The sequence below is a fragment of the Andrographis paniculata genome, unplaced genomic scaffold (assembly GCF_009805555.1).
Source record: "Andrographis paniculata isolate CXL003 unplaced genomic scaffold, ASM980555v1 Contig32END, whole genome shotgun sequence".
Lineage (NCBI taxonomy): Eukaryota > Viridiplantae > Streptophyta > Magnoliopsida > Lamiales > Acanthaceae > Andrographis > Andrographis paniculata.
In genome coordinates this window covers 4792805-4903900 of record NW_026137565.1, presented here as the reverse complement: position 1 = coordinate 4903900, position 111096 = coordinate 4792805, and the positions used below count along the sequence as shown (strand labels likewise).

Below are 111096 nucleotides of genomic sequence, written 5' to 3'. Positions count from 1 at the left end.
GTGGTATATGATGGTAATTTTTTAGGTTAAACCGTTAAAATGTAAAAATATTTTATTATTATAAACATGTTGACTAAATTAAACTAGAAAATTGACAGGTAGTGTAATTATTTGATTTCATTGTAATTTTTCCTGTAATAATTTGCTCTCCACTTATGCCATCCAACGGACCATATTGTTATGTTTTTTGAGTCGAGTTTCTCCAGATTTTACTATTTGAATTTTGTATTTTTTTAAAAAAATATATTTTTCTTTTTCACAAAACATCCTTAAACATTATTTTCATATTAAACTTAAACCAATTTTTTTTCAAACTCATCAAAAAAAACGCATCCACGTATTGATGTACATTCCACAGGTCGTTTTTTAATATATATATATATATTAAAAAAAAAAAAAAAAAGAAAGAAAGAGAGAAACCCTATTTTATAATATATCTTTTCTCTGGAAAAGATAGCAATGGAAAAATAATATGATTCAAATTATGAAATTAAATAAAATAAATAGATTGGCGTGCAATAACCCTAATGTGCATTGGCTCAGAGTCATAATCCATACTTTATACTATGTAATTATTTACATGATGATTTTTGTAGGAGGACAAATGAAAATTGAAAATTTTGCCGAAAGCTTTTTACTGAGTTTTCCCTTTCTTTCTTTTCATTGATGGATGATAGTGAATTTATTTAATTTAATTTAATTTAATTTAATTTTATGAAGAGGGATATTAATTATATTATTGATTTGGTGGCCTGCATGCATCCTTTTCTTCATTTCCTTTTAGCTGAATGACAGGTTTGTGCAGATAATGGGGGATTCTGCCTTCGTCTTTATCCTCTTACTGTCTAATATGCATACACAATATTTTATTAATTTTTTTCACACCAATTATTGCTGCCTAGCTTCAATTGTGCAATGGAGAAATGAAGGCCTAAATATATGTATATATATAGTTTTAATTATCTTTGATGATTCATAAAAAAGAAATGGGCCCATATACATTTGATTATTGTCTGATTAAAGAATCTATTTAAAAGGAGAATGAAAAGGGCCCTTTATAAATATATACACATATAGACTAGTTGTATAGGTCAGAGATGATGATGTCCTAAAAATGCTACATTTTGACCGAGGACCAGTTCGTGCAGCTGCACCTATAAAACAAATTATACACACACACATATATATATATATATATGCATGAAAAACTAGATAAATTTTAATTAATTATAACAATTATGAAAGGGAGGCATTAATCAATTACTTAATCAACTAATTATATGTAATCTAAGATGATATGCAGTAAATGGATTTGCTTTCCTTAATGTCTGTCGTGATGGGCTTAATTAGCTTCCCAAGTAGGAAACAAATATGAACCCTAGTTAGTGATGGGAGTTTAAATTCCTCATTGATCATCGTCGATACATATTATATATATATATATATATTTGTGTGTGTGTGCAATTAATTTAATTTTATTTTAATTTAATTAATTAATTTGTTTTTATTTTTTTATATTGAGAAGGGTAGACAAAAGCAAAGGGAGTCAACCACATGGTGACCCTTGATTGAGGCCACAAATCACATGGCAATAGTGAAATAAAATGAGTTTGTCCATCACTATACAAGGTGAGAATTGGAAAACTACGATTGACACCATTCAACAAATATATATATATTATTTAATTTATTAATGTTGATTACCCTAATTTAATATAAGATATACACATATATGCATGTCACTATAGCCTAGCGTGGGGGCACACACACACATTATATGCATGTACATATATATATATATATATATATAGGAGAGGATAAACCATTAACATAAAGTTGAAAACATGACAAGATGGATCAAAAGTATTAGGACGACCAAATTACAATAATAATGATCATAATTAAAAACTACAAATTCTTGTTTCCATTACATATTTATTATTATTAATAAGTTCTTTTGACCCTCAAGATTTGATTCTCTAAAGCATTAATGTTGGTTTGGATTAATTCAATTTATCCTCACCATCAATTGCAATCCACATTTCATGCATAAGTGTATTGCCCTTTCATGTATACACACATATATATATATATATATATATTTATATGGATAATATATAATACTAGTGTTTAATTTGTTATCTAGATTAGATGGATCATGGTTGTGCGTGTGGCAATTGAATTAGGGTTTTAGAGAAAGCTAGTGTTCATTTATTGGCACGAACATGATGGATATATCGATGATATGGAGATAAAGAAACCTTTTAGCCCATCCCTTGATGTTGGGGATTGGCAAGACGATGGGGCCTCTTGCTTGCCATTGGGGGGGATCATCGATCGATTGATCGATCGATCGAATATCCATCCATCGTGCATTCGACTACGAAATTAAAGTAAATTAATATCGATCTATTTTAGACAACATTATTATGAACAAAAACTGATCACATGGGAGAGGTGCATATTCCTGCCTAGCTAGCTACTCTTTCTGGTTCCCCCCTTTAACAAAATAATTGCAGATTGTAATTTTAAAATTATATATATGTATGTATGTATGTTTGTGTTCCTAATTTGAATTGTTTTGTTTTCTAAATTGAAATGGACTTTGTAGCATATGTGGAATAGCAATGAGCCAGGGAATGTGGGGAACACATTCATGCAGAGGTTGAAGAATGTACATGCACACACACACACACAAACAAATAGTATATTATATAATTTGGTGTTGACAAGAACCCCATTAGATACAGTGCTTGTAAAAGGGAGAGTGGACCATTGCCAACTGCCAAAGTGGAAAGATTTTTCAGGGCAGTGTAGAAGACACCCTCTAGTCTCTAGATAGTGCTTTGACCCCAGCTCCCTATATGCGTTGGATAATATAATAGGTGTTCTGTGTTATCATGTTTAATTTACTTTACTGGAGAAGCAAAAATTTACGAAAAATATAATTAATAAGCAATTAAGAGTGCACCGGATATGAGCAATAATTATGTCCATCATCAACAATATATCTATATATATATATATGTAATCTGTCTCCCTCTCCCCCTACGTGCATGTGGGATTTTAAATTTTAAAATTATCAAAAAAATAAAATAAAATAAAATAAAATCAGAAAGATCCAAATATAATTTACTTGTTGAACAAAATGGGCAAATTAGTCTTTTACATAATGATTAATCCCATTGCTTTTCTGATTCACTATGTGTGGGTATGTATGTAACGATATACTACGAAGACTACAATAATGAGAGTGGAAACAGTATCTGCAACAGCACTGCATGGTTTGAAAAATTGCAGAAAGAATGAATGGGATTGAAAAGACGAAGTGACATGAAAATATAGAGTGAGAGAGACCCCACGTACGTGTATCTCTTATTTAAGTGTAAATGCAACTGAAGTCATAATGTGTCATGTCGACAGTCTACTCAATGCTGCGAAAACTATACTACAATTATATTTTCAATTTTGTCATTTTGATATGTCACACTAAATAATACTAGTTTCGTCCTAATCCAATAGTTTTGTTTATCATTTTTGTCTATATAATAGTTTTATTTTTATAAATAATTATATCACCATAAAATTATTTCTACTTTTATTATAATTATTACACAATTGTCATTACTTTTTACACTAATATACTCACACGGGCAAAAAAGTCATTTACCCTTACTTTTTACCAACTATTAATATAATATCAATATTTTTTAAATTTCGTGTCCAACACAATAAGATTATACTTATCGTCCTAAAGTATACTTACACGATTTTTTAAGTGATTATTTTTTTTTGTTATGAATAGACAAATTTGTCATTAATTGTATGGTAGAGATTAGAATTAATAAATTAATAAAAAATAAAAATATAAAATTTATATTTAAAAAATAAAATAAGATAATAATTATTGAACGTTGAAAATAAAAAATAAATAAAACATTAATTTATGATAAGAGAGAATATATATTTTTTTAAACATTTCTACTAACCTAATAAATCTATTACAAAAAGGCCTTTAGAGTGAAAAAGAGAAAGTACAGTACAATTTTTCATTTATCACTTTTTATTTTTTCTTGTCTATCAACAATACCTTTTATTTTTTCTTGTCTATCAACAATACCTCTCCATACTGTTCCCACCTCCTCCAAACACCATCACTATCCCTACTGCCCACACCAAACCATACATACATATAATTTCAGTCAGTAATATAGAGGAGATATTTCTGGTTATTTTATCTACAGATGACAGCTTTAATAATAATAAATAATAATAACAATAATAATGTGGGCATTATCCACAAATTTTCTCGTCATTGAAACGGACACTTAATATTTCATAACTGGGCCATACGTGGGTCAAATGGACCGAAGAACAGCTGTCTTCTTGGCCCAATGTCATCTGAAATTTATCCCATGATGTGTCCATCACATTGATTTTTTCTTTTTCTCCATGAGTTTGGTGGGGAGACTTCAAACTTTAATGATCAAATTTTTAATTTATGTAATAATAACAATAATAATAATATACACCTATCAAAAGGAACAAAAAGAAGATCCACAGGAACAAGGGGGAAAAGAAACGAAATGAAAGATGGAATAAAAAAATCAAATATATATATATATATAGATTTTATTTTTTTCAAAAAAAAATCAGAAATCAAATGGGCACCATAAAGTAACGGGCCCCCAAACGCCAGAACAATTAAAAGATGGGCAATTAGGGGGTGACAAAATGGACGAACAGGGTGCATTCACCTGGTCCATCCAAAATAGACAACATTGTCTTCTTCAGACATCAAGAATCATCCCTCCCCCCTGTTGATTTGATTGATGCCTGCCCTTCCCATCACACATTTTCTCACAATACAACCAAGATAATGATGTAAACCCCCCCCCCCCCCCCCCCACCCCACCCCTTCCCATCACCAATTTTTCACAAGATAATGATATGCGAGCTTAGATCACATCGCACACTATTACCAAATGAACCAAATAGAACTTACTACAACTTTAAATAAAAAAGAAAAAAAAAACCAAGAACTACCATTCCCAGTTAAATGAAGAAGCATTTCCAGAACTCTTTCATCTGACAGCTGACAATCCATGGAGGAGATGGCAATTATGATCAATCTACCACATGAGGTGTAGACCCTGGATGCATAAAAACATGGCCGATTATTAATGGGATACTGCTGTCCTGTCTCAAGGAACATTTTTAACACGTGGCAGAAGCAGATAGCAAGCCGAAGAAAGGCTATAGTAATACATACTTGGTGCATCTCGAACCACAGCTTCGGAACTTCAAGAATCCCCATGTTATAAACAGCACCAATTAATAGTCACTGTATGTCAGAAATCCGGCCCCTTTTGAAGTTACTTTAGTAGATCATTTTACAGCTGAGGAATGGGGCTGGTTGACGGTCACACCTTCCGAGTGTTACTTCAGTTTTTGGTGGAAAACCGAGACCTCTCCTTGCCAGCTACAACAAGCTACGATGTCGGGCAAAATAGGGTGGAATACGATATCTATGCATGCTTGTTCAAAGGCCTTGACCTTTTTCATAAGTTTGGACGTTTTGGAGTTATAGAAGTAGATGCATCCATCGTTGGATCCGGAGGCTACAACTTCTCCATCCAAACTGAAATTGCATTTGATAGGGAAACCTGAAACGCCGTGACCTTCGTATCTCTTGTACTTGTCTAGTTTGTAGGGGGCTCGGGTGGAGAATATAGCCATGTAATTCCCATTGGATTGAGCAATGAAATATGGCTCAAATGGGTGGCGTCGTATACATGGGCATGTGTACGCTTCTGCATAGACCTGAGAAGTTCAAAAGAGAAATAGTTAACGGCCTGATTTCACAAGTATAGATAAACATGAATACAGAAGCGCACGCCAAAGGAAAAAGAAATAAAAGACTTAGAGAAGCAAAGCAAATCTAACGATTTTGTGCTGCAACAGTTAAAAGGGTTCAATTCATGTAGAATAGTATACAAACTAATGCGAGAAAGATGTGCTGCAAGCTAGAACACATGAACTTTACCTGATTTGACAGTGGAACTTGGCGCGATACATCCCAAACTAAGATTGCATTTTCACTGAGGTTACTTCTCGACACATCACTTGATGTAATTAGATGCTTGCCATCAACTGTGAACTCTACATCAAGGATTGGGCCTAGATTACGTATGTATTCATGCACCACAGTGCCAGTCCTAATATCCCACAGTTTAAGGCGACCCTTTGATCCACCTGAGAGGAATAAATTGTAGTTGTTTGGTGAAAATTTTACAACTTCAACAACTTGATCCTCCTTGAAAACGTGAGTCTCTATTCCCTTTTCAACATCAACCAACCTTGATGTGCAATCATAGCCACACGAGAGCACAGACAATCCTTGTGGAGACCAGATCACATCTTTCACTGCCGCATTGTGGCAATTTAATATACGTGCCTGCCTTTTACTACTACTCCACACATTCCATATGCGAACAGTATGATCCATTCCCGCGGATGCAATAAGATGAGCTGAAAACTACATAGGTAAGATTAAAAGTTCACAGCATGAAAGTAGCTGGAAATTCTATAAGCAGGTCCAATAGAGGTACATCCACACAAGCACTTACTTAACTACAGTATCAAATCAAGTAAGCAAAATGGTAAAAATGAAATTGTTAAATTACATGTAATCTGTAAATTCACAAACATATTCTAGCTTGTTAGTTGACTGCTGAATTGCTGATCAAACATTTTCTAATGATGTCTGTACCAAAGGAGGAAAAAGACATCTTAAATTGTAATCAGACCTACATTGTGGTTTGCAAGATACTCCTTAAATCAGTTTCTTCAATTCATAAACGCTCCATTGCAATTTTCTGATAAACCAGGCTTTGTCCAGAGATGTAATTTTGGAGGGGTAAGTGTATATATCATAATAGTAGTATCCGAATAGGCTTTGTCCAGAGATGTAATTTTGGAGGGGTAAGTGTATATATCATAATAGTAGTATCCGAATAGAGTTATATTAATAATTTTTTGCATATTTGTACATCATTAAATTATAGAATATATGAATTAGATGCACTGTATTATATATATATATATATATAAATGTGACATGTCCCTGTACATACCGATATTATCTTGATAATGTAATGCCTGAGTAATTATATGTTATGTTATCATTCATAAATAACAGAACTATTATGTTAAGTATTACATGTTACTAGAAGCGAAAGAGGACAAAACTAAGGAAACAATATATAGCAGAATTTCAGTTTTAGCAGATATGACACCACATGCTAGTTACATATCCTAAAAACAAATGTTAGTATTATATCGGCACTGCTAAATATATCAGATCCCAACATCAAATACAACTACAAGTTGACTCATATCAGATATTGAAATAAACTCTGATGACAATTATTATGATGGCAAAGATAAAGTACTTACAATGACTTCCAGACCACTGCACAGCATTGACAGCCTTTGTGTGTCCATTGAGAGCTGCAGAAAATTCCTGAGGTGTCTGGTTCGAAACTACACCACCCTTAACATGATGCCTCAATATCTTCAAGATACTGTGCGGTACATCAGAATCCAAAAGACTTCCTAAAAATTTTGATAGAAAATTGTTTCAGGATGGTCATGTTAAATAACAGAAACTCCTTAAATATATGAGAATACAAAAAATGTATATGAACTTCCAAATATTTCTTTACAGTAATACTAAAACTTCGGGAAACACCCACAGTAAGGTTGCCTAAAGGACAGGATATGTTCACAATGACTAGAGATATTTCTGCTAGATCATAGATCACATAAATGAGCAACTCAAATCGGCCGTTAAGAATGCACGCATACATCCAAGTAAACCAGTATCAAACTTTGCATATATGAGGTCAATAACGCGACTACAAATTGTGAATGCAGAAAACGCAACGCAACCAAGTGATGGGAGTGCAATTCGGTTATTAATCGATTAACGCCATACATATTATTTAGTTGTAATTCATATCCATTCATAGCAAGTTTAGAAGTTTGAGTACTGAGAAGCCAACAATACTAATGGCAAAACCAGCTAAAAAGAATGTATCTAAAAATTTGATCGTATCATTTCACAGGGAGAATCGAAGCAGACCTGGCGAAGGATTTTGCGTGGTCAGGTTTTTCTCAGCTACGGTTGAATCGACAGAAAGGGCTGCTCTTTGTCGCTTCGATATGTATCTTCCTGGCATCGGAGCTTCGGGAGGGAGAGGACATCGATAAACTGGCATCGGCTGTTCAAGTAATACTTCAGGCCTCGACCGCTTGTGTTGAAGCGGCGGCGGCGGCGGCGGCGGCAAGGAATTCCAGGTTCTGGATCCTTTACTATCGTCAACGTCGTCGTCGTCGTCGGAAGCCGTTGCGTACGCCTTGGAAAGAAGATCCATTGAAATTGGGCTCACTTCGCGCCCTCCAGACGACGTTCTTATAGTATTTGCAGATTTGGGCCTGATGGACCTATCGGCCCATTTTTATGTTAAGCCTCAGCAGCCCATTTATAAGATACCTTGTAAAAATACCTTACCTTTCTACATTATGATAACAAAATAAATCATATGTCTCTTCACCAAGATTAAGTGATTTTCTGTGTGTTTGACGGGGAATTTTGTCAAAATATAATGTACTATTATTTGACTTTTTGTAATGATTTTTTTGACTCTTTGTAATGACTTTCTAATTTTGTATAATGATAATTTGAAGGGTTTTTTTTTTTTTCTTACTTTTACTTTTGCATAATATACGTATTTTTTATAATTATTGTTTGGAAATTGGAAATTAAAAAATAGTGTTGAGAAAGTACAGCGACATTTTTACTCACTATTAATTTGATATAATATTTTTCGTCTCAACTTAAAGTATATTTTTACTATTTGGGTTCGTTTCTCTCCAAAATATTTCTTTCAAGCTAATACCAAAATATTCGTAACTTTTACTTAAATTACAAAAATATAATTACAATAAATTATCTTTTACATAAAATCAAATGCAAAAATGTCAAAACCTCTTATATATTTTCACTAACTAATAAAATACTAGTAATTTACAATAAAATTCCAAAGGCCCATTTGGACCAAAAAGAGAGAGTATATATTAATAATTTAATATTTAAATTAATTGTGTTTTTAAAAATATATAGAATATATTTATTTTTTCAATAGTAAATATTTGATAAAGAAAATATATATATTTGAAGTTGGGTCGTTTTTAGAAATAAAAATAAAATTACTATCAATTAACAATATCATTGTGTTTAATATTTTTTTTCTTCAAATCTAACTAAAATTTATTATTTATTATTTTTTTTTTTTTTTTTTTTGTAGATTTTCTCTTAAATATATAAATAATATTTATATTCTCTTTCATTAATCAACCTTGAAATTGACAATCAAGTCTTTTTTTTTTATTATTATTATTACAAGCTGGTCCTTTTAAAATTTTAAAAAATTATTTCCCCAATTATTATTATTATTTTTTTAAAGTATGACTAGTTATAATTTTTTATTTTTTATAATCTAAAATAAATATATATTTAAGATTTCATATTTAAACACCCTAAAATTATTCTCATCCAATTCTAAAAAATAAAAATTAGAAGCATCAAACTTCAAAGTAGTCTAAAACATGATGGGGCTTGCTTAGCCCATATATTTTTCTAACCCAACAATTTTATTTTCTACCACTAGGCCCACAAGATAGAGCATTATTTATAAACACGTTTTTCAAAATTTTATCATTATTTGTTAATAGGAATTTTTTCACAATAAAAATTACATCAAATATTCAAATTGAATAAAATATGAATCTATGAGTGGATATAGTTCAACTATGTACAAATTGACAAGTATTTGGTATTCGAATCAAATTGAATAAATATTCAAATTTGTAAATTTTATTTAACTGAGCATTTTGATTAACAAAATTTTCAGTTAACAAAAGAGATTTGCATTATTTGGAAATAGTTCAAACTGAAATAAATATAATAAATATTCAATAAATCATCAAAATTTTGATTAATCATATTCGCAAAAATTTCAAATCAAATTAGACCGAGTTTAATTATTTACATGATTATATTTTAAAATGTATAAAAAACACACATATTATATATATATATATATATATAAAATATTATTAATATTCATATTAGCATATTTGCACAATTTAGGATTTGTTCTTTTTAGTTATTTATTTATAGATTTTTTTAATATGCAATCTCCTAATTTTTGTTCAAAAACATCATATTTAATTCTAACTTTTTATACAAAATATATGACATTGATCAATATTTATTTCATTTTCAATATAATAATAATTATTTTTTATTTTTATTTTTTAAAAAAAAAACTCCGAAAAACCACTCCCTTAATGCCTATTAACCCATAAAATTATTTTGACCATTAAATCTTAATTCTGTAATATTTGTTGGTGACATTGAAAATTGATTATAGATTCACTATAATTGGCGTTGTGATTTAATTTGGAAGAATAAAAGGTAAGTGTGTGAAGCAAGATATTCAAGAAATGATTAAACAAAAAATAAAATCGAAAAAAGTTAATGATTTAAATTATGATCTAGAGACCATAATGTGTCGCCAGATTTTATTGATCCTTTTTGTACATTATTTGTTTGTTCTTATTGTTACTCATAAATCATAATTACCCATCCCTTGTCTCATGCCATGTCATCTTGGCATTATCACTAGATATATATATATATATATATAAACAAGAAAAAGATGCACACCACGTGCTGCACAACTCTCTAACTTTGTATATAAATAAATTGTCACTATAACAAAGTGGGCTAATTAAATACCACTCCATATCAATAATGTAGCATATATATATATATATAACACATGATTTCGTCGTGTGCTTGAATCTGTATAATTTAAATCAATCATATTTCAATCACTGAATATAAATAAATAATTTGAATTATTTATAAAACTCATGTGTTAATAATAAAATTCTATGCATATAAAACATATTTTTAATTAATGTTCAGAGTATATTCAGTGCTAAAATTGTTACTAATATAATTCAATAAAGAAACAAAAATAAAATCCAATGCATTACATTACATGACTACATACACATATTCAATACCCTGGTGTTATATTTAATGAAAATTAATTAATAATTGCAAATTAGGGAGATTAATTCCATTATAATATCTAAATATCTAATTAATTAATTAATTAATTTATTAATACAGCAAAAAATAATCAACGCCTACACCGAAGCCGACATGACATCATCCTCAGTCAGCAGAAGAGTCAATATGATGTCCAAAATTATTCCACCTGAAATATATATATAATGTGAATTGATCCTTGACTTAAACAAGTGATGCATCTGTGTCTGTGATTCTGACAGCTCACATTCTCTCCATTATATATAAATAATAATCACTCAATAATTTATAATCATTCTCTAATGGTTTCGAACCTGATCCCTACCTCAATATTCCATTAATTTTCCAGTTTGCAGAAATATCTTCTGCATAAATTCTTCCCCCTTCTATTATTATTATTTTTTTAAAAATATCTTCAATGTTTTCATTATTTTTTTGAGTCTATTCTACTTTTTTTTTCTACAATATATTAGCGTTACGTGGAACATAATGACAATTCCTTAGAAGTAAACCTTGGAATGATGAAGTGTGAGGTTGCCGGATTGTACGCGGGGTGTGTCTTTTCCTATAGATATATATATATATATATTTATTTATTTATATTTTAATAACATTTCTGGTTGACCTCAATAAAGTGTATATATATATATATAATCAATAAAATATTTATTGGTACTATAATTATTTTAGAGCCATGGAATGGAATGGAATTCTCCATTCATTGACACCCCAAGACCATAGCTAGCCCATCAATTTTGTCAGCTTTACTCACACTGTTTCAAATCCTCAATTCAATAATATAGTATATAGATATACATACAATGTGTGTATGTATATGTGTTGTGTGTGACATGTTTCTCCAGCAGCCATCACTCCTCGTTGAATGATTTGCACCTCTGTCTCCTTTGTCATCTTCTGCACCTCATCATTCTGTCATTCTTACGTCACGCCCTGCATATATTACTCCTATTTAAATTAATTTTTTTTTAAAAAAATATTCGACCGAATATTTATTACAAAGTACTCCCTCTGTTTCATATACCATGTCCATATTGTCGTTTCAGTCCGTTCCATATATCATGTCACTTTCCTTTTTTAGAAAATGATTATACATTTTAATCTCATTTTAAACTTTTTAATTTTATTTTATTTTAAATTTTAATTAAACTAATTAGTTATTTTAATCTTAATTTATAATTATTTATATTATAGGATAATTATTTTCAGTAATATATTCTTAATTATCTGTTAGTTACACATCTCCTAAAATATACCGTGTCTATAGTGTAACAGACACACGATATGTGGGACGAAAGTAGTATCATATTTAGTATTCCATCCATTTCAAGTCAATATTATAATTAATTATTTTTTATTTTAAAATTTGTAAGATATTTGAAACAAATATATATATATATATTATAAAATATTTAGGACGAAGTAAGTATTTATTTATATTATATAAAATACTTAATTTTTTATTTAATATTTTACTGCTTACAAAATTCTTCAGATTTTAAAAAATTTTAAATATACTCTATTAGTATTTTATTTGTGTGTATGAGAGAGAGTGCGTGAGGGTTGGTAGATTGAAAGTTTTAGTTCATTATGCATTTTTAATATAATCTATCAAAAATAATAATGATGATTGAATATGATTTGAATACATTGGACTAAGCAATTAATTGTATATATAATATATGTATGCGATAATATGAATATGAATGTTGTACTGGTCATCATGGTGTGGTAACCGTTAATTGATTAAATAATGGTAGCTATTTATTATTAATTATGGTATTTATTTAAGTCCTATTTACATATAAAAAAATAAAATAAAATAAAATAAATTATCATTTTTTATTAAGAGCAATATTTATAATATATTAATCTTAGGTGTAAAAAATGGAGAAAGTTTTCAATATTTTGGTCAACACAAATTACAGTAGAGTCTCAAACAATTCTTGCACGATGTGCGGCAGAATAGGCAAAATGCATTAGGGCTACAGACACAGTGCCATAATCTGATAGGGATGTCAAAAGAGCCGGGTTTAGCCCCGGATCCGCCCCGGATCCGTTTTTAATGGGGCGGGTTCGGATCTAAATAATATGTTTCGGGGAGGGTTGTGGATTTAAAATTTTAAACTCGGCCGGGTTCGGGGTGGGTTACGGGTTTTACTAAAAACCCGCTCCAATTCGGACCCAGACCCGAACCCGGATATTTTTTAAAATTATTATAACTAATATATATGTACATTTATATAATAAAAATATATTATTTATTTATTTATCTTATTTTTATGGATCAATATTTGATTATTTTTAGATTTTTTTTTGTGCTTTTAATGCTATTTGTTTTAGTATTCGATTGTTAAAAAAAATATTTATTATTATATATTTTTAAAAAAAACGAGTTTGCCGGTTGCCCCCGAACCCGGATGGAAGCGGGACAGGGCGGGTCCTGGGGCCGGATGGAAGCGGGGCGGGGCGGGTCTCAGAGCTTAATATTTTCTAGTGGGCGGGTCTCGACACCTGCAGAACCCGTTCTGAATCCGCCCCGTTGACATCCCTATAATCTGAATGCGTGAGGGCATATATGTAAATTTGGGATGGATGTCCAATTTAGATTGTCAATATAAGTTTTTGAAAGTTCTAAAATTTTTAATTTTTTATAAATAATAAATAATTAAATATTTAGTACTATTTCTCTCCGATTATAACGTTTCTTTTACTTTATGCGTTTTTATCTTTAAATATTAATTATTATATATTAAAATATAGTATAAATTAAAAAAATTGCAAAAATATTTTTATTTGTGTTTTATAATACTAATAGAATGACATTTGTACAAAAATTTATACAAATATAAAATTATTTTTAATATTAAATAATGTAAAAAGTAAATGTGACTCTCAAAGGCAGTCGGATAGAATATTTTCTTCGTTCAATTAATAAAATTATATAAGGGTATGTTTCTTTTGATGTAGTTTGAAAATGAAATATTTTTTGATAGAAAAAAAATATATATTTCTTTTCTAAAAATATAAAATTTTAAATAGTAAAAACGTCGGGGTTTTGGAATTGAAGAAACAAACCCTTACTTTCTGTGTAGGTACTAAAAAATATACTAGTATTTTAATAATAACTAACAAATTACCATATGAATTCTAATAATAGGCATTAACTATTTGATAATCTCTATCTCCGATAACAAATTATCCATTTATTCATTTTTATCCGTCTCATAATAAAATATTTATTTTTTTTTTTAGTAATTGTACTATCTACCTAATATTACAAATGTCTTTACAACTTACAAAATATTACATACATGTCATTTATCTTTATATCACACAATACTAATAAAGTTATTTTAGTCATTTTTATTTTATTCCTACTATATATCAATATAATATTAATATATCTTAAATTCCGTGCAAAAAACAAAAAGATACTTACTTATGAGACGGAGATAGTATAATATTTAATACTTACTCCCCCGGTTCGGCGAAATATTTACTTTTTGGTGGAGTTTTTGGGCAGAGTTTTAAGAAATATTTTTTTCATTAGCTAATTGTGTGCTTATTTGAATAAACGCATTTTTAAAAAGTAAGTAAAAATAAAATTTCTATTTTTTAGGATAAAAAAAAGTAGTATTTTTTTATTAAATAGTATAACTAAGATTAAAAAAATTTATATAAAAAATTTAAAATGTGATTAAAGTGTACAATCATATTTCCTAAAAAAAATGACAAATAAAATAGGATGAACGAAAATAGAAATAGTAAACGAAAAAAAAAGAGACAGAAGAAGTAAAAAAATAAAATAAAAAAGTTATTTTTATATCTAAAATGATAGGATATGTTAGAATATAGGATATATGATATCAACTAATGGCAAATATCACAATTGGTCTCAGCGTGAAGTATACGTTAATAACAAAAAAATATATGTGTATCTATGAACTAACAATAAATAATAATAATCTAGGCAACATATATTACGATTACTTTCAACATATGATATATATTATCATAACACATACATTATAATTAAGCTGACAATAAATGGTAATAATCTATACAAGTCATGTTGATTTCATTTCAATCATGAGTCGGGAAGTAGCTGATTATGGTACTAAGTAGTCTTATTCACCACCCCAACCATCTCTCTCTCTCTCTCTCTCTCTCTCTCTCTCTCTCTCTCTCTCTCTCTCTCTCTCTCTCTCTCTATATATATATATATATATAGAGGTGTCATCGAGTATATAGCTTAATTGCAAGTATCCTAGGTTTCCCCCAAAGGCAAATCATAATGTATCATAAAATTTATTAATATGAAATTTATCAGGACATAACTTGGGCGTGAATCAAAGATAATCTCGCAGCTGTGAGTATGTTATGTTGGCTGATCTACTCATTAACTTCTTTGGAGCGGATCATAGATATATTTTTTATATATATAAATATTTTTTGTCCGAACGAATTACAATGAGTTAGAGAAAGCTTAATGATGGTTTTTCTTTGTCTTCATTGCATTACTATATATGTTGATAAATATCCCAACATTGTGGAGCATGTGAAGTGATAATACATCGTATTTAATGCTTTTTTTTTTCTTTTCTTTTTAATAAATAATAATAATAATAATAATTAATTAAAGATATGTGGTATGATTTCATTGATCACCTGTCATAATTAGTTTCTAAGTAGGGTTTGAGATCATAGGTTAAACTACTGATTGGCTACGTTGATGATACGTTTGAATGCCGAAATTGCAGGGAATTATATATGTATATTTATATATATATATATGTGTGCATTTATTAGTGATATCAATACGAATGAATCGAGCTAAGAGTTAAGATTGAAACTAAACAAAAAAAAAAAAAAAAAAAAAAGAAAAAAAAAAAGAAGTGAATTAAATCTGAGCGAATAAAGCGAGACTTTATGGGTGAATGTTGTGATGGAGCTAAGTGAGCGAATGTTAATACTACTTTTGTCCAGGTTTAAGCTTTTATTTATTTTTTGCTTGTTGATATTTGAATATTAATTATTATATAAAAACGTAGTACAAATTAAAAAAAAAATTGCAAACATATTTCAATTAGTGTCTTATAATACTAATAGAGGGACATTTGTACGAAAAAATTATATAAATATAAGGATGTTTTTTAATGTTAAGTATAATGACGCAAAAGGTAAATGTGACCCTTAGAGACGGACGGATGAAATATTTTATTTTTAAAACATATATCAAGTTGATAGTAAATAAAGAGAATGAGGGTGTAATCTAATGACGAATAGAGTTGTTAAACAAACTAAGCCGTTCGTGAACTCGACTCGGGTCGGCTCGATTCGACTCGGTTAAAGTTCGTTTGTAAACGTTAACGAGCCGAGCTGAACCAAACAACATAAACGGACTCGTTTGATTAATGAACGAACCTGAGCTTTGTTCGCGAACATTTGTTTAAATAATATACTTTATAGCTGGACGAAAAGAGTATTTATTATAAATATTATATATACATATAAAATTATAAATAAATAAAATATTAATTTAAAATATATAAATAAAATAATTTAAAATTTTCTTTTTAATTTTTATATAAATTAAAAAAAAAAAGAGACAAACGAGCTTGAACGAGCTTAATCAAGCCTAAACAAGCTGAACACGAACACGAGCTCAAACAACAAAAATTCTTAATGAGTCGAGTTCGAACACTACGAACTAGCTCGAAAACTTAATGAACGAACACGAGTCTTGTTTGCGAACATTAACGAAGACTTAAAATTTAACTCGATTCGTTAATAGCTCTAACGACGAAACACTCAATTTCAGGGGGATCGATTCTCATCATATCTATTCATCTCCCTATCTCTTCCTTTGTATTCGTGGTGCGGACACTCACAACCTAGCATTTAAGCCATAGCTTTGGTTAGTCTTCCAAATAAAAGAAAAAAAAAAAAACACGTTGCATAGTAATAAATAAATAAATAAATTTGAACATAATCTTTTTTTTTTTCAAAAATATTATATTTAACAACTAATCAGTGTATAAAGCAATAATATAAAATTAATATTTTGATACAAAATATTAATTTATATAAATAAATAAAATATAGATAATATATTATATTTAATAATATTTATAAAAATTATGCCACTATAGAAATGAACAAAATCAATATAGATATATATATATATAATTAATACATATATAAAAAAAATATGAACAAAGTCAATATATATACATAAAATATAAATAATGGAAGGAAGGGTATTATATTTATAGGTGAATGTGAACGCAAAGCAGTGGGAAGACTAATATGGAAAATAGGAAATGATTAGAAGAGGAATGTTTGTATTAGCCACTTCTCTCTTTCTCTCTCTCGATACTATTCTAAATAATAATAATAATAGCAAAATCAGTCCTACCAAATGATTCGGTGGCATAAGAATGAACTCGTGACTATAAAATTATAGTTCGGCCGAATTATTATATATAAAAAAAAATTATAAAAATTATTTAGATATAATAAAATTTAAAGTATTTTTAAACTGTTAAAATGATCAAATATGATATAATAATGTAAAAATATTTTTATTAAACTTTCTAAATTTATTTTAAAATTTTAGATTATTTAACTTAATTGAAAAAATATTTGTTTATTTTAATTTATGTATAAATTATATTTTTTTTAAATTTAATTTAATTTTTATTTAATTTTATTAAAAAATAAAAATACAATTTATCTTAAAATTTTATAAATTATAGCTAAAAATTATATTATCTAATATATAATTAAAATTTATACTTTAAAAATTTGATATCTCAATTATATATTTTAAATTTTAATTTAAACATAACATATATAATAATTAAATACAATTATTTAATTTTTAATTTAATCATAATATATAAATTAATAATATTAGTTTATTTATTTAATTATTTATTATTATTATGAATAAATTAGCAATTTACATCGTAAAACTTCTTATTTTTTTCACGAAATTACTCTTGAAGTGCTTTTTTAGAAAAAATACTTTTAACATCCAAAAATTGTTCTTTCTTTTGAGCAAAAACCTATATATAAATAGGAATAAATATTTTTCTTTTAAAAAAATAGAAATTAAAAGTACTTTTAAAAAGCCAATCCAAACTAGTTTTATATTGCAATCATATAAATACGCAATTGTTGATAAAAATACACTCACTTCATCCCATATACCGTGCTTTGTATATTTTTTATACGAGCATTACAAAAAATAACACATTTGTAACGAAAATTAGGAACGATTGGAGTTAACTATATGAACTACAGGAGCGAATAAATTTCGTCCATAGCTAATTCTATTCTTAATATGATTAGTGATGAAAAATGTGATTTTTAGGGGAAAAAAAAAATTGTTATAAAAATATTATTTCTTTTGTAGTGAATTTTAAAAATGACATAATTCATAAATAATTAAGCAATATATTACAAAAATAATTATAAATTAGAATTAAGATAAATAGTTTTCAAATTTAAAATATAATTAAAATATGTAATACTCCCTCCGTCCCAGAAGTAAGTATCAATTTGTCTTTTGCACGTAATTTTAGAAATATTAGTATTATATTAGAATATAGTAGGAATAAAATATAAATGACTAAAATAACCTTATTAGTATGTGTGATATAAAGGTAACGACATTTGTGTAATATATTGTAAGTTGTAAGGGTATTTGTAATATTAAGTAGATAGTACAGTTACTAAAAAAAAAATAGATACTTTATTATGAGACAAAGTAAAATGAAAAAATGGATACTTTATTATGGGACGGAGGGAGTATATTTTTTTGTACTTAAAATACAATAGTATTATTACATGTTTTTCTTTTAAAAAAAAAAAAAAAACCACCTAATAGTAGCTACTACCCTAATAACCTACCTAGCATTATAGTATTACTTACATTCCTTTCAGGCTCTGACTCTTAGGTCATTCCGGGTGAGGGTCCCACGCCACACGCACGCGCACGTTACCATCGTTGACTTGTTTGTTTTTCTTTTCTTACTTACTTAGATGACCATGACGATGAAAAATTAGATCACTAATATAAATAAGGGTCAAAATTAATTAATTAAATATTAAGTATATTATTTCAAAACGTCACCGTTTCATGCCGTCGTGGTTGACACTTGACGCCACCGCCTCCCACTTACTACTGCTTATTCACTTTAATATTAACTTAATTACTTGGTGGAGCTAAAATATCTCAATTCACTCCCTCTATTATAGTATATAGTTAATTATGGATTTCTTTAAAAATAAAAATAAAAAACTTATTCCAATTATTGATTTATTGAGTATGTGAAAATTTTAGTATGGGTATTCATTCATTGATCATATTCATGTGTGTATCGACATCCACCTTATAGGTAGAAAAATAAAATAGCATTATATTGTTGTGTATGCATGTTCATTGTCAGCCACCTTATTACATATTATATGGGCTCATAGTATGATGGCTTTTCTGAATTCAATCTGGTGGCCTTAGTCACTGACATTGACTTCCCCACTATCATCACAACTATCTATGCATATCCTTAATTATTTAACTCTTCATCAAGCTTAATTAATATCGAATCTTTAAAAATGAATTTTAGAAAGTTAATGATATAATGTATATGAGAATATGTTTTGATTGAGATAGATATACACATCATTTGAAAGTTGTTGCAATGACGACATTAGAGCTACAACAATCAAGAATTTTAAATATCATTTTATTAAAGAGGGTTTATCTTTATTGTTGTAGATTTCGCAAGAATAATTTATTCATTGAGGCAAGAATTTTTAATATCATTTTATTAAAGAGGGTTTATCTTTATTGTTGTAGATTTTGCAAGAATAATTTATTCACTGAGGCAGTGCACATTAGGTTTTGTGCCATAAAACACTTATGGGTAAACTATTTTTTTAGTTTTGTAGTTAGATTCCTTTATCATTTTAATTTTATAATTCGAGTCTGTCCGCAAACTAATTTTGCAAGTAAAAAATATTTGTATTCTTAGTCCTCTGACTCCGGAGATACCTGCATGGCATCTGTGTGACTTGCCGGATGACACGTGCCCGCCAGATTAACACCACCTAGCAGACACGTGAATTTTTTTATTATTTATTTATTTTTTAAAAGTTATGTATTAGAAACATAAATTTTTATAAACCCTAAACTCTTAATTTATGTATTTAGAAAAAAGTTTTAAGAAATAAAAAAAATTCTGTTAAGTGTAGCTGACCTGCGGACACGTGTCTTCCGACGAGACATGCGAGTGCCACGCAGAGATCTCCGCCATCGAATGATGAAAAATGCAAAAAATTTTCACATTAGATAAACTTTAATTAATTAGAGAACTAAAATGATTAAAAAAATTAAAAGATAGTCTACCCGGCCAACACTAATTATTTAAATTTTTATTTTTGCTGCACTAATTAATTCGCTAAATTGCAGATGAGATTTGGTGTTAATAATTGGATATGCTCTTGTGTCACAGAAGCGGACCGGGGGCAAGTGATCCAAATTTATTACTCCAGATATATAATTAATTATTCGAAAATGATTAATTAATTAGAGAGATAAATCATTAATTATGTTGTAGCTAGTTTCGGTACATATTTACGAGGTAATGACGTGCATGCTTTTGTCTTGAAACGTCAATGGTATACTGACTCAACATTGTCTTTGGCAAAAGTTTGCTTTCCCAAACCGCTATTGGCTGTGACAAAGACAGATGAATAATAATAATAATAAATAATAATAATAATGGAACATATATCTCAATTAATTAATTTATTAATTAGGGTTGTAATGGAATTTGCTTAGCTTTCAAATATGACCTTTCATTTCCTTTGTCAAATCACTGTTGGAAAAAAGTCAACCGCAAATTTTTGGTCGTTCATTTAAGGACTACTATTTATATATATATATATATATATTGAGATGCAGCAAATCGGAATCATGTCAATTGGTAAAAATCAAGAGAGGAAGGGAGAGTCTTCAAGCATAAGCACCTCCACTGTTTGAGAAAAAATTAATCAAAAGATAATATATACTACTATAGAGAAAGAGAAAAAAAAAAAAAAAAAAGAGCAAGAAGAAGAAGAAGAAGGCAGCCATGGCGGATGAATTCCAGCTCGGGAGTGGCAACTGGTGGGAGACATCAAGGAGCAGATTCGACGGCGAGACTACATCAGCTACTGTTCCGACAACGCTAAGCGCCATGGCAGCAAGCTTCGGATGGCCGATAGAGGTCGGCGACATGAAACCTCCCCGGCCGAATTCCATCGATTCAGATGGCTCTATGTTGCTGCAAGGCGCCGATCACGCCGGCGGCGGCGGCGGAGGCGGCGTTCTGGCCGACCACAACAACCTGCAGATGATGGGATTGGGGCTTCCTTCTCAAGGCTTCGATTGGAATCCAACTCTTCTGTAAGTCTAATTTCATGAAATCATGGATTTAATTTTGTCTGTTTATTAGAAAATTGATTGAATTCCAAAACCCCTTTCTGTAATTCATCGAATTAATCAGTTGCTTGAATATTGAATTAATGGTAGGGGTGAAAAGGGGGAGAGCAGTTTCCGGTCGATGATTCAGCAGGAAGATCATCTGAGCAGTTCGAACACGACCAATTTCCAGCAGCACGATTCGTCTTCTCAACAGCACTGGACGCAGAAGCTCTATTCCGGCGGTACGGATTCTCCCGATGACTCCGCCGTCCACAATTTCCGGCAACTGAACCGCGGATTTTCTCTCGACCAGGCGGCGGCGAGTTCAAACGACGACAGCACGATTACATCCGGCCACAATTTCACCACCGGTTTCCAGCTCGACTGCGCCTCCGCCGCCGCCTCCGCCTCTGCCGCCGCCGCCGCCTACGGCTTGTTACTGCCGGAAAATCAGTCTCAGGCTCAGCACGCCGCCATGAATTTCCCATACCCTTCGCCCAGCGCCACCGGATTAATCTCCTCGTGGAATAAATTCCCGCAGTCGTTCTTGAGAACATCTCCGCCGCCGCCGCCGCCGCCGTCAGGCGGCGGGACCCACTTACATTTTACTAATAACACTCCTTTCTGGAACGCATCTGCCCGGACCTCCACCATGTCCGATGCTCGATCGAGCTTTTTCCCGGACATACAAACGCAGATTCCGACTCCTCCAACGTTCGATGAAAAACCCAAGGTAACTAAAAATAGCTTCGAATTTCATTACAATTTCCTGTTCATTTCGACATTTAACCCATGCGGTTAATAAATTAACGATTCCATTACAATGAATCCACTGTCTGCATTGTGCACGAGAACACATCAAATCAAATTAAATCAAATCAAATTCTATCAATCCATCAACCCCTCTTAATTAATTAACTTCCAATTACATTCCCCAGAGCTCATCGGATTTGAGCACGTCGACAACGAAGAAAAGCAGCACAGAAACGACAACATCAAACAAAAGAGGTCGGAACGAAACGCCATCCCCTTTACCGGCTGCTTTTAAGGTCTGATTTATAATGGAGCTTGTAGAGTACGTTTCCTTTTGGCAATGATGGGTCCTCCATGCCTCACAGCTTCATTCTCTTTAATTTAATTTATTCATATGCTAATTAATTATATATATCATAATCGGGTCGGCTGCGTGCTTCTTGATTAGGTGAGAAAAGAGAAGATGGGAGATAGAATAACAGCACTTCAACAATTAGTCTCACCTTTTGGAAAGGTAAAAAAAAAAAAATAAAAAAAAAATAAAAAAAATCAATCTTTCTTCTTCATCTCCTTCTTCTTCCACAGTGGTAATTTTCTGAGTTACAATTTTATCTGTTTAATTCCTCAGACTGATACTGCTTCTGTACTTTCCGAGGCTATTGAGTACATAAAGTTCCTCCATGAACAAGTCAGTGTAAGCCCTCTTCTACTCAACCATTTATAATTAATTTCCCAAAATATTGTGTTCATGTAATAACTAATTTCATTAATCTTGATCAGGTCTTGAGCACTCCTTACATGAAAAATGGAGCTCCCATGCAGCAGCAACAACACCAGCTGCAGGTATGGAATTAGTTCGACAGACATCATATAATAAATTGATCGATAATTGATCATTGATTTCTACATTGTAATTTATCATATATATGAATTTATACATGTCTGGTGCAGAATCCAGGTGAGAAGTCGAACAAGCATGATCCTGCTGAAGGAGTCCGGCAAGATCTTCGAAGCCGAGGGCTATGTTTGGTTCCGGTTTCGAGCACCTTCCCCATGACACACGAAACAACTGTGGATTTTTGGACACCAACATTTGGAGCAAGTTTCAGATGATGAAATATATATGTTCGAAATTAAGGCATTTGTCCGAATCAGAGCCGGGTACACTACTCTTATCAAAACCCTAACAGATCCAATAACAGGATAAGATAAGATAGAAAATATGTGTGTATATATATATATATATATGCATGTATAATGTACCCTTCTTCTCCATGGGCATTTGCATCTTCTACTACTACTAATCCCGGAAATGAAAAGGTAAGAAACAGACAAGGGAATTACTTTTATTTTGGGGCCAGGCAAAATGATTTAGCAGCAGCAGCAGGCAAAGAATCAATATTAATGTGTGCAAAATTAAGTAGATAGATGTCTGTCTTTTTTCTCTAATAATTGAGGCATTATGATTAAAGGGTGGTTTGTGGACAGGAATGATGCTTGAGATTAATTAATTAATAAGTAGAGATATGATCAGATGAGATGGGATTATTAATTAGTTTAGAGATATGATCATCGTCGATTATTAGTACTGCTGGTATTTGTTGTCTGTAGCTGAATTCAGGATATATAGAAAAAGATCCAACCTTTGGTGGTCTGGTGGTGCATTTTATTTATTTATATTTAATTTATATATGTTATATGTTCAGAGGAGCTTCTGTGTTCATTACTTTTTAAGGGTTTTTTTTTTTAATTTGTTTTAATTTCTTAATTCCTTCCCCCACTTTATTTATTTAACTACTCTTCAAAAAGAGGATGATGAAAGGAATAATTCATTTCCAGAAGAGGAGTGGGGGAGGGAGATCCATTGATTGAACGAACTCTTACTTTTACATTGTTTATATATCTTCAGAATATGTGTATATATATAAAATTATTTATTTATGTTAGTGGAATCAAGTCAGAAGCAGCTGCACGAGATCGATTAGGGCCTTTCCATTCCCTTGTTTTTATGCAGTTTCTCTGTAAGAATAAGGAAAGAAATGGAGTGATATATGTTGCACTAAAGAAGAGGTAGAAGAAGATATATATATACATACATACATACTTTGCCTTAGCTTTGTGCTTTTCATCCAACTCTCACTTTTAACTGCTTTCACTTTCACAGCTGCAAGGCGCATGCACTGCCCTCTTCATCTTTTTTTTTTTTTTTTTTTTTCAAACCCTAATAGTGTATAATAATAATTTTCTTATAAATGTTTTGTTATATATATTTTATATACTAGTTCAAATAAAAATATAAAATGATATAGTAACAAAAAAACTATTAAATATTATTCCATATAAAAAAACTGCACCAAACTAAAAGTAACAAAAAGCAATTGAAGGAGCCGTTCTAAATACCCGGCTATATTTTTGTTTGATCTATTTCAAATACCTTATAATAGTTTTAAAATAAAAAATAATTAAATATACTTAATTTCTACTCGACGTTTTATCCCATCGCACTAAAATAAAAGAGTAAATATACACTTCTCTCATATACAATATCTATGTCTTAACTCATCATATTTAGTACTATCCACCTAAATTCTTGCGTGGAAATCAAATGTTGGATAGTATTTAGGACATAGATAATACATCATTAACATCGTCACTTGATTTTTACCAATTTTCAATTTTCGTCTATCTTATGTAATTTGTCTTTTTTTTTTTTAATTTGATTATATGCTTTAATTATATTTTAAATTTCATAATTTATAATTTTTTAATTTAATTTAATTATATAGTTATTTTAATCTTCAAATGTAATTATTTTTATTATATTACACTTTTTAATTATTTACTTATTATATTTTATATAAATTATCGTATTTATCGCAATGATCCAAATTATCTAGTACGGATGGAGTAACACATTCAAAGTATTTTCCATACAAACTCTATATTTATATTATAATATCAATATTTTCTTTATACTATAAATACCAAATCACATAATATGCCATACTGAATTATTTTTATATCTATAAATATTCTTTATAAAATAAACACTGAATACCATTTTTTTTTCTTTTTTCTTTTGTAGTTTTGCAATTCCTATTCTCGTTTCTGTTTCAATCATTTAAATTGAAAACAATTATTGTTTGATTGTAATTTAAAATTTATTTGAAATAAAATGTTAGATTTTAGATTTTGTTTAAATACTACTTCATCTGTCGTACATATCACATAATTTGTAATTGTTTTTTGAAATATTATTGTACATTTTAATCAAATTTTAAATTTTATAATTTATAATTTTTTAAATCTTATTTAAATTATTTAACTATCTTAATATTAATTTATAATTATTTTTAGTAGATAATAATTTTTTACTAATACATTTCTTAATTATTTACTAATGATATTTTGCCTAAATTCTTGTATTTACAATAATATACTCAAAATATATAGGACCGATGGAGTATTTTGATGTGATATTTGTGAAAAAAAAATGATATTTTTATTGAAAATCGTATAAATAAATAATATTGATTTCAAATATTTCAATTTGAAACTAAAAATAAAAGAAAAAAACTTATAGATATTGTTGTGAATTTAATTCCCAACAGATTTTCATTTTTCTTAAAGGAAAAAATATACATAAACTCTTCCTCCAAAAGTATGTTTTATTATCATTGAAAATTGTGGTGAGAAGTTTGATCTTAGTTCTAAGATAGTGTTGGTTAATATTTGGCTTATAATCTAATTAATATATATTTGACTAAAATAAATTTAAAATATACCTCAAGCTAAGTAAAATACTATATTTCAATAAATATATTCAATATGAATATAAAAAAATAAAATTATATACAAGACATATATTTAACATGAATTAATTTTATAAAAAAAATAAAATATTATATATATGAATATATTTCTTTATTTAAGAGATAAATACATATACATACAAATTTTTTCTTGTACTATAATTTATCAATAGTATTATTATTATTATTATTATTATTATGCTAAAAAATTATAGAGTAATTTCACCTACCGTAGCAATCAAGTAGAGAGGATAATTTTTGTAAAAGTGATATTAGCTTTACTTCAAAGCATGAATAAACACAAATATATTTGTAGCATCAAAAGTTGAGCATTAATCATGATCACAGCATCATATCATATGTCACAAAAATAATAATCAATACTACTATATATCGAGAATATATCCACATATTTATATGTAATTAAAATATTCTCTCATGTATATAATATATATATATATATATATATAATCAATTTGTTTAATTTATCGAATGAACAAAGTTTGGTAATGATTATTTATGAATGAGTGTGTAGTAAAGTGATGCTTCAATTCTCACTGCTCATTTGTAGGATCAGACTTATGAATACTAAGTACTTGCTTCTCATAATCATATCTATTATTTTCAACAATTATATACTCCCTTCGTCCCAAAATTATACTCATAATCATATCTGTCACGAGATTTAAAAAATATTGATATTATATTAGTAGTTGGTAAAAAATATAGATAAAAGATTTTTTTGCCCTTGTAGGTGTATTAGTGTAAAAAGTAGTGACAATTGTGTAATAAAAATAAAAAAATAGAGATAGTTTTACGGTGATATGATTATTTATGAAAATAAGACTATTGTTTTGAGACGAAAAAAAAAATGGTAAACAAGACTATTGTATTAGGACGGAACGAGTATATAATATATAGTTGTGAAAAATATTAGTATAATTAGTATGATCTTAATCTATTATATATATTCTTTTCATCTTAACTGAGGATACCATTTTTAATTTATAAAAATAAAAAATAAATAAATTATTATAGTAAAAATAATTATACATGAATATCAAAAAATATATATATATTTACATAAATTACAAATATACATAAAGTACAAAAGATAAAATTATCAAAATTATCTTAAATACTTTTACTAACTAATAAAATATTACTCCATCGGTCCCACTTATCGTATCCACTTTTCAATTTTCGTCGGTCCTATTTATTATGTCACTTTCTTTTTTAAAAAAAGAATTATATACTTTAATCTCATTTTAATTTTTTAAATTTATAATTTTTTAATTTAATTAGACTAATATCTTAATTTTAATCTAAACTTATATAGTATTTTTTTTTCATAAAATATTAGTATATTTAATTACCATTCAATTTAAAATAAAATAAAATTTCAAAAGAATATGTAATCATGCATATTTATTCTTTTTCTTTTCAAGGAAGATGACAATAAATAAGTAAAAACAGATCCCGGGAGATGAAGCAAACAAATTAAAGCAGAAAGGACACCATCACAGATTACAGACACCACTAATTTAATTAATGGCTCTTATTTTGCCTTTTTATTATTAAGCCTAATAATACAAGTTTACCATTATTTGTGTAAGAAATATATATATTTTTATTTAAATATATACTATTTTTATCCGTCATTTAAATTTATATTTTTTTTAATTAAATTGTTATAAAAAAAATATTATCATATTTTTAATAAAAATTATATGTTCTTTTTTACTATAAAATTATAATATAATAATTATTATTTATTTTTTTATTGAAACTTATGTCCAAATATTTTAACATACATTTCAACGACAGATGGATTGGAGTATTAAACTAGCATTAGGGTTTAGGTGTGAATTAAATTTACACATAATATTAGGATTTAGATATTTCTAAACTTAAGGGTTTCTTTTTCACTTAGAATTTGGTTTTGTATTTTAGTTTTAGATTTTTTTTATTTAAATAATAATTTATGAGATAAAATAATGTATGTTTACAGAAAATCTTAAGGATTGTATAGTAAAGAAAGTTCAAATCAAACTCCAAGTATATATAATCTTGTGTTGAATTAGTTGATGATTATTTTCTCCTAGCCATGGTTTGGATATGATATGTGTGTTTTTTTTGAGAAAAAAATATTTGCTTTTATAGAAAATGATGAGGCTTCAATAATAGAAAAAAATTGAAAAAGTTGCAAGTGATATATATAATGTATGTTTACAAAATAAATAAATAAAAATTGAAGCCTTGTAAAAAAAATTGCAATCAAATTCTAACATAACTTGAATGTTTGAGTTAATTATATAAATTTAAATCATGTTTTTTATTATTCACTAATTACATATGGTGGTGTTAATTCTAAATTATATAACAATAATATTAAATTAAATATTTTGTGCTATTAAAATTAAAATGATAAATAATTAACGAATTAGGTTATTGAATTCAAAATTAGAGTATGTATAATAAAGCAGGATCGATCGAAACAGTACAAAATTATTTAAGAAATGTTACCACGGACTTACAATATGCTAATACTTGTAGTTTTATTTTTGTGGTGCTGCTGCATATATATTGAGAGGAATTTGCATATTCATGAGCTATCTGTCATTTATCAACAACATACATAAATTATCTTCCCGTTAATTGATATAATTTAAAAAATTACAGATTTTATTCATCAAATTTTAAGTTTTAGTAAAAATATGAACAAAATTGAACATTGAAAACTTGAATCTCATTTATAATTTATTCACAATATCCATCCCATGTTCGTCCGTTGTAGTTTTAGAAATATTAGTTTTATATTGAGATATAGTATGAATAAAATAAAAACAACTGAAATAACATTATTAATATATTATAAATTGTAAGAGTATTTTTAATGTTAAGTAGTCGTTACTGAGGAAAAAAAAAAAGAAATGGATGGGAGACATATTAAATAAAAAAAATGGATAGTTTATTATGAAATAGAAAGAGTATATAATTGTATCTTTTAAGTTACAAAGTAATTTGATGAAATATTTTATAAAATAATAATAATGATATAATTTTTTCAAAAATATAAAATTGCTTAGTCAAAAAAAAAAAAAGAAAAAAAAAAGACAACCATAACCATAATGTTTGAACCACAAAATTGAAAATATGTTGGCAAGTCAATATCAAAACTAAATAGGTGTGGTGCAGTGTTTTTGTATTTGGCACGAAATACTCCTATTTCTTTTAAAAAACATGTAGGCTCTGTTTACATACCGACTTAAAAAAAAATTTAGTTTATTCAGTAATTTTTTCTTTAAAAAAAAAAAAAAAAAAATTATATCTCATCAAATGCATATTTCCTCTTCCAAAAAATTCTATCTACAGAACCATGTAGTATCCAATACTTAAGCATCATTTCCAAAACTTTATTTCGATTAAAAAAGATTCAAATCCAAAGCACCAAAAACACAGACAAACACATCACGGCAAAATAAATTAAATAACCAGACAGATGATCTCATGATCTGCTCCAACATGTAAAATCGCCTAATAATTTCTCAATCCACAACACAACAACACAAGTAGAATGCAAATGGTAGAACTGAAAGTACAACAAGGCTGGACTGGACTGGACAAGGACAATACATTATAATACAAACAAGAGAGCATCAAATTTATGTTAGAAATTGTAATAAACTTCAAGTTGTTATATAGGCAATAATCTGTGTAGACAGGTAGGTAGGGGTGTGTGTGTGTGTATTCAGGAGAGCATATATATGAATATTGATATTTCAAGAATTACATGTGCAATCTCATCAAACAATATATGGTATCCAAATATGGCAATTAAAGCAACCTCAACATTATACGATGAATCAAGAGACATAGTAGAGTATTTCGAACCTGAAGGGATTGATCTGTCAGGCGCCGCTGCCCTTGAGTTTCTTGGCAATGGTGGCGATGTACTTCCCTTGGTGGAAAGCCTGTTCTAATTCAATGTCAGAAGGCTGCCTGGAACCATCACCAGCATAAGTTCCGGCACCATAAGGGCTTCCGCCCTTTACTTTCTCCATTTCAAACATGCCAGCGCCAAATGTGTAACCGATGGGCACAAAGATCATTCCATGGTGAACGAGCTGAGTGATCGCAGTCAGCCTGTGAATAAAATAGCAGAGCTTTGGATTGAATCATTGGCACTTTTTAATTCTGAGAGACTGTCGGGATTTGGGGCTTACGCTGTGGTTTCTTGTCCGCCGCCTTGAGAGCCAGTGCTGTAGAAAATCCCAGCAGGCTTTCCAGCAAGTTGCTGTGTCCTCCACAGGCCACCAGTGGCATCAAGAAATGCTTTGAACTGCGCAGCCATCATGCCGAATCTTGTAGGAAAGCCGAATATGAAGCCATCGGCTTCAGCAAGATCAGCAGGTTGAATTATTGACACTTCACTTTTTGGAGGAGCACTCATCTTTGCAAGAACCTCATCGGATAGGGTCTCCGGGACCTGTTTGTTGCAAGCACAATTATGTAGTGAGTGATTTTGTTCCGCATTTTCGCCTGCAACTCTATATTTGATATGGGATCTAATGAGGGAAATATAATTGTCTGGAGAAGGAAATAAAAAGTAAAATTATACGTCTACATCTAAATTAGTTGAAGATTTTCATAATATATACGAATCCCTCCATTAGCTACACAACATTAACAGAGGGGAACTATGAGATAAAAAAATACATTTGAAAATTTCAAAACTTACAACATGTTGTTTCTCCCAATTTCTTTTACCATAATGAAACCTCAAGCCAAAATTGCCAGCAGCAGCATATATAGAATGAAAACAGTCTATGGATTTGGAGGAGGGAAGCCCAAATTATGGTAGAAGACAGAAGATATATTCGTCTGGCCATTCAGAAAGAATTGCAGATACAATTGAAAAGGGTGAAGGTGTAGGGAGGCAATCATTTTGGAATATAGACAACTAATTGTTTTAATTTCAATATAATTCTCTTCACCCCAATATATCTATCTATATGTATTAATGATATTGAATCAAATGTTATTTAGTATTCTTTATTTTTCATCTGAATCACACAGACTCACACACTACCTTTTTATCACAAATTAAACAAAGCCTCAACGTAAACATGAATCAGGAAAATATAGAATCAATACATCAATATAGTTATTCATACGCCAAGCATCACTTAGTAGCATTTAAGGAAGTATCTTTCACTTCCTTTTTCAGTATTTGAGCTCCAAGTTTACCATTTTTACACAGACACACACATAGATGCACATGTGCGTGCCCTCCCACAGTCACGTATACCAACTAACTGAGCTCTTTCATCTAATTATAACTATAAATCAATGCAAAATAATGCTATATATATATATATATATGTATTCACAGTTCTGAGTAATTTTCAACTTTGCAGCCATTGCATCATATTGTGATGTGAACAAAAATGCTTATCCTTTATAAATTCGAAATCAGAGCTCAATCCAAAAGGAAACAGAATTCATCAAGCATTACCATTGAAAAACTTGAGAAAAATTGAAAACTCTAAAAATGCAAAAAGAGGAATTTCCTATTCACATTGTTATATTTAAATTAATTTAATCTTATATACTCATCTGATTGCGTATTTGCGCATTGTGTCAAAATATGCATTTCAACAATTTTAGCAACTTCATGAGCATTTTTTATAATGTATGTTTAATTTATATACAGGTGAAGATGATATCCAAATTTTACAAACGAAGAACTGCAGGGAGATCTCCCCGAAAAAATGCAACGGGGGTGGGCGTGGATGCTTCTTACCTGCCATAGTTTAGCTTCAACTCCTTCAACGGATGATGCACCTTTCTTTATCTGCTCAGCTAGTTTTTCCACATGTCCATACATTGAATAGTATCTGAGAAGTGTTAAAATATGGACTGTCAATGAAATTTACAGTCCTGAGGAGAAGACAAGAATAGAAAAAGGTGTCTTTCAATAACACTTCAGCAGCAGAGCATAATGTGGATACTCTCATGCTCATGAATTATGAAATTGGAGAAATCACCCGCATTAGCTTTGACAAGGAAATAGTCATACTGTTTTCAGCAAGAAGTTTGTTGAACTAAGTGAATCTTAGGGCACCTTGACCTACTCTATTGTTGTATCCCAAAATCAGTCTGTGATTATCTCTCCAACTTTCTCAGAATACAAATGTATCTAAGCTCACATAATTACCATTATTTGTAATTTTCAGATCTTTCTCTAGCAACTTAGAAAATCAGTCTGCGATTAGCCCAAGTCCATTGAAAACACAAGATTCAGCCACAGTATCAAATGCTCAAGTTTCCTCCTATTCCAGCTACGAAACATCAAATCAATCACAGCATATTACACTCAAACAAGAACACTGCAGTCGAAAAAATCCCAAATAATGGTGATTCATCGAACAGAGATGTGAACCTCAGCTAACTTAGTCCATTCTATTGGATTGCTCGGACTTCAGACTATCGCTAAGGAAGCAGACACCAGCGAAGCGATTTCAATGACAAGCAGATTCGAATTCAACGAAAACAAATCATCAAACGCATTCCCAGAAAAATTTACCAACAACAAATCTTAACACGATAACTCCCATAAAGCGCAGGGAATGAACTAAACCCAGCCCATTAACTTGGATCATGAATCACCTTCCATATACAGAAATTAAACACAAAATACATCGACACTCACACGACGTAGACTTTGGTGGTCGCCATAACCAACGCAGCTTTCTTTCTTTCTTCTCAGATGAATCTGCTCTCCCGGAAGCGACCAAAGTTTTTCCGACTTTCTGTTTTCGACAGCCAACGAACTGCCTCCTCACTTTATATACTGTAAGGACCCCAGATTACTTTCACTCACACTTTAATCGAGGGTTTTAAACGATCATTTAAACCTAATTAGGGACAGCTGTGACGACGTCGTTGGATCTGTATTGTGGCAGAAGCAGGTGTGCGAAATGATGATGATGGCTCGCTGTCACGCCCATCATCATCATCCAAAAAAAAATGGCACTTAATGATAATTATTTACGCGTTAATGTGGGATCTTCTAGATAATGCACCCATCTAATCATTTTACATGGAATCATAATTGTAATAATACTATATTCCCTTTCTTTCTTTCTTTTTTTTCTTGTAGTTGGTGTAGGAGGGAAGGAACTGCTGGGAATTGAATGGGTTGGTTGTGTTGGACTCAATAATTTGAGGACCCTTTTGTGGTTGGAAATTGCTGAGGATTGACTTTTTATTCATGGGTTTTAGGTATGGACAAGAAATCGAGAGTTAGTGCATCACAGTTTGTATGTTTGACTTAAGCTATAAACAACAAATCAATAAAGATGGGATTTTTATTTTGGATAGATACATACATGGGCCTTCCTCCTTCGTTGATCTCACCAATGCATTTATATCTTGAAGCACCCAATCTTGTTTTTGTGTGTTCTAGAGATGTTCAAAGAATTAACTGAATCATTCATTGCATTGTGACAACTTTGGGTGCATTTCAAGATTGCAAAAAAGGACTTATCATAGTTTCAAGACATGGGTTGCCCCAATTTTGACTGACTTTGCACTTTGCTTCACTTTGTACCCAAGAAAGGCTACTTGTTAAAGCAGAATGATCTTTTCTTCCAGGAAATCTTCTTGCACACATGTAATGAAAACTGCTGAATCAATTCAAAGAAACACACCAGTTCATACCTCAAGTATGGCTGTAGATTGTGTAATAATTTCCAAACTTTCGAGCGATCTGTTATCGCCCCTGCAGCGCCGTTATAGAAAAATCATTTACCGAGCACGGTTCATTCTTGCTTGACGAAGAACATGTCTCGCTAGGTAACAGATCTATCAAAAAACCAGGCTGCTTCGGCTGTGGCAGCAGACTATCTCCATTCAGCATCACAACTACAGTCGCCATGCTAGGCCGGTCCTCCGGACTCTGCTGGATGCATAACAGAGTAATGTGGATGCACCTAATCATTTCGTGCTCGACATTTTGCACATCCAGCAAGGGATCGATCAAATCTAATGGCCTCTCTTCCGTCCACAATTTCCATGCCTGCAAATGGTGTATTCGTAATGAATTACGCATGACGGGGACAACATATGCTACGATTGATTTTCAAGAAACACTTACGTATCCAATGAGATTGTTATGGCCCTGTTCAGGATCAAACCCTCGGTTCTTCTTCCCGCTCACAATCTCCAACACAAGAATGCCGAAGCTAAAGACATCAGATTTCACCGAAAACAATCCATGGATGGCGTATTCAGGCGCCATATAACCGCTGAAAATCATGATAACAAGCGACGGATTAGGGACGAGACTAATTTGTATGACACAAAAGTTGTCCGGGACAGAACCAGAAATCAATTTGTTTACATACTATGTGCCTACAATTCTTCGGGTATTTTCTTCCCTTGGGTCCCCTCCGAAAGTTCTTGCCATGCCAAAGTCGGAAATTTTTGGATTCAGCTCATTATCAAGTAAGATATTACTTGCTTTCAGATCTCTGTGGATAATTCTCAGTCTCGAATCCTGGTGAAGGTAGAGAAGCCCTCGAGCGACTCCACTGATGATGTCTAAACGTTTTGACCAATCTAATTGCGACCCTCGTGTTTTATCTGAAATCAAAGGATGAGTTAGGCTGCTCAGAATTGTTTGCAGCACAAATAAACAAAGGCTTCGGCGAAGATGACGACAACTAACCAAAAATAATCGAATCCAAGCTTCCATTAGGCATGTATTCATAAATCAATATCTTCTCAGCACCATCAATACAACAACCAAGAAGCTTCACCAGATTTCTGTGCTGAAGTTTGGCTATAAGTTTAACTTCATTTATGAACTCATTTAATCCTTGGCCTGAATTCTCCGATAATCTCTTCACAGCAATGCTTTGTCCATCCATCAATAAACCCTGATGTCATCAAGGCCACCGAAAATCATAAATCCAAAAAGAATGTTCTTTTTATCCTTTGCTAGATTATGATCCTTTCAAATGTGAATGTCTATTGGCTAGAGAGAAAAACTACATTTTATTACGTACCTTGTAGACAGGTCCAAAGCCACCTTCGCCGAGCTTTTTGTTCAGTGAAAATTTATCAGTGGCGCGAACAACTGTACTCAAGCTAAATAGCGGCAGGTCAAGATCCTCTTCATGGGAAACAACATCAAGAGCTTCTTCTTCTTCATTTCCACCTGATCAATTATGAATACAATATGGATATTGGTACAAATTCTCAAGAAACCGACAGTTTGTGACAATAATCCACCTACGATCTGAATGTTATCATTCGTTTTACCTTTTGCCGCCTTCTTTCGCCAGAAAAGATAGAAGATGGCAAGAAGCAATCCACAGATTGCAGCAATGGAAACTACAACTGCAGCTACTATTACGAGAGATCTGTTTCCTGACACAGGATATGAGCATCTCAATAAGTTAGACATCAAAGGCCTGAAAGAGCTAGAAATTGTTACATAAACCACGTTTTAATTTTTTGAATATACCTCGACTTGAAGCTCGCATTCGTATATACAGATCCTGCCCGCCATCAGAAAATTGTCGAACATCAATCAGACCTCCAAACCACAGGACACATCCGCTGCCTGGTTTGCTAATATTCGAGTTCGTGAAAGCCATGCAAGAACAGTTCTTCGAGCATGCCTCCCTGCACTCCCGAAGATTCATAGTTCTGTTCACCCAAGAATTTGTGGTATCCGGCAATTTTAATCCCGAAAACTTGATGAAATCATCCTTATTACAATTCAAAGGCTCCTTACGCACGCATCCGTCAGTCCAGTCCATAGCATTCCAGCTCAACGCGGATTTCGGCTCGAAACCTTCTAAGCATTGGCAAACAGGAGAGTCGCCGATTCTGCAAACACCATTAGCACCGCATAGAGCATAATTATCACAATAATCACGAGGAACTGATGCATAAAGCCTCCACGACTGGTCTGCTTCTACCCAAACGTAACGCTGTCGTGTGGACGTGGTTTCATTCATCACAAGCCGGGAGATCACAGATTTATTCAGCAGTCGGTACGTGTAATAAACCTCTTCCTCGTTCCACACAAACTCAAATTCGAACACCGGATTAATTTTCAATTCAGGAGCACCGCTAAATCTCAGGCCATTCCACGGACCCCCTCGGAAATACTTTCTGCTGCCCTTCGACATAATCCCTTGGGGATACGCATCAAGTTCTATTCCTGTGCTTAGTTCCCCCGGGGACGGATCATCAGGACTCTTCCATGAGGTTAACCGTCTATTCAGAGAAGTTCTTAAGTCCCATCCAAATTTCATATCAGGCAACAATGTATCAGAAGGATAATCAAAACTCTGCCATAGATAGACATTTGCATTACCATCTCTGAGAACAAGATTACCGGAATCTAAGAGCTGTAAGATCGGAACTTTAGGCGCCCTGCTTGAACCTGACGACCACACCACACTATTATTATCTCTTGCTGATAGAATTACGCTGCCTGAGCTGTTGATCTTCAACACACCAGAACTATCATTGACCGGGCTTCGCCTATTTGCAACCCAAACAACAGTTTGGATTGGAATATTCCTATACCAAATTCCCAAGTATCGTTTCTTCGAAATACCTGGACTGAAGAAACCAAGCTCAAAGATTCCTCCATCCGAAACCAGTGTTTCGCCATCTCTCACGGCTTGAGACTCATCGATGCTGTCAGTCAGCGCAGATATTTTAAACAGCAAACAAATTACATAAATGAAATAAGTTAAAGACCACAAAGCATCCATGGAACTACTGGAATTCTCCACATGAGAGAAATTTATGGTGAATATGAAAATCCTTATGGAAAGGTAGGCACTTTCAAACATCAGAGCCACAATCAGAGGACAAGCTAAGGTACTTTCAGCCGTAGGATGATCGATCATAATCAAATATTCTATGTTGAAAATTCTAAAAACTAAGAAGAGAAATTCAATAAATGTTCACTTCCGTGCGAAACCAGTCCAACGTTTTGTGCAAGAAAGCGACATTGGGATATCATATGATTTAGACAGTTTAATGTAAAGTATATTTATTGCCACAAAGAATAAACAAAGACAACGTTTAACGCCTTCCAAGCTTTCCAGCAATAAATTAAAATCTTGAAGACATTTTTGAGCGACCATTCACTATAGTTATTAGAGGACTTAGTAAAAGTAATAAACAACAAACAATGAGAAGAAGACCAAGAAATAGTGATGTAATTATTAAGAACAGATCACAAAGAGATTGGAAACAACCAATGACTAATTAGAGCAGTTAATAGACTTGAATTAAAGAGTACTTGCATCCAAAAGCGTGATCAAACTTTGAATTTATTCAGTCAATTTGTGTATAGTCTGAAGTTTAAATTACATGACGAGAAAGTCACCACAGAGAAATAAACAAACAAGTTAGAAGTACTGAAACCCCTCTTGTTCAAGAGCCTCTTCTAACAAAAACTGAGACTGTTTCATCAATTCGGGGCTTAATCTGAACATCAGCACACAAAACTCCATCTGGTTGAGGGCCCCATCGCCATCAACATCGCCTTCCTTAAGCATTCCAAGAAGATCATCATCGGACATGTCTTGGAGGCCCAACAGAGCAGAATTCCTTTTGAGACTCTCGAATGTGATGAGTCCTTTCTCAGAATCCATTAAAAGCTGAAACCCATTGCAGAGCTCCCCAATCAAGCCATCCCCGCCAAGCTTTTCCGCCATAAGGGGAAGGAAATCCTGGAAATTGGATTGATCTTTTGACGCCATAAAGCCGATAGTTTTCTTCTCTTCTTTCCTCGTTTAAGTTGTCCAGACAAGATCGGTATTTGGGAATGGGATAATGGGGGGAAAGGGGAGGGGGCGTATTATAGGAGAGGGTAAACGGGGAGGTGCAGAGGGGTTTCGCAGAAGAAGAAGAGCCATTACAATTAGATCGCAACTGGGTATGGGAAGAACACAATTGTGGACAGCTATGGACAGCTATGAATGTTATCGACGAAGAGAAGAAAAGGTCAGAAGGGCATTTTCTTTGGGAATAGCTTCGGGATATTAATGCAGAGGAAACTGCTGCGTGGCTGGGGAGAGTTGGGGCCGTAGAATAGTTCTGGAAGGGCATGTCAATTGTCATCAAGTAACTGACTATGATTTCATTCTTGATTGGGTTTTTGTTTAACAGTTGTTTTCAATCTTCGTGGAACTTTCCTCGGATTCATGGTGGGGTGGGTGACAGCGAACGTGATGATGCATACATATTTTGGGCTTCCAAGGCCCTCAATTTGGCAAACTGATTTAGACAGATGGAGGATGAAAAATAGTATCCAACTATCGAAACAACTATTTGAATGTGCATTTTTCAGGAAAAAAAAAAAATTAAACAAGTACTCTTTTTGTTAGAATTCAAAAGACTTTTGTAATTTTGTTGTAAATTAAAATAAAATAGTATTTCATTGATTAATAATTTTGACATTTTTTCCCTTTTATCTTTATATATAAAATAATTATATATTTATAATTTAAATAAAGTTAAAAGTATTTTGGTTTATAATTACTTTTACTAATGATATAATTTGAAATGAGACTACAAAAATAATAAAACTTGAAGAAGGAAGTATATCAATTTTTCTTACAAAATATTTTATCAAACATTATTTTAATATCAAATCTAAACCGAAATTTTTCTAACTTCATCAAAGAAACACACCCATAGTAGTATATGCCTTACGAAAAAATATTGAAATTTTTTAATATATCAAAAAGTTTGATACTACAAAACATTCTTCAATTCATTATTTCAGTTTTGCTACATTGATCTATAGTAATTTTATTTTAACTTCAAATTTTAAATTTTATTCTAATGAGTATATTCCATATATATATATTTATATTATTTTATATAATTTTTTATATTTATAAATTACGTTCAATTTTTTTTATATACATATCACCAAAAAATATAATTTAAATTTAAATTTAAATTTATATATAGTAAAATTAGCATTTATAATTAATAACTATTACAATAAAATAATTATAAATAATTAATTAAATATTATCGAGACAAATATGATATAATAACTAAACAAAGATAATATAATAATTCTTTTGTCCCATAAAAAATGTTTTATTTTTCACTTCTATACATTTTAAAATAAAGTACTATTTTCTAATTTAGTAATTGTACTATTTAATTAACATAATAAATATATTTATAATTTACAATATATTTTTCAAATGTTATTACTTTTATACTATACATTCTTAATAGAGATAGTTTTATATTTTTTTTTTTACTATAAATTCATATAATGCTAATATTAAAATATTTACGTACAAAGAACAAATATTACTCTTTCTATACAGGGCTGAAAAAATATTATTAGTTCGTAACAATTTAGTTAGGAAACATGCATTACATATTGTTTTTTTTAAAAAAAATAAAACTATATACTACATAGTATACTTTAATTTTAAAAAATTTCTCCATTTCTAGAGCAAAATTACTCAACAACATATGCTAATTCTTCATATTTGGAGAGGAATACTACAATATTCCTCCATATTGGAAGTAACACCTGTAGCATTCCTCTAAATATGGAAGAAGAAGTTTTTTATTGCATTTTAATCCTTCAATGATTTTATTTTTATATATTTGATATTTTAATTTATTTTTTATATTGCATTTGGTCCATCAATTTTTTTATTTTTTATATTTGGTATTACTTTGTAAATTATAAATTAGATATAAATATTCATATTTTAATAAATATATATATCATTATTAAAATATTAGATAACATAAAATACATTAATATTTTACTATGCACAAAAAGTATTTTTGGAGTTAATGTTTAAAATCATCCATCTTCCTCCAAGTTAATAGATTACTTTATTTTATTTTATTTTTGGTATACTGAACATGCTCTTATTTTCCCTTTACTGGAGTGTTGGATAGAAATGTAGGTATATAGTATGCTGCTGGCTGAGTAGAGATTTTTATATTTTGTGTAGATTAGGTTTATACTGAAGAAATATTAATAAATACACATGCACTATAAATATATATATATATATATGTGTGTGTGTGTAATTTTATTCTCACCGTTCCATGCACAATTACTTTGATTATATTTTTGTGCGAAACCAATTTCAAATGAATTTATACAAATATAATGACTTTATTGTAATTTCGGCTACAGGTTTTTTTTTTTAAAGAAAAAAACTATTTAATGTGAAATTGATTTTTATCAAAGGCGCCCTTTTCAAACCACCAGCAAAAGACTTCAACAGAAGACAAAACGGTTGGCCCATATAAGCCGTCGCCGTCGCCGTCGCCGTCGCCAGCACTGCCGTAGCATTACCGGAGACTATTCGATTATAATATATATCAACACCATCTCCATTGTCAACAACCGTAGTCAATCTTGCTAACCTCACCATATCAATTAAGTCTTCCCTCGTGTGTGAGTACTTCAGAAGATTCCAATCTGTTTGGATCAATTAATTACACGTCTCTACGTAATTTGCTTAACCAATAATGAGACCATCAGATCATCACCACTTCATCCTCCTCCTCCTCCTCCTTCTAACATTCATACAAACCCTATGTAACGGCGCAGATGTAATAAACACGACTCTCACGTTGAGAGACGTCGACAATGGCGAAACACTGATCTCATCAGATGGAAGCTTCGAGTTAGGGTTCTTCTCACCAGGCGATTCCAAGAATCGATACTTGGGCATATGGTACCGGAAAATAACCGCCTTCACCGTCGTCTGGGTTGCCAACAGAGACAGCCCACTCACCGGCGGCGGCGGCGGCGCTGTGTTGAAGGTCGTTCATCCCGGAATGTTGACTCTTGTCAACGCTACCAATTCCGTCGTATGGTCTTCCAACAGGTCGCGTGTCGCACAATCGCCGGTGGCCCAATTGCTCGACACCGGAAACCTTGTCGTCAGAGAAGCAAACGACGATAACCCAGATAACTACCTCTGGCAAAGCTTCGATGAACCGACGGATACGCTCCTACCCGGTATGAAACTCGGACATCTTGCAACAGGCCATGAGAATTACCTCTCGTCATGGAAATCCAGTGACGATCCAAGCACCGGATCCTACAGTCTCCACATAGATCCGACGGGTTATCCCCAAATGATCCTCAAAAAGGACTCCGGCGAAGTGTCCCGGGCAGGGCCGTGGAACGGGTTCGGGTTCAGCGGGTTTCCGGGTCTGAAAAACAACTCAGTCTACACTTTCGACTTAATCATCAGAGGCAAGGAGGTGTATTACCATTACAACCTCCTGGACCGGTCGACAATAACCCGGCTCGTGATGAACCGGAGCGGCATCACGCAGCGCTGGGCCTGGGTCGACCGGAGTCAAGGATGGGTAACGTACCTCACGGCGGGGACGGACAACTGCGATACTTACAACATGTGCGGCGCCGCCGGCAGCTGTAATCTTAATAGCTCTCCTATATGTGATTGTCTGCCGAAGTTTACTCCGAAGTTTCCGGGGCCTTGGGCGGCGGGAGGTTGGAAGGACGGCTGCGTCCGGCGGACGCCGCTGGATTGCAGAACGGATGGATTTGTGAAATATTCAGATTTGAAACTGCCGGATGCCAGAAATTCGTGGTTTAATACAAGTATGAGTCTGCCAGAATGTAAATTGGTCTGTCTGAAGAACTGCAATTGTACGGCTTATACGAATTTGGATGTAAGAAATGGGGGGAGTGGGTGTTTGCTTTGGTTCGAAGATTTGCTCGACCTCAAACAGGTTTATGGAGGTGGACAGGATATCTTCATCAGACTTGCTTCTTCTGAATTAGGCACGTATAATTTCTAAATTTACTGATTTTTCTTGCTGTGATCTGATTGATTAATTTTCAAGCTAACTTATTAGATAATATTACTGTTGGAGATTCGAGGAAAAGCAAAAAACGTACTGCCATCATTGCGAGTTTTACTTCATTGGCTGCTGCAATAGTTCTCATGGCTCTCTGCCTGGGTAAGAAAAGGGTAATTTTGATGAAGTTGAGGAAAGGAGGTAAGGAAACTCCAAGCTCAAAAGGTAATTCATTTCCATTGCCATTGCTATTACCATTAACGTCAAGATATTGATAGCCACTTAATTGCAGACTGGCGGAAAGAAGATGATAAAGACTTAGAGCTTCCATTGGTGGAGTTGCACAAAATATCTAAAGCTACCGACAACTTTTGTGAAAGCAATAAGTTGGGAGAAGGTGGATTTGGGCCAGTCTACAAGGTACATTATAATGCAAGATTATATATTGGTGATTAAGTACTAAGTAGCAACACCTTAATTATTACCATGAATTGATAATGTTAGGGGACGATGGAAGATGGCCAAGAAGTTGCTGTCAAGAGGTTATCAAAAACATCATTGCAAGGACTATATGAATTCAAGAACGAGGTTGTATGCATCGCCCGGCTTCAGCACCGGAACCTTGTTAAGCTTCTAGGATGTTGCATCCAAGGAGAGGAAAAAATGTTAATCTATGAGTACATGCCCAACAAAAGCCTCGACTTGATCTTATTCGGTATTTCTTGGTTTTGAAAATAATTCGATCAAAGTAGACTATGTGTACAATACTAAATATTCAAATATGTGTTTTTGACAGATGAGACGAGGAGCAAGCTACTTTATTGGCCCAAGCGCTTTCAAATCATAACTGGGATTGCAAGGGGGCTTATGTACCTTCATCAAGATTCGCGATTGAGAATAATTCATCGGGACCTAAAACTTAGCAACATATTGCTGGATGCGGACATGAACCCAAAAATATCCGACTTTGGCATGGCTAGAATCTTTGGAGGGAATGAAACAGAGGCCAATACAAATAAAGTTGTCGGAACATAGTAAGAATTTCACATTTCTGCTTTCCATCGCCACCATAATTTATGAAGCAATTTCTAATAAAATTTCTTTAGTGGATATATGTCGCCGGAGTACACCGCCCATGGCCTGTTTTCGGTAAAATCAGACGTGTTCAGCTTCGGCGTGATAGTGTTGGAAGTTTTGAGCGGACAAAGAAACAGAGGCTTTTCCCACAAAGACCACCCCCACAGCCTTCTTGGACATGTAAGTGTTTGTGTGTACGTACTGTGAGAAATAAACTATGAAAACAAAAATAAAGGTCTATGAATAAACATAATATACAAATTCGATAGACTCAAAGTTTAAATAAAATCAGACCATAAAGAAGATTTTAAAGCCATTTTTGGACAGGTTTGGGTACTCCACAAAGAAGACAAGTCCCTGGAAGTAGTTGTGGAGAGTGTCCTGAAGTCGTGCTCGTCGCCTGACGAGGTGGTTAGAGTGATCCAGATAGGGCTGCTTTGCGTGCAAGCGTATCCGGAGGATAGGCCGACCATGTCGTCGGTGGTGTACATGCTGGAGAATGACGTGGCGCTGCCTCCGGCGAGACAACCTGGTTTCTTCATGGAAGGTGGTGCCTTTGTCAATGATTCTTCTGTCAGCACAAAGGGAAGTTCGAAGAATGAAATCACAGTCACAATGCTGGAGCCGAGATAGAGAGCATTCGATGTATGTGAGGCTGAGTAAATTAAAGAATTATTACTGTAGGGTTTTTGGATCCAAAGTAAAAGTCAGCACCAAAAATATATAAATGAATTGAATAGCTTTTATTCCAAAACACATACTGAAATGAACAAACACAAACGTATGTTCGTCGCCCTTTACATGTTCAGATACGAGCCAATGTCCGTTTGCATAATTGTCTTATATTGTTTTTAAAATTCATAATTTCAAAAATAAAAATAAAAAAAAATTATTTTAATTAAATTATTTAGTTATTTTAATTTTAATTTAAAATTATTTTTATTAAATCATAATTATTTTTACTAATATACTTCTTAATTATTCATTAATTACATAAATTATAAATATAATTAATTTTAAAAATATATTATAATTTATAGTAAATTAAAATTTAAAATAAAGAATATTTCAACACAATTAGCGTGTATATATATATACAAATTAATTTTATACTACATTTACCAAAATTTAAATTAATTGAGCTAATAACACAATTAATTAGGATCATGACCCGAATTACCTCAATTCAATTCTTCCAATACGCATGTCTTCTTCTCCAAACGCAAGCACCGGCCACTACTTCTTTTTTCCTCTAATATTATCCTTTCTAAATTCACATAACTTTTTTTTTTTTTTTTTTTCAAGTTTTAATTTTTTTTAGATTTGAAATTGAAGAAGAAGCTATACGGACAAACACAATTGAGAACGGTAATATAAAAAAGTTGAACGATTTTCATCATACATGTGCTGCATTGCAATAAGATTTGTGGATTGAGAAGATCTTGGGGAAAAAGTCCAAATTGGCCGAGTCAGACCGGACTGACTAATCCGGTGAACCATGACGTGGCTTTTACCAACAAAGAGAGACCAACTCATTAAGAGTTCGTGCTTAACTCATGTTTATTCGTTAAAAATACAATCTAAACTTTTTGTTTGAATTCAGCTATTTTTTTGTTCATCACCTAGTTAACAGAATTTATTTTATTATATTTTATTTAAACATAAATTTAATTAATAATAATAATAATACTTATAGTTTTTTATTTAAATTGCTTTGTTGACGTAGAAGGGTGCACAGCTTCGTAACAATTTTTATTAAAAAATATATATAAAAAATTATAATTAAGCATAATATTTATAAAAATATATATACTTCTTAGCTATTAATTTAAATTTATTAGAAATACCGTCGAACCATCCATAACAGCCCACCGGGCCGGGCCCAAGAGCTGGGCTATTTGATGGGCTTCAATGTGAGAAACAAATTAGATATAGATTTCGTTGTGATTCTATTGTATTGTATGTGTAATAGTGGGATTTGGACTCATGGGTGATTGTTAAATGTCAATTAGATTGAATGTGTGAAAATAATAGGAGTAGATTAGATAGATGAGTGATTGTGATTAAATACGATGGTGGTTCAATAAATCTTCTTTCTACTAAAACACACACTATTTGTTGTTGCTGGAACTAAAAAAATTAATTTATTTCACAAATCACAACCACAAAAGTCATTGTCTTCTTGTCTTGTCACTCCCTCCTCCACTCTCCAAAGATTACCTAATTTTCAAACAAATTAATAATAATAATAATAATAATAATTGTATATGCATATCATGATGACCATCGTCATCCTATCTGCTGCTGCTGCTGCTTTGTACTTTACCTAATTTGAGAATTCCGAAAACAGGGACAAGGCATGGTCCCCACTCATTCAGACCCTGATATCATCCAGTTTGTTAAAGTCAGATATATCTCAATTTTTATTTTTTATTTTATCCAAAATACTATATACACGTGTTATTTTACTTTGAAAATATTTAATATATATTTCTAAATAAAGAATTTTGTTTGATAATAGGTGTGTGTGTATATATATATATATATAAGGATGGGTTTGCATACAATAAAAACTTTGAACTGAAAGAAGTATTTAATGTAATATTTAAAATTATTTTTAAATTTTAATTTAATTTTAAATTAAAATTAGGTTGACAATACTTAATTCTAAATAAATTTTCTTGTAAAAGCCCAACCCAGCACATGACAAATCAGCCCAACATTTAAGTTGAAAATTTTGAACATTCAATCATGGTCGACTAATTATTTTCATTCGGGACACAACTCCACAACATCATAAGATCGCCACGTCAGCGGATGTTCACGTGGGCTTGCCACGTCAGCAATAAGGCCACCACTACCCCCTGATCGATGAGGTGATGTCATCAGGCATGGTTTGTTTCGGTGCATCCACTGCCATTTCGGATCAGGTATTTATCCTTCTCCTTTTACTTTATTGCATTTTTTTTTGTTTTGTTTTAATCGGATAATCTATTTCTATTTTTATTGCAATTATTTTGATCGGATAATATTCTATTTTTATATTTTATCATATCGTATATAAATATTATATGTCGATGGAGTCCCACTCAATTTATTTTAATTTTAGGGTGTGTTTTCGTGCGGCTAGGTATCATTAAAAGAAATAGAGATTTTTTTGAAGAGTTTCGAGGTTTTGAGATTTTAAAAAAATAAAAATAAAAAATTAATATTTAATTTGATATTTTATATAAAAAAATAATATTTAATGAAATATATTTTTTTTAAAAAAAATAAATAGTATTAAATAAGTGAAAATTGATTGTGCAAACAAAGCTTTTACTTCTAAAAATATGTATTTATTATTTAGGAAATTAAAATATAATACTTCATCTATTCCACTTAAATTCTTATTGTGGTTCTGACCTTCTCATCTAAAAAGCTCGAACGGTTGAGACTCCGTTTGCAGATAAATATATTAATGATGAATTTCCTTGACAGTTTGAGTTTTTATGTGGGACGATTATTCTGCATCGGACAACTATGAATCTCACTTTTTTCTAATATTTATCTATCATCTCATTAATTTTACATTAAAAAATAAAAAAAAAAGTTATTATAATAGTATTTTTAATTATCTATTATAATTAAAATATTATTATTATTTTACAGTCGGCGTAAAAATAAATATATACTTTTAAAATGAAAAGATAGAGTATATACATTTACACAATATATGTATATATATTATAATTATTTATTAAATGAATTAACAATTTTATATACAATATTATTTTGTATATTAATGATAATTTCATACTTAACACAAAATATACATACACCTAAAAAAAATGAACACCCATATTGTATTTTATTGATAAAAGAAAATGTAGGAAAAATTTAGACAAAACTTGTCCCGGAAATTTGTCAATAAATAGAAGTATGTGAAAAATATATTTACCACAACTTTTATATAAAATATAATATCAAATTACTATTTTCACAATAAAAATACTAAAGTTCATATATTTTGATTATTTTATCTTATGTTTGATGATTAATATTATTGTTACTCATGAAAAATTAAGAATAGATAGTAAAATTCTTAATTTTTATAGTTTAAGAAAACAAAATTCCAAAACTATTACACTGCAAGTAGAAAAAATGTAAAAAATATAAAATAGTAAACCCTATTATAGTTCATGTTTGATTAGTTTAACATTGGTTACGGCCAATGTAGGTGGTTTGAATTGCACGATTGTTAGTCGAGTGACAATTTGAAATCGATTAAGAAATCGACATTGAAACCTTCTGTTTGGTATTAAATTAGATTTGGTTCGACTGATCTACCCTAGGTCCATCCGCCTATTGACCGTTTCAAATTTGTTCATAATAACACCAAATATGAACATATTTATAAACTTTCAAAATATATTTATTACTTGTATTTCTATGAAAAATTATCATAGTATTTGATTTATGATATACATTATATTTTTTGTTTGATATGATCCAACTTTCCATATATGATATTTACTAATTTCAAACTCATATCAAGTGAAATTTAGGTGTTAAATGCCCAAACTCAGCAAACAAATTAAGACATACAATTCAATGAAACCACTAAAGCACCGTCCAGACGAACTATGTTCAAAGGAAGCGAGATCTCACCTCAACGAAAGCTGACTTATGGATAGATGTGTCATTCACCCAAACTCACAATGAAAAATTTTGCTAATCCAAGTAATGTATTTCCCTCCGATTGCTGAGTCCAACATGACTTACATTGCTAGGAAAAAAGATTTGTGTCAATCTTAGCAAAACAACTAGAGCGCATGTGTGATGCTGACAGTTATGCTAGTTTTAAACCACTTACTGTCTAACTATCAGCAGTTTCAACTGTTAATTCAAATGTTTAATTCTCACATTTGGACCTAATAAACAGTAGTCAGATTTCTCATATGTATCATAAGCTTGCACACATTCATTTTGTTTAGCAATTTTTGTAACCATTTTTTCAGAGTTCAAGCTGTAAAGAGTCATTTAGTTTAGTATGATAAGTTTATGGAAGTTCTTCAGCCGTAACCTCCTTAAGCCACTGCTAAAATACTTTTCTAGCCATATTCATCCTTAGAGTTGTTTAAGTTAGATTCTTGATAAAATTGTGGAAAGACAAGACAAATATTAGCTACCTATGCCTATGATTGTATCACATTGTTTAAAAAGATTATGTGGTTTTGTCCCGTAAGGGATAATATGGTGGTGCGGGTAGTGAACTTGTAATCGTGAGGTCATTGGTTCAAACTTGACGCTTTCAGGTCCACCTGCCACACATGATTTTCCTAGTGTGACTTGCCTTGTCGAGTCTAGTTTGAAGAGTATTAGATTCGGTCGAGGGTTTACCCAGTGAGCATTTTCGAGTAGCGGAGGTTCTCACATTATTAAAAAAATAAATTATATGGTTTGTGGAATCTAAGTATGCAAGAACTTTATCGACCTGATTAGTTCGTAATCTAAATTTAATTTTGATTTAAAAAAGTATTAGGGAGATGAGACAATTAGTGAAACATTCTTAAGGAATAATTAGCTAGATCTAGGTACTTATCTATTGGGTCAAAGAAATGTTTAGTGATGTAGTTTTTTTTTTAGATTATGTTCTTACATGTGAATATGAAATTCCATTGCAACTCCTACGGTCAAACACCAATTAAGTCGAGATTGCTAATCCAATTGCAAGATTACACAATTATGAGTATCAATCCTCAATATTGTTGTGAAGTTTCAAACTAATATGTGACCACAAATATAGATTTCTAATTACGCAAAATAGAGAAATTAAAAATACTCAATACCAATAAACATTAAATTAAAACAAAAAACGCCTAACAAATTACCAATAAACATCAAATTAAAACAAAAAAGACCTAACAAATTCATATCACAAACTTCAGTCCAGAGCTAAGTTAGAAAATAAATTACTCATAATCCATATAAATCGAAAACAGAAAGCAGATAAAAAGTTTATCGTATCTTCAATATTTGAGAATCGGCAAAAAAGAACAAGAGAATGGAAGAAGAATGTCTCGGAGTCATCTGCACTACTTCTGGAAGTTCTCCGCACTCTGTTGCTTGCGTCTCTTCTTCCCTCCAAGGATTAGAATCGAGTTGAGAACGTGATTGTTGCGTCTTTCTTTTTCGTTTTCAATTGCATACCGCTTATCATAAATTTTCTAACTCAAAATTTCATTTGCAATTAAATAATTATAGTTTTTAAACTGTCAATTTAACTTGGTATTTTTTTTTTTTTTAAATTTTTACATTTTTCACACCGAAGTTTCCTTAGGTGCGATTATGCATGAAACTTTTCTACATTTAACTCATTTTATTTACCATATGCTTAGAACTTTGTCAATTTTACAAATTCTATTACGCAATAAAAAATATACCATCATATTTATGTATAATTTATCATTAAAATTGTGCAAAATATAATAAAATATTATTATATATAGCATATATTAATATCAAGGGACAACATAGTAGTTTTTTTAAACATTAGACACCTACATTAAATATAAATATAAATATAACTATAAATATAAATATAAATATAACTATAAATATAAATAATTTAGTATTGCGAATAGCCTAATAATATTACAAAATTGAAATGTATAGAAGGCATGGCAATCGACCAATGATGAATTTCCACTATTAGTAAATAAAACAATATACGTAGAGAGATAATATAAAGTGGGACTGAGTCTGTGTCTACTACACCTCATTGAACGACCGTGACAGTCACGTGGCTCAATCCCTTACACGAACCACAATCTGCCACGTGGAGAATCTAATATGGCCTCCATAATAAAACACGTCTTCACCCATTTCACATACAAGCCACGCAATTTTGCGGTCCATCACACACACAAAATGACATAGGGTGTGTTTACATGTAACGTTTTATACTTGATTTTATTATTTTAATTTTTTTTTTTAAAAAATATCAAATTAAATATCAAATTTTTATTTATTTTATTACATTAAAATCTAATTTTACATTCAAAACATCACATCAAACAACTGTTTCAATTCAAAATTTTACTATTTAAAATCAAAATCCAAAACTAAAACATCACAAATAAACACACCCATAATTAAATTAAATTTTACAAAAATAAAATAAAATAAAACACACAGAAATATGCAAAATTCAAAGGCAGCTTTATATATAAAGGAGATGTGAATCGTACCTTAAATCATGGTTTTACCCCAAAAGAATCGGTTTTCTTAATTACTCACTTTATGCACTCACCGTTAATTTTAATTTCACTGTCGGTAGTAAATTACATCATTTTGTGGATAAGAAAGACGGCAACACACAATTTACACATTAACAACTCTAGAGAGAGATAAAGAAGCCATTTTTGCTTTTCTTCGTCGTCTTCATCGTTTTTTATTTATAAGAAGCAGGAACGGGAAAAGGGGGATTGAGAGATCTGGGCGGAGATGGCGAAGAAGGATTGCGAGCTTTGCTGTAAGGCGGCCAGGATGTTCTGCGAGTCGGATCAGGCCAGTCTCTGCTGGGAATGCGACGAGAAGGTTCACGCCGCGAATTTTTTGGTCGCCAAGCACTCAAGGACGCTGCTCTGCCATGTCTGCCGCTCTCCGACGCCGTGGAGAGCCGCCGGACCGCGCCTCGGACCGACTGTCTCCGTCTGCCACGCCTGCGCGCTGCAAGGGGAAACTCCGCCGCCGGACGGAAATGAAGACGCCTCCGATTCCAGGGAGAGGGAGAGCGAGATCGACGGCGAAGTAATTTATAGCGACAGTGAAGGAGACGAAGAAGAAGAAGAAGAAGAAGAAGAAGAAGAGGATGAAGATGAAGAAGAGATGGAGGAAGACGGAGAGAATCAAGTAGTGCCTTGGTCCGCCGCCGTCTTCGATTCGCCGCCGCCGCAGGCGAGTTCTTCCGGCAGCGATGAGAATGTGTCGATTTCGGCTTCTTCTTCCAAGAGATCGCGCGAAAACTACCCTCACGAGTCTTCTGAGGTAATTAATTTTCTCTACAAAAATTTGGATCAACGATTTTCAAAATTTTCAGAATCTCTCCTAAATTCGAAATTATTTGCCAGGATGAAGAAGGATGCTGTTCATCACAGGATACATACTCCAAATTACTCTGCACCGCCGAATCGGCGGTTGAGGAATCCCCCGGCGGTTTCTCAAGACCATTAAAAACTCGTAGAACCGGAACACCGCCGCCGGCGGAAGCATCCGGAGAGCCGTCGCCGGCGGAGGGGACGCCGGCCATTGTAGAAAAGCTGCGCAGATTCCAGCGAGAAATCGGCGCAGAAGGCGCCGCCGCCGCCGACACAGCAACCATCGTCCTCAGCCTCAGCAAGTTCACCAGAGATGAGTAATTTTTTTCTTCAAAAAATCTGCAGACTTAAACCCCATTAATTACAGTTTTTTTTGTTATTTGTTTGTTCAGGTAATTATTCCATCTAATCTCATCCAAATTTGAAAATAACGAACAGAGTTGATTAATTCATGGCGTGTTTCTTCATTTTCTTCCCTCAACTTTAATGGTTTGGTTGAGCTTTGCCCTAAAATGGAATAAAGCGTCTGCATCACGAATTCAACCCACTTGCTTTATAAAGCCATGCCAGATTCAATGAAACGACAGACTCCATTAACAACACCCCAAAATAAATATAAAATATAAATAAAAACATAAACTTGGAAATGAATATGTGAATTTGTGGACGGCCATGTTTCAGGAAAAATGCCCAAGTAGCTTCCCCACCACCCACATTCCAATACGTCGTCGTTTTCGTAAACTTAGTTAATTACCATTTTATTCACACTTTACCTATTATACTTAAATGATTGAAAAAGCAATAATGCATATCCAGATAATATAAAATCGTGAGATATTGAATTAAAATATAATTGTTGGTGTTTAAATCATAAAAAGAAGAGATGCAGGACCATAAAATTGTCGATATTATAAGAGCAATGGATAAGAAAATTCAAAATGTTGTAACTGGATTAGAATAATAATAATAATTTATTATCTCTAAAAAAGTAATGTTTATTAACTTGAAAAAAATCAGGTCCAGTCGTAGAATTATAAACTAATACAACATGGAATGGCCCAATTGGCAATAATAAAATAAAAAAATTAGTCAAGTTGGGCAGCGATTGTTCTGTTCAGCAACTCTGATATTTTCCCAGTCTACTTTCATAAATACTCTCTGATATGGAGTATCATTTTGTAACCAATGTGCTAATAAAATTTTATTGGCAGCATATTCATAAATAAATTATTACTGTTATTATTATTATCTAGGGGTGGGGGGCTATTGCCTATTAGTATTTATTTATTCACAGCCCTCTCCTATAGTATTACCTTTGCCTATGCCTATGCAGTTATGGTGAAACAGAACACAAAAACTTGTGGTTCTCATCAACTGCAACTATTCATGCATCTTAAGTTTCAACAATCTTCTTTTGAACATTTCTGACAGAAAGACAGCCAGACGGCTGCATTTTGAAGAAGAAGAATAAATGCCCATACCATTGATTGATTGATAGATAGTAGCCCAAGTGCACCCCACCCCCACCCCACCCCACCCCTGTTTTTTTAAGATTAATAATATACACACCCCCCCCCCTCCCCACCACCTATGCCATACTGCCACTACTGCAATACACCCAATTGTTATTCACCACACACCTGTTATTCATGCCTCCCTCAATCCCTACCTGTCCAACATTATTTGCACTTCAACTGATGCACATAATCATATAATAAAACTACTTACAGACTCAATTATGCAGACGTTTCTACAGTTTGTTTCATACTCAATCATGTCCTCCAAGTGAATATCAATATGAATATGAAATGCATTCATCTGTGCCCAAGAAACTTTTGAAAAGCGTCTATGGAATAATTAAAGACTTCCAAGCTCCAAGCCATCAAGATAGGGCTACAATGAATAATTAAAGACCGGTAATCTTACCGTTGTTCGGGAATCTTTGACATACTGTGTCGATTATAATGAAACTCTCTGACAGAAGATATTTTATCGTAGAGAAAGCAAAACTCATGGGGTGGAATCGGAGTGTATTATAATTACTCAGAAAAACAGTTAACATATGGTCAGATGTATAAAACTTCCAAATATAGCAAGCTTTACTCAAAGAAAAGAAACTCCGGAAATAGTATGATATATAGAAGCTTAAATATTATTCATGTTGAAAACACAGGCTCAGGATACGAAAGAAAGTACATCTACAACACAAGTCTGAATAATACATAGCAACTTAAGTTATTATTACAGAACTCGTAAGGAGGAAGTAAATTCTTCTATAGGAACCATTGCTCAATATTATGCCTGCTGCAGAAAGTTGCCGAAACAACAATATCAGGTTGAGAAAGAAAATAAAGAATTAAGAAATATAAGAAGGTAAACAGAACTTAAATCGGGTCGAAAAGAACTGAAGCAAGCAATAAAGGAAATAGAAGGGCTATATGAAGAAAATAAGAAACAAAATAAAAATTACAAACCTGTAGCAATGAAATGGAGCCATAAAGCAGAGTATTGATTAGGAATCTGTTAAGAAATTTAATAACATCAGAAGAGCAGGTTAAGCTTCCGAATTTCCGAAACATAAAAAGATGATCAAGAGAATCATGCCAAAGACTTAAGTTTTTCCTACGAACAAGTTGATCAAACAGATGCCAACTTACAAGTCATTCAGATTAGTCGGAATATATCAAACACTATAAAAAACACAGGTGCTTCAAATTATAATGACTAGTGAACCATTGTCATGTCAACGCCACAGTTCATCCACTTCTGTTTTTTTAACTTTCTTTTACTTCAGTGTACTTCAAATAATCAGGATGTTTTCCTTAAATCTTATGACCGGTAAGACACTTTGCAGGCAATCAATTGCTGACATGGAATTAGCATATGAATATTTTGTCATTGATGCATTTATGTCAAAAGGAGGCACAAAAGAAATTGGAAACCTCAGTTACCAAGGCTTCCTTCACCTATGGCCGGCATCGTTGTTGGTTTCTACAAACTCAAAACCCGGGAAATTAATATTCATAATTTCATATCAATACCTACAACTCCTACCACTAGCAAGCATGAGAAACTGTTTCTTCATACTGAAAACAGCATTCTGTCAAGTATTAACACAATAACGAGGTGCATTAGATAGCAGTGTAGTATTCACCAAGTTACGTGTTCGAGACTATCAGACACTTCCTATCAGAGTTATATTGGATTGGCACATCAAGCTGTCCATCCTATATGCATAGCATCCACATACCTGACCCGAACCTTCACTACCATTAATCACACTGTAGGACACAATTCTTAAAAGTGTTTGGCAAAACATCAAAGTTGCAAAGTTCAAGATGGAAGTTTTAAGTGTTTTTCCACATACCTGACACGGCCTTCACTACCATTAATCAAAAGTTAGGACAACCATGAAAAGTTTCTGGCAAAACATTCAGTCTTGCAAAGCTCATGATGGAAGTTTGCAAGTGTTGAATACATTTTATATAATTAAAATGATAAAGTATAAAAAGATTGGTGCCTGATTTTTCAGAATCACGAAAGGCATGTGCCAGGCACACACCAATCATGCTCCTTTTTGAAGAAGCACACCTTTGTAAATGGGATGATGCAAAGTCCACGACATGGTGCGTAGTTCCACAACTTTTGCGTAGTCAATGGCACGACATGGTTCAAATAGTATGTGGTGTAGACTTGGCACCATGCACTTGGGCAAGCCACACGCCTTCAATGAGGCATGTGCCATTGCACGCTTCTACATCATTTGCCCAAGCGCTATCGCATTTGGCACGTGCCATATTAAAGATGCTATTGCTAACATCCTCATTTTTATTTTTATTTTTGTAAAATTCCATATACATTTTTGTTTCTTCCTTTCCAATATAGAAACATTTTTGTATAATGTAAACATGAATTGGATGTATTCACTACTCGAACACTATAGAATATAGATCTCAGTTTGTGATTTGCATTTGTCTTCATGATATACAATTTTTCTAACTACTGTTTCTAGATTATTTATTTATTTATTAGCAACTATATTAATAGATGAGACTCCATATAATTTTTAAGTGTAACATTTTTCATGGCACGCCATTCGCGATTCAATGCTAAAAACTGTGATAAAAGGTAATCAAAGACATTAAATGCAGATCATAATAATGTGAAGTAGTGTATATCGAGCAAGTTGCACAACAAATTAAGTCAAGACAGATGGCAAAACATTTTCTGCATCAATTGGAGCAACACAGAACAGATAAAGTTCCGAAACCAGCATCAATCTTTGAGTTCGAAAGGCAATAAAGTAACTCAGACGACATCTATCAAGATTCTGTCCATGTTAGCATTAAATTTAAGCCGCAAACTCCACTGCAGTCACCTCAAAACTTACTATATAAACACTTGCCACGTCTACAACACAGATCATTATTTGATAAGCCACAGGCAGATGCAATCGTAAGCACCAGAAAACATCAAATCCAAATATCATTAAGCACTTACAATTTATTCAAAATGAATATATAATTAACAACACAATTGCACATACACTCATCACGAGCTGCTTTGAAGAAATAAATCATTTCAATTACGATGAATGCGCTAACTAGTATGATGCTGAAAATATAAGCTTGGTATTGTGACGAAGAAATATAATTAACAACAGAATTGCACATGCACTCATCATGAGCTGCTTTGAAGATATAAATCATTTCAATAACGATGAATGCGCTAACTATGAATATGATGCTGAAAATATAAGCTTTAGTATTGAGAAGAAGAAAATCCACAAACCTTTCCTATGATCAGATGGTTCCTGATATTTTATTATCCCCTCGATCCTCCACGGATTTGGCTCCAGAACGATCCTTCTCATCAGGGTATCTCACCACAACGACAGGGCAGACACAGTGCCTCACACAGTAGTCACTAACACTGCCAAGCCTCCCATCGGTCCCTCGCTTCGTAGCCCCAAATCCCCTGCTCCCCATGATCACTGCGCTCAATCCTAGCCTCTCAACTTCCAGGCATAGCCGCTCCCTCATATCATGATCCTTCACAATGTGAATTTTGAACGGGATTTGTGCCTCTACAAGCGGCTGTGCCAGATCGGAAGCCTTCGATGTGGTGAAACTATCGAAATCCTTTTCGAGCTTTTGCTGAGACTCCACATTGTCGGTGTCCACAATGGAGAGGTCCACGGATCCCCAATCAGCTCCATAGAGGACGGATGTAGGGCGAACGTGGATCAAAATCACGGCGTCCCCAGGGCGGAGGTATTGGTGGACAGCCCACTTGACGGCGAAAGAGGATTCGTCGCTGAGATCGACGGCGATCCCGATCTTACGCTGGGCGTTGGCGGTTGGGGTTTCGGTGGAGAGTGGAGTGGTTGGAGGAGGGAAGCGCGGAGACGACGACCGAACTTTTATGGAGGCGAGCAGCGGCAGGTCGGAGTCCGGCGATGGCTGCTGCTGCATTGCTGCGGTAGGGGTTTGATATGATACGTTTGACTTTCTGATTCTCAAGGTTGACTTGTGATCTCAGTGTTATCTATCGCCTTGTCCTCAATTGGGCCCATACTATTGGGCCCGATGGGCTTTAAGCCCAACGATAGTCATCATAGTCTACCTTCATGTTTTTTCGACACTAACTTATTTGCATAAGCGTAGTAATAAATTTTCCATAAGAAATTATAGGACAACTTCGATGATATCATTTTCTGTTATCAAATCTGATCCCGCTAATCTTTAACTGCATAGAAACACATTTGTGAGTTTGGTCATAATTTGACAAGCATTACATTACAAGTTTACAACTATGGTGGATATCAAATAATCTGAACGCAGATCATTCATTCAAGAGTCAATATATACACACTTCATATTAACGAGTCTGAACCTGTTTTTGAAAATGCCACACTCTCAGGCAAGATGAAGGATGCACACAACATCCATTTTCCGGGTGCGACGAGACGAACTCTGCGCATCTCAATGGGAAAAGCAGCATCCAACATTGCGATTCTGATGCGCTGTTTATAAAATAGAACATCATCATTACTCACTTTTTAGCACACTTGCTGCATGCTGTAAGACACCATACATTATAAAAGCAGCTATACCGTGTCAAAGTCGAATTCCGGGTCTTGAGCTTTTGAAAACCCATAAACATGAAGCCTTGGCAAATCGTATGCTTTATTTGGACGCCTTCCATGAAAAGTCCCTCTGAAGGCATCTGTAAAACAAAGATCAAAAGAAAAGGTTCTTTTGAAAATTTAAAAGGCAAACATATAATTCATTGGACCCTTGAGTCTGGATTCTGTTAGGAAATCAAATGGCCTAAATTATGATTTGAAGATATTGTATCAAAATGACGAGCCATTAGAAGAACTTGGAAGATTAAGTGTGGACGCACTACATACCAAGAAACTCAGCTGCATCATTTGGCAAATTCATGACTACTTGAGTAATAGGTCGAGTCCTCTCACTGGAAAAAATAGTTTGAATAAATCTCCTTCCATCCATGTTGAATACCTACAGATGAACAAAATCTCAAGATGGAAAACAGCTACCTCACAAACTCAAAACGAAATATGTGATCTAAAAAGAAAAAAAAATGATTTTAATATTCAAGAATTCACTGCTACACAGTAGTTCAGAAGATATATCAGTCCCTATTTTTCACTGCCTGGGTATCCAATACCTCAGGCAAGTTGATTTCATAATCCTATCCATCTAGATTTAAAGCCGAAAACAGATATTACTTTACATTCAAAGATTTTGATAACAACCATTTATTTTGGAAGGTTTAAGTGTAAAATTATAATGGCTCAACTTTAAGAATTTATACCTCAACTCTCCTCTCAAGTTTGTTGAGGACACAGTTTCTTTCAAGATATTCAACAGCACAAGGGTTCAAATCATTAGCATAAACACGCTTGACCTTTTTAGCAGCAGAAATAGCAATGGGGCCAACCCCAGCAAAAACATCACCTGTATAGAGGAATAAACCCAGTTGGCACAAGCATAGTAGCAGTTATTACAATATATTATTAAGTGCTTTAAGACAAGATGGAACTCAGGTTTAAAAGGGAAAATTTAAAAGAGATTCCTGCCAATCAACCAACATATTCAGTGGTCTAAAGCTACATAAGTTGTGGATGTTTTTATTCAAACAATAACATAGGAGGAGACAATACTGGTCTATTCAGCATTTCCATCAGTTATAGCTAAAACTTTAAATTTTATTTTGTAATTTTCCCTATCATGTAGAGAATATCATTACTATAGCTATGTGTAGGCAGTTTTTCTAAATGCGAACAATCATTTAGGAAGTAGTATTATCATAAGTGATAATGCTGTTGTCAGATTCTTTCCATATAATCATTCTTGACTTTTATACTTTGTAATGAAATATATGTTAGTTATAAAGCACAAGAGAGCCCGTCATTTATTTAAGACTTCACAATAGAAAGCCTTAGGAATAAATTCCTAAAACAGCACAAACATAGAAACACAACAATACGCACATAAAATAGATGTTTGTGCTAAAGAACACAAAATTGTTGGTGGATTGGTGTTTTTATCATCTTGCTGCCTAATCCTATTAAAGACCTTAACAGCGTCCAGTATATGATTTAAATGCCATTATGTAACCAAAAAAATTTAGCAAACATTCAACTATATTACTTTCATAGTCAACTAGTACATGATAGAGAATAAAATTAGAAAGGATATGAATCTATAAACTGCAGCTTAACGTTATGAAAAGTATTCAAGATTGTCAACTAACATACAGACAACATCGCGGTGCGTGAAGGAACTGATGAGCCTTTGCCTTTCAGTAGAAAGTCTTGAGTTCCAATACCTAGTGGTGAGCATAAAAGGCATCAGTTTGAAATAATGCATACATTTCAGCTAAGATGTATCTTGTTCCTTCCTAGACTTACACTGCAGCTAAGTCGACATGGAATCGCAATCCATTCTCCATTACTGTTGTCACAAGTGAATTATTTCCTGCCAAAACTTCCAGCTGCATTGTTCTATAGTCATTGTCAATAGCATCAACTTTGTTTACAACTGTTTGTATTTTTGGCCTATTCTTGTCCAAAAACACCTGAGAAAAATGTAAATAACATGTTGCAGTGGTGAGCACCAAACCCCTATACAAAAAAATTTAAGTCGTGGAGCAAATACCTTTCCTATAAGCTTTTTATATGGATGATGCTCTTCACTCAGATTCAGGTGAGCAATGTGCCCAACTGTTTCAAAAGCTGAAGGAATTATCATTCCTCTTGGTAGCAACTCCTCCAAGACCTGCAAGTATTAATAAACAATGCCCATATTCAAATGCAACACCAAGTAGCTACAAATTAGCTCAGCTATCATCGGAAAAAACACCTTATCATATTTTTCACTTATTCAACTTTAACAGCAGTAGGCCAGATGGATTTAAACTATTTGAAAAGCTTTACATTAGGGAAATGTTTATTCCCATGTGAGAAAAAATGCTAAGAACAATATCCCACAACTTATAATTTCTCAGGTGAAATACCTCATTTAATTGCCAATAACTGTAAAACAGAGTCAATTTGCACTTCACAAGTTCAATATGGCCATTGTGTTCTTGAAAAACTGCCTGCAGGAGACAATAGAAGCAGACATCACGGAAGATAATTATAGCCATAGAAACTCATCATGAACACAGACACAACCTATAAGATACTTATGCATAATTACGTAAGCATCGAAGAAAGATTACAAAGCTAAGGACTCAAAAAATCAAACCTTAATCGACTGAGGCATTTCGTCGAGCATTTTGTTGGCATGCTGTTCATCCAAGAGCATCAACCTTGTGGAGCCTCTCCACTTGGGCTGCCGCCGTACATCTTCGCCTAACAATCGACTCAAATCCTCACCATCGCCATTTTCTTCTTCGTCCTCAACCACCTCAACCAGGATCACCTCATTCTTCACGGTGCCCTTCATAAATCTTTTCTCGCCATCATCCATTTTTTTCGTTCTCTTCCTCTTCGGTCTTGACATTTTTGCTAAATTCCTGAACTTAGCGTACCCTCGAGAATTAAATGTTCTAGCGAGCTTGTCACGATACAAAACCTCATTTAGCGGCTCCCCATCCCCTTCCGCTTTCCCAAAAATCCTCCGGTTCAACGATACTAGATCTTCATCGGTTGGACTCAATAAGTGCTTGAATTCGGCATCAATTTCGTCCCCAGGGACTCTGGCGATGTTCTTAACGCGGGGCCAATTGAGAAGGTGGCCGCGGAGGCGGCTTTCTAGCGTGGAGCAGATATCAGATGGAACTCTGAGAGCGGAGACATCGAAGATACGAGTGAAAGCAGACTCGTCCAAGACTGCAACTTTTTCGTCGTCGGAGGCATAGCTTAGGGGAGGGTAGTCGGAGGGGAAAGGGCAATGCCCTTTCTTTAGGGATGGACCATAAGGCAGGCTAGAGAAGGACAGAGCAGCAGTAGTTGAAGAATAAATGAAGGGAATGAAACAGATTCCGACCGCCGGCCGCGGCGGCGAATAGACGGAGAAGAAAGGTTTGGGTGTGCGAAAGAGGGAAAATATTGCAGCCATTGATGCCGAGTCTAAAGGTTCATCTATTTATATATTACGATAGTCGATATACGCCAAAGTAAAGTTCTAGTAGAATAAAAAGCTAAAATAAAAGATGGTTGATGCAAATAAAGAAAATTAAAATTAATTAAACATTGAAATGGAGAGCAAACTCCATAACGACCAATTAATTAATTACAACAAACTCCAGCAGCAAAAATCATCTACCAATTAAAAATATACTGAATATTCATTCTTCTGGTACATATCCAACGGGTCAGGGTCAGGGTCAGGGTTGGGTCTTCCAATTGCAGGCGAACCGCCGGGTGGGTACGGCGCAGCTGGATGGTCCGAAGAGCAGCCAGGTTAAAGTGCAGGTGACAATGGCCAACGCCTTCCCCCAAAACACCAATGCCGCCAAGCAGCTGAGGATCAGACACATCCCTCTGTAATTAACCATGCTCCCCACTCTTCTCACCGTCAGTTTAATCTTGTTTTTGGCGCTTGCGTGCCGGAAATCCTCGCCCGACGCTGCCTCCGATATCGACGAGGCCGGCGATGTCGATGTCAACAGCGACGACGACTTGTCGGAAGAAGAAGCCGTGTCCCCGAAGCATTCCTCCGGCTCCGAGAACGTCAATTCATCCGTCGTCGATTTCGATTTCTTCTCCTTGGAATGGATCGACGACCTCCTGCTTTTGATGCTGCTGCTCGATCGGCTCGACTCCCGCCCGTGCCTCTTGCTCCGAAGCTTCTTCACCTGCACTCCGTTCATTGCCATTTTAAAATCAAAATATATCAACGGATCGACGACAAAATCAATTGAGGGTTAAATGAAAATTGGTTATTATTAGTAGTATTACAAAGGGTGTCTTGAAGAACAAAGACTTGAGGGAGCCGGAGAAGCTGCGGAGGAGAGACTTGCGGTCGTCGGAGACGGCGGAGGACGGCGGCTCATATTCGTGGTGGCTGAAACAGCCGAAACACGACTTGCTCCGCCCCCGGGTGGTCTTGACGATGTCGATGGACACCACCATCTTACAATATGGATGGAAGGAAATCCATGGAATAGATATGGTGCAAAAGGATAGTTAATAGATCGATCGAGGAGAGGGCTAGGTAGCGGCAGCTTGCATCTACACAAATGGCCGCCGGAGAGGAGACGATTAACCTAACCTTAAAAGAATCGAAACAGAAACACGGCGGGGGATTGGATGGGAGGAGTTGGGGGCCGTATAGTAGTAGGAATCGTGGCGTATATTTAGTTTAGGGATATCGTGCGTCCCTTTGCTGCCCGCGTTTGCCGTTATCTTAGATTTGGGCCGCCATTCGAAAAACCAAGGAGGGAAATAATTAATTAAGGGTGTCAGGAATTGACTATTTTTGTACCGTAACAACAAGACATTCAAAATGAAGAGATGAAAATATGAGCATATATGCGGCGAAATCATTTTAGGCTGTACGTTTTATTATTATTATTATTGTTCTTGTTATGTCTTTGGTAGCAATGTGCAAAAGATATTGTCAAGGAGAGGAGTGCACTGCAGGTGCAAAGCAGCCATTATGTTCATCGACGAGGTGATAGTAGCGACGACTACGGAGCTGACTGAGATTGTTGCATGCGCAGCAGCAGCAGGTGTGAAGAAACCTAGCCAAAAGGGTGATGACTCCCGGATGTAGCCTTTCTTCTTCTTCCATAGCTTCAATCCAACCCAACTCGAAATCCATCCTCCATTCCGCAGAATCTCTGGCGAGCTGATTTTGATCAGTAATGGACAATGAAGTAGAACCAACGACAGGCTCCTTTCCTGGCCGGTGGCGCTGTTGCTCCTCCTTTGCATCATGCCCATCATCTCCAGCGGGCTGTGGTTTAGTAGCGGATGATGAAGTAGAACCGACAGGCTCCTTTCCTGGCCGGTGGCGCTGTTGCTCCTCCTTTGCATCATGACCATTATCTCCAGCGGGCTGTGGTTTAGTAGCGGATGATGAAGTAGAACCGACAACAGGCTCCTTTCCCGGTCGGTGGCGCTGTTGCTCCTCCTTTGCATCATGACCATCATCTCCAGCGGGCTGTGGATTAGTAGCAGATGATGAAGTAGAACCGACGACAGGCTCCTTTCCTGGCCGGTGAAGCTGTTCCTCCTTTTGCTGTTCCTGCTGTTGCTCCCCCTTTGCATCACCATCATCTCCAGTGGGCCGTGGTTTAGTAGTGGTCGATGAAGAAGAACCGACGACAGGCTCCTTTCCTGGCTGGTGGCGCAGTTCCTGCTGTTGCTCCTCCTTTGCATCACCATCATCTCCAGCGGGCTGTGGTTTAGTAGCGAATGATGAACTAGATCCCGCCTCCTGTTTCTTTTCCTGTTGCTCCTCCTTTGCATCATCTCCAGCGAGCTTTTTAGTAGCGGATGATGAACTAGATCCCTCATGTTTCTTTTCCTGTTCCAGCCGCTGGTTCTCCTGCTTTGCATCATCTCCAGCGGGCTTTGTTTTAGCAGTGGATGATGAACTAGATCCCTCCTGTTTCTTTTCCTGTTCCTGCAGTTGTCGCTCCTGCTTTGCATCATCTCCAGCAGGCTGTGTTTTAGTAGTGGATGATAAACTAGATCCCTCCTCATGTTTCTTTTCCTTCTCCTGCAGCTGTGGCTCCTCCTTTGCATCATCACCATCATCTCCAGCAGGCTGTGATTTAGTAGTGGATGATGAACTAGATCCCTCGTCATGTTCCTGCAGCTGTGGCTCCTCCTTTGCATCATCACCATCATCTCCAGCTGGTTGTGTTTTAGTAGTGGATGATGGACTAGATCCCTCCTCATGTTCCTGCAGCTGTGGCTCCTCCTTTGCATCATCACCATCATCTCCAGCAGGCTGTGTTTTAGTAGTGGATGATGAACTAGATCCCTCATGTTTCTTTTCCTGTTCCTGCAGTTGCTGCTCCTCCTTTGCAGCATCACCATCATCTCCAGCGGGCTGTGTTGTTCTAGTAGCGGATGATGAACTAGATCCCTCCTGTTTCTTTTCCTCTTCCTGCAGTTGTTGCTCCTGCTTTGCATCATCGCCATCATCTCCAGCAGGCTGTGTTCTAGTAGCAGATGATGAACTAGATCCCTCCTGTTTCTTTTCCTCTTCCTGCAGCTGTTGCTCCTCCTTCGCATCATCACCATCATCTCCAGCAGGCTGTGTTTTAGCAGTGGATGATGAACTAGATCCCTCGTCATGTTTCTTTTCCTGTTGCTCCTCCTTTGCATCATCTCCAGCAGGCTGTGTTTTAGCAGTGGATGATGAACTAGATCCTTCCTCCTGTTTCTTTTCCGGTTCCTGCGGCTGTTGCTCCTGCTTTGCACCATCTCCACGGGGCTGAATTTCAGTAGTGGATGATGGTTTAGATGATGAAGATTCCTCCTGTGACGGCGCCTGTTTCTTTTGCTGTTCCTGCGGCTGTTGCTCCTGCTTTGCATCATCTCTAGCGGGCTGAGTTTCAGTAGTTGATGATGGTTTTGATGAAGATGATCCCTCCCGTGCCGGCGCCTTTTTCTTCTCCTGTTCCTGCTGTTTCTTATCATCATCATCATCATCATCTTTTCCTATTCCTGCTGTTTCCTCGGCGGACTCAACAATGGTTGCCAGAGGTTTCTGCCCTTTCCGTGACGGTGGCGGTGTCCTTGACTTTGGTTTCTGCCGTCGCCGTCGCTGCAGCTGCGCTGTCTCTGTTTCATCTTGTTGTTGTTGTTGTTCAGAACCAGTCTCATCAGGGGTTGACTGTGGCGGTGGCGTTGACTTTGGGTCCCGCCGTCGCCGTAGCTGCAGCTGCGATGTCTCTGCATCATCGTGTTGCTGTTGTTGAGAATCAGAGACTGTGGAAACAGAAGTACTCTCATCCTCTGGAGGTGTCTCAGACGGTTGTGGAGTGGAGGCTGTAGGAAGGATGAATAGTGGCTGGAGCTGCTTTATGCAGTTTTTGGTCATCTCCTATATATATATATTCCCAAATCCAAGAAATTGATCATTGGAATTGTTATAAATTATTGTATTTGCGAATAAAGATGACTAATTGAGGAGAACATTAATTGATGTTAATTACGCACCATATGCGGAGAAACGAATTCGGAAGTCAAAACTTGGAATTCAAAGATGTCATGTTGTCTTCTGGGAAACAAACCCTTGGAAACAACGAGCATGGCAGCAGCTGCCAAAATCGATGGGCTGTATTCTAAGAATGATGCATCTTGATACAAAAAAAGAAAATATCCAAGTAAGACAACAAATATGGAGTGAAGAAGAACACTAATATATATATATATATATATAGTTTAATTACCGTATTGAGTTCGAACGATGAGCTGACGAACAGGACGGCGAGGCGAGACGGGCTTTTTACCGAGGAGGGGAATCATGTACTCAACGAAGCAAAACGGCGTCAGAGTTCGCAACCGCCACTGCAGCCGGCGGCAGATATGAAACTCCATGTCCAGCACCTCATCCGGAGAGTACTCCAGTTTCCTTGCTTTCTGCAACATCAAATAATATTTATATATATATATATATATACCAATCTTAGTGCATGGATTTGTAGAGTTTAATTAATTCTCCATTGAATAAACTTCAAAAACGTTCAATTACCATAAACTCCACCAGATTGAAATTTCTGGTTCGCAACTTCCAAGAAATGGTGAGGCAACACATCACAAACAACGGAGGGTTCTCTCTGATAGGGCATCCAACCAGTACCTGATCGATCTCAATTTTTAAGATCGCCATTAGGCATACAAAAAAACACAGAATTAACTGCTAAACAGTAAAAATGCGAAAATCAATCAATGCAAATGAAGAAAAAGGGGAACCAATATATATATATATATATGTATGTTATACCATTAAGTTTGGTTCTCCTCCCATGTACTCTCCTTTCAATCGATCGTAGTAAGTCATAGCCATATAAGGAATCAGAGCATCGTCGCAACCTTGCGCTAGCTTAACAATCAAATGCAATCAACCAAATGCGAATTATTATTATAATGCCACAGGTGAATCGAACAGATAATTAATCATTCGGAGAACTTACTTCTTCAATCGTCCGAACAGCACGTTTGCGAGCACGTATATACGAAGGTTTCTCGTAGAATTTTTCCCCAGGCATGAAAAACGCTTCAGACTGCTGCAGGTTGCGATACTCCATGCGGCCTGGGTCAGTCAGCCATAGTTGGTAGGGCGTGAGTGGTTGAGTTTCCTCCATGCTGTCAATTCCTTTTTCCTTCTAGAAACTAGTCTGAATTAGAAAGAGTGATTGGTAGAGAAGAAGAGATATGTTGCAGCAGGCTGAGCTAGCTTGTCAATTTGTAGTGTGCCAACGGAATCGGTTAGTCAGTTAGTCGTCGTTACTCTGCCGTCAAGATTATTCGGCGGTTCCAACGGAAACTTCACACACAACGTAACTGATCCGTTTACTAGAACTGGAAACCCTAATAAAATTGAAACCTATAGATTATTATTATTATTACTATTATTATTATTACTATTATTATTATATTCATTTATTTATTATTCTGATGAATTAAATTTATGACTTGAGTTAAATATACATTATGATCAGTATAATTATGCATTCATTAAAGAAAAAAATGGAAAACATTTAAAAGCATAAATATAACAACGGTAATATATAAGAAATTTCTTTTCTTTCAATGATATATAAAAGTAAATCACACATTTATTCCACCAATACAATGATTCCATTTAAATTAAACACATCTGAAATTTCTTCTTCATTTACTCCTCGCCCGCCAATTCCAATTCGAAACGACAACCCTAAATCCTCTCAACAATGGCGATCCCGAGCTGATTCTGAACCCTAAATGCCCAGAATTGAAGAACAGTTCCTGATTTGAGACCATTCTTCCGGACAATTTTCTTCCAAGTCCCCTTGATCACATAGCATGAATTCCAATTGCTAAGCTTCGCCTCCGTTTGCTCCAGCGACGGTTCGATCACGATTACATCCAGAAACTTCGGTTTCCCCTTGCCATTCTTTCCCCTAAGGAAATTACTCTCTTCCTCGGTTAAGAAACTGTTCTTCACCTTCCTCACCGGAATCGAAACCCTATTGTGGATATGGCTCACATCCGTCGCGAACAATGTCTTCTCGATCACCAATCTCTCCTCCTCCGACGCCGCTCCGTTCGAAATTTCTCGAATCTTATCGACGAACGCTTGGGGGAGCCGCGGCTCGCCGGAGAACGATCGGTTATTCTCCAATCTAATACGCTTTCGTTCATCTTCTATTTCGCTTACCCGAGCGGATACGTTTGCGAAGAAAACAAGCTTATCTTCAGATTCGCTGATTCCTTTCAGATCTTCATCCGTCACATGGAATTCCATCGAATCGCTGATTGATTTCTTCGGGACTGTGCTCGGGCAAGTTTATCGATTTTGTTGTTTTTTTTTAAATGAAACGATATAATGTTTTGAACGAAGGGCGCCTTTATATATAAGCGCTGGGAAATTGGAGGGAAAAAATGATTTGATAATTTGACTGATAAGGATAGTGTCGAAAGAGAACAGATACGATGTTAGATTTTAGATTGATTCGATTTTTATGTATAATTTTGTATATTTCCTTTAATCAACAAAAATAATAATTATTATAATAATGGGACAGAGAATCAATCTTATTGCACTTATTCTCTATTAACTAAACTTTTTTTTTTTTTCAATTTCAAATTCAAAATTTTACTATTTAATTTGTATGAGTTGTAATGAAAATATATATAATTTAATTTATTCTATAATGATATCCAAAAATATTATTTAAACTAAAATTTAAATAAAAGTAAAGTCAATTGAAACAAAACCAAACAACACATAGTCTAAACATTTTCTAATAAACTGTACGTAACAAAGATAAATTTGTCCGTAACTAGGGTTTGTTTGCCCAATTTTTTTCGACTCGATTCCTAATATATATGTATGTTTTATCTTCTTATAAAAATTAATATTTAATATAAAATGTTATTTTTTTATATTATCAATACAATTATTTGTACTTTATGTAAAAAAAAAAAAAAAATTTCTTCAAATCAAAATTTCTTCTATTATAAATTTTACCCAAAATGTATAAACTTAAATTTAAATGTTTATGTTTAAACCAAAATTATAAAATAACTTCAATTGATATCATTAAGTATTTGAATAATGTATAACTCATAACGATAAAAAAAAAAAAATACAGCCCGATTGATTTTTTATTTTTACATACATTCTTTATCAACAAACTCAATATAAGCCTGTGTATGAATTTTTATAGTTTTAATTTAGTAATTTAATACTCCCCGTCTTGTCCATTATTTCGATTTGTTCCATATAATTTGTTATTTTTTTTAAAATATATATAATTATATATTTTAATCACATTTTAAAATTTATAATTTTTATTTTTTATTTTAATTGTTATTTTAATTTTAATTTATAATTATTTTTACTAATATATTTTTTAATTATTTACTAATTATTTACTAGTTATATAATACCTAAAAGTGGACAAATTAATTGGAATTGAGTATTATTGATATAAAAATGAACATACAACGATCTTACAAATATGTAACAGTGTAAATAAGTATAATTTTAATTCAAAAAATTCAATTTAAAATTATTTTACAAAACATTCGAATATTATTTGAATCAAAATTTAATTTCAAATAAATAAATAAATAAAATGAAACGATGATTGAAGAAAAAGAGGTGGAAGAGGGGAAAATATTAGGCTTGTTTTTTAATTAGGCCAGATTTCTTTCTATTATAATATTTTAAATATATATATATATATCTCTCCAAAACCATCACTTATTTTTTTATTTAATAAATATATAGATTTTATTTAAAACGTTATATCAAATGTAGATTTATGTTACTATTATTAATTCACTGAATTTTACTGTTTTAAATATTGTGCTACAAATCAAAGTATATAATTTGTTCCAAAACGAAAAGTATTTATTTATACCTAATTGTATAGATTAATTTATTAAAAATAAAAAAAATAAATGTATAAGTATATTTATTTATTTATGAGGATCATAACAATAAATAAGTTATCTTTATAAAAATTTAAAAGTAATTAAAAATTATTAAATCTTAGCTTTGCTCTTTTAACCGTTGTTAAACAAAATATTTCCTCCGTCCCAAAATATTTTTCTTATTTTTCTATTTTCGTCTGTTCCAAAAGAATTGTCTTATTTCCTTATTTAGTAGTCGTAGTCCCCACTTTATAGCAAAATTATTCCTACTTTTCCATATTACCCATAATTATTATTCTAACATATTTTTTTAAAATCCTTCAAAAAGCAAGGGTATTTTAGTCATTTACGTTCTACTTTATACCCACTTTCAATTAAATATATTATTCCTTAATTTCCGTGCTAATTTTCAATAAGACACTTCTTTTGGGACGGAGGGAGTACTAAATTTCAAAATAGGGTTTGATTTTTTTATTGGTTTGAAAAAAAAAAAGAAATTGGTTCAAGTATCTAATGTTTGATGTATAAAGTAAATATAATATTTTTATTTAGAAAAAGTATAAAATCTACCTATAATTTTTGAAAATTGCGTCAAAGTTTCTTATGATTTGATAAACTATATGTCTAACCTCTCGACCGTCCTTATTTAATGATATTTAACCTGATATATTCAAAACGAACAAGTTTTTAAAATCTTTATTTCTAAATCTAAAATTATAAACATATTTATTATTCATTTTATATTTAGTTTTAAGAAATAGTTGAGAAATTATTAGAATAAGAGGAGAACAAATTAAAAATAAATATACTTGTAATTCTAATACTCCATTCGTTCCCGTTGGAAGAGTAACGTTTGCTTTTTGCACGTAGATTTTTTAATATTAGTATTATATATTGGATTGTAGTAAAAAAAGACAAGAATACCCCTATTAGTATAGTGTAATATAAAAGTAATGACATTTGTGTAATATATTGTAAGTTGAAAAGGTATTTATTATGTTAAGTAGGTAGTATAATTACTAAATTAGGAAATGGTAGTCTTGTTTCGGGACGGATGAAAATAGAAAATAGTAACATTTCAATATGACGGAGGGAGTAATTTATAAATAGATATTTTGAAACTCATTCGCAATTTTAACATATAGAAATCAAACGCTGTTAAATAATTGTTAAGAGGTTTGATGGGGAGTTTATAAACTTATAAAGAGTTTGGCGCAAAATTTAAAAATATGATAAATTTGAAACAATTTTATAAAATAATAAGTGAATTTTGTACGATTTTACTTTTTATTTAATACCTCTCCGGCTAAACAAGGTCCATTAGGAAAATAAATATTCTCTCCGCCTCAATTCAATGTACAATTTTTATTATTTTTATTTGTCTACAAACCCCAAATATATGACCATTTTATTTGAGACGGATGGAGTATTTATTATAAAATTTAAAAATAAAAAAATAATTGAAGTATTGTTAAAAGTAATCAAAAGAAAGAATAAAAATAATATATTCTCTCCGTCTCATTAAAATGTTGTCATTTTCTATTTTCGTCTGTCTTAAATAAGATTATCATTTTCTAATTTAGTAATTGTACTATATATTTAACATAATAAATATCATTCTAACTTTTTTATTTTACACAAATATAATTACTTTTATATTACACAATATTAATAGGGTATTTTTGTCTTTTTTATTATAATTATAATATTAATATTAAAAAATCTACGTGCAAAAAAGTAAACGGTAACCTTTTTCCAGGACGAAGGGAATATAATAATTTGATTGATAAATTATAGTAAATAAATATTTTGTTTGTCTCAATTCAAATTACTATTTTTATTATTTTTGTCTGTCTCATTTTACACTATCATTGTCCCAAAAAAAATAATCATATACTAATATAAAATATCATTAACTTTTACTTAGATTACAACCATACAATTACATATACAATTATTTTATATATAAAGTTGAATAACAAAAATGTAAAAGACTCTTACACACTTCCGAAAAGTAATAAAATATTACTCCTTATAGTTTAATTTACTACAAAATTCGAAAAGACCATTTATTTGGGATGCTGGGAGTATTACATGAAAAAATTATACTCCCTCCGTCTCATATTTATTTATCAATTTATTTTTTGCACGGAGTTTTAAAAATATTAATATTATATTGAGATGTAATCTAAAAATAAAGGTAAAAACACTAAACTAACTTATTAGTATTGTATGATATAAAGGTTTGTGTAATATATTATAAATTAGAATAATATTTGTAATGTTAACTAGGTAGTACAATTATTAAAAAAAAAAGAAATTAATATTTTGTTATTAGACGTACTAAAATAGAAAAATAGATAAATTGTTAAACACCGTATATTAGTTAAATATATATTTGTTGTTTTTACTAAAATTAATAATAAAATAAATTTTATAAAAATAAATAAATAAATGAAAGTAAATTTGAGTAATTTACTTATTATTAGTCCAATCCAAATCACATTAAGCCTGTTACGTTAGCGGGCCAGTGGCCCATCTGGACTTTTCTTATTTATTTTTAGCCCGACTCAAATCAACTTATATTAGGATTTATTTATCCTGTGCCCGGGCCAGACACAGGTTAGTCGGGCCCATGGGTTATTTTAAAAATAAATTAAAACTTGGAAATAAAATAAAATAAACAAACAAACAAACAAGTGAACTTTAAATGTAGCTATATAATAATTATGAGATTACATAAACATTTAAAATTGAATCTCTGATCAGTCGTGAGTAAAAGATACCAACATTGGTTATTGAATAACTTGAATTGCTCTGTGTTATAATACTACCTCGGTGCTATTTTTATTATTCTTACTTGTCTCATTTAAATATCTATATATATTTTTTCACTATAGTAAAAATATTTTGTATTTAAAATAAAATACGTAAATTACAAATATACTTGTTACAATCATAATCTGAGTAAAATTGATCTGAATACTGCCGATTTGATGATTGTCCAATTCGGAGAGTGACTTTTCGCCTTAGCACAATATGAAGAGTTCTGCACGATGGGCAATTTGCCTAATTTTTTTTTTATTTATTTATGTATTTATTTTCGTGTATAACAATACTATTCAATATATTATTATTTTATAGATATAAACTAAAAATGACAAAATATTACTAATTCCGTTTCGGCACAAAAATATATTACTTTTGTGTGGCTTTAAAGGTCTCATTTACTTTCTTTTTTTTTGTTGATTTTTCAATATTAATTATTATATCAAAGCGTAGTACAAATTAAGAAAAAATTGCAAAAATACTTCAATTAGTGTCTGACATTTGTATAAAAAATTATACAGATACAAAGATATTTTTAATGTTAAGTAAAAATATACGTGGGAACTCCCTTTATCTTGTAAGGGTGAAGGACTACTCCACCTATCCCAATTGCATTACTTATCTAACATAATAAATATCATTTCAAATTACAACAAAAATAATAAAATTTAAATAATAGTTGATAATATTTTTTTTCTAAAATTTGTTTTACTATTTGTGTTTTACTTGGAATAAAATCTCACATTTTCCCTTCAAATAGAACATATTAATGCATATTTTTAATATAAGAATATTACAATAAACTATTATTTGGTTGAATATATTAAATTTGTATTTTAAATAAAAAGTAATATTATTTAATTTGTATTATTTTTCTTACTTTTTTTTTCTTTAAATTTTTTTCAAAAATATTAATACACTACAAATATTCATTATTTTTATATTTTCTAAATAATTTTTTATAGTTCACATATTTGTTTTTTCAACATTCTCACAAAACGCACCCTCTATCCTAAATATTATATCACAATTTTTATTTTTATTTGTCTACATTTTATATCATTTTTTTATAAAAAAAAATTTACATTTAAAATTTTATAGTTTAATTAATTAATTAATTATATTAATCTTAAGAGAAATTAATATATATATATTTTATAAAACATGACAACTACGGAAATCTATTTAAATCAAAACTTAAATAATTATTCATTTTAATAATTAAAATCAAATAACTTCATTATTATTTTTTTAAAATACAAAACACCAGATTAACAAATCAAGAATTAACTAAAAAAAAATAAAAAAAATTAACTCAACATCCCGTAAGGAATAATCTAGTGCAGTAGGAGTGAACTCATTGTTATAATGAAGTTATGACTTCGAATCTCAAAGTCTTATTTATCACAGAGGTTCGACTAATATCAATTGCGTGACATGTTATCAAAAGTAAATAAATAAATAAAATTAACTCAACAGTTTGATTATTTATTGTATCTTAAAGGCTACCAAATAAAATTTGGCATAAAATAGATTCCCATTGCTTCATAAAATTTGATACGACTTCCAATAAATAAACAACCCGAATAATCCGTGGTCTGAATTCGGGCAGAAAAGCAGGTAAGTTCAATAAAAGTTTCACCTCCCAAAAATCATTACCTCTTCAAAATTTCACCAATTAAATTAAACCCCATCAAACTACTACCCACCTGCGAAATTAAACTGCAATAAATATGTCACACTATTTAATAAACTTTTAATCTAACTCGTTTTCTCAATAAATAATGATATAAACCGGTGTACTGCTCCGGCATTGATTAAAAAGCCTGAGAATTATGGAAACAGCCATGCAATAAATATGTGATAAAATTCTCACTAATATAAAGCTGGAAATGAATGTCATTTAATTTCAATAATTAATTAATTCCTACCTCCCAACGAACCTAGCCGACCGACATATCCAATAACTACATTATTAATTTATTCCATTTTCCAACTCACCTTAATAATAATCATATAATTATTGTTTAATTATTATTATTACCTAACAGCACAATACCCCACCGGCGGCGCGTGCACCCCACTCCCTCCACATATATATTTTATCTATTTATTTTTTAAGACAGTAAGTAAACGTGTTTAAAATAATCTCACATAGGATTATAATATGATTATTATTATTATTACTTATAATGATTATATTAATCTTATTTATATATTTTTTAAAAACGTGTTTTAAATAATCTTACACATAGGATTATAATTATTATTAATTATGATAATTATATTGTGTGCGACCATTCATTCCAAAAGCAGGAAAAAGTGAAAGTCCAAATTCATCCGCACGGTCTATAAATAGGCGACCTCTGACTTTACGTGCTGGAGTTTACAAGCCTTGTCAACGCAGTTTTCGTGAGTGGTCCTCGGGAATTCAATCCGAAACCAGAAATCCGGCGGAAGAGGGTAGATATGGCTATTGCCGACGATGGCCACCGCCGAGGAAAGTGGCGGCTGTGCTCACTTTGGCATACAGAAGTTCGATCTTCTTCTACGCAGAATCTGTATAGCCAGTCGCGAAATCCCGGCAATCCCGACGGTGGCGGCGCTGTTGCGATTGCTCGTTCCTCGGCTGTGTCCTCTGTTGCCAGATCGCTTCTTCCGGCGCGGCGTAGACTCCGGCTGGATCCTTCGAGCAGCTTGATTTTCCCCTGTAAATAAGTCTCGATTTTGTTGATTTTTGTGTTGTGTAATAGTTCTTCTCGATTTCTTTCTTCTTCCGAATTTGTTTTGTTTTTGGTAAAAATTGAGTCTCGTTTATGTGAATTCATAACTTGCGAAGGGAAAAGGAAATGAAATGTTGAATAAATGATTGTAAATTCTTTGAATGCTGATCGTTACTCCGTTTGGGTTTTGTGATTGTCAAGATGAACCGGGAAAGCAAGTGAGGAGTGCTGTCCGGATTAAAAATTCCAGCAAGTCTCATGTGGCGTTTAAGGTAATCATGATTTTCTTTAGTTTCTAAGTGAATAAATGAGTAGTTTTCTGCAATATGCTGAAGCAATTTTAACGTTTATTTATTTATTTATTATTTCGGAATGCAATGATGTGTTTTCTCCAACCGTGGAGCAGAAGTAGATATGGAACCAAAAAAAATTGACATTGTTATAGAATGTTGGGTATTTAACCTGGATTATCAATGGCAGAAAAGCACCTTGATTTGTAGGTATTCCAATTTGGTAACTTGTCATAGTTAAATCGATAATAGGACAAAACAGCTATCAGCCAGTGAATTAAATGCTATAGGCCATTGTTGTGACTTAACAAATATGTTTTCTGTTATCAGTTTCAAACTACAGCACCAAAGAGTTGTTTTATGCGACCTCCTGGTGGCATACTTGCTCCTGGACAAGCCATCATAGCTACTGGTAATCGATTTAGTCTGTATCTTATTTACTCATAATCAGGGTATTTGCATATGGAACAAACAGTTTATTATGATTGTGTTATTGTTTTGGCAGTATACAAGTTTGTTGAGCAGCCGGAGAACAATGAGAAACCTATAAATCGAAAGAGCAAGGTTAAGTTCAAGATTATGAGCTTGAAGGTGAAAGAAGGAACAGATTATGTGCCTGAATTGGTAAGTTCTTTGCCTTTCAAAAGTGTTGTTGATCTACTTTCTGGTGGCTTTTGTGTGAAAATGGAATTGCGAGAGTAATAGAAATGATAGCACTACCCATCATAAAAATATTTATGTATGCCTCTAGGGAACACAGTAATCATTTGACTGTATTAAAAAATATAACAATAATCAATGTATTGTTTGTATTTGAAACCAATTACAATGAGTGTCTTGGCAGGACTAATGATCACATGCAATACAGTTTTGCACAATCCCTGTTCTTACTTATCTGTTGATCTTGTTTATCTCCACTTGGAGTTCTAACTAAAATCGACAAACCATGCATGTCTTATGAGCTAAACTCACTTGCAGTTCGATGAACAAAGGGATCAAGTATCTGTAGAACGTATTCTGAAGGTTGTTTTCTTGGACCCGGAGCGTGCAAGTCCTGTAAGATCTTATTCTTACATCAACATGTGTTATTGCTCGATATTTCTTTCTCTACCTATGCTGAAAATCATTGTTGCTAAGGCCCTTGATAAGCTGAAGCGACAATTGGCCGAGGCTGATGCTGCATTAGAAGCTCGCAAGAATCCTCCTGCTGACACAGGTCCTCGTATGGTGGGCGAAGGGCTTGTTATAGATGAATGGGTAAAGTATCCAACAATTACACCTTCCTTATACACCTTGTTCATCACTTTTTACTCAATTCTTGTAAATTGATCTGTTTTGCATCAACTAATTTTCCAGAAGGAACGGAGGGAGAAATATCTTGCGCGACAACAAGTTGAGGCAGTAGACTCAGTGTGAAGTGGCGTTTAATGACAGAAATTGAACATCGCCACTGTGTTTCATAGCTGTGACAACTGATGTAAGAAGCTCACAAAAGCCTCTATGTTGTTGATAACAAGTCCATGGTAGAGTTGATAGATAAATAGATCGATAGAGTGAGGTAAAAACATCCCTGCCAGTCTTGTAAAAATTTTCACACCTTGCAGTAATTAAAACTCAATATGTTATGGTTCTGTAATACTTTTGGATAGTTTTTCAAATTTCTAGTCTGTTCCATATCATGTGTTCTTTTCGAAAAGTTGAAGCTGCTGCTGCATAGGTGGGGGCTTAAAGGTGTAACATGAAATCCTAACTGACCCGAAGAAATTTGTCCAAACCCGTATCGAGGAGTGGGGACGAAAGGTGTGGTGTTGGTTATCCATCCACATACATATAAGTGTCGTGGATAAAGAGGGATCAGGAATCTTCCCCTGACTTCTTCCAAGAAAACAATTTTTGATGTCCAAAAGGCATGGAATTATGCCACAGCATCCATCACCCATTAGAACTCAGCTGGGCACCACATAAATGGAATACTCCATCTTTATTCTTTTAGCAACCAGAACATGATCTGTCTCTCTTTATATATTGGGCTGAGATGAAGAAGTGAAATCTGCATATTCATCACTTGTCTTTTTTTAACACAGCCTGTAATTTCTTAGAAATCAAGTATGTTAGAAGGCAAGGCGGTCATCGGAGAGACCGATATGCTGCAGGCTATGCAGCAAGATGCACTTGATTTGGCAGCTAAGGCGCTCGACTTCTTCGATGTCACCGAGGCCACCGAAATAGCTCGATTCATCAAGAAGGTATGCAGTACTAATCCAGCAAAGCAATGGCTAGCTATAGTTCTATTGATTATTGAAGATTATACGTCATTCTGGTTTGGAATTTGGATTGAAATGCAGGAATTTGACAGGATTTATGGATCAGGCTGGCAGTGCATTGTAGGAACTGATTTCGGTTCATTTGTTACACACTGCTATGGCTGTTTCATTCATTTCTGCGTCGGCAGTCTCGCTATTTTGCTCTTCAGAGGATCCGCCGGACAAGAAGCTGAGGAAGAAGATATCCACCATTTTCCGGCGTAGTAATATATATATAATCTGTTCTAGTATTCTTCTTCTGCAATCAATGTATAATCGAGTAAAGTCCTTATGAAACTGATTTCTTTTTCCCGTAATCGAAATAAAATGATCAGAACTCGAAGTCATCGTCGTTATTAGGCTTGGGGGAAGTCAGCAATGCCGTGTAAAGCCTGAGCCTGTCTTCCCCGAGCGACGAGCATCTCGACAATGGCCGGCGCGGCCTGATGAATGACAGCGATGTTAACGTCAGGCGGTGCTTGTATCTCCTCCAGGCCAGCTGAATAGCGACGGCAGCCCACGTGCGCCACCCCGGCGAGTAGTAGCACGCGCTTCTCTTCACCTTCTCGTTGGTGAACGTGTATCGAAAATGCTGCGTCACATACTTAACATCCTCTGCTTCCAGGCTGAACGCCTCTGTCGTCTCCAGTGTCACCAGCGTCGACGATGATGCCGGAAGCCTCTCGACGAATGGGCGGCGGAGGCACCATGAGAGGAGCTCGTCGCCGCTGAAATTCCCCGGCCCCAACATGCAGCAGCTCTTCACCCCGTCGCGGAGAACTTGGCTGCTTTGAAGATGTCCCCTGACGATGAAGATCATTCGTTGCACTGGATCGCCTTCTCTAGTGATCTTCAAATGAAATCAAATCAATTTGAGATGAGATTGGAGAATGAATTGATTGAATTTGGAATGGACTCACAGTTTCGGCTTTGGTGAAAATGAGAGACTTGACACGATCGCAGATGTTCTCGAGGACGAGGTTATCCATGTGCTGGAAGAGAGGGACCTGTCGGACGAGGTCTAAGCAGAGATGGTATTTGATGTCTCTTCTGAGGCCTTCTGGAAGCTTCCTGGTGATTTCCCATTCGTCGACTCCTCTCATCGCCGCCCACCGCTGCCTCTCGTAGTTTCTCACTCTCTGCCGGAATGGCTGCGGCAGCCGCCGTTTCCTCATCCACCATTCTATGTTCCTCATCTTCAGCTGCATCGCCTGTTTCTTCGAAGTCGTAGCGTGCAAGAACACCTGTGCATATTAATGGATCAAATCGATCACAAGCTAATTAATTAGTTAAGAATTGTTTGTTTGTTTGTTATACCGACCTTGATGTTGCCGATTAACATTGTGACCAGGAGGAGTCCACTGGTGAGGACGATGATGATGAACACCACTTCCAGGCAATCCGTGGTGCTCTCCAAGTTCCCGAACGTGCTGTTCATACGATCATGTAATTAAATTAGGGCACAAATCGAAATCGAAATTAATTAGTACCTTAGGGTCATGAGGCCCCAGAAGATGGGGAAAAGTATCTTCTCCAAGCGGCTGCCATTGGTGACGAGCTGGACAGTCCATTTGTAAGCTCCGTAGTCGAAATTGTCGTAGTTCTCGAGGCAGGTATATCTGGCGTTCTTATTCTCCGACCAGAGGAATCTTTGCCTCTCGTCGGCCGCGGCGGCGATGAAGTCGGCGGCGCCGTAGTAGAAAGTGGGGCGGTTGCAGGCGAGGAGGCGGGGGTGGACCTTGGCGAGGAGGCAGTGGTGGTGGAGGCATTTGGCAGCCCTCTGGATGCCGAGCAAGTACCAGCACGCGCCGACGGCGTGGGAGGCGACGAAATAGGCGATCAGGTTGAGAGCAATGCCCCACCAGATGGTGCCGAAGATATTGTAGCCGGAGAGATTGCGGAGAAGACAGACGGAGTGGTATATTTTGGGGAGATATTGGAACAGAAACGTTACCAGCAGGACTGTCATCACCATTGTGGTTCCTCCCCCTGCAGCTTCACCCAGAAGCTTGGGGATCGCCACCCACATTACTATCTGCATTGCTACCACTCGCTCATTATTTACTTCTTCACTCCATGAACTAATGTACAATTCTAGAACAATTGCTCTATTTTTTTTTTTTTTAAACTTAAATTTTATATTTTTATCTTTCTTTCATTTATTATTTTTAATCTCTATCATACAATTAAGAATAAATTTATCAAATTATTAAAAAAAAATAAAAATTTAGTATTTAATTTAATATGAAAAAAGTATTATTATTATTATTATTATTATTATTATTTGCAGCTTTCTGTTTAATTAATTATATGGTGTCAATGATTTAGGCTCTGTTGATAGCAGTTTTCTTTAGGTTTTTGTAATTTTGAAATTTTGAAAAAAATAAAAAATAAATATTTATTTTAATATTTTGTAAAAATATATATATATATATATATTTGACATAATAGTTTTTAAAAAATTAATAGTGCCAAACAAATAAAAATATATTGCGTAAACAAAACTTAATCTTATAATATCACCTTATTACATCAAAATACAATCTCTGGTTTATTTTTTCCCCAGATTTAATAATAGTAAATTATAGGAGTAGTATTTAGTTGATCTTACATAAGCTAAATTATTTATATTGTTATACAATATTAAAATTAATATTTAATATAAATATAAAAAATTATATAATTTCATATTTTTCAAAAAATTCAAATAAATAATATATATATATATAATTTTAAGAAATGGATGCCATTAGTTATAAAGTGGACTCTAAGGAATATATGGACTGCCCGTAGTAAAACTAACAATACAAAACTATTTAGGCCTCCAGGAGCCCAAAAAATATTGCTTATCAGATAACTCAAATACATGAAATAACAACAACGTCAACATCTTCTTTTTTTCCAATATATTTTATGTTATTACAAAAGTCAAATATTTAAAATAAAATATTATTTTTTATATTACCGACATAATTTTTTATATTTTATATAAAAAAATTCAAATTAAATTTTTATATAAAAAGTTACATTCAAATTCAGACTATTTCATGCAGATACATAACACATTAAATTTTACTACTATTTAGGTTGAAAATAGTAGTAAAATTTTAACTTTTAACACTATTAGTAAAATGTCCTTTTTACTTTTACTTTTGTAATGAATATGCATTTTAATTTAGATGTCAAAAGTAATGATAGGTAATTCTATAGATATGCAGGGGCTATATTGACTCTTTATGGGAATAAGATAATGATTTGCGGCAACAAAAATAGTAAAATGGAATAATAGAGATGAAAGAGAGAGAGCATTTAGATTTGTTTATATCTATTTGAAAGAATGTTTGGAGTTTCGGATTTTTTAAAAAATAAAAATTTATAATTTCGAGACTTTAGATTTGTTTATATATATATATATATATATATATATGATGACATAGAAATCCGCAGCAGCTACGAAAGTGTGCATCGGATAAACATTAGTCAAATTTAATATCCTGTAAACTAAATTCGACAAAACAAATTACATTAGGTGAACCATGTGTGACGGATGGACCTGGAGGTGCCGAGGTTTGAATTCATGACTCCACAGTCACAAATTTACTCCATGCACGATCAGGTCACCCTTTACGGGACTTGTTTATATATATATTTGAAAGGATGTTTGGAGATTTTACTAATGGCTTTTAAACATGTGTTATTATTATTATTTTTTTTTGCAGTCTCTTAGAAGTATTTTAATTTTTTTTATTTAATTCATATTTTTTCCGTTCTAAACAACTAATAATATTTGAGTTTGGCACAAGAATTTAGGTAAGTATACTTTGGAGATTAGATAATGTGATTGGAGAGATATGTACTCCCTCCGTCTCGCCACATATGATCCATTTTCATTTTTAATATGTCTCACAAAAGATGATTCTTTTTCATTTTTGATAATTTATGAATCTTAAATATACTTAACAAATATAAATCAATTTAATTAAACTTCTAACATCTTACGGTAGGACCCAATTAAAACCCCTTTGTTTCTATCTCTCTCTTCAATTAACATAAATTTTTATCTATCTTTAAAACTTCTCATTTTTTATAAAACTAATTTATGGTAATAATAAATAAATACAAATATTTTTTTATTTATTTGTATTATATAAAATTTTATTATCTATACAAAATGATATCCATATTGCATATATTTTTTGGAGATATAATCTTAAATTTTTTTAAAATACCAATAATATTATTCATATAAAAAATAATAAACTAATATAATAACTTATTATTAATAATTAATTTACATTACCTAAAAAACCGTGTCCCTAGTAAAAGGGTTTATCCCTCGCGGGATGGAGAGAGTATATATTTTTTTTATTTGAGTGATGTGATGGAATAAAATGAAATATATTATATATAAATATAATTAATTATTTTTAAATTTAAAAATATTAAAAAAAAGATTTACAAAATGTACGGGACAAAGTAGTATTTTTACTATAAAGACAAAAGGTAACAAAAAAATATATATATACACTAACATTAAAAATCATGTTTAAAAGTACCGAGTTTTTTTTTTTTTTTTTCTTTTTTATGGTGGAGGTTGAGGCATTATTATATAACAAAATTAGCTTTCTTTCCGACAAGTCTCTCTTAAGTAATTTTAAAGGTTGAGGTTCGGTCAATGTTTTAAAAAAAAAAAAAATGAATAAAGGAAAACAAAAAAAAAAAAAAAAATCTGTTTTCTTAATACCTTGTACGTGATTCTCTCGTTGTCCTAAGGAGTTATAATATTTGATCAGTCAGTAACGTTAGCTTACACAAATCCTACTTCTACCAAATAAGTCCACCTGAACAAACAGTAAATAATATATTCGATCGATCACATGCAATCGTACACGCACATTTATATTCTTTTAATATTATTATGCATGCATTCTGACAATGCAGATGACATTAATTTATCTACGTACTTTCTTTTGTCCTTTTGCTCATCTCACACTACTTTCCAACCCCATACCAGACTATCTTACGATCTTCACCTTTACCAGAATTATATTCCCCCTTTTACCCCTCTCTCTCTCTCTCTCTCTCTCTCTCTCTCTCTAATATCACATTAATTAATTCTCACTTGCTTATATGTCGTTTCATTATCTCATCTTATCTTAAGTCTACGTACAAAAACATGTGCACTTTATTAATGATTAAACGTGGCGGATTTATGTTGTAATTAATTATGTTAATCATTAATTAAAAAGATCAAATTAATAACAATGAATTAATCTTAATTAATTAATTACCTGAGGCAGCGGAAGAATGACGAAGAGATCAAAGAGGAAGTATTTCACGGCGGCGGATATTCCGGCGTCCTTCCCGTCGCCGTCACGGCGGCGGCGGCGGTTCAATTTAAACTGCAGCCACATGTTCCAGAGATGCAATGCGTCGGTCATGCAGCGGAGGACGGTGACGGTGACGGCGAACCAGCCGTCGACGAAGAGGCACATGGCGGCGTCGCTGATGGAGAGGGCGTAGAAAAACAACGGGTCGATGAACAGTCCGGCGGCGCACACAAGCAGAAACACCCGGTTCCATTCTTGGAGCCAATTTGCCCTAGAATTGGGCATTGCCTTACGCCACAACCACCGCTCACGGCGGCGCCGGCGGCTTCCCTCCGTCTTGGGGCTATCTTCTTCCTCTTCCGTCGGAGAAGAATTGCTCCGGCGGAGCCATTCCTGCTCCCAATTGGGCATGGCTTTGTGTGTGTGTACTGTTTGTAATTTTGGTGCAGAAAATATATATACATATAGATAATACAGTAATTAAGAAGATGGGAAGGGGAGAATTGGAAAGGAAAAGGATACTAGGTTGCAATAATTAAAGAATTCATGTGATGTTTTCAAGTGTGGACAAATGGAGAGATGGGGACTCCATTTCCATCTCCATCTCCATCTCCATCTCTATCTCCATATAATTGCATTTGCAGACATGATGGAATTGGAGGAGTGTAGGCAGAGAGAGATCATGGCAATAAGGGAGTGTGTGCTATTACGAAAATAGCCCTCCAAGTTATATGTCGATTTTTGATCCCTACTTTTCCCCAATTTCGTGCAATGAAGTTGCCAGATTCACATTTCAGGTAGGTGTCGAATTCTAGATATTTTGGATCGGAACCATACACACATGCATTACAGACTACAGTACCTCTCCCTCTCCCTCTCCCTCTCCCTCTCCCTCTCCTATATATTATTATTCTTATAATGATTTTGATTTCAATAAAAAGAATGTTAGTGGGAATTGAAAACTCCAAGCATACCGTAATAAAGTACGTAGTCAAAATTAATTATCCAAAGGTCACAAGAACATATTTATACAATGAATGGAATAATAATAATAATAATAATAATAATAATAATAATAATAATAATAATAAGGAACAGTGATGAGAAGAAGGGCAGCTTCAAACTGTCCGGTCGGTCTTATTCTCATATAAAACGGAGCCACACACTTTCCGGGCAGCTTCGTACCATTTGTTCTTTAGCCCCCACCAATCATTGTTCTTGAAGATTTCTTTCTTTAGTTATTTATATCTTAATTTCTGAATTTATTTTATTTTAAGAATTGATCCATCATGATCTGGCCTTTCATTGCAATTCGATCGAGCTTCGGGAAAGATCCATCACAAACAATGAAGAAGATAGACCTCCTCAATCCTATCATATCAAGAATGAAATCATACGACAAGAAAGAGCAATGATGCATAATAATAATAATATTTAATCATAATAATTCATCAGAGAAGAAAGAATGGAACAGAACCAGCTCCTCTCCATCTTTGGATTCCCTCTTTTATATATATATATATGGATGGTAAAACCCCAGGTATAACAAATAAGACCTGAAGACGTCGAAAATTTTATTTTATTTTATTTTATGACATGGGAACCTATAGCCGTTATCCGAAAATATGCATTAAACCATATATAATAGGTGACCTGATATATTATGGATCATTTGAAAGTAATATTAAAATTAAAATTTAAGTGATTCAATCAATCACTCGTCCAAGAATTCATATTAATATTTTGGGCTTTGATTAGTTTGAACTCTAATCAAATAAGTAAATAAATGATTAAGTGGAATAAAACAGAATTCGGCCTATATATCCTTATGGTTGATAAATAATTAAGTATAATTTTTAATTTATCGTCATGTTCTTTACGTTTAAATTTCAAATTATCCTTCTAATGCTATACCTAATTTCAATTCCTTCTTATTATGCTCTCTCTTTTGCCTTAAATGTCTTTTCTTCGACATAGATCTCTTCACTAATTCTTTGAAACAGTTTTGTTAACCGGTAGTCCTTCCGTCCCACTTAAATTATCCCTTTTGCTTACCCACATATTTTTTAGGTGTTGTTTCATTAGTTAGTAATCAGTAAAAATAATTATAAATTAAAATGATTAAATATTTTAATTAAAATATAAATTAAGAATTTTAAAATGTGATTAAAATATATAATTATATTTTTTAAAAAAAGAAATGACAAATTATGTGGGACATAATAGACAAATTAAATAGGACACAAAGAGTATTAATTAGTAACATGCAATATTGTCTCTAATGGCTCCATCAAAATATATAGTTGCTTCACTTGTTCCATTTCTTTTAGCTTTTCTATTTTATTGCTAAAAAATGCAAAAGCAAGCGTCATTATGACTTTTCCATGTGCGTAATGTTTGGTTATTTCAATTCAATCTTGTATTGCCTAAAGACAAAACAAGTGTGATAATTGTTCAAACATTTAGGGTGTGCTTGTTTGAGGGATTGGATTTTTTTTTTACTATTCATCCAATTTTTTCTCCCCAAAAATATCAAATCAAACACCTAATTTTCATTTTTTATATTATACTAAAAAATCAATTTTACATTCAAAATATCACATCAACACCTATTTATATCACATCATACAACTATTCAAATTCAAAATTTTTACTATTCAAATCCCAACTCAAAATCCAAACCTCCAAACAAACACACCCTTAATTTTGCTATATATAACACTTAATATTTTTGCTATGTTATTTCAATTCAAATTCATTTAATGAGTTTGATAAATCCAACTCAAATATGAAGAATTCCGGTTGATATAAGTTACGGATTTGGGATCTTGACCATGAGCAAAGTGATTTTCTATATATACGCTATGGATTTGTTCTAAGCAGTGTCTCATCTACATTGATATATCACTATCAATCAAGTATCGTGTTAACTTTCTTTATTTTTTTTTTATGGGTAAATCTCGACTGAACCAACTCAAATATGAAGAATTCATTTTCCGCAGCCACTATTCGAAAGTACGCACCGGTAAATCTCCGGTTAAATTTAATACCCTGCAAACTAAGTACAACAGACAAGTCACGTTAGATGAACCATGTGTCCTAAACAGATTTAGGATATATGATTGACAAACAAACCCTATTAACCAATAACCCAAAAAGTAATACCCTACAAATCAAAATACAAAACAAGCAAACCGTGAAAGATAATAGTAATACTAATAAATGATTGACGGAAATGACAAAATGTGGATAGAGTTGTAGATGGTCGAAATCTTTTGAAGGCGTCTGATTGGCTGGAAATGCACACCCACAATTTCAATTTGTGGGCCCACAATCTTCCCTTCCCTTCACCACCACCCATTCACCCTCGCTCTCTGCGCATAAAAATCTGTCTCCCTCCCTCACTCACACCTAATCGTTCTTCTAATTCAGATTCACAGCATCTATCCATCCATTCATCCCCAAAACAACAATTATTATTATTCTTAGAAAAGAAAGAATTAGAGTAGAATAGAATAGAATGGCATCAATGGGCGCTGCTGCAGCTGCTGCAAGCTCCACTGCTCTGGCTACACCATTCCTGGGCCAACCCAAGAACTCTGTTGCTGCCAATCCCCTCTCCATCGGAAATAATAACAATGCCAAATACACCATGGTATTAATTGTTTTGATTAATAAATAATCACCATATATCATTTCATACTTAATAAATAAAAAATTTGCAGAGCAATGAGTTGTGGTACGGACCCGACCGCGTCAAGTACCTGGGCCCCTTCTCAGCTCAGACGCCGTCCTACCTCACCGGAGAATTCCCCGGCGACTACGGCTGGGACACCGCCGGCTTGTCCGCCGATCCCGAGGCCTTCGCCAGAAACAGAGCCCTCGAGGTACGTTATTACGATCAACTTCTTATATTAATTAATTACTGCTAATTTCAATTATGATCATTTATGAGTTGTGAGCAACAGGTGATCCATGGGAGATGGGCTATGCTGGGAGCCCTAGGGTGCATAACTCCAGAGATTCTTCAGAAATGGCTGAGAGTGGAGTTGAAGGAGCCGGTCTGGTTCAAGGCCGGTTCACAAATCTTCACCGAGGGTGGCCTCGATTACCTGGGCAACCCCAACCTGGTCCACGCCCAGAGCATCCTGGCCGTTCTTGGATTCCAGGTGGTGCTGATGGGGCTGGTGGAAGGGTACAGAATCAACGGCCTGGATGGAGTGGGAGAGGGCAATGATCTCTACCCTGGGGGCCAGTATTTCGACCCCCTGGGGCTGGCCGACGACCCCGTCACTTTCGCGGAGCTGAAGGTGAAGGAAATCAAGAATGGCAGACTGGCTATGTTCTCCATGTTCGGGTTCTTCGTTCAGGCCATAGTCACCGGGAAAGGCCCCCTGGAGAACCTCTTGGACCACCTCGACAACCCCGTCGCCAACAATGCCTGGAACTACGCCACCAAGTTCGTCCCTGGATCGTGATAATTAATTAATTAGTTTATGTAATATCGATCAATCGATGGATCTCCATGATGTATTTATAGTCCTCCTGCTTCCATTATGTTCAATTCGTTTAATTTCTGTAATACAGACATGATTGGAACAATTAATGTGTAGTGTGCCTGCAGATCATCTTTATCTTATTAAGGATTTAGGAAGATTGATTAACTGAGTCTGTTCGTGTGAAGGACATTGCCAATTCAAAATTCAAATTTAGTTAATAAGGAATCAGGACTGCATTTATAGAACTTCTAGTTGAACCACACAACATATATTCGCAAGAATTTAATTTAGATGTTCATAAGGGATAATCTGTGTAGTGTATGAGTAGACTTGTAATCATGAGGTTATGAGTTGAACCCGAATACTTCCCTCGGGATCTTGTGACTTGGCTTGCCTTGTTGGGCTTAACAAAATGGAGAAAATAATAGTAATAATAACCATTCACATAGATTTTTTGAATTGTTTTAGACACTCAATTTTTTTGTTTTTACAACACTATTTTATACATTCTGAAATTTATAGGGGTTATTAAGTTCGGTTGGGATTTACCCAGTATATACTTTCAGATAACGGCTTCGGATTCTTAAGCCATAAAAATATATATATAAATAAATAAATAAAAATTAATCAATAAACATCACCTTATATTTGGATGCAAAAAGTAGTCTACTCCTCCACAATGGTAATGCTTTTCTAAGCATAGACTTATTCACTTTCCTATTTTTATTTGATAATTGATTATCTTAATTATTGTTGTTTAGATTGTTTTAATAAAGTATTTGTCCTATAATGCTCATAACTTTACCACTTACTTCTGAATTAATTTATTCGCTTTTAAATTTAATTCTTTACTTCTAAAAGCATTTATTATTACATCTAAATTAATATTATCACTAAATTGTGAACTTAACATTATTATATGTATCATGAATGACATTTAAAAGTATAACAGAAGAATACTTATCAATATATCAATCTCCATTTAATTTTTTATCTTCAATTAGTTTAGAAAAAAATCAATATTCTTATATAAGATTTTACTAGTATCTATTTTAAATTGGAAAATCATTCAAATAAACAAAACTTGTTTAACAAAATTATTTCAATGCAGAGGGCATCTAATCTATCACTTAATTATTTTGTATTAAAAAACTTACCTAAGCATTGCATCGTTATTAATGCAATACAACACATACATATGCATATTCATTTATTTTGACATATTTGTAAAGTGTAACACATTCATTATGTGTACTATTTATTATTCACTTGGAAAACTCTTTACATAATCAAAATATTTCTATTTTTTATTTCAAATTACAAGATCTATTTTTCAATAATTATTATACTTCAAAATTGAAATGATTAAACGACAGTGCCGTCAGTGATTAAAATAAAACGAAAGAGTCGCCATGCAGCTCGTTCATTCTTCCAAAATCTAACATGAATTAATGATGTGCTCTGTCTGTCCTCCACGTGGGTTTCATAATGACCAAAAAAAAAAAAGTCCCATTAGGAACGAAGGAATGACCCAATTAATTAATTAATGAGGTATAAAAATTCGACAACAAACAAACAAACAAAGGTAAGCGTAACGTAGCAACCCTACAGTGGATCGAAGCTGCAGTCCACAATGATTGTTTGATATGAAATATGATACGATCATGTGATCAATGTGCAGATGGTGATCAACAAGATCGATCAACGATGCTATAAATTTAAATTAATTAATTAGTTACCGATGAGATAGAGGCACGGTTGATCGTCAAGTCCCGGTAGTGATCGAGAGATTCCTGCCGCTGCAGCCTCATCTCCTCGTTAAACTTGTTGATGAATGCCTCCACTCGCCTGTTCAGCTCCTCCTGGCTCAGCGACGCCTCCTTCCTCACCGGAGACTTGCTCCGCCGCCGCTCCGTGAACGTTTCCGATTTTCCCATCGCCGGTTTTTCTGACGGTCGGTGAGCTTCCCGCTCCCACGTGTCCGATTTTCTTAGGTGCCGGTTCAGCGGAACCGGTCGTCCCTCCGTTATGGTTTTCCACGTGCTCTCCAGTGTGTCCTCCCTCTTTGGCTTCGATACTCCCAATGCTGCCGCTTTGCCGCCTGCTTTATGTATGTATAATTATATCATCACAATTACAATTACAATTACAATTACAATCACGACCACTAACATAATCACAATAAGGTGTATATTAAGGACTAAAGATAAAGATGGAAGATGAAATCGAGCGGCTAGGGTTTATCGTGTTTGAAGTTCTCTAGATTCTGGATCTTTTTGTATTTTTGCAGGGGTAGTTTCGACAATTTACTTTCAACAAAAAAGTGGGAATAATATATTTGGAATATAAATGATAATGATGTCGGTGTGCTCTGAAAAAGGCGACGGTCCACCAAAAGGGGATGGAGTAATTATGCCGCCACCACCACTGCTTGTGGACCTGCGTGCCAAACCACCGGAAAAAAAGTGCCAGGTATATTCTAACGGCAACGTTTCTGCCGGCGGTACGGCTACTGACCTACTTTTTTACGTTTCTGTTCAACTTAAGAGAAGGATTTCGTACGTACCTTCAGCGCTGCTTTTGGCGTTTCTTCGGTGAGCGAGCCTCGCGGAAATTGGCGGTTTCGCAATTGAAGATGAGGATTCTGTGGAAATTTTAATTTCGGAAGGATTTGATGAGGATTCGCATTTGATAACCGCTTGCTCCTTCTCCTTGTTTCTCGAAGCATCTTCTCCCAGCGCGACATCGCCATCGACAGCGTGAACAACGCTGAAAGCCGTTTGTTCAATCGTAGCGCTTCGCGATGCTTTTACGACTTCATGAGAGTTGAAATCGTCTGCTCCATTCTCGACTTCCACAAGGTAACCGCTGCGATTGTTCAGATCGGCGGTCGGATAATTGGTTTGCGTAATTACCACGTCCGGCTGTGAAGGTATGGCTTCCAGGTTAGGGATCGGCTGCATAGGAGGCGGCGGTGATACTGAAGCGTCATCGATTTTGTGCGACTGAAGTTTGGAGGAAGCGACGATGGTGATGATGATACAGTTGAGGACCAGGTACAAGTACGGAGGCCGGAGCCACGAAACAACGGCGTTGTAGATTGAAGGTAGCTCACAGACAACGAAATCCGTTATTGCTGGAAAAGAGAAATTCAGCGCAATAGCTGCTGATAAAACGGTGGTGGATATCAGCATAACTTTGAACGACAATATGATGTTGCTTGCTGCTTGAGGAATTATCGCCATTTTTTCCGGTGATTTTTCGGGGAGATGATGGATCGGAAAGAGGAAAGAATACAGTGGAATCCTGAGCACCGCCGCTATATATAGGTCGGGGTGAAAAAGAAATATAAAGTTAGTTTGGTGGGCAAAATGGTAAAACTTAAAAGTAGTAAGTTTGAGGTTGTCCGAGTGGCATAGTGAAATCGGAGGGCAAGACACGTGGCGTGTGCACGTCAGGTACCTACGTAAGGATCGGCTGATAGCCTACAAAAAGTCGATGCTTATCTGTTTTTATCATTAATATTAATGTTGTTATTTGCCACAAATATCTTTTTTTTATATTGAAATTAGAACTTTTTGCATATACATCTTTTACTTAGAGATAGCATGTTATCTGGAAATGATGCGTCATCTCTGGGTATATCCGTATATGCATAACATATCATCCCCATCCCCATAATTAGGGTAGTGTACAATCAAACGGCAGGAGATGCACTCTACTCTTTTCTTTTTTGGGATTTAGCACGGCTTCATTTAGTCAAGTAATTTTGAATTAATATTGTCTTTTTAAATATCTTGTCTAAGTCGGCGGCTATTATTTTGAATTTAAAATTCAAGTATTTATATTATTTAATATAATAGACAGAATAATATATTATTTTGGCAGCATATTTTTTATTATAATATAATATCAATATAACACATGAATTAGTAATATATGATATAATAACATCCAATACACAACCATTTATTTAAATACATGTATATAATTCTGAACAAACAGTGTATGCCTTTATTATGTTTGATATGTAATAAAAATATGTATTATTTATACATATTATAGGTGTTTATTTGAAAATTTAACACCGTAACAATTCCTCTTGTCAAAACTCACCCGACTTCTTTAGGGTAGGATAACATATTTGCACTTATAATATATCCTAAACCAATGGTATATACCGTAAAGTGAATTCAAACTCCCGACGTCTTTGTGTTTTATTTGTTATACTATATGATTCGTCTAATGTGATTTATTTTATTAGTCTTAATTTGCAAACTATTACGTTTAATCAAAAATTTATTCGGATTGTGAATTCTCATAATTAAAATATATATATTTATAAAAAAGGGAGTAGTATTTTTCAATTATCACATCAAACATATATATATATATTCCTTATAACATAATATTAATATTCGTACTTGAGTATATTTAAATTAATATTATCCTACTTCAATACATTATTCCGGTCCAAAAAGATCAGATACGATATATAAAAGGATAAAAGCACTATCATTAGAAATTATTGACCCTTTTAAATGTGAAAAATCAATTTGTTAGAAAATCAAAATCCATGCGGGGTCCTTTCTTTTTCTATTTATTTCATAATAATAATAAAATAATAATAATAGTAGAATTTGAAATAGTATTTAAAAATCCTGATCAACAGTGAGGAAGGATGCCTGATATGAAACATAAAGTCAAAAGATCATAATAACTAATATACAATAAGGGTTTTTCTTTCCATCCTTTTTTTTTTTTTTAATTTATTAAACTCCAATAAGTTTTGAGCTGCACCAATGCAAATATTCAATGAAAAAAATCAATGTCTTGTCCAAAGGAGTTGGAGGGTCCTTCCCCAGCCACTACAATCAGCATTGCCCAGATAGCCATATACATAGCCTTTCCAGCACCAAACTTGATGTTAGAGTGCCCACCAAATTTCTTCAAGTATACTTGCACTAACACTCACTCAACACTATATAGTCCATGAAATAAAACATATATGAACCTTATTCAGGATCTTTGTCAACTAGACTTTGTAACACCACCACTCTAATACCATATAGTAAACATAGCTAATCAATATTCTTGTCATCAAGAGGATTACTACATAGGGAAGAAACCAATAAGTACGATCTTAGGTTTCTAGATAATGACATGATTCTCTCCGAAACAAGTATATACTAAGAATCAGACAGGGCACCAAAATAAAAGGCACTAACCGAGACCTCTTAAAGAAGTTATGCCTAGTAGACAGTTCCACGAAAGATGAGTATATTGCTAAATAATCACATATGACAATGCCTAGCAAGGCAATGTGTATTCAATCTATTGGCTGTATTCATAACCCTTGCAATATTTGCAAGGGTTCATGACAACAGCTTTCCTCCTTGTCTTCAAAATTCTTTTACAGCCGGGAGCGGATGAAAATCTTTCTGCGATTCATGGCCTCATGTGCAGAGACCTTTACAGGTTCCTCACAATGTTGCTTTGTGGGATGTTCTGGCTGTCCTTGTTTTGTATGGATTGAAATCTTTGTTTGGTGCTCAATGTCATTCATGTCTTGTTGCATCTTCTCTAGCTTTGCTTGCATCTCTTCCACTATCGCAGAGGTTTTGTTCTTATTTCCGTTCGAAAGGTTTAAAGGGATTTTACCATTAAGTTTTCCCTTCACAATTGTATACACTTGCATACTTCCTGCAGTATTAGAAGTAATAACATATATATGATGTGGGGAAGATCGAGTTCTTGAATAAACCAATAAGCACAACAAAATTCATAACTGTAAGTAAATAGGTAAATTATTTTGTTGAGTTAATGATCTCTAGGATCCATTAATTTTTCTCGCCTTGCTACCATTAAACCTCAGATCAATGAATTCTCAGCAGATTATGTCACAGTAACAAAGTGAAGCAGATTCTACAACAATTGATTTACTTGTGAAATAACAATGAATACAAGAAATGCATCGTCGAAAATAGGTATGTTATCTTGTTGGGTTAATGATCTCTAGGGTCCGTTATTATTTCGTGCCTTGCTGCCATTAAATCTCAGATCAATGTATCCTCAGCAGATTATGTCAACAGTGGCAAAGTGAAGCAGATTCTACAATCCATTGTGTTGTACTGATAACTAATAGGTCACTGAAAATTTAATTCAACAGCCAACACCAGATGATTTTAATTGATTCGATTGTTTAATTAGAAAGACATTAAGAAAATCCGGGGAATAATCTTCAGGGAAATGTTTCGAAAAGCAATGCGAAAGATCGGTTCCTTAGAATCAATCAAGTGCTTTGCCCTAAATTCAAAAATACAAAAAAACAAACGATAGAGTTCATCATAATATCCAGAAGCCGGTAACAGGTGATTCCAACAGAAGAGCAACTTATCCACCAGCGAATTACCAATTCCAACAGGAGAGCAACTTATCCACCAGCGAAGAATCAATTCCATACGGTTCCGCATAATTAAACACGTCACAATCAGAATACTGTAAAAAAAATTGCAAACAATCTAGAGAATATGGGCGCAATATCAAAAGGAGTAGTAAGACCTTTCAGGTATTCCGCCACGGCAGATTCAACGGCGAACTTGCCGACGCTCTTGAGTTTCCCGGCGGTCCATCGGAGCTCCTCCGTTAGTCCCATCACCAGCACCAATTATCCTGCCCGAATCCGAATAGCCGTCTCGCCCAAGTAAACTTATATTTTAGCCTCCAGAAAAGTCGTCAACCACCAATCAACGATTTAAGTTTCCAAAATGCGACTCTTAAAAATAAGATAATGAAATTACACACTCTTCAACCCAATTACTACGTCTTGGCCCACCGGCCCATAATATCAATCATTTGGCACAATTTCGCTCAATCCATCTTTTTAATTTTAGTTTGAAATAGTTGTGGTTTGAGCTTCAGAAATGCTTCCCCAATTTGTATGAATAATATGATTAATATCAAGCAAGTGAAATTACAAAATTCCAATCCAATTTTATTACAAAACAGACACCAAACAAGGCATCTACTAACCTTCAAAAGCCTAAAAGAAGGCATGCCATTGTTGTCTAACATACAATAGGCACAAGCAAAAAAGCTTACAATCTCACTCAGTCTTCTTGTCACTCTTCTCCGAGCCTGCGGCCAAGACCGACCCGATGCGGTAAGGCTCAGCAGTGTATGCATATTGCATCAAGAGGGAGAAGAACACCATCTCCACAATCACCATCACATTCTGAAGAGCTTCTTCTAAATGCTCCGCGTCAAGCCAGAAGTGGTTCGACTTTAATATCCCCATCCCCACAAGAATTTCGAGCACAATTCCCTGTAAATGGATATATCAAAGATGAAGATGGTGTCTTTTGGCACACAACATCATTGAGAAGCATATCAGGTATGGTATGTGAATTCATTTGCTTTTTATATTCGTACCTGCCAGAAGCAGAAGAAGACGATGCCTTTTACGCATAAAAACTTTGCCAAAGGTTTGTGCGGCGCCAACTCCTTTGCAAAGACATGGTAGAAGACTACAAGAGAATATAATGCTAGTGAAACCGAAACATTCAGGATGATGGTGAATGTCCAGCTGAGCCAGCTCGGATAAACATCGAGAAGCTGACAGGCTATCATCAAAACCGAACAAACAGGGCGGATGACCACAAATTGCAATGTCCAGTCTTTGAGGAGTTTCAAATTTTTGTGATCCAACCGCACAGTGTGAGGCTGCATTCAATACATCCAGACATTTAGACAACACTATTTTTATTGCAAATTATCAGGTAAAATGTCATTTCGGAATATAAGTAGTAATTTAGGCAATCAGCACAATCTGAATCAGTTCTAAAAGTAGAGGGCAGCCTTGAAAGCACACAAAGAAGTATACCTGGAAAAGAGTAACGGGAAATGAGTGATGAATTTCTCGGCCTTTAATCTCATCAGGCACTATGTTTTTGCTGATAGATATGTTCAAGTATGTATACATCAAACTCAGAAACTTTGCCATCACCTATTGTTAAATAACAATGTTAGGTATCTCAATCAGCTTAGTTCCAGACATAGTGCATATACCGTGTATCAGTTGCTGATACGCTTACCAGAGCCTCGTAACATTCTTTAATGGAATCCAAGAAAGTGAAAAATGTTGTACTCCCACGTATGTCTAGCAAGCCAACATAGGAATCGATAGCATACAATGGAGCCATGAGTACAATAATAATTATTGTCGTTTGTTCCTTTGGCTTCTTCCAGGACATGTAATGTTGGGACACCAGCTGAATCGAAAAGTGCAGACAGAGCATGACGCAGACAGTTGATCCCATCAAAGTAAACTGCCCGCGATCCATGATGGATCTATCTCTGAATACACAACAGAAAATTATCTGGAACTGCCAAATATATGCCTGATCACAACTGTCATCATGAAATCAATCTCCAACAAAACGGAGATTCATAAAATAGATTGCTTTCACTTTGAATTCTCTTTTGTTATTTTTATTCCATACATAACCTCACAAGATCTAGTACAGATGGCCAGTTTAGCTATGAACAGAATTTGGGTCCTTCATATTTCCTTCACTAAAACTATGATGATCATGGTCCCCCATCTTAATACAATTATCTCCAACCATCATCCTAAGAAAAGAACAAAGTGGGTTCCACAAATATTTACTCATCTAAACGAAACGGAATAAAAAAAACGGCATCAATCTTGATAGGAGAACCAACACTAGCAATGGATATAACCCAAATGTAATATATACCCAAACACACAGCAAACCTAAGAACTCAAATCATCATCATCACCTGACTATGTAAAACATGATCTACTAATTAAAAAAAGAAAAAGATGAGAAAACAACCCCTCCAAAACATCAAACTAAGAGTTAGATTAAACGCTGACAAACACCTCATCCACACTAAAACATCGAACTAAGAAGGTCAATCAGCACGTATTGCCACAGATTAAGCAAGCAAAAGGAAGATACAAGATCTGATTCAGCAACGAATTCAAGAAAACCCATTGATAGCTAAGCACGCAAAAGAAGAGAGGGGGATATAAGAAAAGAAAAGCAACACTCACAGAGTCGAATCCCGATGGAGTTGCGAATAATCAAGACCAAGAAAAGCCTGGAGTTGAATGATGGACCCAAAGATCTTGTTCAGCCCTTTGTAGACAGCGAAGACCTCCCCGACGTATGAGGTGGTTGATACCTACAAGGTTTGATTGGTAGGTGTACAAGAAGTCAAATACTATATATAGAACGTTTTTTAAAACATAGTACACATACAATATAAAATACTCTTCTGGGCTGGAAAAGCATACAAGATACTGCAGAGTGCTGTACTGCGGTCGGGTCCGAGTATCGGCGCAGCCGACGTGACTTCTCTCAATCGTGTTTGAGATAAGCACACGAAATGGAGCAACGAGACACGTATGCACACGATGATAAACGAATGAAGAGATGGGTTACTGACAATTACATTGAATGAATTACTAGGTGCCGACAAATGGCGTTGGTGATGGTGGCCGACGTAATACTAATCCGCTGGCTCAAAGGAATCTGTAAGTTAAAAGGACAGTAATCCAGAAAAATGGGAATAAGAGAGACACCAATCAAGAAAATAGACGTGTCACTAAAATTGATTGTTTGTCCAATGCCCAGATGGCGTGAGTAACGACTCATGAGGACACAATTTGGGAACTAGGGATGATGTCGAATCTGAATGACACCTGTGCCTCTGTCCCATGTAATTTGATCTGTTCGTTTTCTAGAACTTCCATCATCAAAAAAAATAAAAGAAAAAAGAAGAGCATATGGCATTGCTTCGCATGTATATGTAAACCCAAATGGAAATTGGATGAAATCAAGAAATAGATTACAAAATTATACTTCATATGAAATCACACAAAGTGTTGGGGGACCAATTAAACCCTTCTCAATAAATGTAGGGATCCGGTCGTATTAAGGCTAGAACTTACATGTTTCAAGATTTCCAGTCAAATTTCTGCAAGGATAATCGATCAAACATTAGCAAGTTTGAAGAAACAAAAGACTGATGAAGAATTGGTTGAGGCCACCTTGCAAGGATCCACAAGATAATGCTCCAGGGTCCAGTCCAGGGACTAGTTGGATGGAAGTGCAGCACATTGAAGATTTTATGATAAATACAGGAGAACGTGCACCGAGAATAAAACAAATATGTTGCTGTATATCCTATAAAGCTTTCAGTATCTCCCCAAGAACTAGTCCCCATTGTGTCCAATGGCTGCCACCCTGGTTGATGGAATTCATAAATATTTGGATGCATAGAACAGAAGTGTTTAACACTCAGGGGCATATCAGAGTCATACCTGACAAAAAACTGCAAACGGCTCCCTCAATGGCCTGTCGCACGAAAGTTCGCTAGTACTTCCATCAATGAAAGTCCCATCAGCAAATATCACCTTAGTCGAATAATTTTCAATTGTATCACTACTTCCTCATAAGAAAGAACGGACATTCATCAGAGAATACAAATATAACGTGCATACACTTTCAATAATATTGGATGTTCTTTTGTAGATTAGAGCAAAATGTTCAGCAGCATATTAATGTAAAAGGGAGAATAAAACAAAACTGGTTGTTCATCAACAACAGCAACTACAGTTTCACCATATGTTGCATGCACCATATGATTCAAAATCATTTTGGAAATACCTCGGATGCATAGCCAGGAGTTGCACCTGCTATGGGCTTTGTGAAAAAACTAACAGGAGAACTTCTCTGCACAGCCTCACAGAAGGCAAGCAGGCATTCACGAGTTCCAAGTTGTACTGCCTGATAAAGCAGAACAAAGAAGTGTCATACAGCAAATAGAATCTTAAGTCTAAACTAGAAGAAGCCCGAGTAAATAACATCGTCGGACTCAACTCGTAGCACCATCCACCATTCATTAACTTAAAAGCTTATGATTACATTAGATGCAAAAAGATTTTGTTATAAACCTGCACTACATCATGACGAGGAACCCGGCATGCCGGTTGCACCTTATATCCTTGACCTGCCATGACTTCAGCCATCAGTAACCCTCCCTGCCAAAAGCTTAAAAAAGTGTTGTCAGGGTAGAGATAACATCTTATATAGAAAATTAGAGTTAGGATAAGATGGTTTACTTTTACTGCTTCCCCAACCATTTGTGGAGCAAGGAACAAACCCTGGAAAAATGTCCGAATAATATCCCCAGGAGTTGAGCCACAGTCAATTCCCAGTCCTGTGGCAGAGAGATGAGCAGTTGCTGCTGCAACCCATTTTTTTCTACCAGCAACATAGCCACCACATGGTGCAATTGTTCCACCAGGATTTTTTATGAAGCTTCCAGCAATCAAATCTGCATGACAATACAATTTGGGGGTTCAATGCACTCTGTAAATTCACCATAGCAGTTATCCACCATGACAATACAATTTGGGATCTGCAACTGTACATGCCAATGCATATAAAGATAATCATAACAAATGGATCCTTGTACCCATGAATGAAAAAACGATGGCATTGTAAATTCAATGCCACTTACAACAATTATCTATCAGATTATGTTACAAAACAAACTCCAAGTACTTACTTTGATTATGGTTATAGCCCTTCCAATTTCATCTACACTAAGGCTGTGTCTCCATGAATAACCACATGATCTTTGAATAAGTGCACTTTTGTCTGAGGTTTCAAAGCAGCCCTCAGGTTATTCCAATCAAGGCCACCATCATCAGTAAGCTGAGCAGTTAATATGGAATATAAGATCAACAAGCGTGAGAAAAAGCTTTCCTAAAAGTTATATGACCAGCATGTACCGGAAGTTCTCTGTAACTTATCCCAAAGTCTTTTGAAGAACCTAAGCCATTGGAATCCCTGATTCCAATAACTTCCTCCAAATTATCATAAGGGGCCCCAGCAACAGCCAAGAGCCGGCAAATTATCAGATTAAGCATGCCATTGATGCAGTGACTTCACAAGTTCAGCCAAGCAAAATAAACTTTCAACCAAGAACAAGAATAGATAGAAGGAAACGACTACTAACTTCATCCCCTGGCCTTAGGACACCGAACAATGCGCAGGTGATCGCATGAGTACCTGAGAAGAACTGGTAGCCAGGATATTAGTCAAACATAATTGCACAGAAAAAACCAACAAAAACAAATATGTGAACTGCAGAACCTGTGCTCGAACAATTGCTGCTTCAGCACCAAAAATTTCTGCAAAAGCTTCATCCAGGGCTTCACGCCCACCAGCTTCCTCATGACCATAACCAGTGCTGCCACCGAAGTGCTGAAGCAGATATAGGGCACGGAACTCACAAAATGCTTGATAAATTAAGCTAAACAATGCATCTTATGTTTTTCTCCTAATCATTAGAAGTGCACACAAATGATACTACCATTTCTTGAATCCACTGCTAATTCTATGGTTAGATAACCTCTTCAGACTACGCCTAGCCGCTTAATACTTCAATGCAATCATATATAACATTAGAGCGTTTTTATCGAGCTTGCATATTGCATAGCGAATGTCGCCCCACAATTATCACAATAAATTCCGACCGTATTCAAACCAGAGAAACACAACGGGCAATAACAATGCTAATAAATAAATATAAACCAAACAAAAAAAAAAATCTGCAAAAGCACGTAAAATTCAGAACGCACATGAGAGCCAACACGAGCATTCTGAAAAGCTTTAAGCACGCGTGCGGAGTTGCGCGCCACCAGATTATCAATTGATCGAAAATCCGAGTACAAAGAGTCAACCACTTTCTCAACCTACAACATCACGCAATTATTCCACATCACTTTGAAAACATATTCCTCCGAATGATAACATTGATGCTAAATTTAGTCAGTGTAAATGGCGCAGCAAAGCATTGCACCTCGGGCACAAAGAGTTTATCCTAGCTTCCGACAGAGAGGGTTGAAGCTCGAGAATCCAGACGAAAAGAAACTCCGGCGCCGGAACAAACTGCAGCGGTACGGCGGAACGCGAGAGCGCCTATCGGATAAGTGGAGGATAGAGCCACAACCATTTTGGGTGGCAGCGTCGTCGATTCTCAGGGCTCACCACTTCCATTGGAGCCATTGACGTGGTGAAGAAATCAAATCAGTGGGTCGATTTTGCTTTCTTAGTTATTTTCCCCCGAACCAGTGAAACGGGTCGAATATTTTTGGGCCAGCAATTAGTGGTGAATGATAGATATCCTTATATATATTTTTTACAATACATAAATTCATATATACATTTTTTAATAGTCAAATAAATTTACTTGCATTGGAAAATTGACAGTAAATTTAAACAGATTTCAAATTTGAATTCTTATTTATGCAGCAAGTAATGTACTCTAGAAAATATTAACTCTCATGCGATTATCTTACTCCAAGCTGACCGGGGCAACATAACTTCGGCTCAAATGACTGCATTTTTTTTTTTTTGTTTTTGTTTAATCCTGTTCTTTTCTGTACCATACACAGCCCAATAGTGTGTGTATTTTTTATCTCTATAAAATAATAATAATAATACTAATACTAATAATAACAATAATAAATTTACTTTTTAGACTTTTTTATTCTTTGAAGAAAATACTTAAAATTTTTATATTTAAGGGGAGGGTAGCGGCGGAGAAAAGGGTGTTTTGTTTAGGGCATTGGATTTTAAATTCATTATTCATCCTATTTTTTCTCTACTAAAAGATATAAAATCAAACATCTATTTTTTTATATTAAACTAAAAATCAATTTTACATTCAAAATATCACATCAACGCCTATTTATATCACATCATACAATTATTCACATTCAAAATTTTTACTATTCAAATTCCAACTCAAAATCCAAACTCCCAAACAAACACACCCTTAATTATTTTGTAAGTTTGAATATTTTTGAATTTTATATATAATAAAAGCTTAGGTCATTTCCAATCCATCAAATTTATTTATCCAATTTTAACTCTAAATATGAAATATGCAGTTGATAATTTTATTCTAATCATAACTCCATTTTTCACTAATATTCTTCAAATATTCTTATTATTTAAAAAAAAAATTATTTTTATAATTTAAATTTTAAATTTTTTAAAAAATAAAAATTAAATTTAAAAGTCAAATTTATAATTTAAAAAATTTTAAAAATTTAAAAAATAATAATAATAAAGTGCAACACCAAAATTAGCGTTGCACTGTAGCAACGCCAAAAAGTGGCGTTGGATTTGGCGTCGGTAGAAGATAACCGACGTCAAATAAATCAACCGAGCGCTGAATTGGAGATTCTCTTACAAAGTTCAAGACTGTTATTATTAAAATTTAAAAATATACATAATAAAGATTCAAAAATTTTAAGCCCACTTTAAAGTAATAAAATTTGATATTTTTGTTAATGCCTTTATTTATAAATTAATTATATATATAATAATATAGTTGTAATTTACGTAAAATATTAAAAATATTATGATATTAGTGTACGATTTTTCTTATTAAAATAAAATAATAAATACTTTTGAATGAACGGACAAAAAGTACTCTGAGTTAAGACAGATGACATATATATAATAAAAGTTCCGAAATTACGAGACTATTTAAGATAAGCTAAAAAAATTCCCAGCTTTTTTAATAAAATACAAATATATATAATATGCCTTAACAAATTCCAATACCATCCAATAAAATAAAATATTACTATACTTCTTCAAAAATTTCGAGATCAATTAATATAATAAAGTATATATAATATGACTATGAAAAATTCGAGACCATTTGTCTCAAATTTTTCAAGATCGAAAATTTTAGTTGATTTAATGTTTACTGTCGAAATTGATTTTATATAATTTTTGAAGTCAAATTTATTTTTTCTGACAGTGATACGGTAACATACACATACATAATTACCACATTGGACATATTATCCCCACTACAACTGTATACATATAGTAAGTATATAAAAATTTTATTTCATTGCTTCATCATTTCATTGCAAGAACAAGGGAATTAGCATTTATAAACTGTGCACATTTATATGCATATACATAATTAATGAATTTCTTTCTATTTTGGTTAATGTAATAATTTACAATCACTATCCTTCCAGTAGTGTACATTGGATAAATCACCGGCCGAATCCAAAGACTCAAGTAATTTTTGTAATGGTGAAAATGATTGATCAAGTTCAGGTATAAGATTTAAGGACACGGCCACAAAAGGTACACACGATGGCCTTCCAAGACTTGCAATAAAATGGGATGCAACAGAACCTCGTCAAAGTCTGCATATCGGCCACCGTCGCCCCGTGGCGGCACCGCCCGCACGTCCCCGCCACCGGCCTGCTCCGCCGCACCACTTTCTTCTGATCAACCAAGAAACAGAAACAAACCATCGCAAAACTGATCTTCAATATTTAATTACTATTAATTTACAAGCACGAATTGAATTAATCAATTGAACAGATGTACGTTGCGATTGGTCGATTGATCGAACTATGCCTTTCTATTTATAGATAACAGAATCTGAAGCAGCGGCAGCAATCATTGAAGCTGCTGTGTGTGTGTGTGTGCGCGTCACCATTTTAATTAAACTATATATGTTTTATATGTATAGATTCTCATTTATAGATAGATAGATAGGTGGAGATGTAATAAAAACTTGGCAACGTGTGTGACTTTGGCAAGACAAGAGCATCCAGGGAATGAATGGCTGCCACGTGTAGGTACAGATTGGCCGACAGTTGGTGGGTTTCCTAATTAATGAAGTCGGCTTTCTTTTTTTCTTTTTTAATTATGCATGTAGGAGTGTTAGAATAATATTATTAGTATCTTCGTAATAGGATATTAAATATTTGCAAGTATACAAAAAAAAAAAAAAAAAAAAACAAATAATATCTACCCCAAAAAAAATTAAAATTTATATTTTTCTCTCAATGGTATTACTTAATACAAATATATTGTGTTAATTGAAATTACGATTTGTATCTATTTATAATGTACCGACTTGAAAAATCAGAACCAACAAGTTGCCTTCAATCAACATAATAATTCCTGTATCTCTGTTTATAGAATATAGATTGTGTGCCCATAACCCTAGCTAGCATATATAATGGTTACAGTCAACGGTCAACACAACCTACGGTGGATCAAATTAAATTAAACAACAACGGCAATTTCGGGTGGTCCTTGATTCAATTAATTATTTGCATGAGGTTTCTAAGTAGTGTATTTATGAAGCTAGGGATGGATAAGGTATGGATATAAGACCGTTGGTCGACCTGAATCCATCCAGATCTAGATTCAGTTCTTGCATTGCATGCATGTGTCATAATAATATTATTGTAAGTAACTAGCCATATATAAGAAAATTTCTTGTTTTAATTAGGTCATTAATTGGACAAATAAATTAAATATTCATGAATAGATATGACGTGGAATGCTCTTATCGATTGGCACCATTAATTTTTATTTGATTATTGTACAGATCTTGAGATATAAATTCACAATCTATAAAATTTTAATTTATATATTTCCTTTTAATAAAATATATATATATATATATATTTGAATACATTCAAATTCATGATCCTAATTTTTATCAAATTAATTTATATTCATTTATGAGGAGAGCTACATTCAAATAAGCATGTCATCACTATTAATATATCTAATACTATTATATTAGCTAAAATTAGGACTGGCAAACAGATCAGGTCGGGTCGGAGTCGGGTTCGGGTCAGCTTAAACGGGTTATAAAACTTTTGATGAACCTGATCCATTTAATTAAATGGGTTGATATTTGCAACATTAACCTGACATTTTATTAATCGGGTCAACCTGAATCTAACTCGTATAACCCGTTTAATCTATAAATTTTAAATTTTAATTTAAAAATAAAATTTATACTAACAAAATTTTTAAATGCATAATATATATACATATTAAAGCAAAAAATTATTTATTCATATCATGAAACCGATTTCAAGAATTGAATTAACAAACACTACATAATAGTACACAACACAATCCTTTATTTTTTATTGTTTATTTTTATAAAATTGGCCGTAAATATTGAATTGTATTGATAAAATTTAAAAAATATATATTTAAATTTAAAATAATATTATTAAACAGGTTAGACGGATTATTTTCAGATTGAAAATATAGACCTTAGCCTGACTCATTTAATTAAATGTGTTAAATGGGTTTGACCCAATTATTAATTGGATTGAAAATCTCAACCCAAACCCAACTATTTCAGATCAGGTTCGGGTCGGGTTATCAGGTCGGGTTAATTTTTGCCGGCCTAGCTAAAATATATTATATATGTGTTCTAAATTGTTTTAGATTATTTTAAATAAATAAGTTTTATGTTTCAATAATAAATCAACACTATTCGGTCCCTAGTTAAAAATATATATATTATTTTTTTTAAAAAAAAATCACATCAACTTACTTTTAATTTGAAAAAAGAAACGATTTAAAATAAACAAAGTTAAAAAACCAAACAAACCCTAATAATCATTATTTATTTATTTGTGTTCAACAAAGTTGCATTTTATTTTATTTCCTATTAAATTATATTTTAGTTCCACGCCATTACTCAATATCATTTATTAACATTGATAATTTTAAAAAAAAAAAATCCAAAAATATCTAAATATATTTCAATCTTCAACATTAATTTTTCAATATTGAAAAAAAAAAATTCAAATGAAAATTTTCAAATCAATATAACTTCCAAAACTCATACATAAATGGAGTTTATAATTTTGATAATATATTAAATAAAAATTTGGTTTTTCATGTGATGATTTTGTAGACAAGAATATATCCAAACCGAAAAATATATATATATATCAAGTATACACTAAAATATACTTTATTTGTCTCAATACAAAATTATTTCACTAACTAATAAAATAATATTATTTATTAATATATTATAAAACTCCAAAAATTACATTCAAAAGTGAATGATGAAATAATAAATAATTAATTATGATCATATACCATGTCCATTTGATATTGTAATATGTTATTACATCTGAGGATTGTACCGTGGAGGCTCGAGCATGTGATAAGATATACAGTAGTACTCTTTCTATCTCACTTATTTTTATTTTTATTTTTTTTATTTTCGTCTGTTCCTCGTAATTTGCTATTTTATATATATATATAATTATACACTTTAATTATATTTTAAAATTCATAATTTATAATTTTTATTATTATTTTAAGAAAATCATTTAGTCATTTTAATCTTAATATATAGCTGTTTCTATAAATCATAATAATTTTTACTAATTTCTTAATTACTTACTAATTATCTAATATTTAAAACTCTATGTCTAAGTTAAAGTCGACAATTTAAGTGGGAATGATGGAGTAATATCTATGTGTTAGCTAATATATAATTTTTATATAATCTCATCCTATTTTCCGGTAAAAATTATTCGACCCATTACACTATCAAGGATCAAGCAGAAATTTTTTTGGTTGAACGCACTTCTTGTATCATTGAGTTTCGTTGTTACATATTGCATTCGAATGGGTTTAAGGTTAAATTATATCGACTCAATTATATATGCAATTGGTTAAATTTGTTAAAATATATATATATATATATTATATTTATGATAAGCTGTTTTATTTAAAGATTCGTAGGATTCTTGTTTTATTTATTTAGACGATTTGTATATCACTATAAATATGTACATATTCTTATAATTGAAAAAAACGAATTTAGTTTCGCATTGTAACAAAATTAAAAGGATTTTTTTATCCTTATTTTTTAAAAAAAAAATAATTGGAAGGAATTTCTCTTTGTATGTTATTCAGTTATTAAATTTTCAATTAAAAAAAAAATTACAAAAATATCAAATTAAATATTAATTAAAAAAAGCAAGCATCTCAATTCTAAAAAAAAAAAAAAGAAAAAATGAAAAATAGAACTATCGATCCCCAAATAACATCTTGTTATAAAATTTATAAAATTTTATTATAATAGAACTCTCTTTGATTGGAAAATTTCATAATAAAATTAACATTAACTAAATTCTATTATTATGGAACCAACTTTAATTTTCTTAATGGGAATGTACAAGTTCATTTAACATTTCATGTCATTGCTTGCATTTACATTCTAACTTACCAAACAAACTAATCCAGCCCAGAATGGTCCAATTTTTATTGGGCCAACACCTGCTTCAGTTTGGGGCCTACATAACTGATGGCTGTAGCAGACCGGCCCAAATTTACTGGGCCTAAGCCTGCTTTAATTTGGACCCATACATAACTGATGGCTATATCAGACCGATCTTTTTCCGGCCCAAATTAATGCAATTGATACGAGCCTAGTTGCTATTAAAAAATAAATATATATACTCCTTCAGTTCCATATTAATTAATTATTTATTTATTTTATTCGATCTCAAATGTGTTTATTTTTTCAACTGTACCATTCATATAATTTTAAAAAATTCTTACAATTTATAAAATATTACTCCTTCCGTCCCAAATACCATGTCTGCTACACTGTGGATACGGTATTTTACGAGGGATATAATTAGTAGATAATTAATAATGTATTAGTGAAAATAATTATCCTATAATATAAATATTAAGATAACTAATCAGTTTAATTAAAATTAAAAAAATAAAATTTAAAAATTTAAAATGAGATGAAAGTGTGTAATCATTTTCCAAAAAAAGAAAGTGACATGGTATGTGGGACAGCCAGAAACGGCAATTTGAACATGGTATCTGGGACGGAGGGAGTATTATTTTTATTTAGCTAAAGTTTAAAATAGGGATATCTACTCTTGTACTATATATATAATATTATTAATATTTAAATATATGCATGCGAAAAGGAGACGATTACATTGATTTGGAAAGGAGGTAGTATAATAATTTCACCTATGTACACATATATCATAATAGTCATTCAAATTTATATACTAATGTTTTTAAGATTATCATAAAAAAATCATTTTTACTTTTTATTAAAAAGAATATTATTTTATATATATATATTTTTAATTATAAAAAATAACAAGTTATTCTTTATTCTTATTCAAATTTGTGTCCAAATAGTTAAATATATATTTTGAAACGAATAAACATAGAATATACTGTTTATATATATATATTTTATTTTTTTTTTAAAAAAAGATATATATATTTTTTACATACATACATTTTTAGTATGTTACAAGGAAGTTTATGTGCAAGCAGGTGTTCTTGAAAAATAAATAATAATAGTAATAAAAAATCTAGTAAAAAAATGCACGAAGATTGTAGATAATTAATTAATTATATTGCAGCAACTATCGAAAGATGAACTTGGGCACACGTTTAGTCTAGGTTCATTCTATCGAAGCATCCTCTTCAATGTCCACCTACCCAAAATATATTTAAGTTTTTATTTAAAATCCAGTCATTTAAATATTTAGAATTGATATATTAATTTGTAAATTATAAAATCTTTTATTATATTTGAAGATGTAAAAAAATTACAATGTAAATTAAGTTTATGTAATTTAAGTGTAGTTATTGGTTACAAGTTACAAATAAATTTATCTATTTATTAAACGACTTAGAAATAGAAATTATCTAATTAAACAATTGTTTTAAAATTAAATATAGACACATCAATATTAATGATTAAAAACAAATAAAATCTACATAACAAACAAAAATTTTAATTTTAATAAATGAAAATTGAAAAACAATTAATGTTAAAAAAATATTAAAGCCTCGTATTTTCTACGCAATTTTTTGTACATCATATAAAAAAAATTTCTTTCCAACAATATCACAAAACAAACACACCCTCAGATAAATAGAGTTTCAAAATATAGAATAAGCAATTACAAACTAAATAATACAGTATTAATACACCCAGCGATGTAGAAAATATCAAATTTTCGAAATACCAAATATATAATTTTTGAAGAAAAATAAATCCAAAATTACGGTTGTTATCTGATATCGTATTGAACTTTTTCGATACGACAATAGAATATAATTTGATTTTTTATATATATATTTTGGTATATACAAAAATTCCATATACTATTGTGATATATTAATAAATGGAAGATCAGTTACCTATTCAAACCTAAGTTGTAAATTGAATTGGAGAAAATTAATTTAGCTATATTTGATTTAGGAGACAATATATGATTAAAAATTTTAAAATATATATTTAGTTATTTTAAAAATTATATCTCAATGAGATATATATGATAGAAATCTCATTTTATAAAGAATAAAATTTTATATAATATAAATATATATATATAATGAACATAAATGCATTTTATATAAATATATTTATTTATTAAAAAGAATGATAAAAATAAAAAATATTGAACCAGCCCTAAATAATGTACTATAAAAGAATTTTCTCAATTGTAAATGCTTATATATATATATATTGTATTTTTTTATTACTATTTATAAAAAAATTGTATTAATAAAAAATATTCCCTCCGTCCCATATCTGTTTGTCTATTTGTTTTTTTTACGAAGTTTAAGAAATATCAATAGTGAGTATATTGAAATGTAGTATAAATAAGTGTAAAAAAATTAAACTAACTTTGGGAATGACATTTGTGTATTATATTATAAATTGAAAGAGTATTTGTAATGTTAGATAGATAATAAAATTATTAAAAAAATGAAATTGATATTATGTTATACGACGGTCCAAAATGAAAAAATGAATAGATTGATAAAAACTAATATTTTCTCGATTAAAATGAAAAAATGAATAGATTGTGTACTAGTATATTATAAATTGATATTTTCTCAATTAAAATAATTCAAAAAAATTTCAAACAAACCCTATGTTTTCAATTAAAAGAATAAAACTTCCAAATCTTAAATTTTTTGAATAAAAATAATTTTAAACCATCAACTCACAATCACGAATTCAATTCAGACAAGCCAGGCCATTTATTATGGGACATACGTAATTAATATTGTACCAACTAAAGATAGATTTATCAATATTTGTGAAACACACGCTTACAAATAATGAACCTAGGCACACATTACGTACATATTCATTCTAAAATATAAATGCTAGATAAGATATAAATATGCCACAAATATTTGAATAAAATTTAGCACAAGTGAAATTTATACTAATTCGAGTTGGATACGAATTTTAATAAATAGAGTTATTACACACAAAAATATCAGCTAAAAGCGAGCACATTGCGTTTGCATAATCTCTTCAAATTGGCATATTACAAAAATCCGTCAATTTTTGGATTGAACAATCTTCAGATCGGCCAATGTTCAAATTGCCAGTCTTCCAATCACTTTTTCACATATTTTGCAATCAGATACTGCGCAGATTAGAAAAATCGGACAATCCAATCGGTCACCTCTTTGCAGCTTATTATTATTATTATTATTATTATTATTATGCTTGAGCAATGGATTTAGTATCATTAGGATTTAATTGTTCATATACAATTTATTTAAAAAATGGCCAGAGGAAAATAAAATATATATCCCGATAAAATTAAGAAACTAGAATTTGTAAATAATAATAATAACAAAAAAAAACTGACCAATTGTGCTGGCATAGAGAAATAATGTTGATGCATTTGTCATAGGCATTTGTGATGAGAAATACGAATAATGATATTGTTGAAGGACTTGACAATTTATTAATAGAACCAAAATCTTCCAAAATCATGTTAAAAATTCTATAATTATCTTCGGGATAAGATTATTTTGAGGAAGAAAACTCTTTTAAATACTTCCAAAGAAATCTATCTTTAAAAAGTTGGTTGTGCCAACGCGAGCATTTATCATATATTTTCAATTATCTTACAGTATTACGTGGCATTTCGCAAATTGGAAGAATTTGATATTTGTTGAACCGATTATTGAAAATTTTTATTGCTTTTATCGTTACGTCTTCGACCTGTAAAACTAGAGAGGGCTAATTATTACACATAAAAATACACGTAAAAATCGGTTTATAATGTCATACTTTTTATTTCTGTTTGTTCTTTTTTTTATTATTATTATTAATTTTACTACTATATTTTTAATGTTAAGTATAACGATGCAAAAATAATGTAATTCTAAAAAGCAGAGAGAGTGAGTTACTTGTTATAAAAAGTAAAAAAAAGAATTATTACAAAAAATTAAAAAATCAAATATTCACACTTAAAATAATATATTTTACATTTTTAATATAATTTGTTGCAGCAACGTTCAAATTTCTCCCTAACTTTGTGACAGATCCCGAGGTTAATAAACAACAAAAGAAGTGAACATAACTTTATGTCATTGCTTGTAATCCGGCTCTGATTGGCCCAAACTTATTGGGCCTAAGCATCGAGCCCATGTAAACCTGATGGCTATAGCAGGCCTATCGTCTCCGTACAAATGGAATTGATTCATCTAGTTACTACTACTCCTTCATCCAATTATAACATAAGTTTTTTTTTTAAAAAAAATAGATTAAAATATAAATTTTATTTTTTAAGGCATAAGAAATAAATAAAAATAAATTTAGATAACAATTAAAGAAAAAAAAGAAATTTGAATGACAGACCAAATATAAAAAATGAGAACATTAAGATTGTTGGATAGGGATAGTATACAAATGTGAATTATTATCATGTATATTCATAGCTAATTTATATATTTTCTGGTCCTGTTACATGTTATTTGTTGCTGGTAAATATTATATACTATAAATTATTAGCATTTTAACAACTAAGTTAACAAGTTAACAACCACCATTATAAATAGTCTTTATTTACTAGTAAATTTTTTATTTGATTTTTGCAGACATATTAAAATAGTATAATAGAGTAATATAATGATTCAATCTATCTTGAAAAGTAATGTGAAAAAAATAAGAAATTAAGTATTCTAATATTTAATTAAATATTATTTTTTTTAAAAAATTGAATTTTTTTAATTTGAATAAACTCTACTTGGTAACCTGTATCTTTACTGTCAACTTGACACAAATATAAGCATAATAATTTATCTATTTACACATAAATAGTAAGTGTTACCCATTTTGTCATTTGAATTTTATATTTTTTATATTATTATAATAAAATTTTATTTTTTAATATAAATATTACTCTCTAAATTTATTTTAGTTTTTTTTAAGTAAAAAATATTACTTTTTTATTTTTTATTTTTTATCCTAAAGAGTAATTTTTTTTTATTTTTATATATTTTAATTAAAATTCGTACTCGGTCAAATA

The 111096-nt window shown here is 32.9% G+C and overlaps 22 protein-coding genes across 32 annotated transcripts; 6 read left to right on the top strand and 16 right to left on the bottom strand.

Moving 5' to 3' along the window:
• Window positions 1-4910: 4910 nt before the first annotated feature.
• On the bottom strand, window positions 4911-8441 carry LOC127247078 (uncharacterized). Of its 2 annotated transcripts, XR_007837803.1 has the most exons (5): window positions 8147-8441; window positions 7459-7617; window positions 6047-6531; window positions 5273-5823; window positions 4913-5153 (listed from the first exon to the last, which is right to left on the bottom strand). XR_007837803.1 is itself a non-coding variant. In XM_051268782.1 (4 exons), exons 1-4 carry the CDS (start codon window positions 8436-8438, stop codon window positions 5440-5442), a joined length of 1320 nt encoding a protein of 439 aa, XP_051124739.1. In that variant the 5' UTR covers window positions 8439-8441; the 3' UTR covers window positions 4911-5439. The 2 variants fall into 2 exon arrangements, 1 of the variants encoding a protein (XP_051124739.1); XM_051268782.1 differs by having other exon boundaries at window positions 4911-5823.
• Window positions 8442-21197: 12756 nt separating this feature from the next.
• On the top strand, window positions 21198-24164 carry LOC127247114 (transcription factor bHLH123-like). Of its 2 annotated transcripts, none has more exons than XM_051268830.1 (7): window positions 21198-21665; window positions 21792-22416; window positions 22622-22732; window positions 22885-22950; window positions 23065-23124; window positions 23217-23279; window positions 23388-24164. In XM_051268830.1, the coding sequence occupies exons 1-7, from the start codon at window positions 21352-21354 to the stop codon at window positions 23547-23549; spliced, it is 1401 nt and encodes a 466-aa protein (XP_051124787.1). In that variant the 5' UTR covers window positions 21198-21351; the 3' UTR covers window positions 23550-24164. The 2 variants fall into 2 exon arrangements, with proteins under 2 accessions (XP_051124787.1, XP_051124786.1); XM_051268829.1 differs by having other exon boundaries at window positions 23065-23130.
• Window positions 24165-29719: 5555 nt separating this feature from the next.
• LOC127247559 (NAD(P)H dehydrogenase (quinone) FQR1) lies at window positions 29720-33218 on the bottom strand. The gene is made up of 4 exons (XM_051269459.1): window positions 32964-33218; window positions 32055-32148; window positions 30475-30737; window positions 29720-30394 (listed from the first exon to the last, which is right to left on the bottom strand). The coding sequence occupies exons 1-4, from the start codon at window positions 32987-32989 to the stop codon at window positions 30160-30162; spliced, it is 618 nt and encodes a 205-aa protein (XP_051125416.1). The 5' UTR covers window positions 32990-33218; the 3' UTR covers window positions 29720-30159.
• LOC127247558 (G-type lectin S-receptor-like serine/threonine-protein kinase At4g27290) lies at window positions 32992-37483 on the bottom strand. Of its 3 annotated transcripts, none has more exons than XR_007837896.1 (8): window positions 35784-37483; window positions 35579-35686; window positions 35323-35474; window positions 34983-35193; window positions 34660-34897; window positions 34410-34560; window positions 33974-34331; window positions 32992-33104 (listed from the first exon to the last, which is right to left on the bottom strand). XR_007837896.1 is itself a non-coding variant. In XM_051269458.1 (8 exons), exons 2-8 carry the CDS (start codon window positions 36454-36456, stop codon window positions 34026-34028), a joined length of 1839 nt encoding a protein of 612 aa, XP_051125415.1. In that variant the 5' UTR covers window positions 36457-36559; window positions 36666-36747; the 3' UTR covers window positions 33846-34025. The 3 variants fall into 3 exon arrangements, 2 of the variants coding, with proteins under 2 accessions (XP_051125415.1, XP_051125414.1); XM_051269458.1 differs by lacking the exon at window positions 32992-33104 and having other exon boundaries at window positions 33846-34331; window positions 35784-36559; window positions 36666-36747; XM_051269457.1 differs by lacking the exon at window positions 32992-33104 and having other exon boundaries at window positions 33846-34331.
• A 118-nt stretch (window positions 37484-37601) lies between these two features.
• LOC127247560 (calcium-binding protein KRP1-like) lies at window positions 37602-38310 on the bottom strand. Its single transcript, XM_051269460.1, has one exon. It carries the CDS (start codon window positions 38047-38049, stop codon window positions 37696-37698), a length of 354 nt encoding a protein of 117 aa, XP_051125417.1. The 5' UTR covers window positions 38050-38310; the 3' UTR covers window positions 37602-37695.
• A 2387-nt stretch (window positions 38311-40697) lies between these two features.
• LOC127248013 (G-type lectin S-receptor-like serine/threonine-protein kinase At4g27290) lies at window positions 40698-44014 on the top strand. Of its 2 annotated transcripts, none has more exons than XM_051270138.1 (7): window positions 40698-42107; window positions 42182-42325; window positions 42417-42544; window positions 42629-42839; window positions 42921-43158; window positions 43231-43381; window positions 43529-44014. In XM_051270138.1, exons 1-7 carry the CDS (start codon window positions 40817-40819, stop codon window positions 43832-43834), a joined length of 2469 nt encoding a protein of 822 aa, XP_051126095.1. In that variant the 5' UTR covers window positions 40698-40816; the 3' UTR covers window positions 43835-44014. The 2 variants fall into 2 exon arrangements, with proteins under 2 accessions (XP_051126095.1, XP_051126094.1); XM_051270137.1 differs by having other exon boundaries at window positions 42182-42349; window positions 43529-44013.
• A 6468-nt stretch (window positions 44015-50482) lies between these two features.
• Window positions 50483-51825, top strand: LOC127247212 (zinc finger protein CONSTANS-LIKE 9-like). The gene is made up of 2 exons (XM_051268963.1): window positions 50483-51232; window positions 51316-51825. The coding sequence occupies exons 1-2, from the start codon at window positions 50690-50692 to the stop codon at window positions 51601-51603; spliced, it is 831 nt and encodes a 276-aa protein (XP_051124920.1). The 5' UTR covers window positions 50483-50689; the 3' UTR covers window positions 51604-51825.
• Window positions 51826-53397: 1572 nt separating this feature from the next.
• LOC127247213 (universal stress protein PHOS34-like) lies at window positions 53398-56775 on the bottom strand. 2 transcript variants are annotated; one of them, XM_051268964.1, is made up of 3 exons: window positions 56074-56775; window positions 53757-53802; window positions 53398-53586 (listed from the first exon to the last, which is right to left on the bottom strand). In XM_051268964.1, exon 1 carries the CDS (start codon window positions 56754-56756, stop codon window positions 56085-56087), a length of 672 nt encoding a protein of 223 aa, XP_051124921.1. In that variant the 5' UTR covers window positions 56757-56775; the 3' UTR covers window positions 53398-53586; window positions 53757-53802; window positions 56074-56084. The 2 variants fall into 2 exon arrangements, with proteins under 2 accessions (XP_051124921.1, XP_051124922.1); XM_051268965.1 differs by having other exon boundaries at window positions 53398-53583.
• Window positions 56776-56898: 123 nt separating this feature from the next.
• Window positions 56899-60923, bottom strand: LOC127247211 (tRNA (guanine(37)-N1)-methyltransferase 1). 2 transcript variants are annotated; one of them, XM_051268962.1, is made up of 10 exons: window positions 60063-60923; window positions 59830-59913; window positions 59472-59591; window positions 59225-59391; window positions 59072-59142; window positions 58126-58268; window positions 57698-57809; window positions 57398-57510; window positions 57178-57307; window positions 56899-57030 (listed from the first exon to the last, which is right to left on the bottom strand). In XM_051268962.1, exons 1-10 carry the CDS (start codon window positions 60876-60878, stop codon window positions 57020-57022), a joined length of 1767 nt encoding a protein of 588 aa, XP_051124919.1. In that variant the 5' UTR covers window positions 60879-60923; the 3' UTR covers window positions 56899-57019. The 2 variants fall into 2 exon arrangements, with proteins under 2 accessions (XP_051124919.1, XP_051124918.1); XM_051268961.1 differs by having other exon boundaries at window positions 57012-57307; window positions 60063-60922.
• A 63-nt stretch (window positions 60924-60986) lies between these two features.
• Window positions 60987-62144, bottom strand: LOC127247214 (uncharacterized). Its single transcript, XM_051268966.1, has 2 exons — window positions 61721-62144; window positions 60987-61617 (listed from the first exon to the last, which is right to left on the bottom strand). The coding sequence occupies exons 1-2, from the start codon at window positions 61892-61894 to the stop codon at window positions 61147-61149; spliced, it is 645 nt and encodes a 214-aa protein (XP_051124923.1). The 5' UTR covers window positions 61895-62144; the 3' UTR covers window positions 60987-61146.
• A 237-nt stretch (window positions 62145-62381) lies between these two features.
• Window positions 62382-64820, bottom strand: LOC127247382 (uncharacterized). The gene has a single exon (XM_051269211.1). The coding sequence runs from the start codon at window positions 64818-64820 to the stop codon at window positions 62382-62384; it is 2439 nt and encodes an 812-aa protein (XP_051125168.1).
• Window positions 64821-64927: 107 nt separating this feature from the next.
• LOC127247381 (putative cyclin-D6-1) lies at window positions 64928-66087 on the bottom strand. Its single transcript, XM_051269210.1, has 5 exons — window positions 65917-66087; window positions 65764-65825; window positions 65475-65607; window positions 65173-65362; window positions 64928-65079 (listed from the first exon to the last, which is right to left on the bottom strand). The coding sequence occupies exons 1-5, from the start codon at window positions 66085-66087 to the stop codon at window positions 64928-64930; spliced, it is 708 nt and encodes a 235-aa protein (XP_051125167.1).
• A 572-nt stretch (window positions 66088-66659) lies between these two features.
• On the bottom strand, window positions 66660-67229 carry LOC127247379 (B3 domain-containing protein At1g05920-like). The gene has a single exon (XM_051269209.1). It carries the CDS (start codon window positions 67227-67229, stop codon window positions 66660-66662), a length of 570 nt encoding a protein of 189 aa, XP_051125166.1.
• Window positions 67230-74064: 6835 nt separating this feature from the next.
• LOC127247672 (vesicle-associated protein 4-1-like) lies at window positions 74065-76344 on the top strand. The gene is made up of 7 exons (XM_051269630.1): window positions 74065-74405; window positions 74620-74690; window positions 75039-75120; window positions 75214-75332; window positions 75687-75764; window positions 75846-75965; window positions 76065-76344. The coding sequence occupies exons 1-7, from the start codon at window positions 74165-74167 to the stop codon at window positions 76122-76124; spliced, it is 771 nt and encodes a 256-aa protein (XP_051125587.1). The 5' UTR covers window positions 74065-74164; the 3' UTR covers window positions 76125-76344.
• Window positions 76345-76521: 177 nt separating this feature from the next.
• LOC127247673 (uncharacterized) lies at window positions 76522-77488 on the top strand. The gene is made up of 3 exons (XM_051269632.1): window positions 76522-76954; window positions 77054-77235; window positions 77347-77488. Coding segments are annotated over exons 1-3 (321 nt in total). The 5' UTR covers window positions 76522-76816; the 3' UTR covers window positions 77348-77488.
• On the bottom strand, window positions 77182-79042 carry LOC127247674 (cyclic nucleotide-gated ion channel 4-like). The gene is made up of 4 exons (XM_051269633.1): window positions 78502-79042; window positions 78333-78441; window positions 77932-78255; window positions 77182-77861 (listed from the first exon to the last, which is right to left on the bottom strand). Exons 1-4 carry the CDS (start codon window positions 79038-79040, stop codon window positions 77343-77345), a joined length of 1491 nt encoding a protein of 496 aa, XP_051125590.1. The 5' UTR covers window positions 79041-79042; the 3' UTR covers window positions 77182-77342.
• Window positions 79043-82167: 3125 nt separating this feature from the next.
• LOC127247378 (cyclic nucleotide-gated ion channel 4-like) lies at window positions 82168-82752 on the bottom strand. The gene is made up of 2 exons (XM_051269208.1): window positions 82303-82752; window positions 82168-82173 (listed from the first exon to the last, which is right to left on the bottom strand). The coding sequence occupies exons 1-2, from the start codon at window positions 82750-82752 to the stop codon at window positions 82168-82170; spliced, it is 456 nt and encodes a 151-aa protein (XP_051125165.1).
• A 2978-nt stretch (window positions 82753-85730) lies between these two features.
• Window positions 85731-86943, top strand: LOC127247937 (chlorophyll a-b binding protein 13, chloroplastic-like). Its single transcript, XM_051270032.1, has 3 exons — window positions 85731-85996; window positions 86067-86228; window positions 86310-86943. The coding sequence occupies exons 1-3, from the start codon at window positions 85862-85864 to the stop codon at window positions 86817-86819; spliced, it is 807 nt and encodes a 268-aa protein (XP_051125989.1). The 5' UTR covers window positions 85731-85861; the 3' UTR covers window positions 86820-86943.
• A 1141-nt stretch (window positions 86944-88084) lies between these two features.
• On the bottom strand, window positions 88085-90180 carry LOC127248018 (uncharacterized). 3 transcript variants are annotated; one of them, XM_051270146.1, is made up of 3 exons: window positions 89407-90180; window positions 88580-88944; window positions 88085-88310 (listed from the first exon to the last, which is right to left on the bottom strand). In XM_051270146.1, exons 1-3 carry the CDS (start codon window positions 90083-90085, stop codon window positions 88206-88208), a joined length of 1149 nt encoding a protein of 382 aa, XP_051126103.1. In that variant the 5' UTR covers window positions 90086-90180; the 3' UTR covers window positions 88085-88205. The 3 variants fall into 3 exon arrangements, with proteins under 3 accessions (XP_051126103.1, XP_051126104.1, XP_051126105.1); XM_051270147.1 differs by having other exon boundaries at window positions 88087-88310; window positions 88580-88941; window positions 89407-90177; XM_051270148.1 differs by having other exon boundaries at window positions 88147-88305; window positions 89407-90176.
• A 1727-nt stretch (window positions 90181-91907) lies between these two features.
• LOC127247533 (uncharacterized) lies at window positions 91908-96464 on the bottom strand. Of its 2 annotated transcripts, none has more exons than XM_051269409.1 (7): window positions 96128-96464; window positions 95920-96050; window positions 94934-95195; window positions 94723-94845; window positions 94272-94562; window positions 93402-94164; window positions 91908-92543 (listed from the first exon to the last, which is right to left on the bottom strand). In XM_051269409.1, exons 1-6 carry the CDS (start codon window positions 96158-96160, stop codon window positions 93946-93948), a joined length of 1059 nt encoding a protein of 352 aa, XP_051125366.1. In that variant the 5' UTR covers window positions 96161-96464; the 3' UTR covers window positions 91908-92543; window positions 93402-93945. The 2 variants fall into 2 exon arrangements, with proteins under 2 accessions (XP_051125366.1, XP_051125367.1); XM_051269410.1 differs by having other exon boundaries at window positions 96163-96413.
• A 594-nt stretch (window positions 96465-97058) lies between these two features.
• Window positions 97059-98352, bottom strand: LOC127247377 (uncharacterized). The gene is made up of 6 exons (XM_051269207.1): window positions 98349-98352; window positions 97993-98207; window positions 97825-97911; window positions 97538-97657; window positions 97192-97312; window positions 97059-97114 (listed from the first exon to the last, which is right to left on the bottom strand). Exons 1-5 carry the CDS (start codon window positions 98350-98352, stop codon window positions 97310-97312), a joined length of 429 nt encoding a protein of 142 aa, XP_051125164.1. The 3' UTR covers window positions 97059-97114; window positions 97192-97309.
• Window positions 98353-101864: 3512 nt separating this feature from the next.
• LOC127248001 (uncharacterized) lies at window positions 101865-102310 on the bottom strand. Its single transcript, XM_051270122.1, has one exon. It carries the CDS (start codon window positions 102229-102231, stop codon window positions 102025-102027), a length of 207 nt encoding a protein of 68 aa, XP_051126079.1. The 5' UTR covers window positions 102232-102310; the 3' UTR covers window positions 101865-102024.
• Window positions 102311-111096: the final 8786 nt, after the last annotated feature.

Excerpts from the sequence above, each read along its gene's own strand:
- LOC127247560 (XM_051269460.1), bottom strand. The coding sequence starts at position 38,049 with ATGGCGTCAAAAGATCAATCCAATTTCCAGGATTTCCTTCCCCTTATG.
- LOC127247379 (XM_051269209.1), bottom strand. The coding sequence starts at position 67,229 with ATGGAATTCCATGTGACGGATGAAGATCTGAAAGGAATCAGCGAATCT.
- LOC127247673 (XM_051269632.1), top strand. The coding sequence starts at position 76,817 with ATGTTAGAAGGCAAGGCGGTCATCGGAGAGACCGATATGCTGCAGGCT. Across the intron at positions 76,955-77,053 it reads TAGCTCGATTCATCAAGAAG|GAATTTGACAGGATTTATGG; the intron begins GTATGCAGTACT and ends ATTGAAATGCAG.
- LOC127247381 (XM_051269210.1), bottom strand. The coding sequence starts at position 66,087 with ATGGAGGAAACTCAACCACTCACGCCCTACCAACTATGGCTGACTGAC. Across the intron at positions 65,608-65,763 it reads ATGACTTACTACGATCGATT|GATCTTAAAAATTGAGATCG; the intron begins GAAAGGAGAGTA and ends ATGCCTAATGGC. Across the intron at positions 65,080-65,172 it reads CATCGTTCGAACTCAATACG|ATGCATCATTCTTAGAATAC; the intron begins GTAATTAAACTA and ends TTTTGTATCAAG.
- LOC127247559 (XM_051269459.1), bottom strand. The coding sequence starts at position 32,989 with ATGGCGACCACCAAAGTCTACGTCGT. Across the intron at positions 32,149-32,963 it reads ACCACCAAAGTCTACGTCGT|ATACTATTCAATGTATGGAC; the intron begins GTGAGTGTCGAT and ends AACACTTCTCAG. Across the intron at positions 30,395-30,474 it reads GGCGGACAAGAAACCACAGC|GCTGACTGCGATCACTCAGC; the intron begins GTAAGCCCCAAA and ends TTTTATTCACAG.
- LOC127247672 (XM_051269630.1), top strand. The coding sequence starts at position 74,165 with ATGGCTATTGCCGACGATGGCCACCGCCGAGGAAAGTGGCGGCTGTGC. Across the intron at positions 74,406-74,619 it reads GAGCAGCTTGATTTTCCCCT|ATGAACCGGGAAAGCAAGTG; the intron begins GTAAATAAGTCT and ends GTGATTGTCAAG. Across the intron at positions 75,966-76,064 it reads GGCTTGTTATAGATGAATGG|AAGGAACGGAGGGAGAAATA; the intron begins GTAAAGTATCCA and ends CTAATTTTCCAG.
- LOC127248013 (XM_051270137.1), top strand. The coding sequence starts at position 40,817 with ATGAGACCATCAGATCATCACCACTTCATCCTCCTCCTCCTCCTCCTT. Across the intron at positions 42,108-42,181 it reads ACTTGCTTCTTCTGAATTAG|ATAATATTACTGTTGGAGAT; the intron begins GCACGTATAATT and ends CTAACTTATTAG. Across the intron at positions 42,545-42,628 it reads GATTTGGGCCAGTCTACAAG|GGGACGATGGAAGATGGCCA; the intron begins GTACATTATAAT and ends TGATAATGTTAG.
- LOC127247078 (XM_051268782.1), bottom strand. The coding sequence starts at position 8,438 with ATGGATCTTCTTTCCAAGGCGTACGCAACGGCTTCCGACGACGACGAC. Across the intron at positions 6,532-7,458 it reads GCAGTGGTCTGGAAGTCATT|CTCATCTTATTGCATCCGCG; the intron begins GTAAGTACTTTA and ends TGTAGTTTTCAG. Across the intron at positions 5,824-6,046 it reads AAGTTCCACTGTCAAATCAG|GTCTATGCAGAAGCGTACAC; the intron begins GTAAAGTTCATG and ends TGAACTTCTCAG.
- LOC127247377 (XM_051269207.1), bottom strand. Across the intron at positions 97,912-97,992 it reads TGGTTGGGGAAGCAGTAAAA|GGAGGGTTACTGATGGCTGA; the intron begins GTAAACCATCTT and ends AGCTTTTGGCAG. Across the intron at positions 97,658-97,824 it reads CTCGTCATGATGTAGTGCAG|GCAGTACAACTTGGAACTCG; the intron begins GTTTATAACAAA and ends CTGCTTTATCAG.
- LOC127247558 (XM_051269457.1), bottom strand. The coding sequence starts at position 37,188 with ATGATCGATCATCCTACGGCTGAAAGTACCTTAGCTTGTCCTCTGATT. Across the intron at positions 35,687-35,783 it reads AATGCGAGCTTCAAGTCGAG|GAAACAGATCTCTCGTAATA; the intron begins GTATATTCAAAA and ends ATCCTGTGTCAG. Across the intron at positions 34,332-34,409 it reads ATAACAATCTCATTGGATAC|GCATGGAAATTGTGGACGGA; the intron begins GTAAGTGTTTCT and ends CACCATTTGCAG.
- LOC127247212 (XM_051268963.1), top strand. The coding sequence starts at position 50,690 with ATGGCGAAGAAGGATTGCGAGCTTTGCTGTAAGGCGGCCAGGATGTTC. Across the intron at positions 51,233-51,315 it reads ACCCTCACGAGTCTTCTGAG|GATGAAGAAGGATGCTGTTC; the intron begins GTAATTAATTTT and ends ATTATTTGCCAG.
- LOC127247382 (XM_051269211.1), bottom strand. The coding sequence starts at position 64,820 with ATGACCAAAAACTGCATAAAGCAGCTCCAGCCACTATTCATCCTTCCT.
- LOC127247674 (XM_051269633.1), bottom strand. The coding sequence starts at position 79,040 with ATGTGGGTGGCGATCCCCAAGCTTCTGGGTGAAGCTGCAGGGGGAGGA. Across the intron at positions 78,256-78,332 it reads TGTTAATCGGCAACATCAAG|GTGTTCTTGCACGCTACGAC; the intron begins GTCGGTATAACA and ends TAATATGCACAG. Across the intron at positions 77,862-77,931 it reads TTTTCACCAAAGCCGAAACT|ATCACTAGAGAAGGCGATCC; the intron begins GTGAGTCCATTC and ends TTTCATTTGAAG.
- LOC127248001 (XM_051270122.1), bottom strand. The coding sequence starts at position 102,231 with ATGGTTTGTTTCTGTTTCTTGGTTGATCAGAAGAAAGTGGTGCGGCGG.
- LOC127247937 (XM_051270032.1), top strand. The coding sequence starts at position 85,862 with ATGGCATCAATGGGCGCTGCTGCAGCTGCTGCAAGCTCCACTGCTCTG. Across the intron at positions 85,997-86,066 it reads ACAATGCCAAATACACCATG|AGCAATGAGTTGTGGTACGG; the intron begins GTATTAATTGTT and ends AAAAATTTGCAG. Across the intron at positions 86,229-86,309 it reads CCAGAAACAGAGCCCTCGAG|GTGATCCATGGGAGATGGGC; the intron begins GTACGTTATTAC and ends TGTGAGCAACAG.
- LOC127247378 (XM_051269208.1), bottom strand. The coding sequence starts at position 82,752 with ATGCCCAATTGGGAGCAGGAATGGCTCCGCCGGAGCAATTCTTCTCCG.
- LOC127247211 (XM_051268961.1), bottom strand. The coding sequence starts at position 60,878 with ATGGCTGCAATATTTTCCCTCTTTCGCACACCCAAACCTTTCTTCTCC. Across the intron at positions 59,914-60,062 it reads AAATGCCTCAGTCGATTAAG|GCAGTTTTTCAAGAACACAA; the intron begins GTTTGATTTTTT and ends TGTCTCCTGCAG. Across the intron at positions 59,592-59,829 it reads GTTATTGGCAATTAAATGAG|GTCTTGGAGGAGTTGCTACC; the intron begins GTATTTCACCTG and ends TAATACTTGCAG.
- LOC127247213 (XM_051268964.1), bottom strand. The coding sequence starts at position 56,756 with ATGCAGCAGCAGCCATCGCCGGACTCCGACCTGCCGCTGCTCGCCTCC.
- LOC127247214 (XM_051268966.1), bottom strand. The coding sequence starts at position 61,894 with ATGGTGGTGTCCATCGACATCGTCAAGACCACCCGGGGGCGGAGCAAG. Across the intron at positions 61,618-61,720 it reads TGTTCTTCAAGACACCCTTT|GTGAAGAAGCTTCGGAGCAA; the intron begins GTAATACTACTA and ends AACGGAGTGCAG.
- LOC127247533 (XM_051269409.1), bottom strand. The coding sequence starts at position 96,160 with ATGCTTTTCCAGCCCAGAAGAGTATTTTATATT. Across the intron at positions 95,196-95,919 it reads CTCCATCGGGATTCGACTCT|AGATAGATCCATCATGGATC; the intron begins GTGAGTGTTGCT and ends TTGTGTATTCAG. Across the intron at positions 94,563-94,722 it reads TTCCCGTTACTCTTTTCCAG|CCTCACACTGTGCGGTTGGA; the intron begins GTATACTTCTTT and ends TATTGAATGCAG.
- LOC127247114 (XM_051268829.1), top strand. The coding sequence starts at position 21,352 with ATGGCGGATGAATTCCAGCTCGGGAGTGGCAACTGGTGGGAGACATCA. Across the intron at positions 22,417-22,621 it reads CGTTCGATGAAAAACCCAAG|AGCTCATCGGATTTGAGCAC; the intron begins GTAACTAAAAAT and ends TACATTCCCCAG. Across the intron at positions 23,280-23,387 it reads AGCAACAACACCAGCTGCAG|AATCCAGGTGAGAAGTCGAA; the intron begins GTATGGAATTAG and ends TGTCTGGTGCAG.
- LOC127248018 (XM_051270146.1), bottom strand. The coding sequence starts at position 90,085 with ATGGCGATAATTCCTCAAGCAGCAAGCAACATCATATTGTCGTTCAAA. Across the intron at positions 88,945-89,406 it reads CGCCAAAAGCAGCGCTGAAG|CAGGCGGCAAAGCGGCAGCA; the intron begins GTACGTACGAAA and ends ACATACATAAAG. Across the intron at positions 88,311-88,579 it reads ACCGTGCCTCTATCTCATCG|GACAGACAGAGCACATCATT; the intron begins GTAACTAATTAA and ends ACCCACGTGGAG.